Raw genomic sequence first — 103,126 nt, 5'->3', positions numbered from 1 at the left:
GGCAACATTAAAAGGATGCACTTTTGCTTGTTTAATTTCAAATGATGGTAGAGATACATTCACTGATCACGAAATACTCCATATGTATGTCTCCACAAGCAGCTTATGTATTTTTTCAATTAAGCACAAAATCATACCATAATATATTATTTTCAACAGTAGTATTGTGTATAAAAAAAAAGTATTATGTATAAAATAATTTAACCATCAAATTAGTTATTATATATTTATGTATGTTTATATATATTATTTTATATATTTTTAATATATATATTTTTATATTTTAATATATGTTTTATAAAAAAAATGTTAAAGACTATTAAAATTTATTATTTTTAATTATTAATTAATTATTGATATTTAAAAGTATGAGATAAAATATGTTGTTAGATTATTAAATTAAAAAAATAATACTAAAAAAATTAAGTTAATGATTAAATAATGATAAAAATTAATAAATTTCGATAATTCCTAGTATTTATCTTTTATAAAATAAATAATTTTTAATATACATATAATACGATTATATTTTTTTCCATAAGGTAATTTCCTTCCCTATTATCAAACGAAGAGGCTATTTGTTTTTACCATACTTATATATTCTCTTGGCATTTTTTAAAGTAGAATTTAAGTAGTTTTTCTCTAAGACTATTACCATCACTACAATAATATTTTCTTTTTTTGTCCTTAAGACAGAAGTAAATAATAATGAGTAGCCGTGTGTGGCTGTGTGCACATTGTTTTGAAGAGAAAAATATTTGGGGACTAACACTATTTTATTAATATTAACTAATATTTTAGATTAATATTTTATTTTTATACTATTAAGATTTATACTTTAAAATTTAATTTAAAAATATTTTTGGTTAAACATTGGTAAAAATGAAAAATTTTATTGGTAGTATAGCATTATTCGTTACAAAAAAAGAGAGATATTTTAACATGATTTTTTTTAACAGTTATAGTTAAGTGTAAAAATTAATATATATTTTTGACAAATATCACAAATGTCAAATTTTCTATGTTTTTTTATTTATAATTTGATTGTAGAAAATTATTTCTCAATTTTGACACTCATTTATTTTCAACATACTTCATTATTCCTTTTTTTCGTTGAGCTCCGTCAATTTTGGCATCACACTGCTCTTAGTTTGGAATCATACTACTCATTCTTCATCTTCAAAATCTCAATTTATTCTCAGTTTTAAGACCTCATCTCATTCTTTGTTAAAAACTTTTTGTTTGAGAATTTTTTATGGTCAATAAGTGTCAAAATAAATAGTATTTTTGACAGTTAATAAATATCACAAAAAATATATTTTCAAAATTTTTTAACAAATTATTTTTTATGGCCAATATTTATCAAAATAAGATTTAAACTTTTTTTACAATTACTTATATGTTAAAAATATTATTTTTGACAGAACTTTTATTAACATATTTTCATAGTTAAAATAGTGTCAAAATTTATTTTTTTGACGAATTTTAATTTTTTTTGACACATAATAATCCTTAAAAATAGTCTATATATTGTTGTAGTGATTTTTTTTTAAATATCTTTTACTTATTTTTTATTTTTTCCTTGAGCCCTCGTAAAATGATTTATGAGATCAGTATTGTATGTCATTGTTTTTTCTTTTTTATTAAAAAAAATCTAATTAAAGACAAAAAGAAAAAAGGGGGGGGGGGGTGGATGATGAACAGTTGAACACCCATAGCGTATGTTATATTATTACTTTTATTAGCATCTAGATTATAGCCAAACAGATTACATAGACGAAGGAATTAAGGACTTTAGTCTTTAAGGTTAATCACATGCATCACATACAATGAAACCCTAATAAATATACAACATGATGCGTTTTTATTTATTTATTTACTTGGGTTCATTTTTTTATATGAATGTTGTACAAAAAAGATAATATGAAAGGGCATTAGGAGGCATCTTGTGCAATTTATTTTTGGAGTTAGCTTTTACACTTATAACAAAGTGGTAGATACTGTGAACCCAGTGCGCTACAAACTTTTATGGAAAAGAAGCAGTACACACTCACACTAGCTATAAGGAATTCATTGATACTCTAAACCTTTATATAAACTTGATTGATATGGAACAACAACTTACCAAACTAATAGTGGATTCTCTCCCACAAAGGGCTTTATAATTTATATGTAACTTGCTAATTCTAGCCATGTTATAATTCTATTTTCTGTAATTTATGATTAAATAAATGTGGTGGACGTTACTACCATAAGCATGCAATGAATTTAACATTTTATCTTAACTATAATGATAGGGAGGTAAAAGAAAATAGTCAAAATTTACTTTATTTAAAATTCATTAGTCAGAATTTATCTAAATAATAATTTTATAGAGAGGAGCGCATCCAGAATTGAGAAAAGAAATAAAAAAAATTAAAAAAAAGGGTGAAAAATAATTTAAAAAAGTAGATTGTTGTATTAAAGAATTGAAGAGGTTATGTATTTCTGTAATTGTTAGTAAAAATATAAATGAAAATGAGATAGGAGAAGATAAATTGTTAATGATAAAAGTCTTTTTATATTTAAAATAACCGACAGATATACCAAAAAGCTTTTATTATTAAGAATAATATTAAAACATAAATTTAGACAACATAATTCTATGTATTGGTATTATATATTGTTATAGATAAATAGATAAATATGATTTATATGATTTAAGTTAGCTACACTTCAAACGCCCTCAATTATATATGTGTAGTCTTATTGATTATTGGATTCTTCCTTGTCTCTATAATATATTGTGTTCGAATTAAAGTAGCATATAGCAAGTAAACTATACTTTGATGCTTTACTTAATGTAATTAACCGTCCACTAGATGCTTCTAATCTAATCACAACAAATATAATATCATGTTAAATGTCATTATCATCAGAAAGAAGCTTAAAGCCGAAACTAAAGTGTTTTAAAAAATCGTTGAACATTACTTTAATTTTGTGTCACTTAAAAGGAACGATGAGTTTTTGAAAAAAATTGAAAAATGTACCATAAACTAAAGTTAGGTAATTTTTAAAGCAATCAATGAAAATTTAAGTTTGAGTAGTTTTGTTCGTTGATAAGATTATAATGTTACGTTAGTTTCATTTTTTTATAAATAATTTTTTGTGTCTTTTTATAAATAGTTTTAAATATTTGTTAATAGTAAATTTTTTTATATTTATAATTTTTGTTTTTGGTACTCATTTAGGGGCCCACAGGATACCAACGTACCATTTCCTATACTACACTTTTTGGTCTATAACAATTTCTCTTTTGTTTTTTGGTATAGAATATTTCTTATTTAAATGGGCCGTCCTATGACCTCCATCACTTTATCAGCATATCCAAAAAGCCCAAATCGAAACAAAGATAGAATTGAACAGGCCCAATAAAGCCCACAAATATCTGGCGGGAAAACGTTACTCATTCACCCGCCAAATCTAGCAACTCTCAACCCCTAACCAAGTCACAAATCAACTCCACCCACACTCCCTCACTCACTCACTCACTTTCTTTTGTGTTCGCATTTCACAAGTTTCCCACAAAAGCCATGGCCTCCGATTCTTCTCCCATCAACAACGGTACGCATCTCTTTCCTTCTTCTTCTTTCCATTTCGTAATCTTTTTTTGTTTTTAATTTCCATTTTTTAATTTAAACCTTTTTGGTTTTAGGTCCTTCATCCCCCGACGATTCCCCTTCAAGCCCAATCGGCAACACCTTCTCCTCCCCCGGTGATGCTGCTCGCCGCAATCGTCGCCGTGGCCGCTCTTCCACGCCGTCTGCCTTCGATACTCCGCCAGCGCATCGTTCTCGATTTGCCGCCGCTGCTGATGCCACTCCTACTCCGTCTCGTTCCCGGCAGAGATCCGGAGGCGCCGGCCGTCCTCCGGTTACTCCGACCTCCACCGATGACATACCGGCGTCTTCTGAAGGCGGTGATGGCTTCGACATGGATGACGCCAGGCCTACCTTCGTTTGGGGCACGAACATCAGCGTTGAGGACGTTAACGACGCGATTCAGAGATTCCTGAGGGACTTTCGAGAAGCTTCTTCGTCACAGAATGATGATGACATGTTGCAGCACTTGCATACCGATGGGAAGTACGAGAAGCTCATCAAACAGGTTTGTTACAACTACCAAATTTATTTGTTAGAAAACTTAGAATTGTTAATTCAGTACTTAACGGTTATTTATCCGGTTAGTAAGTTAGTTACTATTATTAACTGCTGTTCTTCGATTCCTCATTTCTGATATACAGGTGATTGAAGTGGAGGGAGATTCCCTTGATGTTGATGCGCATGATGTGTTCGAACATGACCCTGATTTGTACACCAAGATGGTTAGGTACCCTCTCGAGGTTCTTGCGATCTTTGACTTGGTTCTTATGAATATGGTTAGCAGGATTAAGCCTATGTTCGAGAAGCACATTCAGACTCGGATTTTCAATCTCAAATCCTCCACTACAATGAGGAATTTGAATCCTACTGGTGAGTTTTGAATGTCTTTGCTCATTGCTACTGAAAAATCCGTGTCAGATTAAGGAATTTTACTGATATATGTTCTTTGTCCCCCCCCCCCCCTTTCTAGATATTGAGAGGATGGTGTCAATAAAGGGTATGATTATACGGTGTAGCTCAATCATACCGGAAATTAGGGAAGCTATATTTAGGTGTCTTGTGTGTGGGAACTGCACCGACCCTGTTGCTGTAGAGAGAGGTAAGTTCCATGAGAAGTTTTATGCTTAATACCTGTTGGGGAGTCACCAGTGTCGATTTTGCAATTGTACTGTTTTGTTGACTGTTGGGATTTTTAGGACGTATAACCGAGCCAACTATATGCTTGAGAGAAGAGTGTCAATCCAGGAACTCCATGACACTGCTTCACAACCGATGCAGGTAATGCAACCTACTCCTTACTTTTGAAAGGAAGTGACCGTAAGTTGGTTATTTGGGATTGGACTATTGGGGTAAATCTTCTCGAATGTGTAGCAACCTTTCTCTCTTTCATTATATCTTTTTTATTTTATTGATATCTTATGTTTGAAAACTGCTCAGTTCCTTTTGGTATCTTCTTTAGTACAGTATCAGTGGTAGAACTGAAAATTTTGGCAAAGTAAAAGGTAGTCAAATAACTGGTCACAACCTCATGAGTTAAACTTCTGAATTGGTTGTTGTTCTCCAGTGAGCTAAAGTTTGTCCCATATTTCTGAGCCTTTAGCTTATGGAGCCTCTGAAGCTATTCTTATAAAGAGGATTGTCTAGCTCTTCTGCATGCCAATTGTGAACTTAAATTATAGATCCCTGTAATCATGAAACTGCAATTAACAGTTACTTGTTCTAAAATCAGGTTTACTGATAAGCAAATTGTGAGGCTCCAGGAGACACCTGATGAGATACCTGAAGGTGGAACTCCTCACACAGTCAGCTTGCTAATGCATGACAAGCTGGTAGATGCTGGAAAGCCTGGAGATAGAGTTGAGGTGAGACCATGGTATAATATACTTGACAAGTAAAGTGTTGATATGTTGTTTAATCATAAGATGTTTTCTTATTCATTAGGTGACTGGTATATATAGAGCTATGAGTGTCAGAATTGGATCAACTCAGCGAACTGTGAAATCATTGTTCAAGGTATGCATTACACTCTCATTTCTTAACTCTCCTTGGTGCTCTACCCTTATATTTTGGTCTGTTCTAATTCATACTTTTGCTATGCTCCCTTAATGTTGTAGACGTATATTGATTGTCTTCACATAAAGAAGACTGATAAGTCAAGGATGCTGGTAGACGATGCTATGGACATTGACAATAGCGAGGGCAGAAATCCAGAAGAGGTTCACTTTGATGAAGAAAGGGTACAGTTTTAACCTATTTAGTACAGAAACCATGGACTGATTACTTTGTCTAATTGCTAATATGCATGCTTGTTGGAGTCACAGGTGGGTCAACTGAAAGAGCTCTCAAAACAGCCAGATATATATGAAAGATTGACAAAATCATTGGCACCAAATATCTGGGAACTAGACGATGTGAAAAAAGGTCTTCTTTGTCAGGTTAGATATCTTTCTAGCAATAAATTATATTGATTGTTTGGTTTTTTGGGGGGATACTAGTCTATAACTCTATATTTCGTTACAGCTTTTTGGTGGCAATGCTTTGAAGTTGGCATCTGGTGCTAGCTTCCGTGGTGATATCAATATTCTTCTTGTTGGTGATCCTGGTACTAGCAAGTCTCAGCTTCTTCAATACATTCACAAACTATCTCCTCGTGGCATTTACACTAGTGGAAGGGGGAGTTCTGCAGTTGGATTGACTGCTTACGTGACCAAGGACCCTGAAACAGGGGAAACTGTAAGGGTCATGAATGCATCATCTTTTCTATTTTAAGTACATTAAAATTACTGGAACGTAATTTCTGTTTATTCTTCAGGTTCTTGAAAGTGGTGCCCTAGTTTTGAGTGACCGAGGTATTTGCTGTATAGATGAATTTGACAAAATGTCTGACAATGCAAGGAGCATGTTACATGAGGTTGATTACATTCTGTCTATACATTTGCTAACTATGTATTAGTGATGACTCTGTTCTTTCCACTGTACGGCAAGAGAGCAAATAGTATCACTGTTCCTGCTAGACCATCATCTCTGTACTTGTAATTATAAACGACGATTACATCTGTTTCTCTCCAGGTGATGGAACAGCAAACTGTTTCTATAGCGAAGGCTGGTATTATTGCTTCTCTCAATGCTAGGACTTCCGTGTTGGCTTGTGCAAATCCAAGTGGGTCACGATATAATCCTCGCTTGTCTGTCATTGACAACATACACCTGCCTCCCACTCTTTTGTCCAGGTTAGATTTTACACATGCCGTGTAAACTAGATTATGGGCCTGGCAGCATGTTTATGCAATTCTTGATACCTGCGGAACTTAACAGTATTAGCCGTGTAGTACTCTAGCGTTGCTTCTATTCTTTGTGATGATGTAAAATAAGACAAAAGGTGTAACAATCATGTTATTGAATTGTTTATAAGTTGCTGCCAATTCAGTGTGAGTGGTTGCTATATTGAGTTGGTATGTATTTTTTCAGGTTCGATTTAATTTACTTAATTCTTGACAAGGCTGATGAACAGACTGACCGGCGACTTGCCAAACATATTGTTTCCTTACACTTCGAGAATCCCGAGGTCTAGTAGATTCCTGCAATCATCTTGCTCAAGGCTAAGATCCAAACTTCTGAGATTTTATTTAATTGTAATGTTCTGTCTCTGTTCTTACAGAGCATGGAGCAAGATGTGATGGACATATCTACCTTGACTGATTATGTGAGCTATGCCCGAAAGCACATACACCCCCAGCTGTCTGATGAAGTTGCCGAAGAATTGACTAGAGGTTATGTGGATATAAGAAGAAGAGGAAACTTTCCTGGAAGTAGCAAAAAGGTGAAATCCCACACTTCTTTCATATGATTCCATTCTCAGTATATTTATTTAGGTGTATGCTGTGCCTAAAATTTTGGTGACCCATTGCCAAAAGTAAAATAGTTAATATTTATTTTAAAAGTATAAAAATGAATAAAATTTTTAAATATTTAAAATTTGCTATAAAAGACAAGTTAGGCAAAATTTAAGTACCAAATGATAGGCACCATAGAATTAGCCTATTTATTTATTTGCTGTAATTTGATATTTACTGTTCATACCCTGCAAATTTCCCAATCACCACGTATGCTGCAATTGCAGAGTCAAGGGAATGATGCTGATTTCTTTACATGTTTCTCTGTTGTGTATGGTGTTTTCTCAATCAATTAAACAGGTGATAACAGCAACGCCAAGACAGCTTGAGAGTCTGATACGCCTTAGTGAAGCATTGGCCCGGATTCGCTTCGCAGAATGGGTTAGTTAACCTTGCTGTTTCTTATTTTCTTTCTTTCTTCATGATGTGGTGGAATAATTATACCGAATAATTAAATAATCTAATGCATACAGGTTGAAAAGCGTGATGTAATGGAGGCATTTCGGCTTCTTGAAGTTGCAATGCAGCAGTCTGCAACGGATCACGCTACTGGTATTTTGTGCTTCGTTGACAAGCCTGATTCTTCTAAATTCCACCCAGAATAAAATAAGATCAAATGTGTTTACTAGCCATGCCTTTTATCCTTCCAGGAACTATCGACATGGATCTTATTACTACTGGAGTTTCGGCAAGTGAAAGGATGAGACGAGAAGCTATGGTACAAGCAACCCGCAACATAATCATGGAGAAGATGCAAATTGGGGGACCATCCATGCGATTATTGGAGGTATGCTTGCTTTTGCTTAGCCTATGGACATATGTATATAGAATAAATATAATTAGTCTCAATTCTGCAACGTCGCTCTTATGAGTTCAAATATCCTACAGCTATTGGAAGAGTTAAAACAGAGCACTGGCAGTGAAGTTCAACTTACTGATGTAAGTGTGCCCTTCCCCCCTGCCCTTCAGAAAATAAATGTGTTTATGCTTGTTCTATCTCTAGACTCTAGCGATAAGTGAACTAATAGGGTCTAATAATCCTTGATAATGCAGCTAAAGAATGCAGTTGCTACTCTCGCCAGTGAAGGATTCGTTACCATGCATGGTGAAAGCGTTAAAAGATCATGAAGGTAGAAGTATCGGTGGTCCCTTTCTTGATATTTAAGGGGGCCTACTGGTTGACGTGTTCACCTTGGTCGTCACAAGCACATTGTCCACAGTCCACACTATCTTGCATTAATTGTAACCACTTTTTTTGGTAGTATTTTTCATTTTATGTTTATCCATGCATGCACCTGTGGTAGATGTTATTTATATAGGCGGTTAATTAGTTATTTGGTACCCTGTAAATGTATTTAGTGGATTTCAATCATTTCATTCTGGTTTTTTTTTTGGGCCTAATATAACTTGAGTAAAATTAGTTTCTTGTAAGTGGAATGGTGAGTCCGATACAGACCTAAAATTAATGGCTCTGGTGCTAAGAATATCATTATTTCAGTGTTTTTGTAGAATTAGAGGACCTGCATACTTCATAATGTCTACTTGGAGTTTTGTTGTTTGGTTGTTCCAATGATAGCAAATGGATACTCGTACTTCATAATGTCTCACTGCGAATGCCTAGGCAGTTTCGTTGTCCGTGACAGCCGCAGAAATTTTTGGTCCCATCGTTAGTGTTTCGCAACAGCAATATTTCTCTTATTAAAGCCCAATTGACTATTAATTAGTGGCTCATGTGTCAACCAAACCAAAATGAATTTAGCTGCTTTTTACCTTAGCAGTTGTTTAATTTGGCTAGGTTTAACGAATTTGTTGTCTGGATGTGGATGTTACAACATGACCCTCTGATATTCGAAAATCGAAATACTTAAAATCTGTTTTGATTGCATGGACGAGACTTGAGAGTTTAATTAAAAATTCAGCGGTTTAGATGGTAGACATGTGCCATGAACAGGGCTCTGGATTGTGATGTATTTCATGTGATGAGCGAATTTTAAAAGTTAATTTCCATCTCCTTTCAAAATTATATTTTTAATTCTTTTTATAGGTAAAATTATTATGTTGGTCCCTAATTTTTCTTTAAAAATTCATCTTTTATTTTTTATTTTTAAGAACATTTATAATTTTTTTTGGTGACAAGAACATTTATAATTAAGTCATACCTAATTTATTGATATTGGTCGATAGATTTTTAACAAAAATTTTGATATAACTCAATTACAATTGTTTATTTTCGAATAAACCTTTATATTTAGTTCAAAATTTTTAAAATCTATGATTTATAAAAATAGTAAAACATACATACTCTATTTCATATAAAAAAAAAATACAATCATGCTATATAAATATTAGAAATCAACTACCTATATGGAAACATATAATGATACTAAATTCACATTCAATAATTTAATAAATAATACAATTAACTAAATTCATATTTATAATAAAAATCTTGCAACACCATAAAAATACATTATTAGTTTATTTTTAGTGTTACTGAAGATTTTGATTATTTTAATACAATCAAATTGATTAAGTGATAATTTAATGTTGTCAATGAGTAATAGCTCAAATGACATAGTCTCTCTATACTCAATTAAGAGGTTGCGGTTTGAGTCTCTTATCTTTGGTTAAAAAAAAAAAAAGTGATAATTTAATGTTAGTTCATTGATGTTATAGACACAACCTTTTAATATCAATTATTAGCATACACTTTTTTTTACGTACTTATTTATACAATTTTGTTGGTACCAGTTTAACACAAATATTATTTTTTTTTTTTTTAAAAAAAGGGGAGAAAATTACACAATCAATCAATCACAAGTTTTAACCAGGAAAGGAACGTGTAGGAAGAAGCTTAGCTGATTATAGAGAGAGAAGGGGTTAGAGGTAGAAAGAAGGTGAAAATCTCTCTCTGAGTCCTGAGAGGGTCACAACAATAATTGCGTGACTGAGATCGGTTTTTCTTGAAGCTTCGCAGTCGCAGGGTGAAGAATGGGAGAGGTGGCGAGTGGCGGTGGTTGTTGCCCTCCGATGGATCTGTTCCGCTCGGAGCCGATGCAGCTTGTTCAGCTCATCATTCCCATCGAATCCGCTCATCGCACTGTCTCCTACCTCGGCGACCTTGGCCTCCTTCAGTTCAAAGATGTCCGTACTCTCTCTCTCTCTCTCTTTCATAAACCCTTCTCACTTCAATTCTCTCTTTGATCGCCGTTTCGTTTACTAGCTTTTGATAATTAGGTTTTTCTTTACTTTCCTTCGTTTTCGATTGTTATTTGAAAGATGATTTGCGTGTGCTTGTTGATCTGAGGAAGCTGTAGTTCCTGTTTGAGAATGACTTCTGCTTCACTCTCATCGTGCTCAATTCGCTTATCTCTCACTTGATTCTTTTTAACTTATTCTGTCGTTTTCGTGAGACTCGGTAGATTACTGGATTTCAGTATCCTGCTAGGCTTCTTTAATTATAGCTAATTAAGTGGCGAACATAGTCTTTGTGAATAAAATTTTTTACTTCAGAATTCGTTAGCAACTGGAATGTAGGTATCGATCATAGTTTTTACATAAAGGTTGAACAGTTTTTGTGTGTGTCTGTGTGATCAAGTTGAAAGGATTGTGCAGAATAGTTAGGGTAAAATTTGCTATCGTAGATAGCAGTGAATTAAATAATCGTGTTTTTAAGTTTCTCTAAATTGAAGCATAATGAGTTCTTTTGAATCTTTTCTTTCAGCTCAATGCAGAGAAGAGCCCTTTTCAGCGGACTTATGCGACTCAGGTGTGTTTGTTTGCTGCTTTCTTAAGCCACTGCTTCTTGAAAACGCTTTGTTTGTAGTGAATGTTGATGAAAAAAGAAAAAAAATAATAAAGGAGAAATTGTTAATCCCAATAGTTGTTTAAAAAGATGTCGTTAATTATGGCCTATTGAACTGGCATTCTCTCCATTGCCATTTGGCTTCTCTACAAAACCCTTTGGACATGAATTAGCAATCACGTGACCCAAGCCAACCATTCATTAAATACTGCTGTGACTTTATGTTGAAAGTTTTATCGTATTGTTTTGATTATCAAGCAAAGGATCGAAGTATTGATTATATGTTTTGGGATTTGTCGGGATAACTATTTGTGCTTATCAAGATAAAAAGATGTGGAGAGATGGCTCGTAAGTTGCGTTTCTTCAAGGAGCAAATGTTGAAGGCTGGTGTTTCTCCAAAAAATTCCTTAGGACATGTTGATCTGAACATTGATGATCTTGATGTACGTGAATATGTTTTGTTTACAAAGTTGTTTTCCCCTTTCTATATTTTTTATTTTTTAATAAGTTAACACTTGCCATGTCTTGTAATAGGTCAAACTTACAGACATTGAAGTCGAGTTAACTGAGATGAATGCAAATGGTGAAAAGTTGCAACGCACTTACAATGAACTTGTGGAGTATAAGCTCGTGCTGCAGAAGGTGCCTTTTTGTTTCTTCTTAAGTGGACTATTTTGTGTCTTACATTCACATTGCATAATCTAAGGAACTATGTTAGTTATCTTCTTCCTCATACATATAGCCTGCTTGTGCATTTTAATGGCCTGTAACAACCATTATATACTCTTTCAAGATGCATAGTTAGTGAAAATAACTGAAGTAAATTATTTGGTTCCTTAATTTTTTGGGAAAATGAAAGTATAGCATTGGATCAGTATCTTAAATCAATGTTAAACTAGAATATATGAAAGTTTCAGATTTACCTATCGAACATGTTTGGATTGTCTAATTCTTGTTTTTTGAAAAGCTTATAATCAAAATTGCGGCAGAGAGAGCATTTAACGAGAAAGCTGATCCGTGTTAAAGTTGAGCAAAATAAAATATTTGCTGTGTAGTATTTTAACATTTTGTTCAATTGATTTACTGAAGATAACATATAAGCAGTTGCTGTGTAGTATTATGAATGTAGGATATGCTTGATGGAAGGAAAAACAATTGATAATGTTTCAAGGCTTTTGCTTCTGCAGGTTAAATAGAAAAATATTAATATCTGCAAAATAATTATAATTTGATGTGGTACAGTCTGCATTTGTATGTATTGATTGAAGCGATTTCAAATCTCATTTTGATCAATAAACATTGTTAATACTTTTCTGATTGCTGGGCTGTTTGATGTTACATATATTTGCTTATTTCCAGATATGAAAAATGCATTAGCTTCTCATTTTTCTTGTATTCTTTATATTTAGATGATCAATCTTGATCCCAGGTCAATCAGTAAATATTTATTTCCCTTTTCAGGCTGGTGAGTTTTTCCAGTCAGCTCAGAGCCGTGCCATAGAGCAACAGAGAGAATATGAATCACACCAGTTGAGTGGGGAATCCATGGAAACACCTTTGTTGCAGGACCAAGTAGATTTCTCACCTGCTCTTATATAACTTATTTTCTCATTTAATGTCAACAATAACCTTTTTCTAATGGATTGGTTATTGCTCCTCCTTTTTTTTTTTTGTGCAAAGGAATTGCTGGGTGATTCAGGGAAGCCAGTTAAGTTGGGGTTTTTAGCTGGCCTTGTTCCCAGGGAGAAGTCCCAGGCATTTGAGAGAATTTTATTTCGTGCTACTAGAGGCAATGTGTTTCTGAGGCAGTCTGTTGTTGAGGATCCTGTCATAGATCCTGTTTCTGGAGAAAAGGTCTTGCTTATGTTTTTCTCTTTACATAAAATCCATGAAACTATGTGTATGTTACCTTTTTATTCATAGCTGAGGGATCGTTCATAAATATGCTTTGTGCTCATTGGAATATAATCTTATAGTGACTTACCTACTTTGACCTGCAGACTGAGAAAAATGTTTTTGTTGTCTTCTATGCTGGTGAAAAAGCAAAAGCCAAGATTCTGAAAATATGTGATGCCTTTGGTGCTGATCGTTACCCTTTTGCTGAGGAACTTGGAAAACAAGCTCAAATGATTAAAGAGGTTTGCTTTTGTGAATTTAAATTGGTTGCTATGAAATGGTTGGATTGGCCTGTCTTTACCTAATTGGTGGAGTGGGAGATGTTATCTAGCAGTATTCCTTGACATCAGATTGCTGCTGGTTTTTGGTTGCTTAAATTACATGAAAATATATTCTTGTAGTAGTGAACAGTAGCCTTTGTTGTGTCCCCTGAATATCCAAGAAAATGATTGGTTCAAGATGTTTTCTGTAAGGATCAGTCACAGTATTTAAGTATGTATCTGTGTAATTACTGTAACATAGTTGAGAATTTTTCCCGCAAAGGTGTCTTCCAGAAACATGCTTATGTTGAGTGCTTTACTTGTAATTGCATTGGGTGGTGATATAAACCACAACTTTAACATAAGCATGTTATTTGGAATTTTCAATTTGTGTGTCAGCAGATCAGTTAACCAGGTGTCCATAGTCCATTGCTCTGACCCTATTCTTATTCATTCAAATTAAAAAAAGGAGGAGAAAAACCTAGTCAAGAATGAAATTAATCCATACAGTTGCCGGCAGATGGACGTTATTCTAGCTCAGCTGTTTTCTAGTTTTTTTCGATGATACAGAAGCCAGTCATCTGATTGTACAGCTTATTAGCTATGCTGTAATTTCTTTGCTCTATGCCTGAACAAGTTTTAACAAACCTACCTGCAGGTTTCAGGAAGACTTTCAGAATTGAAGACTACTATAGATGCTGGATCGCTGCACCGGGGAAGTTTGCTACAGACTATTGGTGCCCAATTTGAGCAATGGAACCTTTTGGTATGTTAAATATTGAACTTAACCATGTTCTGTGTTATGCAACATAATAAAAATGAATTTTTATAACTGTCTGGAAAAGCTTTCTTTATAAGTATTTGGTTGAGTGCCAGTGTTCATCTTCCAATTATTCAAAAAGTATTTTCTTCTATTGGTGTTACTGATTACTTTCTGTTGATTATATTTTTCTCAACTCATGAAGGTGAGGAAGGAAAAATCTGTTTACCATACCTTGAACATGCTGAGCCTTGATGTGACGAAAAAATGTCTTGTGGCTGAAGGGTGGAGTCCTATTTTTGCAACAAAGCAGGTAAATTGTTATTGTGATTCCATCATGGATCTCATTTGGTCTACGCAGAGTTAATACTTTCTTTAGGGTTAGTGGGTTACTAAAATTGATTTATGGAATATGCTGGTGTGGTTTTTCAGATTCAAGATGCATTAGAGCGGGCAGCAATTGATTCTAACTCTCAAGTTGGTACTATTTTCCAAGTTTTGCAAACTAGGGAGATGCCACCTACATACTTTCGCACAAACAAGGTTACGTCTTCATTTCAAGGAATCATTGATTCATATGGGTGAGCATCACTCTAATTTTTTGCTTCCCATTATTATCCATTAGTTCGGTTATCCCTGTGAGCGTGGAGGGATAGATAGTATATAAAAATAAGTGAAACATATTTATTGCATGATCATCATAGGTTTGTAGTATGCATATTCTGTAGAGTATCAATATACAAACAAAATGACATTTATAGTTGCAAGTCATGATACATGAATGAGTTTAAACTTCCTTTTTCTTCTTCTCAGTAGCAAGCCTCATTCTGTTACTTATATTCTTCTTCTTCTAATCAGTATTTGTCCTGCAGTTCTCCTGAAAACTATAGCATTGACGCACTAGGTTGTATTAAATACATCAGAAGAATACTGAAATAGTCAAGAGTAGCAAGCCTCAGTCTATTAACTCTAATAGACATAGTGACACCTGGATCAGATTAGATTTATTATTAGAATGTGAATGTTTAAAGTTGATATTATCTAAACAGTTCAAATGCAGAAGTTAAAATTCAATACATTTTATTTTTGAAGTTCTATAGTTTCAAAACAAACTGATCAAACTTGATATTGAATGTTAAAAACAATAATAGAGTTGGTGGATTTTGCAATATCTCAGTACTTTGCACATTGAATTTTGTGCTATTGCAGGGTTGCTAAGTATCAGGAAGCGAATCCCACTGTGTATACTATAGTTACATTTCCATTTCTTTTTGCCGTAATGTTTGGTGATTGGGGTCATGGAATATGTTTGCTACTTGCAGCCCTTTATTTCATAATCAGGGAGAAGAAACTTTCTAGCCAGGTAGTCTTTTAGTTTACCTGAAACTTTTTCCTTTGAAAAAATGGTACAAAAATTCATATTTTTCTGAAAGAATAGTTAAACATATTTTCTCCATCGTTATGTAAAATGTCTGATTACCTGTCTTATGCTATGCATGGTGAGCTTATTGTACAGGGCTAGTATTGCTAGGGCATTACTATACATGGTTAAACATATTTTCTCCATCGTGAATGCAGAAACATGTTTTGGCCTTGTTAGTAATCTATGTTCATATTGTACAGAGCTAGTATTGCTAGGGCATTAATGAACATTTGGCTATCTAGCTTGTCTAAATATCATTCCAGTTATTTTTTGAAAAATTGAGCTGACATTCTTGTTAGTGGAGGAGGCAGGCCTCACCCTCTCTAATCGAGGTGTATTCAAATGCTGGTTCTTTTGGTTGCAAAGTTTTTCTTTATTAGCAACTTTCAGCAATTTCATTTTTGCAGTTTAATAGATGATGGAAAGTCATTAAAATTTAATGTACACTAAGAACATTTCAGACAGACATTACCATTTTCCATGAACTTTGCTTGATGATGTGCATTGTTTTTGTTCCATTAGTATAAATAGATTTCAATTTATTTGTTCATGAGTATTCTCACATGAAATGTCTGGGTCAAAAAACAGAAGCTTGATGATATCACCGAAATGACTTTTGGAGGTCGATATGTTATTATGTTGATGGCACTCTTTTCAATCTACACTGGTTTGATCTATAATGAGTTCTTTTCTGTCCCATTTGAACTCTTTGGTCCCTCTGCTTATGCATGCCATGACCTTTCTTGCAGGTAATTAAAATCTCTGGTGCACAATGTTTAACATTGTGCATTTTTCTTTTAGGAATTTACTCACCGTCTTTTATGTTCTTATCTTTTCCCTATTCTTTATGCAGTGATGCTACCACATCAGGCCTGGTAAAAGTGCGCCACACTTACCCATTTGGTGTGGATCCTGTATGGCATGGTACCAGAAGTGAATTACCATTCCTAAACTCGTTGAAAATGAAAATGTCAATTCTTCTTGGGGTCGCTCAAATGAATCTTGGAATTATTATGAGCTATTGCAATGCCCTATTCTTTCGGAACAATGTAAATGTCTGGTATGTTAATATATATTTGAACGTGAACATTTGTTTTGGGTAGTCGACTAGTCGTATGGTATTCTTTAACATATAATTCCCATAAAGTATTCAACAATTCTTTGCATATGCAATCAGATTAATAAATATCTTTCTATCTCATGAACTTGCTCATTAATTTAAAGTGAATATAATTTTGTTATTTCACCATTTTACTCTCAGGTTCCAATTTATTCCCCAGATGATATTTCTCAATGCTTTATTTGGCTATCTCTCCCTGCTTATTATTGTGAAGTGGTGCACTGGTTCTCAGGCTGATTTATACCATATAATGATCTACATGTTCCTGAGTCCAGCAGATGATTTGGGTGAAAACCAACTCTTTGTTGGTCAGAAATATTTGCAGGTTGTTTAGCTTCCAAACCCTTGTTCTCTTGAAAACCCTGTTTTTGTCTATGAACAACACTTATATTCTTTGTTCCATTCCTGCCAGATGACGCTTTTGCTTCTGGCTCTTGTTGCTGTGCCCTGGATGCTGCTCCCAAAACCATTTATTTTGAAGAGTCAACACCAAGCTGTATGCTTATTTTTGAATAAGGCCTCTTCTCTTTTTACATATCGAACTTTTACCTTTGTTCTGACTCGAATAGTTTTGTTACTTCAGAGGCATGGGGATGAATCATATACAGCACTTCAAACCACAGAGGAGAGCTTGCAAGTGGAGTCAAATCATGATTCTCATGGTCATGAAGAGTTTGAGTTCAGTGAAGTCTTTGTGCATCAACTTATACACACCATAGAGTTTGTACTTGGAGCAGTCTCTAACACAGCTTCTTACCTTCGTCTATGGGCCCTTAGGTATGTCTCCATGATATAAGATTTCTCTTAACAATCATACACTACCCAATGTGCTCTAGCATAACATATAGCTGTTTTTATGACTAGTAACTTAGGCTTTTGTTCTATTAATAATGCTCACTTCTACAAGCTATATGGTTGGAACTTTGTATGATGCATTTACTATTTATGCATCTTTAGATATATTTATATATACGTATATGAAACTATAGTGATGCATTAACTAATGTTTTCCTCCTTTGTGTCCAGTCTTGCCCATTCAGAGTTATCAAGTGTATTCTATGAGAAAGTTCTAGTTCTGGCTTGGGGGTATGTACTTTATGAATTTTTATTTCTTATTGGTGTGTCTAATGAGATGATTACTTTGGGTTGGAGACTTGGAGTGATGATACTGATGCCAACAATGACTGGCAATTGCGCTCTGATGTTACAGGTACAATAATGTGATTATCCTGATAGTGGGCATCGTTGTCTTTGTATTTGCTACTGTCGGAGTATTACTCGTCATGGAAACCCTGAGTGCCTTTTTGCATGCTCTAAGGCTTCATTGGGTGGAGTTCCAAAACAAATTCTATGAGGGTGATGGATACAAGTTCCACCCCTTCTCGTTTGCATTGCTAGATGAAGAGGAGGAGTGATGCTTTAAAATCATATATATGAACGTGGGAGTAATATTGCTTTGGACCTGTATTGATTCTTTCATTTGCTGTGACAATAGTCAGTGACTGGTAAATGCGGCATTGTATATGGTGGAAATCCTGGTAGCTTTTTTTATTCAAACACCTTTTCGTATCTTATTTATGCCAGTGAGTGAGGGGAATAAATTGTCCCCATTAGGGGGAGCAACGTTGATGAGCTAGGCAGGCGTGGCTGTAATAATAATTTTATCATGACATATTGATGTCTATTTCATTTTTTTGTCCCCAAAACAAGTAGCCTTATGTTGACATCTTATTTGAAGCATGTGGAAAATGATTTATTAGAATCAAGAATCTATTTCTGTTGGGTTCCCAAGTGCACTTGTATTTAACATTTTGCTTGGCGTGATGAACGAGCTTCGTAAACTTTACAATCAGTAAAACATCCCCGGGGCAGTAATCTCAATGGTACAGTCAATATACAATCATCATTAACATTATAAATGTATAATTTGCATTTTACTTTTAACATAGATCTACCATTGAATATGAGAGGGGCTTTATAATGTGTTTAGAAAATTGAATCAAAGGGAGTGGCCAGGGTTAATGACTAAGATCTTCACTTTCAAATCACTCATCTATTCACAAAATATATATGGTTCGCAAGGTATTATGTTCGCTTGGTTAGACTTAGATCCGAGTTTATAAGTTCATTTGTTAAACTAAAATGAGCAAATGGAGCAACTACTAGATAGTGATTGCTCTTTAAAATGTTCCGAATTTGATTGAAGAAAACAATTTTGATCATTTTGTTTATAATTCACACACAAAGTAAAGCACAAAACCCCGTTGTTAATTTGCAATTTGTCATTACAAAGGAAAATAAGTATCCAATTAATTGTTCATGAAAGAGTTTCCCAGAAACTGTTTATCAGATTGCACATCTTAAAAAGTAAATACTAAATAGCACTTCTAGCCCCACTTTAAAATGCGGGCAATGATGCGTGTCCTAAGGATGAAACAAAGAAACAGCAAATTAAGACCAGGATTTATGTACAGACAAATGACAAGGTTAAACATCCTAATGAGCAGTGGTATGAACAGCTGCCACAGTTGAAACCAAGGAGTCCACCCCACAGATATTCCGTCCACGGCAAATCTTGTAGTATCCATTTTCTCCCCAATTTTCTCCCCATGAATTCTTGATGATCCAATATGGTTTCTCCTTCATCCGAATCAGAGAATAGCCTCCAGAGCCATATCCCACCAGTAACACCCCATGATCCAACCTCTTTGAACATATGTATGGGCATGAAACCCCTCCAATATATGTCTGCATAAATACAGCATTTATAGCCACTGCATATTTCAGCATAGAGTTGCAACATGTTAGCCACGGTCAAACAAAAGTTGTTCCAAGAAAATTGTAACTAGTAGAAAGTAGTAATCACCTGCAAGAGGGCCATTTTTAACAAGATTGGCAGCAATCTGGTCTTCATCAAGTGAAACTACACTGAAGTTTGCTACTGATGCTGCTATCTTTGTCTTGTTGAATTTGCAGGTTCCACGATCACTACCCTTATAAGGATAGTCTTCCTCTCTCATGATCCCACCGGATTTAAGGATGTATTCAAAAGCGCTGTTCATCAATCCACCATTGCACCCTTTGTCACAAGAACCTGGTTGATCTGGGTCGCACTGCACGGAGGAGTATATCCAAGTTTAGACAAGCTATGCAATAAAAAGCTGCTGTAGATAAAAAATATATATGAAACTCGGTATCGGTTACTAATCTAAGCATCCAATTCGTTTAAATATTATTCTGTAATATCTCATGACTTTGTAAGTGATCATCAATATATGCTAAATCTAAATGTTACCTAAACTACCATAACCATTCATTTAAGTGGATATTCATAAAAGTTAAACCTCTTTAGAAATTAACCAATTAGTATCCACGTAACGATAAGAATTGCGTCTTAAACCACAAACCTCATGATCGCAATCAACTAGCTGCTGTTCACTGAGACTAACAAGTTCCCCGGTAGCTAGATAATGAGCACCTTCCAGTGCCCCAGTTGCGCTGAAACTCCAACACGATCCACAAGAACCCTAAACCCCCACAACAACAACAACAACAATTAACATTTCAATACAAGCTAAGGTATCAAGTATAGACTTTTTCTCACAGCAATCCTATGTTACATAATATATTACCAATTTACCATCAATCTAACAACTAAATCAATATCTAAATATATAATGAAACCAATTTAATGTCCAAAACAAGATAATAACAGAAAAGAAGGAACCTGATTTTTGACAGGGGTAACAGCTCCATGATCTCTCCAATCAAAATCGGAGGGAAGATCTGCTGTTGGCAGAATAGGAGCTTTGTTTGCATCAGATGGCAACCTAACCCCTCTCAGCCCCAAAACGTTCTTCCTGAACTCAGATTCCGTCATGTCAGAGAACCGCGTGACGCCGTGAACCGCCGAGGGGTCCATCCTCTGGTGTCTTCTCGCGCGGTGCATGTTAGCCTTGAACACCGCGAACCTGTAATCGTGCTCCTCCAGCGTAGAATACACCTTCCCGAATCTCCGCTTGAAGGCGGCGAAGTGATGCTCCGCTCCCAACAAATGCGCGTCGCCGTCGCCGTCGCCGTCACCAACCACCTGGCGGATTAAGGCGTCGTCAGCACCACCGTCCTCCTCCGACGATATCGGAGAGAGAAACAAAAAGAGGAGAGCGAAGAGAGAGAAGAGAAAGAGTGTTGTTCGTTCCATACTGAAAATAAAGTGTGAGGAAGTGAAGAAGCAATGCATGCGAATTTGGAGTTTATATATATATATACGAAGCTTGTGACGGTAACGTGAAGGTTAAGAGTTAAGAATGTTAGATTACTGTGGGGATGCGTCGCACCTGATAAGAATCTCTGTCCCACTAAAAAGTAAAAACTGAAAGTGAAATGGTGATAGCGATAGATAACTTTGGAGTGAGGTAAGGTATTCAGTGTTCCGTATAGTATGCCCAATCTCCTCCTTTGAATGGTAGTTGCTTACTGGTTTGTTTCTTGTAACTTTCCCGGTTTTCATTGCTGCTTTGCATGACCTTTTTTTTTATATATCTTTTTATTATCGTTAAAAATTCGATTAACTATGCTTAACTTGATAAAACTCACATGAAAATTAGCTGCCACACTATCTTTTTATTTACAAACTTTAATTTAATATTTTATTTATTTATACAAATAAAAAAAACTATCAAATTAGCTATTATATATATTATATATATATATATTTTGTTTAATTTATTTTTAATATATATTTTATATTTCATGATAATTAACTGAGTATATAATATGTCAATAAATTATAGTTTAAATGACATAATCTTTTTATACTCATCTAAAAGATTTCGAATTTGAGTCTCTGTATCTTTGGTTATATTATATTTTAATAGTCTTTTGTTTTTTACAACTTACATGGCAGATGGCACACACTCTGGTGATGTAAATTTGAAACCTAGTATCCGAACTAATTAAAATGCATGGTTATCAAACCTGGTTCGATCTGGTTGGTTCGATCGAAAATCCGGTCATCCGGTTATTTAATTGGATCGAACTACTCGTCGAACCGGTTATACATGGAATCCGGTGAAACTCAGTTCGACCCGACGGGTTTTCGTTAAAACCGGTGACTCGGCCGGTTAATTCAACCCGGTCTGGATTGTGCTTTTAAAAAAAAAAAAAAAAAAGACACGGCGTCGTTTGGCTTTCAGATTCCCCCCTTCTCTCCCCTTTCAACGAAACCCTAATGCTATTCCCCCCTCCCCAATCCCCATAGCGCCAAATCTGAGAATTGAGAAATCAGTCTGATTCCAGGGGAAGTGTGGAACCCCCAGCCTCGTCTCTCTGCTCCTTCGTCGTCGGCACTCGGCAGTCGCTCACCCTCGCCCTCACTTCGTCTCTCCATCGTCTCTCCCCTCATCTCGTCACTTCGTCGCCTCTCCACTCACCTTGTCACTATCGGTCTCTCTCGGTCACGGCCTCACGCCCTCACCCCGTCGCTCTATCAGTCTCTCACCTCGTCGTCGTCGCGGTCCCGTGCTCCTGCCCTGTGTTCACTTCGTCGGTGGCAGAAAGCTCACAGAAGACAGAAATCAAGCAGCATCTCTGGCTCTGAATCTGCTCCCTCGGGTTAGTCGGGTGGTGGTGGTCGTCTTCTTGGTCGCGGTCTAGGAACCAGTTATCCAGGTGAGCTCCCTTCAAGTTTTTGACCCTGGTCTTTCACTGGAATTGTTGAATACTGAACCTGGTGTTGCTGTTGACTGTTGTAAATTTGTAATTGAATTTTAGAGTTGTTGAAGCTGAGCATATTTTAGTTAGTATTGTTATTGAATCTGGTGGTTATTACTATTGTATTTGATTTTTTAGAGTTGTTATTGAGTCTGGTGGTTATTACTTTAGTTAGAATTATTGTTGAACTTGAATCTGGTGGCTGCTGATGTTGCATTTAGTTTTTTAGTGTTGTTGTTTGTTGCTGGTTGCTGTGTTTTAGAGTTGCTGTGTTTTTTAGAGCTGCTGTTGTTTGTTGCTGGTGCTTGTTTTGAATTGCTGTTTGTACTTTGGTGGAATGGTGGTGGTTGCTGTGTTACTTAAAAACTGACTTAAGTAAATCTTTTATTGCTGAAAATATTTTTGGTTTCTTTTGCTAGAATTTAAAAAATGTCTTCATCTCAAACCCCATCAGAAACGCCAGCATCAATGATTGTGTTATCTTTTACTTGTTCTTGTTGATTTAAATTGAGAACATATTTTGTACTAGAGATTAGTTTATTATCTATTTTTAGATTATTAGTTATGTTTAAGACTTGATATTAGATTATTAATGTTTGTAAAGACTTGCATTTTAAGTTTTAAGACATTATTTTAATTTTATTTATATAATTTTATATTTTTTTAATTATGACCGGATTAACCGGATAAATCAGTGATTCACCGGTTGAACCAGTAACCCGGTGACCCGGTCATATGACCGGGTTGATTACCGGTTCGGTTCTGATAACTATGTTAAAATGCACTTGGTTTAGATCATGTTATTTTTTTGTTCATATAATCTGAACTAACTATTAATTATAAGATTAAACATTTATTATCTTAACTAATTTCACATAAATTTCTGTTTACATATTAACAAGAACATAAATAAATAAAAAAAATAAATTAGTAAAACACATTTTAAACCAACCAATCGGAAAAATACTCTCCGATCAGATTGAAGTTTCGGGCGCTGCTCCATGGCGAGAGATTGGAGGAAGTAGCTTTTTTTTGGTCAGGAGGAAGTAGCTTCTTGAAATCGTTGAGTAAGGTAAGAAGCTTCTCTTCTGGGCTTTGGTTGAGCTTTGTCCAATTGGTCAGATAAAACAGATAAACCCAAATTGGCCCAAATGATAAACCCAAACTGGCCCAATAGTGTAGCCATCAGCGTCGCCCTCGTCACTTTGTCAGCTCGTGGCTGCAGCTCTGTTTGTGGCAGCTCCCGTTCATCGAGTTTGTTCTAATTATTACTGCTATTGCTTAATTGATCAATTCAATTTTCCAACCATTCAAGGGTTTCAAGTAAGGAGCTTTTGATTTCTCTTCTCTTTTTTCTTTTGATAAGCTCATACAGAGCTTTTTCTTTTTCAATTTTCTGACGCAGTGACATTATAATGTTTGCTTGATTTTCTTCCTTGGACATCCCAATAAAAAAATTTTGCCATCAAAATTATGGTTCTAAAGCAGGACTATTTTTTGGTCTTTGTTTTGAGTTGTAGTTGATGGTTCCTGTCATGATTAAGTTTTAGGAGTGGTTCATTTCCTTAATATTTATTATATACTGAATTGGAAAAAAAATTCTAATGTTAAGGGTTGTTTGGTGATTTGATATATATAATGGAGAACCATCATATTCTGGTGTTAACTTTATCTAATTATTTATTTACTTTTTTATTTTTTGTTCTCTATTTGCAGATGGAGGGTAAATTTGCTGAAGAACTTTATGCTGAAAGCTTAGAACTTTCAAAATCAGAACTAAAATCAACTAGTGCTCATGATCAAGAAAATAAGTTACATGGTAAGGTTTAGTGTGGATGAGTTGACATGGAAACTCTATTACTAAATGCAAAAAATGGTTTGGTTTAGACTTGACTTCACTCCATGACTCATGCCATTCTATGATTTCGTATGAATTTCTTGTTTAGCCAGTGCGTTGTATTATCCTAACTTCCACATCTCAATCATGGTAATGAGTGAAGGATATTGTCAGATAGGCAATGGCTTTTTTCAATAGAAGTGTCGATATCATATAAATTATTGATGTTGGTTTATCTGTTTTCTATGGCATAGAAGTTATTTTGTTTGTGCATAAACTCATGGTGCTGGTGCTTTGTACTAATTATCTATTATGCTTTTAGAATGTGATGATGATGATTTTTGGGGTGATTCTGATGACAAGTTGGATAAATCATTAGATTTGGACAGAGAGTGGCAAAGGAGGCATGATGAATTCCACACGGTATTTTGACAACTTGAGTAAACTCTGCTTATTTTGTTCCTATTTTCTTAACTCTATGAAATGATCAGCTGCCCTTTTTCATTCTCTGGCTTATTTTTAATAGATCGGGTATCGGGAAGGTCTTATAGCAGGAAAGGAAGCTTCATCTCAGGAGGGGTTCAATATTGGTTTTAAACAATCAGTCCTTGCTGGTTATAGCTGGGGTGCTGTAAGAGGTGTTACGAGGTATGCGTTCTGTTCTTTCAGAATGAGATGATTTATATTGTGTAAAATTGAGTTCAATAATGTTTCTTCCCCATTAATTTATTTTTTAAAATATTTCTTTTGCTTATTTGGACACTGTAAAGTGCATTTGCGCATCTTCCAGATGAGTTAGAAGAGAAGCTGGTTGAAAAGCTAGAAAAACGTAATGAACTCCATGGGATGCATGAATCTGTGCATTCTGTGTCAACAGCAGATGCCCTTAGATTCTTTCATGAAGACATCAAAGCAAAAGAAGCTTTAGAACAGAGCAAAGATGTGAAGGTTAGCCCCTGGCAAACTTCACATGTTTCTCATTTGAGAAATTATCACCAACAACTTGAATCTCTGATTCATGATACACCTACCATGGACATTCATTTACCTGAGCCAAAATAGGTGTTCTACCTGGTGTTTAAAGCTGTTTAGCTTAGATGATATGAGGTTATTTTGATATCTTCCATGTGCATGATTGTAAAATTTATTATATGTTTCGCATAAAATAAATACAGGCAATTTAGTTCCCAAACCAGTGAATTCAATCATGATGCTTACATGAAGTCATATATGACTCCTCCTTGTTCTCTCTTCTTTTTTTTTATTTTATATTGATAGTAAGCCTATTCAGATCAATTAATTAATCAGGTACTATCGAAACCTAGGTGCTGCTATAATTTATTGCACTCATGATGGTTTCTTTATTGGCTACAAGGCCTCAAAAGACTTGATCCTTTTCTTGTATTCATTTGTTACACACGACCATTAGCTAATCCAATTTGTATTTGATGATGATAAAGATAAAATAAAAATAAAATATATAAAGCATATAAATTAGTTATACTTCTTAATGATACATACATTGTGAAATCAACAGTTCAGGATTCAGGAGCATAAGTGCCCATTATTTATGGGATAACATAAAAACAAAAATAAATAGTGCTTCGAACACAGCTTGGAAAAGCAAACACTCAACAACATTGAACAATTTTTGTGAACCAATTCCATGCAGCTTAGTAGAAACTACAAATTCCAGTATTTTTGTTTCACTCTCCATGTAAGAGCCATGCCTCATTCTCGCAACCTGGCAATTTGAATTGTCTCCAAGCTTCAGAACCGAGTTCTTCACCGTAATAATAATGCTGCAGATCACTCCTGATCATTTCTTTTCCTGGTTGTCTTACTCCTCTGCTTAAGAATGCAAGATCGAACTTCAAGTTGTTTAACTTCAAAAGCATACCCAATGTAATTATTAGCTTGTAGTTGGCGAATAAGGTTTTAAATTGTGAAATCATGTGTTGTTGAAAGATGATACCAAATAAAAAAAGGCCTATTTGGTTTACCTCAGCAACATACATCAGCTACAAGCTTGAATAGGTCTTGCATGAGCAAACGGTGAATTGTGGCTTTCACATTTAGGTAGTGACATTACTTTTTCATAAGCTTCAACAAGCAAAGCCACTTTCCTCTTCCTAGCTGGAGCAAGTTGTGTGACAGCTTGTCTGAGTGCAAAATCAAGCATCCATTCCTCAGCATCTTTTCTGTCATCCATAATTTGATGCTTCAGATTAACCTTTTCTGGCTCTGGTTCAGGAACCAAGGTGAGGAAATTTGGTTTTCGCGGTTTAATCTTTCTCAGCTGCTCATCATCTTTCTCTATTCTCTTGTGCTTTGTTTCCTTGCTCGTGTTAAGATCTTCACCACCTATACAGCTTGTGCACTGGAACTTACTAGTGTTACCTTGATCTTCCTCCAGTAGTTCATGGTCCTGAACAACAATATTGATTTCTTCTGGCACCTCAAATGGGTGAATTTGGTTGTCTTCGCTAATTCCTTCAACATTATTCTCTAGCTTTATGTTGCTATCTTCAAAGCTATCCTCAGCCTTTAAATTTTTGTTCATGGAGTTTTCATTCACTATTTCTTCTACATCTGTGAGGTGCTGAAATGCTTCATCATCTGTTGGAGGAAGTTGATCATAACTTATGCCATTGGACAGGTAATCATTTTCTTGAGTCTCAAGTTCCATGCTTTTACATGTGCCTTCCAAAACAGAATTAGAGCCATGAGATTTTGCTTCAAAATAGGTGTTCTTTTCGTCACTGGCTTCTCTGAGTGTTCCTTCTACCAGAATATCCGTATGATGGTTGCCAAGTATTTCATCTAACCACGTCACAGAATCATCACGTGAGCGCTCTGATAAGGACTCAAAGTTTGAGTCACTTTCCTCCTTTGTGAAGATAGAAGAATCAATGTTTTCTCCATGGCCGAATGAAAAAAACTGCTCCTCCTCCTTCCACTGTATATCGGTATCCTGGGAACTAGAACCATCCAATTCAACATTATCAGTATCCTGGGAATGACAACCATCAACTTCAATGTTATGCATGTGTTCACCATCATAGCTAACTTCTTTGGTATAGCTTCCCATATATATTTCTTCACCAAACCAGATAGTTGAGTGGTTTTCATCTGCGTCTACGGCATTTGTTTCTTGGGGAGAGCTCCCTTTGTTATCTGCTTCAATTGCAGCAGCAGTAAACCAGTCTTTGAAATCATCTTCAAGATTGATCTCACACTTGGGAAGATCATGATTTATAGTTTGAATAACACACTTGATGCCATCTTCTTCAGTCACAGACTTCATGTCATCTTGATCTTCAAGGTCTTCCGCAGAGTAAATGTTTTCTCTGTCACCAGCTCCTTCCTTTATTTTAACAGATATTTCAGTAAAGAAATCCATCGCGCTTTTTTGTGCCAAGGGAGTCGTTATTGGGTTACGTTTATCAGCTTCATTATGTGCATGTTTTCCATCCAGGACATTCTGCTCAATATCACTGCTGTCTGTCTGACACTGCATCTTCAATCTTTGAGGGCTCAGACTTTCCAGCTTCATACTCTTCTGGGTTTTCAGAATACGCCTCTTTGCTGGTACAAAGCTCTTCAATGAAGACAAAGGAGTGTGATAATGACCATTGAGAGAGCAATATTTGTAGGGGCAAACTTCTGTGACTGAAGTTCCCTCATATTCATTATTTGCCCCATGATTCAGCATGAGGTATGCAGGGAACCTAGAGTCTTTCAAAGTTGAAGAACAAGTAGCTCTCACTGGTGGATTCATATCTGCATGCAAAATCGCTGCGGTGGATTTGAAAGTAGTAGTCTTTGTCAATGATCTTGCCAAATTCAAATTAGATGATCGAGTCAAAGGCTTTTCTTGTTTTATACAAGAAATGGAGCTAGCTCTTGAACATTTTTGTGGCAAATTCTTTTCAGTTGGAGTGTTTTGAAGACTCACCGGGAAACTCTCCTTTCTTGCAACAGAACTGCTTGTGGGCTTCATGTAATTGGGAGAGCCATCTATTCTCACCAAAGGCTTATTATGCTTTTGCAGTGATGATGATGCTGCAGTTGGAGCACGAAGAGGCCGTTGGTTCCCTGGTTGATATAAGCTCCTCCTTGGAGTTGGAGCCTCAAAATCCAAAAGCTTAATTGACCTTGTGTTTTTGCTTTTCTTATTGATGTCACTCTTTCTGCTCTTACCATCTTGGTGTTGAGGAGAAGATAAGCTCTTCTCAGATATGACATGATCAGCTTGAATACCAAGCTTACTGAGAACCCTTCTTTGAACCATATTCAAACTCAAACTGGGATTTTGGATTAAAAACCAGTTTTCCTTTCCTTTACTTTGTGGATTTCAAGCACAAGAAGAAAATAAACCTTCTTGTGCTTTTGGTTTCTCTCTGAGGAATTTCACATTGGAAAGGAAAAAGAGGAAGAGAGATTCTGTTCTCTTTGTTTATTTGCTTTATTTGCAGTGAGCTTTGTTGTTTGTTTTACTTAGTTGTTGTTTGATGGATAATGAAATTTGAATAAGGCTGACATAAATGTTTCATGCTGACTCTCACAAGGGAACTGTTTATGGACCCTTCTTGCATGATCATAATTTTTCTGATTTGGAATTATTAGTATTTGTAACATGGGAAGTTTCCATTGGCTACTGGCTTGTTTCTTATATTTAAAGCATCACATTTTTGCTGATAATTGATATATGATACCCCAACTCATCTGTCCATAAAATGACTAAATCACCCCTCAAATTGAAGCCTCTTCTAGGTTATCTGGCAACCCCTTATTATTAATGGCAATTAAGTTGTTTTAAGGCAATCCCTTTTATTCACGAAGTAGCCTCAACTATTTTTTCTTCTCCTTATTCAATTGCTTAGTAATGATCTTACATAAATGAATTTTATGAGATCATTGGTGCTAATGGTAGCCAGATTTTATTATTACTACAATGGTAATAGGTTAACAATAGCTCCAACGGATATTTCATGGTTAGTATTTTTCTGATTCGTGTAGGGTGTAAGGTTGGTCCTTTATCTAGGAGAATATCAATTCACAAATTTTATTCGAACAAATAATATGTACAATTATTACAAATAGGTATATTTTGAAGTTGTGTATTTCAATTTATTTCCAAAATTGTTCTAAAATGCATCCATTTACAATATTTGTACAAGTAGTTATACATAAATTAGTTGTTCACACTTTCACAGAATATTTTGTGATATCAGTTGGGAAGTATGCATGTAGAAAAAGTTCACAAAAACAACTTAACAACGGAAACACTTCCATCTTAATCTTTATATACATATGGTCAGCTTTTTTTTTTTAGCCATCTTCTTGTGAGATCCCAGCGATTTAAACAAAGATTTGAAAGGACTGTATAATAAAAAGATGGATGTTCAATCTTCGGACTTAGGCTACTTAATTCAATGTTATTTGAGGACCTAACAGAATGGCTAAAAACCAAATACATTCTCTCATCGATTGGAAGCATTCACTGAGAAATAAATATATCTTTTGCAATGAAATTGTGTTGATAAAAAAGATATAGTCTTAATTCAAGTTGCATTAATCTCTCTTACAAGAGAAAACAACTTGCCTTTCGTGAACTCTTGTGAGATTTGACACTACTTGATTGAATTCAAATTGCTGGAAAAATTGTTATTAAAAAGTTTTAATATAGAGTAACGCCTTTTTAATTGTTTTTTTTTTCATGCAACTCAAGTTAAACGCTAACCGGCAGAGTGAATGGAATAGGTGGAGCTTTCTAAACTCATTAAGACAAGCCTGTGGCAGGCGAAGATGGGCTGCCTGTGGGCCCTACCATGGGCTCCTCTTCTGTCATCTCATCTCATCAACGTTAAAAGGAAAACGCATGATTCATTATTTGACCCAAAAAAAAAAAAAAAAAAAATCCAGGGTTGGTTGTTGGCTGTGGTGGAAAACGTTTTGCTGAACGAATTAATTGTTAGACGATCTATTTGTTGTGAAATAAAAGATATATATATAATAGAGATGTATAAATAGAAGACTCTAGTATTAAAATAATTAGCTCAATAATAATTTATATATATATAATAATATTATATGTTGTAATGTATATATATATACAAAGATAGAAAGAAGTATTAAAAATAAAGAGAGAGAGAATCACATTTGTTTATTGTTACAATCTTAATATAATAAAGATGACTAATATTGCTATTAATATTATATGTAAAGAGTAATAGAAAATAGAATTTAAAATACTTATAAAATAAAAGAAGAGAAAGAATTGTAGTAGAAATATAAGGAGAAGAGTATTTGATTGCAGCATAAAAGAGGATTGATTTATTATTATTTACTTGTGTATGAAAAGAAAGGGAGAATGGTATTTTTGTTCTGTTACATTCACGGAGGTTCACCTCCTATTTATAGGCTTATGGAAGGAAGATTGTCAACCTTCATTTATTTCATTCTCTTTTGAGAATGTAAACTTTATATAGGAAATTGGCATCCACGTCCCATTCCTATCACAACACTCCCCCTTGGATAACCATTTAGGATTATTGCCTCGTTAAAACCTTACTAAAGAAAAACCCAGTGGGAAAAAACCTTAGTGAAGGAAAAAGAGTACAATATCCTTTAGTGATAGGGACTGCCTCATTAAAAACCTTGTCAAGAAAAACCCAATGGGAAAAAAATCTGACCAAGGGAAAAAGAGTACAGTCTCCCCCTCTTGTCGACATCAGTTGATGTCTCGAAATCGGCGCATCCCAATCTCATGTACCAATCTTTCAAAGGAGGATTTTGGGAGTGACTTCGTGAATAAATCTGCCAGATTGTCACTTGAACGGATCTGTTGGACATCAATTGTCCCTTGATTTTGAAGGTCATGAGTGAAGAAGAATTTGGGAGAAATATGCTTTGTTCTATCACCTTTGATGTATCCACCCTTAAGTTAGAGCAATGCATGCTGTATTATCTTCAAACAGGACATTTGGAGCTATCTTATGATCAATCAGTTCACATGATGACAGAATATATTAAATCAGACTCCTCAGCCAAAAACACTCGCGACTAGCTTCATGAATCGCCAGTATTTCAGCATGATTAGAGGAGGTTGCTGCTATCTTCTGTTTCGTGGACCTCCATGATATAGCTGTACCACCATATGTGAATAGGTATCCTGTTTGAGACCTCCCTTTATGTGGATCAGACAGGTATCTGGCATCTGCATAGCCAACTAGTTGTGACTTGGATCCATAGGGATAAAACAATCCCATATCAACCGTCCCATGAAGATATCGAAAGATTTGTTTGATTCCACTCCAATGTCTTCTGGTTGGAGAGGAACTATATCTTGCTAGTAAATTCACAGCAAATGATATATCGGGTCGCGTATTATTAGCAAGATACATTAGCGCTCCAATGGCACTAAGATATGATACTTCAGGACCAAGGATATCTTCATTTTCTTCTTTAGGACGGAATTGATCATTTTTCACATCCAAAGATCTTACGATCATTGGGGGACTTAATGGATGTGACTTATCCATATAAAATCTTTTCAAGATCTTTTCTGTGTATGTTGTTTGATGAATAAAGATCCCACTTTTTAAATGCTCGATCTGCAGACCGAGACAAAATTTAGTCTTTCCAAGATCTTTCATCTCAAACTCTTCTTTTAGAGTTTTTATAATTATTGGAATCTCTTCAGGAGTCCCAATGATATTTAAATCATCAACGTACACAGCAATTATAACGAATCCAGATACAGATTTCTTTATAAAAACACATGGACAGATATCATCATTCTTGAATCCGTTTTTGGCCAGATACCCAGTAAGACGATTATACCACATTCGTCCAGATTGCTTTAGACCATATAAAGATCTTTGTAATTTGACTGAGTATAACCCTTGCGAATATTCATTGGATGGTTTGGATATCTTTAGTCCTTCAGGAACTTTCATATAGATATCCCGATCTAATGAGCCGTACAAATAGGCTGTTACCACATCTATTAAATGCATATGCAATTTATGATATGCAGATAAACTGACCAAATAGCACAATGTTATCGCATCCACTACAGGGGAATACGTTTCTTCATAATCTATACCGGGCCTTTGTGAAAAACCTTGTGTCACAAGTCGAGCTTTGTAGCGCACAACTTCATTTTTCTCATTTCGTTTTCTCACAAATACCCACTTATATCCAACAGGTTTTACATCTTCAGGTGTACGGACTACAGGTCCAAAGACTTCACGTTTTGCAAGTGAGTCTAATTCAGCCTTCATGGCTTCTTTCCATTTTGGCCAATCATTCCTTTGTCGACATTCTTCGACTGATCTTGGCTCAAGATCCTTACTTTCATGCATGATATCTAATGCCACATTATATGCAAATATTTCATTGACAATTGTCTTATTTTGGTCCCATTTCTCTCCTGTAAAGACATAATTTATCGAGATCTCGTCATTTTCACAATTTTCAGGTACCTAAACGTCTTCTGGCGTTATATCAGAATTTTGGACAACTGCCGGTGTCTTTACTATGTCTTTTTCAACAGGAATATTATTTACCTCTTTTCTCTTTCGAGGATTTTTGTCTTTGGAACCGACAGGTCTGCCACGCTTCTGGCGTGTATTTGCTTCCGTGGCTATTTGCCATACTGGGACATCAATTCGAATTGGGGCATTTTCCGCTCTGCCACGCTTCTGGCGTGAATTTGCTTCAGTGGCTACTTGTCCTACTGGGACGTCAATTCGAATTGAGGCATTTTCTGCTGGTATGTAAGATTTGGTTATCCTCTTTGTATCGGAAAATGTATCAGGCAATTCATTTGCTATTCTTTGCAAATGTATAATCTTTTGAACTTCTAGTTCATATTGCCCTGATCGAGGATCTAAATGCATCAACGATGATGCATTTCAATTAAGTTCCTTTTCAGGAAGCTTATTCTCTCCCTCTAATGTTGGAAATTTTGATTCATCAAAATGACAATCCGCAAACCGGGCTTTAAACACATCACCAGTTTGTATCTCAAGATACCTCACTATAGAGGGAGAATCATATCCAACATATATCCCCAATTTTCTTTGGGGTCCCATTTTGGTGCGATTAGGTGGTGCAATAGGAACATATATCGCACACCCAAATATTCTTAAATGGGAAACATTTGGCTGCTGGCCAAAAGTTAATTGCATAGGAGAGAATTGATGATAACTCGTTGGCCTCAAACGAATAAGTGCTGCGGCATGTAAAATAGCATGCCCTCAATCCGAGGTTGGGAGATTTGTTCTCATAAGTAAGGGTCTAGCAATTAATTGGAGGCGCTTAATAAGTGATTCTGCTAACCCATTTTGCGTGTGAACATAAGCTACTGGATGTTCAACACTTATTCCATTAGCCATACAATAAACATCAAAAGCTTGGGAAGTAAATTCACCAGCATTATCAAGACGAATTGCTTTGATTGGATTTTCTGGAAATTGTGCTTTTAATCGAATAATTTGAGCCAATAATCTCGCAAACGCCAGGTTGCGAGAAGATAATAAGCACACATGTGACCATCTCGAAGATGCGTCTATTAGGACCATAAAATATCTAAAAGATCCACATGGTGGATGAATAGGTCCACATATATCACCTTGAATCCTTTTCAGGAATTCAGGAGACTCAAATCCAATCTTTACTGGTGATGGCCTTAAAATTAACTTTCCTTGAGAACATGCAGCACAACAAAATTCACTAGTTTTAAGAATCTTATGGTTCTTTAGTGAATGTCCATGAGAGTTTTCAATAATTCTTCTCATCATGGTTGTTCCCGGATGACCCAATCGGTCGTGCCAAGTTATGAATTCATTTGGGCTAATAAACTTCTGGTTTACAGTGGCATGTGATTCAATTGCACTAATCTTGGTATAATACAACCCAGATGAAAGTGAGGGTAATTTTTCTAATATAACTTTCTTATTTGAATCATGAGTTGTGATATATAAATACTCATGATTTCCCTCATTCATCGTCTCAACATGATATCCATTTCGGCGAATATCTTTAAAACTCAACAAGTTCCTCAGAGACTTGGTAGATAATAGTGCATTATTTATTATAAATTTTGTTCCTCCAGGAAACAAAATTATAGCTCTTCCGGAGCCTTCTATCACATTGCCTGAGCCAATAATAGTGTTAACATATTCCTCTTTTGGCACAAGATGGGTAAAATATATATCACTTTTGAGAATAGTGTGCGAACTTGCACTATCCGCAAGGCATACATCTTCATTACATATCCTTGCCATTCTTCAAAAACAAATAATAATAAAATGAGTAGTATGCACAGTTAAATTGAATACTTGATCAGAATTATTTTTTCTAAGAAACACTGTACATAAAATAATGTCATATACTAAAATTTTATTTTAAAATTTGACATATTTAATAATTTCAAAATTCATATTAATATTTCATTATTTATGTACATCACATTTGAAACTTAAATACATAGAAAATAAAACTTAATAAATTTTTTACATTATTTATTTACATAGATACTTCACAATTTCACATATTAAACTATTCCATCATTGATCAAATGACCAATATTTCCTTCAGGGTCCTCAAAGAAATCAGATACATCATAATGAGTGGTGGAGTTCTCAGCATCATTTGAAACAAAATTTGTTTCCTTTCCTTTGTCGTTCTTTTTCAAAGATGTCTTGTAAAGATCGACTAGGTGCCTTGGGGTACGACAGGTACGTGACCAATGGCCCTTTCCACCACAGCGGAAACACTTCTCCTCGGTTGATTTATTCTGCCCGATATTCCTTTCTTTGTCCCACTTCTGGTGAGATCCTTTCTTTTGAACATAATTTTTTTTCTTTCCATAATTTTTCTTGTTATTAAAAGTTTGCCATTTACCTCTTCTGGGGTAATGATTTGCCACATTTACTTCAGGAAATGGGGCGGCGCCAGCTGGGCGCGCTTCATGATTTTTCAATAACAACTCATTGTTGCGTTCGGCAACAAGAAGGCAAGAAATTAACTCAGAATATTTCTTAAACCCTTTCTCTCGATATTGCTGCTGCAGGAGCACATTCGAGGCATGGAAGGTTGAGAAAGTTTTCTCCAACATATCATGATCAGTTATTTTTTTCCCACACAATTTCATTCGTGAGGTGATTTGAAACATTGCAGAATTATATTCATTTATAGATTTAAAATCTTGTAAATGCAAATGCGTCCATTCATATCGGGCCTGAGGAAGTATCACCGTTTTCTGATGATTATACCTTTCTTCAAGGTCTTTCCAAAGATCTGCAGGATCTTTTAATGTAAGATATTCATTTTTCAATCCTTCGTCAAGATGACGACGGAGAAAAATCATGGCTTTGGCTTTATCCTTCTGGGATGCATTATTTTCAGCCTTAATGGTATCTCCAAAATCATTGAATCAAGATGGATTTCAGCATCTAGTATCCATGATAAATAATTGTTTCCAGATATATCAAGAGCATTGAATTCAAGATGAGAGAGCTTCGACATAATGAAAATTTGTTACCTGAGTCTTCCTAAAAATTTGATCAGAGTCTCGTGCTGATAACGTGTTGTGAAATAAAAGATATATATATATATATATATATAATAGAGATGTATAAATAGAAGACTCTAGTATTAAAATAATTAGCTCAATAATAATTTATATATATATAATAATATTATATGTTGTAATGTATATATATATATACAAAGATAGAAAGAAGTATTAAAAATAAAGAGAGAGAATCGCATTTGTTTATTGTTACAATCTCAATATAATAAAGATGATTAATATTGCTATTAATATTATATGTAAAGAGTAATAGAAAATAGAATTTAAAATACTTATAAAATAAAAGAAGAGAAAGAATTGTAGTAGAAATATAAGGAGAAGAGTATTTGATTGCAGCATAAAAGAGGATTGATTTATTATTATTTACTTGTGTATGAAAAGAAAGGGAGAATGGTATTTTTGTTCTGTTACATTCACAGAGGTTCACCTCCTATTTATAGGCTTATGGAAGGAAGATTGTCAACCTTCATTTATTTCATTCTCTTTTGAGAATGTAAACTTTATATAGGAAATGGGCATCCACGTCCCATTCCTATCACAACACTATTTATATTATATAAAAATTGATAATAACTCGTTGTACATTAAATTTATGTTTTTTTTAATGATATTATATTATCAATTTTAATTACTTGATAAAATTTAAAAATTAATTGAATTAAAAAATCTTTAAAATAATTAAAACTATAACTCCTATAATTAATTAATTTATTACATATTATTATTCAATTAAAATATAAATATTAATTTAATTAAATATAATAAACATCTATTTTAAAAATATCATAATAATAACATTATCATAATAAATTTAAGTTATAAAATATTTAAATTTCACACTATTTGACCTATTTATATATCATACATAAGATTCTTACTTCATTTCACAATTTGTAGTTCTTTTATGAAAAATATTTACACTAACAAATGATGAAATGAAGAGAAATTTATCTACTTAAAAATAATATTATTAGATGACTAGGTACAAAATAAAAATATTTATTACATTTTTAAAACAAATTTACAGAAAAAATACCCTTATTATTTTAACTATTTATATTTTTTTATTATTTTGCAATGCATTACATATTATTATATTTTTAGATCCTTATAATTATACTTAATTCAATACGCTATTTAAATTAAAGATACAATTTTGATCATTTTCTAACACTATTTTGAGTTTGTATCACTCACGACATTGTCTGACAAAGTGGTTTTAAAAAAAAATATTAATAGATATTATTATTTTATGCTATTTAAATTATTCTTATTAAAAATAACTTATTCAATATATATATACACAATAAATATTTTAAACAATTTTATTCTCACTATTGTAGCTGTCATTGAAAAAATATATGTACTAGAAGAAGAAAAACAAGTAGATCTCAAAACAAAATTCATAAAAAATACGAAAAATGGAGTTTTTTGTCCTACAATATAAAAAAAATTACAAATTTAAATTATAACAAATTCTATCAAATTATACTTATCATAAAAAATCCATCAAATTATAAATTACTAACTGAAGAATTAATACAAATTTAAAATTAAATTAAAAGTTTCATTTTAAAGTGCTACAATAATTTTTGTGTTATTTGATAGAGAAGCAAAAAAAATTATTGGGCACAACTGCCTTAAATCTAATTACACACTAAGACAATAATGACACTGAAACGCTATTCTAATTGAAAAATTTATATAACCACGTACTTATATTTGAAGTAAAAGTAAATGATTTTAACTTAAAAAAAGGCTTTTAACAATATATTATTAATCTCTTACCAAGACATTTGTCTAACAAAAAATACTGAAACTCACTCCCTATTACAGCAAATAAAACAGATAATAATATTGTAAAAATTTTATTTGTTCAAAACATCATTTATATTTTTCATTGATTATAGGAACTAACTTCACCAACACGAATATTGTCAGATTTATATGATATACCAATCAAGAGATTAAAGAGAAAAAAAAAATAAATGAATCCAAGATACATCTTCAGATGAAGAATATACATACAAAGATGGAACAAACAAGATAATAAAAAATGCATACAAGTCAACAGTTCAGAAAAAAACATGTTTTCACAACAACTTATAATAGAAAGAAAAAAGAAACAACTCCAACAATAATTAAAAATAAAAAAAGAGGACAAACACCATATAAGAAGACTAAGTTTGTCAATTAAAACAAATGCAAAAATAAAAACAACAAATAAAATAAAAACAACAAATAAATATGTAGTTTTAGACAACTTTAATATAAAAAATTTTTGCATTACAAAATATTTTAAATAAAAAACACATCAAATTTAATATTAGATTGTATATATTTTAATTAACAAAAATATTATTTATACACCAAAATTAATCACCATGTATTTGTGTATAAATACATGTATTATTTAGTTTATTTTTAACGTATATTTTATATTTTAATATATATTTTATACCAATAATTAATTTTAGTAACTAATTTTAATATATTCATAACATAATCGTTTAGTTAATTGTCAAACAATATAATAGTTATTAAAATATACTATATACTATCATGAATTTATCACTCCACGATTTGAGTGTAAAAGGTCACTTTGGACATAATATGACCCCCAGAAAAAGGAGATATTTATATTCTCTTTTGTAAAGCAATAAGTAGTACAACAAAAATGGGAGAAACAAGGAAAATAATATATAGAAAGGTCTGAGTCATTGCATTTTCTTCAGCCACGCCATCTTGTGTGTATCTTTGTTTATCTTCTACAAAAGCATCAAAATAATTCTGGTAGCCTGTGTTCTTTAAATAAAATGGAGATCCTGTATTCACCTTCATCATTTCCATTGCCTGCAAGAATCCACAACCATATCATCATACATGAATGCAAGTATAAAAATGTAACATGCTAAAACTCCTCCATGGAAGGGACATATATTAGATTAGAGAGCCAAGAATACAAATCATGTTAAGAGTTATAGAACAAATTGCACCAGAAATTACCTGAAAACTGTACATGAATTGTCGCGCTCTCTTTTTTACTTTAGCATTTGGATGCGATTGGAGCTTCTCATACATAAGTCTAGCCTCATCAGACCTGTCAATACATCAAGATGTGTTTGGAAATCTAGAATCACTAAACAGACACTGCAATAGTGAAAAGCACCTTCACTTTCTAATTCAGTTGCAGTGCACACACATACACTTCTAAATATTTTCTTAAGACTGTGCTGGGAATGCCAAGAAAATCATGCAATTATTTTTGAAGAGATAGCAGGGTCTTATATTAAAAGAAGCTTGAGTTTTAGTACAGTGCACTACAGTGACAAGGATATTATTCCTAACAATCAATTCTCAGCATTCAAAGGATATATACTAAGGAGTAACTGAATTCTAGGTGGAAAATATTCCTAAGTTTAAATATTTCAGAGTTTCTGAACATACCTACTAAGAGAGTCTTGACAAATTGACCACTGCAAAGCAGCTAAACCATGGAGCTCACTCTGCACAAACATGATTAACCTCATCATGTTTATATTCATCCAAATATTTTTCCCCTAGTTTCCCTACTAGGGTATATGTCACTACAGTTGAAAGTCCATAAACTAGATATTAGGAAGGGTAAGTTATCTACAACCTTTCTAATCTTAAAACATTCATATGCAATTTTTTCCCCCACAAAATATACCAATGTGGTTTAAATTAAAATAGTTACCTGGAACGGTAAGTTATCCATGACCTTGTCATAGTAGGGCAATGCTTCCTTCAGTTTTCCCGAATTCATTAACAAGTCACCCTCCTTCAATGCCTAAAAATATCATATATAATATAGGAAATTGGGATAACTAAGCAATAAATAAGGATCAACCATAGACCATAACTTTATTGCTAAGAAAGGCAGTAATATTTGTGGTACCACTGTATATGCTTACCTCCTCGCACTCGGATTTTAGCTTTGGATCAATAACTAATCCAGTTTTCTTCTTGTAGGCAGCAAGTAGCTGCTTAGTGCGTGCATCTTTAGCAGCTCTTTCTTCTTCGGTCTCAAGGACCTCTCCCGGACGAATAGTTCTTCCACCACCAAACTGAAAAGGTTAGTGGAAATGAAAAGTGATGGACACTGAAATGGTAGAAAAGTGCTTCATCTGAGGTAAGATCAGTTTAAAAATACTGAATCCTATCATACTGTTTTTGAAATATCGTTAGGCCTAGGAAAGACACCCCATGTTGAAACTTTTGGCTTGTAAAGTTCCGAGCCGTCTTGATTAGCCTGATCAGGTTTTGAATCTGTTTCAGCATCAAACTTGCTTGTGTCTCCAACAATGAGCTCCACCTCAGAAAAGTCACCGTCGGAGAAGGAATCCGAAATAGGAACCAGTCCAGCTGGCAATCCCCTAGTGCTCTTCTTATCCGCAAAGTCAAGCCCCACAAAATCAATCCTTGAAACTGAAAGTTCCCCCTTCTTACCACCACCATTGTCTACCACAACATTGTTCCCTGAAACCTTCTCACTCCCTCCCTGCAACCCTAGAAACAAATTCAGATACCCATTTCAGCAAGTACTACATATTGAAATGAAAAGCACATACCTTTCAGGCTTTCAAGTCCAAATTTTGTCATCAAGTTAAATAGGTCATTGACAATTTTTCATAGAGACAGTTCCTAACCAAAATTAAATCAGACACCCAGGAATTTCTGTTGGGAAACATGTTTGACCTTTATTCATTTGATTGCAATTACTGAACAATACTTGAGTTCCATGATTACTACCTTGGGTAGTTCCAATTTGGGATTTATTCTGCTTGTAGTTTTTGGCCTTCTCCATTGCAATCTTGACAGAATCTGGCAATTCCTTCTTCTCAACAACAGAATCTTCCTTCTTCGATTTGTTGGATGATTCCTTATACGCTTTGGCCTTGCTAAACGCGAGCTTCACAGGATCAACGGGAGCCGTTTCAGGATCAGGTTCAGGTTCAGAAGGTTCAGCATTTTGAGGGCCGAGAGCACAAGAACACAGCTTAGGAGCCCTAAACGACGTCGTCGAAGGGACGCGCGTGTTTGCCTGGGAGGGAAAAATGCGCAATGAAGAGAACCATGAAGCCATCATTTATACGACACCGTTTTCATGTACACTTTCAGTTGTAAGGAAAAAGAACACAGTCATTTCATTTTCTGCACTTCTTCTCCTCACTCCTGGATAAGGCAATTACTAACTAACGGTTCTCACTCCTCACAATCACGGTTCTTTTTCCGTTTTTTTTTTTTTTTTTGGTAATGGTTTCTCCAAAATATTTTGGTCGTGCTTTTCCACAACTAAATTAAATGGGCCAAAAAAGCAACCTATTGGGCTGATAATGAATATTTTGAGTTCGGCTTGGACATTGGGTTCGTAGAATTACATAAATGTTTAGTAACCAAAGAAAATTAGCCAAAAATACCAACGCAAATTGGTACAGATAGATGAGGGTTTGTGTCCCTTAATCATCTCTCCTGGGTTCGATACTTACTGCAGTACCTGAGGGATTAGTGAGATTAGTCATTGGGCTTCTGGCCCAATGGATACCCTGGTACAAACAAAAAAAATTAGCCAAAAACAACTATAACTTGTCTTATTTAATATTCATTAATTATTGCGACAATTAATAAATGATAAATAAGACAAATTCTGGCTTTTTTTTTTGTCTTCTTAACATTACTCGTAGAATTATTGGTGAGATTGATTATGCAACAGTGGTGAGTCTCTTGAACGGGGAAGAATTTGGAGAGACACTCTAACCGCATAATCAAAAAAGTAAATGAACCGAGAAGAAAGTGGAATATATTTTTTATATAGATATATAGAGAAGGAAACAGGAGTATGAACTCAGAAACTAACTATGTTTTTTGATATTTACCTACTTCTAAACTTGTTACTTTATTAGTATTCTCATAAATGATGAAAGAAGGACTATCTTACTCAACTTAATTTATGTGTAGATTTTTTTTTGGACTTAGGTTCCGAATAATACCAAAAAATACATATACCATCCAGTCCAAAAAAATAGTTAATATATATTGTTACTGTGGGTAATCGGAGATTAATGGGCTGGATGGCGTTGGTTGGCCCAAACGTATGAAGGAGGTGGCTTTCGAGTGGATCTGCTACTCGGTGTTCCTCCGTCCGACTTGTACGTGTGAAAGAATGGGAGGTGGTACCTGCAAAGACACTCCGATGCCTAAGTTAGCAAGAGTGTGAGCAGGTTAGAGAGTATTGGAACTTAGAGATACCTGAATGGTGTCAGTGTATTTATAGTGGTGAACCAATAACCACCGCTGAAGTAGTGCCACCTTTTTAGATGGATAACCGTTCCCATATCTTAGGGAGGTTAAGATATGGCTCTATGAAGTGGTTAGAGAGTTTCTAGGGGCAGTTATTCATTCGAATGAGTGTTATCTGCCAGCTAACCCTCGTATCCCACTTCTTTGGAGCAGGTCGTGTTCAGTACCGACTTCTTGGGATGAAGGCTGGTACTGGGTGAGGGCCAACCCTTTGGGTTGGGCCTATTTGCTTGGATCCTGGACCTTTATTATTGGGCCAGGGTATGAACAGTGCCCCTACTCGAGCCCAATTTCTTTTTAGGATTTGGATTCGAGTATTCAACTCGGGGTCGTAGCTGATTTGCAAGAGGACCGACGTGATGGTTTAAGAACCGACGTGATTTTTCTTGACCTTTCGGTTCTGACAGTTACGTCTAATCAAGCGTCGTGTCCGTTAGGGGTGTGCGTAGGGATTTAATGGCCTTGGTAATGGTGCATCTTCATTAATGATTGCCCCAATTTTACCATTATGCCCCTAACGTTCTTATAAATACTTTCCCTCTCTTTCGTTGTTTCGTTTCTGCGATCTTTCAAATTTCCCTTGCATTCGTTTGTGCTACATTCTTGCGTTTCGAAGGCTTTTACTTCCTCCAGTCTTGATTTCAGACTTAAAGGTTAGCTTTTTCCCCTTCTGTAACATGCTTTCTATTTGCGTGCCTTTATTTTGTAGGTAGATTGGTTTGTAGGTTTTAGTTCCGTACCCCCTCCCTTTAGAGACCGTGTGTTGATTTTCCTTTTCTTTTTGTAGGTTTCTTGTCACCCCTTTTAAGAAAAGAAAATGGCTTCCGTAGATGTTCTTTCTCAGTGGGTTGATGTCACGGTCCTAGGGGAGGAGCCTTCAGTCGATACCGAGTTTATCACCCACCTTCGTACTCACCACAAAATTTGTACTTCTGAAGAGGATGAGCCGAAGTATGAGTTGGTAGTCCCGGGTCCAGAAGACCGGGTTTGCTTCGGGAGGGCCGACGAGGTGGCCCCTCATTTCTTTTTTATGTATGAGAGTATGGTCACCCGTTTGGGCGTTTTTCTTCCATTTTCAGAGTTTGAAATGTCTGTGTTACGTCATTGCCGGGTTGCTCCCACCCAGCTTCACCCCAACTCTTGGGGTTTTTTGAAAATTTACCAATTTATCAGCCAGGCCTTAGAGTTCCCGACTTCTCTGAGGATTTTCTTCTATCTCTTCCATATGACCAAGCCCTTCAGTGGGCTAAATAATAAGCAACAGTGGGTGTCCTTCCGAGCCATACAAGGTCGGAGGTTTTTTACCCTTTTTGACGAATCCTTTCATGATTTTAAAAGCTATTTTTTCAAAGTTCAAGCAGTAGAGGGTCACCACCCCTTTTTCTTAGATGAGAGTTCTTCTCCTCGCTTTCCTCTATACTGGTTAGAGGCCTCCCCCTGTGAGAAATATGGTCTGGACGACCTGGACGAAGTGGAGGCGGCCATCGTAGGGTTCCTCCGAGAAGTGTGGGGGAGGGCCCCATACTTGGATACTAAAAAATTTCTCCAGGGGTCGCCGACTTTTGTCCAGTCACAACTAGGTAGCTTTTTGCGTTTCTCATTTATTTCCGACTTGCAATTTCTTTTACCGACTTGTCTGACTTTTAGCTACCAATTTGTTTTTGCAGAGATGGCAAAGAAAAACGCTCAAGAGTCTTACCAGAGGGTTCAGGAAGCCAAGGCAAGGTCTCATGCCAGATCTGGTGGTGCTAGGGCGGTTGTCTCTCCTCCTCCTCCTCCTCGGAACGTCGGGACTCCCTCCTAACCTATTGTAATTTCTTCCTCTGCTTCCTCTCTGCCACCCCCTTCTGTCCGACCTACTCCTGAACTAGAGCCGAAGAAGCGCAAGACCTTAGAGTCTGACGCTTCTGGTGAGGCGGACGCTCTTGCGTTCGTCCGAAAGAACATTTATCCCCATGCTCGTATGAGTATGGATGATGTTTCTGTTCGGCACTACCTCACCACTGTGGTTGAGGAGAGTCTCAAGACGGCGGGGGTTTGTGGCAAACTCTTAGATATATTTGAGAAGACTCCTCTCAGCTCTTTAGGGACGACCTCGAGGGTCGAGGAGCTGGAAGGCAGGCTTCGCATATATCAGGAGCATGAGAGGGAGTTGGAGGGGGAAGTTGCCAAGCTGAAGGAGGAGAGGGACAGCCTCCGGGAGAAGGAGAAGAAGTTGCAAGCCCAATGCAACATGGAGGTGGATTTGAGGAAGGCAGCGCAAGCCAGCTACAACAGTTTATTTGCTGATCTTGTGTCTGTAAAGAATGACTTGCTGAATGCCCGGAAGACCTATACCGAGTTGGAGGACTCTATTGCGGATGGTGCTGATGAGGCTTGGAGGGTTTTTAAGGAGCAGGTCGGAGTCATTGCTCCTGACTTGGACCTTTCTCCTTTGGACCCTGATAAGATTGTTATTGATGGTGCCATCGTGGATCCTCCTGTCCCCGTGGTGGAGTCTGAGTCTGATTTGAAGACTCGGGGGCAGAGGATCATAGAGTCCCCTCCTCGCTCTAAGGACGCTCCGAGTTCTTCTGCCGCTCCTCCGACTTTCTCTCCAACTCCTGGTCCTGGTGGTGGTGATCCTTCTACTCCTCTTGCTAAGAAGTGATTTTGGCTATTGGGGCCCGGCCTGTGGGCCCCTCTTTTTAAACTCTTTTATATTTATTTGTTGATGTTTGCAACAATTTTTTGGCCTTTTAGGGCCGTAAACAAAACAAATTTTCGATACCCTTTTTAATAAGGGTTTAATTTAGCGTTTAGATAAATGCCCTTTTTTGGATAAGGGTTTTGAGTTACCTTATGGGCGCATGCTTTTCTATTCGTGGTTCTTTTGACTCTTTGATCTTTTCTGGAAAAAACCTTTCCTTTGGGGCTTGCCTGCTTTTCTGAATCTTTTTTTATTCTCAAGGCAGCCTTATAAATTTTTCTTAGTTTTTCCTATCTCTTTTTGTTATTCCTAGTACTCAATTGAGTTTTTCGTGACTTAGGCTACTTTTGCGATTCATTTTAATTTTACTCGGTTATGCTTTCTGACTTATGAGTCGGATTGCTCCCGAGTTTATCATGATCGACTTCTATAGCCTCTTTACGCCGACTTGTACCTCGTCATTTTATCCTGACGACCATCTAGGTCGGTTCATGGGATTTTCACGTTTTGTCGAGCTTAAATCGGCGCGTTTCGTAGAAAGAGAATAAAAAGGGAATTTAAAAGAGATATTTAAAATGAAAGAGATCTTTATTAATTGAGGAGGTACCTTATTGCTACTAAGGGCTTTTGATAATTTATTTTCCCTTAGCCCCTACTATGATGCCTCGTTAAAAACCCTTTTCAGAAAAAATCCTTTGATTTTGGGAAAAATCATGAAATTGGGAAAAGAGTACATCAGGGAGTCGGGTTCGCTTTTAGCTGTAGTACCTTTTCATATTACAAGCATGCCATGATCTTGGTAACTCGTTGCCGTCGAAGTCGGTTACCCTATAATAGCCTTTTCCTAAGACCTCGTTGATCTTGTATGGTCCTTTCCAATTAGCAGCGAGCTTTCCTTCCCCCGATTTGTTGACTCCAATATCGTTTCTGATTAGGACCAAGTCATCTGGGGTGAAACTCCTTCGAATGACTTTTTTGTTATATCTCGCGGTCATCCTTTGCTTCAACGCTGCTTCTCTTATCTGGGCTTCTTCTCAGATTTCGGGGAGCAAGTCGAGCTCCTCTTTGTGCCCCTGTATATTCCCGATCTCGTCGTGGAAAATCACTCTTGGGCTTTGCTCATTGACCTCTATTGGGATCATGGCTTCTACGCCATAAACTAGTCGGAAGGGTGTTTCTCCAGTGGCGGATTGGGGGGTTGTTCTGTAAGCATATAGTACTTGTTGGAGCTCTTCAGCCCAAGCTCCTTTCGCATCTTGTAATCTTTTCTTCAGCCCTGCCAGTATGACTTTGTTGGCTGCTTCGGCTTGCCCATTGGCTTGTGGGTGTTCCACCGAGGTGAACTGGTGTTTGATGTTCATACTGGCTACTAGGCTTCTAAAGGTGGAGTCGGTGAACTGGGTTCCGTTATCTGTGGTAATGGAATAAGGTATCCCATACCTCGTGATTATATTTTTGTAGAGGAACCTCCGACTTCTTTGTGCAGTGATGGTGGCCAGTGGTTCTGCTTCTATCCACTTTGTGAAATAATCTATTCCCACTATTAGGTATTTGACTTGTCCTGGCGCCTGGGGAAAAGGACCTAACAAATCCATTCCCCATTTTGCAAAGGGCCATGGGGAGGTGATACTGATGAGCTCCTCTGGGGGGGCCACGTGGAAATTTGCATGCATTTGACACGGTTGGCACTTTTTCACAAAGTCTGTGGCATCTTTCTGCAAGGTTGGCCAGTAGAATCCAGCTCGGATCACCTTTCTGGCTAATGACCTTGCTCCGAGATGGTTCCCGCAGATTCCACTATGTATCTCCTCTAATACCTCGGTGGCTCTTGAGGTCGGTACACACTTTAACAATGGTGTTGATATCCCCCTTCTATAGAGAATATTTTTCACCAAGGTATAGTGTTGTGCTTCCCTTCGGATTTTCTTGGCCTCCTTTTCCTCCTTGGGGAGGATGTCGAATTTCAGGTATTCGACCAAGGGGTTCATCCATCCGAGGTTTAATCCGACCACTTCAAAGACTTCTTGTTTGTCTTCCATTTTTACCACTGAAGGTTCCTGGAGAGTTTCTTGGATCAGGCTTCTGTTATTTCCTCCTGGCTTGGTACTTGCTAACTTTGATAGGGCGTCTGCTCTACTATTTAGGTCCCGAGTTATGTGCGTGACCTCGGTTTCTGCAAAATGCCCAAGGTGTTCCAGAATTTTTTCCAAGTATCTCTTCATATTTGGGTCTTTTGCCTGATATTCTCCCCTTATTTGGGAGGTCACCACTTGAGAGTCACTGTATATCATTACCTTCGTAGCACCGACTTCTTCTGCCAGCTTCAATCCTGCAATCAAGGCTTCATATTCTGCCTGATTATTTGAAGCTGGGAATTCAAACTTGAGGGAAACCTCTATCTGGGTTCCCCTTTCATCTACCAATATTATGCTTGCGCCGCTTCCTGTTTTATTGGAGGATCCATCTACATAGAGTTCCCATGTAGTTGGTTTATCCTCTTGATCCCTTGCATATTCTGCAATGAAGTCGGCGAGGCACTGGGCTTTAATCGCCGTCCGAGTTTCGTACTTCAAGTCGAACTCGGAGAGCTCTATTGCCCATTGAACCATTCTTCCTGCAACATCCGTCTTTTGGAGGATTTGCTTCATGGGTTGGTTCGTGCGGACTCTTATTGTGTGAGCTTGAAAGTAAGGCCGTAGCCTTCGAGAGGCTACCACTAAGGAGTAGGCAAACTTCTCTAATTTGTGATACCTTAGCTCAGGGCCTTGTAGAACTTTGCTGATGAAATAGATTGGGTGTTGACCGTCCTCGTCTTCTCTTATCAAGGCTGCTGAGACAGCCTTGTCTACCACGGATAAGTATAGGACGAGGTCTTTTCCGGCTACAGGTCGGGTCAAAATAGGAGGTTGGCTCAAAAACTTTTTGAACTCCTGGAACGCCTCCTCGCATTCGGGAGTCCATTCAAATTGGTGTCCCTTTCTCAATAGGGAGAACAGTGGAAGGGATCTTAGTGCTGATCCTGCCAAAAATCTGGAGAGAGCTGCTAGTCGGCCATTCAGCTGTTGGACCTCTCTCAAACAAGTCGGGCTTCTCATTTCTAGGATAGCTCTACATTTGTCGGGATTGGCTTCGATCCCTCTTTGTGTTAGCATGAATCCTAGAAATTTTCTTGCCTCCACCGCGAAGGCGCACTTTGCAGGATTTAGTCTCATCCCGTGCAACCTTATGGTGTCAAAGACTTGTGAAAGGTCAGACAAGAGGTCGACTTCATTCTTGGTCTTTACCAGCATATCGTCGATGTACACTTCCATTAAGCTCCCTAGGTGAGGGGCAAACACCTTATTCATCAGCCTCTGATATGTGGCCCCTGCATTTTTCAATCCAAATGGCATGACCACGTAGCAAAAGTTAGCTCTGGGCGTGATGAATGATGTTTTTTCCTGGTCTGGTATATACATCGGGATTTGGTTATACCCTGAGTAGGCGTCCATGAACGACAAGTATTGATACCCCGAGCTAGAGTCTACTAGGGTGTCAATGCTTGGTAGTGGATAAGGGTCCTTGGGACATGCCTTATTTAAGTCGGTATAGTCGACGCACATTCTCCATTTACCATTTTGTTTTTTGACTAGCACCACGTTGGCTAGCCATGTTGGATATTCGACTTCTCTGATGAAACCGGCTTCTAGAAGCGCTTGTACTTGCTCCTCTACTATTAGAGCTCGCTCTGGGCCGAGCTTGCGTCTTCGTTGTTGTACAGGTCGAGATCCCGAGTAGACCGAGAGCTTGTGGGACATGAGTTCTGGATCTATCCCAGGCATGTCGGAGGCCTTCCAGGCGAAGAGATCGGAATTATCTCTTAGGAGCTTAATCAATTCTTGTCTTAGGGTTTCCCCTAGGTTGGTTCCTATGTGAGTATTTTTTCCTTCCTCTTCTCCGACCTGAATCTCCTCGGTTTTTCCTCCGGGTCGTGGTCGCAGCTTTTCTTTAATCCTTGCTCCACCGAGCTCTATTGTGTGAACTTCTTTGCCTTTTCCCCTCAGGTTTAGGCTTTCATTGTAGCATTTCCTTGCCAGCTTCTGATCTCCCCTCACCGTTGCTATCCCCGCTGAGGTCGGGAATTTCATGCAGAGGTGGGGTGTCGATACCACCGCTCCGAGTCGATTAAGGGTAGCTCTGCCGATTAAAGCATTATAGGCCGACCCCACGTCGATGACTATGAAGTCTATACTCAGAGTCTTTGATTTCTCCCCCTTTCCAAAGGTGGTGTGGAGGGGCAAAAATCCTAGTGGCTTTATTGGCGTGTCGCCTAATCCGTACAAAGTGTCGGGGTAGGCTCTTAACTCTTTCTCATCTAAACCTAGTTTGTCGAAAGCGGGCTTAAAGAGGATGTCTGCTGAGCTTCCTTGGTCTACTAGTGTTCTGTGTAGATGGGCATTTGTCAGGATCATGGTAATTACTACTGGGTCGTCGTGCCCAGGGATTATTCCTCGCCCATCTTCCTTTGTGAATGAAATGGTTGGAAGGTCGGAGGACCCCTCTCCGACCTGGTAAACTCTCTTGAGATGTCTTTTACGAGAAGATTTTGTGAGTCCCCCTCCCGCAAACCCTCCTGAGATCATATGGATATGTCTCTCCGGAGTTTGTGGTGGTGGGTCTCTTCTATCCATATCATCTCGCTTTCTTTTTCCATGACTGTCCGACCTTTCTATGAGATATCTGTCAAGCCGACCTTCTCTGGCCAGTTTTTCTATCACATTTTTAAGGTCGTAACAGTCGTTTGTGGAGTGCCCATATATCTTATGGTACTCACAGTAATCACCGCGGCTCCCCCCTCTTTTATTTTTAATGGGCCTGGGAGGAGGCAGCCTTTCGGTGTTGCAAATTTCTCTGTATACATCCACTACAGGAACTTTCAGTGGAGTATAAGAGTGATATTTTCTTGGCCTATCGAGGCCGAGTTCTTCCTTCTTCTTAGCTTCCCTCTCCCTCTCTTTCGTTGAGGGAGGGTGACCGGGTCGCAAACTCGGGTCTCTTAGCCTAGTATTTTCTTCCATATTGATGTACTTTTCAGCTCTTTCCTGTACATCACTTAAAGAGGCGGGGTGTCTTTTTGATATGGACTGTGAGAAGGGACCTTCTCTAAGACCATTGACTAGCCCCATGATGACTGCTTCGGTGGGCAGGTCTTGAATCTCCAAATATGCTTTGTTGAACCTTTCCATATAGGCCCGTAAAGACTCCCCGACCTCCTGTTTTATTCCCAGGAGACTTGGTGCATGTTTTACTTTGTCTTTCTGGATGGAGAACCTCATCAAGAACTTTCTTGAGAGGTCTTCAAAACTGGTAATTGACCTCGGAGGGAGGCTGTCGAACCACTTCATCGCTGCTTTTGACAAGGTTGTCGGAAAAGCTTTGCATCGCGTAGCGTCAGAGGCGTCAGCCAGATACATCCGACTTTTAAAGTTGCTCAGATGATGCTTTGGATCAGTGGTTCCGTCATAGAGGTCCATATCAGGGCTTCTAAAGTTTCTCGGAACTTTTGCCCTCATTATGTCCTCGCTAAAAGGATCGTTTTCCCCTAAGGGCGAATCTTCTCTACCGTCGTGGGAGTTCTGACCTTTGAGGGAGGATTCTAACTTTAAGAGTTTTCTTTCTAACTCTTTTCGTCGCTCCATCTCCTCTTTTAGGTTCTTTTCGGTTTCCTTTTGTCGTTCCCGTTCCTGTTCTAGCTGCTCGAGGCGACTGTGGACTAATCCCATGAGCTCAATTGCGTGGGATGGTCCTTCTTTTTCTGATTCGCGCCCCTCCGAGGAATTTACCTTCGGGTTTTTGATTCCGGAGGTGCCTTCCCTGTGTTGATCGTTGGCTTCCTGGTGAAGGGTCTGGTCTGCCTCATTGTTTCCAGTGTTCAGATTCTCTTGTTCAGAATCTGTCTCCACATGACCCTCTTCAGGGGATCTATCCGCCATCACTGGTTGATCTCTCGGGTCCCTGGCAACGGCGCCAATGTTACTGTGGGTAACCGGAGATTAATGGGCTGGATGGCGTTGGTTGGCCCAAACGTATGAAGGAGGTGGCTTTCGAGTGGATCTGCTACTCGGTGTTCCTCCGTCCGACTTGTACGTGTGAAAGAATGGGGGGTGGTACCTGCAAAGACACTCCAATGCCTAAGTTAGCAAGAGTGTGAGCAGGTTAGAGAGTATTGGAACTTAGAGATACCTGAATGGTGTCAGTGTATTTATAGTGGTGAACCAATAACCACCGCTGAAGTAGTGCCACCTTTTTAGGTGGATAACCGTTCCCATATCTTAGGGAGGTTAAGATATGGCTCTATGAAGTGGTTAGAGAGTTTCTAGGGGCAGTTATTCATTCGAATGAGTGTTATCTGCCAGCTAACCCTCGTATCCGACTTCTTTGGAGCAGGTCGTGTTCAGTACCGACTTCTTGGGATGAAGGCTGGTACTGGGTGAGGGCCAACCCTTTGGGTTGGGCCTATTTGCTTGGATCCTGGACCTTTATTATTGGGGCAGGGTATGAACATATATCATGACTAAAAAAATGTTAATATATATCAAATTCATGACAAAAATAAGTTAATATATAAAATTTAGAATTTAAAAATAATGCCAAAAAATTATAAAATTTATAATTTAAATATATTTTAAAGATATATTTTAATAATATAATAATAATGTATTCATTTTTTATGATTCAATAATCAATACATTAAAAATATAAAAAAAATTATATGTTAACTTTTAGTAAAATATTATTTTATGGTGCTCTTAAAATATATTCTTAACACACATGTTAATAAAATCTTAAAATTTAAATTAATGTAATTTGATTAAGTAATCAGTTTATTCATCTTTTTTGTTTACTTTAATAAGTATTTGGCATTTGATTCTCTCATTATATGATAAAAGTAAATCAGTAACAGCACACACTACCTGTTACAAGTTAGTTAACTTCCTATTCTTAGCTTTCCCTCTCTCTTTGGTCTTGTGATGCAGAATAGCTTAGGCATCTCTTCTATATAATCCTAAACCTGTACACATGAGACTAACACTTGTATTACTCATATTCTTGAATAATAATGATTCACTACTCAATTCTTCATTCTTCTTCTTCTCTGTTTTTATATTGGTTCTGCATCACTTTTGTTACGATGGGTAACCGGAGATTAATGGGCTGGATGGCGTTGGTTGGCCCAAACGTATGAAGGAGGAAGCTTTCGAGTGGATCTTGTAACTCGGTGCCCTCCGTCCGACTTGTGTGTGTGGAAGAATGGGGGGTGGTTGACAAACCCCAATTTGACGATTTGTTTTGTATTGATTTTTGGGGATTTTATCACCTTTTACCCATATTTATTCAAGAAATAGCATGGTTTTGTATATTCTCCTTTAATTGTGCTTGAATGTGAAAACATGCTTTTTAGGACTCAAAATAGCTAAATTTAATTCACCTTGATTCTATTAGATGCCTTGATATGTTTGTTAAGTGATTTAAGGTTTAGGAGGCAAAGATTAGATCAAGGGAATGAAGAAAGAAAGCATGAAAAGTTGGAGAACTCATGAAGAAATGGAAGAACCGGAAAGCTGTCAAGCCGACCTCTTCGCACTTAATCGGCCATAACTTGAGCTACAGAGGTCCAAATGATGCGGTTCCAGTTGGGTTGGAAAGCTAACATCCGGGGCTTCGAAACGATATAAGATTTGCCATAGTTGCTACACGTATGGTGGCGCGCACGCACAAAGTACGCGCACGTGCCGTTGCTGCCACCTAGTTCACTTAAAGCAAAACGTGGCCAACGAATTCTAAAGCCTTGTGGGCCCAATCCAACTCATTTCTGATGCTATTTAACCCAAGGAGTGAAGAGGGAAACATGTGTTAGTTACCATTAGTTTAGTTTGAGCTTAGTTTAGTAGTGAGAGTTAGTTTCTAGAGAGAGAAGCTCTCTCTTCTCTCTAGAATTAGGATTAGAATTAGGTTTAGTTTTTAGATCTAGGTTTTAATCTTTGCTTTCTTCCACTTCTATCTCTCAATTCTTTGTTGCTACATTCAATCTTCTTCTATTCCTTTGTTGTAATTTCCTTTATGTTGTTCTTATACTTTGTTGTAGATCTAGTATTGTTCCTTCTACATTCTTCCAATTCAATAAGAGGTAATTCATAATAAATGTGTCTTCTTTGCTTTTCTATTGTTGATCTCTTGTTTTTGTAGTTGTAGATTCCTTTAATTCTTGCATTTAATAATGTTTACTCCTCTTGCACTTTATGTGTTTGTTGAAATGTCTCTTTTAGTTTTAGTGTAGATTTTGTTCCTCTTGGCCTAGGTAGAGTAATTAGTGACACTTGAGTTATCTAATTCCTTTGTTGATTGATAATTGGAGAGATTGCTAATTGGTTTAGAGTGCACTAAAGCTAGTCTTTCCTTGGGAGTTGGCTAGGACTTGTGGCTCAAGTCAATTCATCCACTTGACTTTCCTTTAATTAGTAAGGGTTAACTAAGTGGTAGCAATGAACAATTCTCATCACAATTGAGAAGGATAACTAGGATAGGACTTCTAGTTCTCACACCTTACCAAGAGCCTTTTATAGTTGTTAGTTTATTTTCATTGCCATTTACTTTTCATGCTTCTTATCCAAAACCCCAAAATACAATCCATAACCAATAACAAGACACTTCATTACAATTCCTAGGGAGAACGACCCGAGGTTTAAATACTTCGGTTTATAGAATTTAGGGGTTTGTTACTTGTGACAAACAAATTTTTGTATGAAAGGATTATTGTTGGTTTAGAAGCTATACTTTACAACGAGATTTCAATTGTGAATTCTAAGCCACACAAAAATTCAATCATCAGTGGTACCTGCAAAGACACTCCGATGCCTAAGTCAGCATGGGGTTAAGCAGGTTTAGAGAGTATTGGAACTTCGAGATACCTGAGGAGTGTCAGTGTATTTATAGTGGTGAACCAATAACCACCGTTGGAGTAGTGCCACTTTTCTAGGGTGTTAACCATCCCTTTATCTTAGGGAAGTTAAGATATGGCTCGTGGGAGTGGTTAGAGAGATTCTAGGGGCAGTTACTCATTGAAATGAGTGTTTATCTGCCAGCTAATCCTCGTTTCCGACTTCCTTAGAGCAAGTCGTGGCGCGAACCGACTTTGTAGCGGTTGATTTGACGCTGGGTGAGGCTCAACCCTTTGGGTTGGGCCTTAACACTCGGACCCTGGGCCCCAGCGTTGGGCCAGGGTATAAACAGTGCCCCTACTCGAGCCAATTTCTCTTTAAGATTTGGGTTCGAGTATACTACTCGGGATTGTAGCCGACTTGTTGGAGGACCGACGTGATGGTCTAAAACCGACGTGACTTTTCGTGACCTTTTGGTTCTGACAGTTACGTCTAATCAAGCGTCGCGTCCGTTAGGGATGTGCGTAGGGATTGATGGCCTTGGTAACGGTGCGTCTTTATTAATGACTGCCTCGGTTTTACCATTGTGCCCCTAACGTACTTATAAATACTTTCCCTCTCTTTCATTGTTTCGTTTCTGCGATTTTTCAAATTTTCCCCTTCAGTCGTTCGTGCTGTATTCTTGTATCTTCGAAGGCTTTTCGTTTCCTCCAACCCTCATTTTCAGATAAAGGTTAGTTCTTTCTGTAACATGCTTTTCTTCTTGCATGCCTTTATTTTGTAGATAGGTTGGTTTGTAGATTTTTAGTTCCGTATTCCCCCCTTTAGAGACCGTATTTTTTATTTCCTTTTCTTTTTTCCCTTGTAGGTTTTTGTTACCTTTTTAAGAAAAAGAAATGGCTTCCGTAGATGTCCTTTCTCAGTGGGTTGATGTTACGGTCCTAGGGGAGGAACCCTCGGTCGATACTGAGTTTATTACCAACCTTCGTACTCACCACAAAATTTGTACTTCTGAGGAGGACGAGCCGAAATATGAATTGGTAGTCCCGGGTCCTGAAGACCAGGTTTGCTTTGGGAGGGTCAATGAGGCGGCCCCTCATTTTTTCTTTATGTATGAGTGTATAATCACCTGTTTGGGTGTTTTTCTTCCTTTTTCAAACTTTGAGATTTCTGTTTTGCATCACTGCCGAGTTGCCCCTACCCAGCTTCACCCCAACTCTTGGGGTTTTTTGAAAATTTATCAATTCATTAGCCAGGCTTTGGAGTTCCCGACTTCTTTGAAGATTTTTTTCTATCTCTTCCATATGACCAAACCCTTCAGTGGGCTAAACAATAAGCAACAGTGGGTGTCTCTCCGAGCCATACAGGGTCGGAGAGTTTTTACCCTTTTTGACGAATCCTTCCATGACTTTAAAAATTACTTTTTCAAAGTTCAAGCTGTAGAGGGTCACCACCCCTTTTTTCTGGATGATAATTCTTCTCCCCGCTTCCCTTTATACTGGCTGGAGGCCTCCCCCTGCGAGAAATATGGTCTAGATGACCTGGATGAGGTAGAAGCGGCCATTGTGGGGTTCCTCCGAGAAGTATGGGGGAGGGCCTCATACTTAGACACTAAAAAGTTTCTCCAGGGGTCTCCGACCTTTGTCCAGGCACAGCTAGGTAGCTTTTATTTGTTTGTTAGATTACCGACTTGTCTGATTGACCTTTCTGACTTGTCTTAACCTATTATCTATTATTTTTTTAGAGATGGCGAAGGCAAACACGCAGGAGTCTTACCAGAGAGTCCAGGAGGCTAAAGCAAGGTCTCGCGCCAGGACGGGTGGCGCTAGGGCGGTTATCTCTCCTCCTCCTCCTCCTCGGAACACTGGGACTCCTTCACAGCCCATTGTGATTTCTTCTTCAGCTTTCTCTCAGCCGCCCCCCTCCGCCCGATCTTCTCCTGAGCCAGAGAAGAAGAAGCGCAAGACTTTAGAGTCTGGCTCTTCTGGTGAGGTTAAGGCGGATGCTCTTGCATTCGTCCGAAAGAACATCTATCCCCATGCTCACATAGGCATGGATGATGTTTCTGTTCGTCGCCACCTTACCACTCTGGTTGAGGAGAGCCTCAAGGCGGCAGGGGTTTGTGGCAAACTCTTAGATATTTTTGAGAAGGCTCCTTTCAGCTCTTTAGGGATGACCTCGAGGGTCGAGGAGCTGGAAGGAAGGCTTCTTTTATATCAAGAGCAGGAGAGGGAGTTGAAGGAGGAAGTCGCCAAGTTGAAGGAGGAGAGGGATAGCCTCCGGGAGAAGGAGAGGAAATTGCAAGCCCAATGCAACATGGAGGTGGGCTTGAGGAAGACAGCACAGGACAGCTACCAAAGTTTATTTAACGATCTTGTGTCTGTGAAAAATGAGCTGCTGAATTCTCAGAGGGCCTATACCGAGTTGGAGGACTCTATTGCTGATGGGGCTGAGGAGGCTTGGAGGATCTTTAGGGAGCAGGTCGGAGTCATTGCTCCTGGCCTGGACCTTTCCCCTTTAGATCATGACAAAGTTGTCATTGATGGTGCCGTTGTGGATCCCCCTGTCCTCGAGATTATTTCCGAGTCAGAATTGAAGACTCGGGGGCAGAGAATTATAGAGTCCCCTCCTCGCCTTAAGGACGCTCCGAGTTCTTCTGCAGTTCCTCCGACTTCCTCTTCGTCTCCTATGGATGCCTCTCTTCCCGGTCCTGGTGGCGCTCCTCCTGCCTCTGGTGGTGGTGATCTGTCTACTCCTCTTGCAAAGAAGTAGTTTGTTGGCTATTTGGGGGCCCGGCCTGTGGGTCCCTCTTTTTTAAACTCTTTATTTATTTTTGGTAGTGTTTGAACAATTTTTTGGCCTTTTAAGGCCGTAAACAAAACACTTTATAATACCCTTTTTAATAAGGGTTTAAGTAAAAATAAGTACCCCCTTTTTTGGATAAGGGTTTAAGTTACCTTATGCGTGCATGCTTTTCTGATTGCAATTTTTTCGAATTCCCCTTGATCTTTTCTGAAAAAGCCTTTTCTTTGGCTTGTCTGCCTTTCTGAACCTTTTTGTTTTAAGGATCTCTAGGACAGCCTTTTAATCTTTTCTTGGGTTTTTTTCTATCTCTCTTTTGTTATTCCTAGTACTCAATTTCGTTTCATTGAGCTTTTATGACTTAGGCTACTTTCGTGATTCATTTTTGTTTTACTCGGTTTCCCGTTCCGGCTTATGAGTCGGGATGTTTCCGAGTTTATCATGATCAACTTCTATAACCTCTTTACACCGACTTGTACCTCGTCGTTTTATCCTAACGACCATCTAGGTCGGTTCATGGGATTTTCACGTTTTGTCGAGCTTAAGTCGGCGCGTTTCATCGAAAGGAAGAGAAAACAACAAAAAAGGAATTTATAAGAGATATTTGTAAGATGAAAAAAGATCTTTATTAATTGGGGAGGTACTTCGTTGCTACTAAGGGTTTTTGACAATCTATTTCCCTTAGCCCCTACTGTGATGCCTCGTTAAAAACCCTTCTCCAGAAAAAATCCTTTGGTTTTGGGAAAAAATCATGAAGTTGGGAAAAAAGTACATCAGGGAGTAGAGTTCGCTTTTAGCTATAGTACCTTTTCATGTTACAAGCATGCCACGACCTTGGTAACTCGGTGCCGTTTAAGTCGGTCACCTTATAATAACCTTTTCCTAAGACCTCATTAATTTTGTAAGGTCCCTTCCAATTTGCAGCGAGCTTTCCTTCCCCTGATTTGTTGACTCCAATGTCGTTTCTGATCAAGACCAAGTCGTTCGGGGCGAATGCTCTTCGAATGACTTTTTTGTTGTATCTTGTAGTCATCCTTTGTTTCAACGCTGCTTCTCTTATCTGGGCTTCTTCTCGGACCTCGGGAAGCAAGTCGAGCTCCTCTTTATGCCCCTGTATATTTCCGATCTCGTCATGGAGAATCACTCTTGGGCTTTGTTCGTTGACTTCTATTGGGATCATGGCTTCTACGCCATAAACTAGTCGGAAGGGAGTTTCTCCAGTGGCGGATTGGGGGGTTGTCCTGTAAGCCCATAGCACTTGTGGGAGCTCTTCGGCCCAGGCTCCTTTTGCATCTTGTAATCTTTTCTTCAGCCCTGCCAGTATGACTTTGTTGGCTGCCTCGGCTTGCCCATTGGCTTGTGGGTGTTCCACCGAGGTGAACTGGTGTTTGATTTTCATACTGGCTACTAGGCTTCTAAAGGTAGAGTCGGTGAATTGGGTTCCATTATCTGTAGTGATGGAATGAGGTATCCCATACCTTGTGATGATATTTTTGTAAAGGAACCTCCGACTTCTTTGTGCGGTGATGGTGGCCAATGGTTCTGCTTCTATCCACTTTGTGAAATAATCTATTCCCACGATCAGGTATCTGACTTGTCCTGGCGCCTGGGGGAAAGGTCCTAACAAATCCATCCCCCATTTTGCAAAAGGCCATGGAGAAGTGATACTGATGAGCTCCTCGGGGGGAGCCACATGGAAATTTGCATGCATCTGGCATGGTTGGCACTTTTTCACAAATTCCGTGGCATCTTTCTGCAAGGTCGGCCAGTAAAATCCGGCTCGGATCACTTTTCTGGCTAGTGACCTTGCTCCGAGATGATTTCCGCAGATCCCGCTGTGGACTTCTTCCAACACTTTGGTGGTTCTTGAGGTCGGTACACATTTTAATAATGGTGTTGATATCCCCCTTCTGTAGAGGATATTTCTCACCAAAGTGTAATGTTGTGCTTTCCTTCGGATCTTCTTAGCCTCTTTCTCCTCCTTGGGGAGGATGTCGAATTTTATGTATTCGACCAAGGGGTTCATCCAACCGAGGTTTAATCCGACTACCTCAAGGACCTCTTGCTTGTCTTTTTCTTTTACTACGGAGGGTTTCTGGAGAGTTTTCTGGATCAGGCTTCTGTTATTCCCTCCTGGCTTGGTACTTGCCAACTTGGATAGGGCGTCTGCTCTGCTATTTAGATCCCGAGTTATGTGTTGGACCTCGGTTTCTGTAAAGTGCCCAAGATGTTCCAGAGTTTTTTCCAAGTACCGTTTCATATTTGGGTCCTTTGCCTGATACTCTCCACTTATCTGGGAGGTCACCACTTGCGAGTCGCTGTATATCATTACTTTTGTAGCACCGACTTCTTCCGCCAGCTTCAATCCAACAATCAAGGCTTCATACTCTGCCTGATTATTTGAAGCTGGGAATTCGAATTTGAGGAAAACTTCTATCTGGGTTCCTCTTTCATCCACCAATATTATGCCTGCACCGTTTCCTGTTTTGTTTGAGGATCCATCTACATAGAGTTCCCATGTAGTTGGTTTTTTCTCTTGGTCTCCTACGTATTCTGCGATGAAGTCGATGAGGCACTGGGCTTTAATCGCCGTCCGAGTTTCATACTTCAAGTCGAACTCGGAGAGCTCTATTGCCCATTGAACCATTCTTCCTGCAACATCCGTCTTTTGGAGGATTTGTTTCATGGGTTGGTTCGTGCGGACTCTTATGGTGTGAGCTTGAAAGTAAGGTCGTAGCCTTCATGAGGCTACCACTAAGGAGTAGGCGAACTTCTCTAGTTTGTGGTACCTTAGCTCAGGGCCTTGTAAAACTTTACTGATGAAATATACTGGGTGTTGTCCGACCTCGTCTTCTCTGATTAGGGCCGACGAGACGGCCTTGTCTGCTACAGATAAGTATAGGACGAGGTCTTCCCCAGCTGTAGGTTGGGTCAGAATAGGAGGTTGGCTCAAGAATCTTTTGAACTCCTGGAACGCCTCCTCGCATTCAGGAGTCCATTCGAATTGACATCCCTTTCTCAATAAGGAGAACAGTGGAAGGAATTTTAGTGCTGATCCTGCCAAGAATCTGAAGAGGGCTGCAAGTCGGCCATTCAGTTGTTGGACCTCTCTTAAACAAGTCGGGCTTTTCATCTCCAGGATAGCTCTACACTTATCGGGATTTGCTTCGATCCCTCTTTGTGTCAGCATAAACCCTAGAAATTTTCCTGCCTCTACCGCGAAGGCACACTTTGCGGGATTTAGTCTCATCCCGTGTAACCTTATGGTGTCGAAGACTCGTGAGAGATCTGACAAGAGATCGACTTCTTTTTCAGTTTTCACCAACATGTCGTCGATGTATACTTCCATTAGGCTTCCCAGGTGAGAGGCGAACACCTTATTCATCAACCTCTGGTATGTGGCCCCTGCATTTTTCAATCCAAATGGCATGACCACGTAGCAGAAATTAGCTCTGGGTGTGATGAATGATGTCTTCTCCTGGTCTGGCACATACATCGGAATTTGGTTATATCCCAAGTAGGCGTCCATGAATGACAAGTATTGATACCCCGAGCTGGAATCTACCAGGGTGTCAATACTTGGCAGTGGATAAGGGTCCTTGGGACAGGCCTTATTTAAGTCGGTATAGTCGACACACATTCTCCATTTACCATTTTGTTTTTTGACTATCACTACATTGGCTAGCCATGTTGGGTACTTGACTTCTCTAATGAAGCCGGCTTCTAGGAGCGCTTGTACTTGCTCTTCTACTATTAGGGCTCGCTCTGGGCCGAGCTTGCGTCTTCTTTGTTGTACAGGTCGGGACCCCGGGTAAACCGAGAGCTTATGGGACATGAGCTCGGGGTCTATCCCAGGCATGTCGGAGGCCTTCCAGGCGAAGAGATCGGAGTTGTCTCTTAGGAGCTTAGTCAACCCTTATTTTAGGGTTTCCCCTAGGTTGGCCCCTATGTGAGTATTTTTTCCCTCCTCTTCGCCGACCTGTATCTCCTCGGTTTTTCCTCCCGGTTGTAGACGCAGCTCCTCTCTAGCCCTTGCGCCTCCGAGCTCTACTGTGTGAACTTCTCGGCTTTTTCCTCTCATGTTTAGGCTTTCATTGTAGCATTTCCTTGCCAATTTCTGATCTCCTCTTACCGTTGCTATCCCCGCTGAAGTCGGGAATTTCATACAAAGGTGAGGAGTGGATACCACCGCTCCGAGTCAATTAAGGGTAGCTCTGCCAATTAAAGCATTATATGCTGACCCTACATCGATGACTATGAAGTCTATGCTCAGAGTTTTTGATTTTTCCCCTTTTCCAAAAGTGGTGTGGAGGAAAAAAAATCCTAGTGGCTTTATTGGCGTGTCGCCTAGTCCGTATAAGGTGTCGGGGTAAACTCTTAATTCTTTCTCATCCAACCCTAGTTTGTCGAAAGCGGGCTTAAAAAGGATGTCCGCTGAGCTTCCTTGGTCTACTAGGGTTCTGTGGAGGTGAGCATTTGCTAGGATCATAGTTATTACCACTGGATCATCGTGTCCAGGGATTATTCCTTGCCCATCTTCTTTTGTGAATGAAATGGTGGGGAGGTCGGATGACTCTCCCCCGACCTGGTAGACTCTCTTGAGATGCCTTTTGCGAGAGGATTTGGTGATTCCCCCCCTCCCGCGAACCCTCCTGAGATCATGTGGATATGTCTCTCCGGAGTTTGTGGTGGTGGGTCTCTTCTATCCGTATCCTCTCGCTTTCTCTTCCCATGACTATCCGACCTTTCTATGAGATATCTGTCGAGCCGGCCTTCCCTAGCTAGCTTTTCTATCACATTTTTAAGGTCGTAGCAGTCGTTTGTGGAGTGACCATATATCTTATGGTACTCACAGTAGTCGTTGCGGTTCCCCCCTTTTTTATTTTTAATGGGTCTGGGGGGTGGCAGCCTTTCCGTATTACAAATCTCTCTGTACACGTCCACTATGGAGACTTTTAGAGGAGTATAAGAGTGATATTTTCTTGGTCTATCGAGACCGAGTTCTTCCTTCTTTTTGGTTTCCCTCTCCCTCTCTTTTGTTGAGGGAGGGTGCCCAGGTCGCCAGCTCAAGTCTCTCAACTTAGCATTTTCCTCCATGTTGATGTACTTTTCAGCTCTTTCCTGTACATCACTTAGAGAGATGGGGTGTCTTTTGGATATGGACTGAAGGGACCTTCTCTAAACCCATTGACTAACCCCATTATGACTGCCTCTGTGGGCAGGTCTTGAATCTCTAAACATGCTTTGTTGAACCTTTCCATGTAGGCTCGTAAGGATTCTCCGACCTCCTGCTTTATTCCCAGGAGGCTTGGTGCATGTTTTACTTTGTCTTTTTGGATAGAGAACCTCATCAAGAACTTCCTTGAGAGGTCCTCAAAATTGGTAACCGACCTCGGGGGGAGGCTGTCGAACCACTTCATCGCCGCTTTTGACAAGGTTGTCGGGAAAGCTTTGCATCGCGTAGCATCAGAAGCATCAGCCAGATACATCCGACTTTTAAAATTGCTCAGATGATGCTTCGGATCAGTAGTTCCGTTGTAGAGGTCCATATCGGGGCTTCTAAAGTTTCTCGGAACTTTTGCCCTCATTATGTCTTCACTAAAAGGATCTTCCCCCCTAGGGGCGACTCTTCTCTACCGTCGCGGGAGTTCTGACCTTTGAGGGAGGATTCTAACTTTAAGAGTTTTCTTTCTAACTCTTTTCGTCGCTCCATCTCCTCTTTTAGGTTCTTTTCAGTTTCCTTTTGTCGCTCCCGTTCCTGTTCTAGCTGCTCGAGGCGACTATGGACTAATCACATGAGCTCAGTTGCATGGGATGGTCCATCTTTCTCTGATTCGCGCCCTTCCGAAGAATTTACCTTCGGGTTTTTTATTCCGGAGGTGCCTTCCCTGTGTTGGTCATTGGCTTCCTGGTGAAGGGTCAGGTCTGCCTCATTGTTTCCGGTGTTCAGATTCTCTTGTTCAGAATCTGTCTCTATATGACCCTCTTCAGGGGATCTGTCCGCCATCTCTGGTTGATCTCTCGGGTCCCCGGCAACGGCTCCAATGTTACGATGGGTAACCGGAGATTAATGGGCTGGATGGCGTTGGTTGTCCCAAACGTATGAAGGAGGAAGCTTTCGAGTGGATCTTGTAACTCGGTGCCCTCCGTCCGACTTGTGTGTGTGGAAGAATGGGGGGTGGTACCTGCAAAGACACTCCGATGCCTAAGTCAGCATGGGGTTAAGCAGGTTTAGAGAGTATTGGAACTTCGAGATACCTGAGGAGTGTCAGTGTATTTATAGTGGTGAACCAATAACCAACGTTGGAGTAGTGCCACTTTTCTAGGGTGTTAACCATCCCTTTATCTTAGGGAAGTTAAGATATGGCTCGTGGGAGTGGTTAGAGAGATTCTAGGGGCAGTTACTCATTCAAATGAGTGTTTATCTGCCAGCTAATCCTCGTTCCTGACTTCCTTAGAGCAAGTCGTGGCGCGAACCGACTTTGTAGCGGTTGATTTGACGCTGGGTGAGGCTCAACCCTTTGGGTTGGGCCTTAACACTCGGACCCTGGGTCCCAGCGTTGGGCCAGGGTATGAACAACTTTGTTCTTCAGTTTCTTAATATTCAAGACTCTTTTAATATACAATAATTCATTAGTCAACGGTAAATTAGTTCTTGAGATTAATCTATCTTATAAAATTTTAAGATAATATTTTTATACTTGTGGGGATTAAAAATATCACCAATTTCATTACTAAGATTACTAATTTTAAAAAATTATAAACAAACTTTAATACATTCATTAGATTAAATATATCAATACTTTAATACAACAACAACAAAGTCTTGTCCAATTAGATGAGATCGGCTACATAGATCAAACAACGTTATTAAACTCTATCATATATTATATCTACAAAAAAAGCGTTTATATGTCCAAAAAAATATATCAAAATTGTTCCCTTTTTATATTACAAGCTTTTTCAAAAGGGAATAGAAAGACCAAACAATAACTTGGTAAAAAAACCTGAAACAGAACAATAGAAAACAACTGCACAAAGCCACAAAGCATAACAAAAGCCATATATTTGAATGTTTGCTATGGTGTGTCTTAAATATTTTTATTTTGACGTCAGATTTTCTTGTTTCCTCTATGCCTTCACCTATACCTAGATGATAATACCTACCATTTCTAACTAAGATTGTAAGTTCCCATTATAATTGGTCCTTTTCATGTTTTCATTCCCTTTCAAGTGGCGGACAGTTCTAATTCTCTAAGCATAACTTTATTGTTCCCTCGATGAATATGGGACTACATTACTTTCGTTTTATAGGCTAATCACAACCATTTGAAGAATGTCAGAATGTTTCATTTTCGCTTATTCCGAGTTAAATTCACAGTAAATTTTATAGTCTAAAGTTTTGCAAAGTCGGTGATTGATGAGTAACCTCGAATCTTCTATCGTGAAAAGTTATTGCTGGTTGATATGAGTATTGCTGCACAAGATTGATACATTACTTATTTACTTTACGCTTCACACTTACATATTCGAATTCAGCATCTTTTGTCTTTTTAGACACAATACTGTAACCAAAAATGCATATTTAGTAAGTATTTTACATAATTTGATACATGCATGTTAAGAGCTTCCCGTACGTTGTACGTAGTTCGTGACATGAAAATCAGAAACAAAATTAATGACAAATGATAATTATGTAACAACATATATTATCTTTTCTACAAAACTTCTGATAATAACACAATCAGGAAAAACCCCTCCACTTGACAAATAACATCAACCCAAAATTCAAACCTATTTTACATTTGGTATTAGTACACGTCTACGCATATAGATGAAGGTTATTATATTTTGCACAGTTTCATCTGTGTTAATTTATTTACAAAGGGGAAATTAAGAAGGTTAATGAGCTAGAGATTAATTAGGTTATGATGGGTAGTAGATTGAGGTGGATTAGTGAGCATATGAACAACTTCCCTCATGGTAGGCCTAGCATGGCCAATTTCTCTAACACACATCATAGCTATGTTGAACATGTGGATGACGCTGCCCAATGGATACCCATTGAGCCTGGGGTCCACCACTGCCAGCACGGAAGCCGCATCAGACGGCTGAGACAGCTCCGACATGGTCTTGTTGACCCATCCAACGATGTCAACACCATCTCCGAACTCACCCACTGGCTTCCTTCCTACGATCAGCTCCAACAGCACTACTCCAAAGCTGTATACGTCGCTCTTCTCGTCCACTTTCAGCGTGTAAGCGTACTCTGTTCATCCATTCAAAACATACACACACTTCCATAAGAATACAAGAAACAAGTCACTGTCTAAGACATACCCATTCCATTAATAGCAAATAATGCCTCTCTATATTAGTGGTGCTGTTTGGAATCCTTATAATCAAATCAAATTTAGTCATATTAACCCAAGGATCAAAATATAACCTAACCACCCGCATCCTAAAAATCTATGCATGTTAACGTCTGATCTTTGAAATGATTTGATACTCTACAATTATTTGCACCAAAAATTCTTTGTTTTGCCAACACTTAGCAACACCTTGTCCACTCTAAACAATAAATACTAAATTTTAAAAATTAAAATATTATTTATATATTAAAATCAATCATTATATATTTATTTATAAATATATATATAATTTAACTATATTTAACATATATTTTGTATTTTGTATTTCAATTTATATTGTATTTTAATAACTGATTTTAATGTGTACACTTAATATAATTATTTAAAATTTTAAATTTTAAATTCTAAATTCTAATAGTATAAAAATAAAATGTTAGCTAAAGTATGAATTACAATTAATAAAAAAATATAACCATATTAAATATACACTAAAATCAACCACTAATATTAGTTATTAATATAAAATATATATTAAAAAAATTAAATTATATATATTTATATAAAAATACATAATAATTAATTTTAATGATTAATTTTAATAATGTGCAAAAAATAAAAAAATAATTGTCTAAGTTCAATGATCATAGTTAATTTATCTAAATGAGACAACTACTTTTAATAGTTCAAATTATATAAGTGATTGCAATTAGTTGAATACTCATGTATACATATGAAATTAATAGTTAAAATTGTGAGCTAATTTAAATAGATTTGACTAAGTATAATCTAATGATTCTCAATCATCTACCTTCACATTATTATTATTTTTGCAATATGTACAATATAATGGCACACGAACAATATTGTGGCGGCAATTGAAAATCATAATGATGAGAAAAATATCACAAAGTAGTGTAATTGGCAAAAAGAAAAGAAAAGAAGGAAAATAAGGAACCTGGAGCAATGTAGCCGTAGGAGCCAGCAATGGAGGACATGGACTGAGACGCTCCAGGGTCCTGCAAGAACTTGGCGAGCCCAAAATCAGCCACGTGTGCCTCAAAGTTCTCATCAAGCAAGATATTATTGGACTTAACATCCCTGTGAATGATCAAGGGGGAGCAATCATGGTGCAAGTAGCAGAGCCCCTTGGCAGCCTCCACCGCAATGCGGTACCTCATTTCCCACGTGAGGTGCCCTCCCTTCGCACCATGCAGCCACTCCCCCAAGCTTCCATTTGGCATGTACTCATACAGCAACAGGTTCGTGTCCTTATTTGACACATACCCCAAGAGCCTCATTATGTTCCTGTGCCTTATCTTCCCTAACGTCTCTATCTCCGCCTTGAAACCGTAATCGTTTCTTCCACTTCCTTGCCCCACAAGTCTCTTGATTGCTACCTCCGTTCCCTTCGGCGTTGTCCCGCGGTACACGATTCCTGCTCCTCCTTTTCCAATGATGTTCTCTTCCTTCAAGCATTCCACCACCTCCTCTGCCTTCATTTTCAGCGTTGACTGGAACGCCGTCAGCTTCCACGACATTTCTTTCTGGTGCTTCCTCTTCCTCATAATGTATACCGTCACCATAGCCAGGAGCACCGCCGTGGAGATCGCGATCACGATTATAACTACCTTAGTTGATTTTGAACTCAGAGGATTGTGGCTTTTTCCAGAGGCAGTGTTGACGGAGGAAGGACAATACGGCTGGTGCGGGGAGCAGAGGTTAGGGTTCCCTGCAAACGACTTGTCGTTGAAGGCCACGAACTGGCCACCCGTGGGGACTCTTCCAATGAAGTTGTTGTTGGAGAGATCCAGCGTGTTGAGGCTCGTCATGAAGCGAATCTCGTCGGGGACAGTTCCGGTGATGTGGTTTCCCGAGAGGTTCAAGATGCTTAGAACTCTGAGGCTTTTTATCCCCTTGGGAATTTCTCCGGTGAGCATGTTCCGGCTAAAATCAACCGCCGTCAGAGAACCACAGCGAATCACCGACTCCGGAATCTCACCGGTGAGGTTGTTGCCGCTCAAGTTGACCTTGATCAACGCCGGCAAGTCAAAAACCTCCCCTGGAATCTCTCCAACGAACTGGTTCGCGTCGAGCGCAAGCGTCTGCAGTTTCTGGAGATTCTTGAGCTCCAGCGGGATCCTGCCGGCGAAGTTGTTAGTGGAGAGGGTTAGGATGCTGAGGGAATCCCCGGAAATATCAGAAGGAAGATTTCCGTTAAAACGGTTATTCGCCATCTCGATGATCTGGACAGCTGGCAATTTAAAGATCCCAGGAGGAACCTGGCCTTGGAGGAAGTTATCACTAATTCTTATCTTCTCCAACGAAACGCAACCTCCTATTCCTTCAGGAATGGTGCCGTAGAAGAAGTTACCGGTGGCTAAGAACGTTCTCAACCTGCCGGATTTGCACAGGTCCCTAGGGAGCTCTCCAGTGAAGTGGTTATTAGTGACGTCGAAGTATAAGAATCTGGCGTTGTGGCCAAGGTTGGGTGGAAGCACGTTGGAGAAGTTGTTACCCCAAACCTGAAACGTCTCCAGGTTCGGGAGGTCCCCAACGAAGGAAGGGATGTTGCCTCGGAGTTTGTTATGGAAGAAATTGATTAGCGTGAGATTGGTGAGCTTGGAGAATGTCAACGGAAACTCGCCCGTTAACTCGTTGTAGGAGAGATCCAACGACTTGAGGCTTATCATAGTGGAGAGTTGTGAAGGAATGGTTCCGGTAAGGTTGTTCATTTGAAGGAAGAGACTGTGCAAGTGAGTTAACGCGCCGAGCGTGGGAGGAATCTCACCGCTCAAGTTACAGCTGGACAAATCAAGCAGTTGCAACGACTCGAACGAACCGAATTCTGTAGGTACTACATCTGAGTAGGAATTCTCATACCCGAGGGATAGTCTTTTCAGCTTCTTCAATTTCACCAAACTTCTTGGAATCTTGCCGGTTAAGCTGTTTGTGGCGAGGTTCAGAATCTCCAAGCTTTCGAACTCAGAGTAACTCTCAGGAATCTCGCCGGAGAAATAGTTTCCAGAGAGGTTGAGGCACCGGAGCTTCTCCAGTCTCACGAACTCCTCTGGTAAGGCTCCGTTGAAACTGTTGTCGTAGATGTCCAGCGTTTCGAGTTCTGTCATGGCCACGGTGATATCGCCGGGGAAGCGACCAGAGAAAAGGTTGTGCGAGATGTTGAGGAGCTTGAGGGAGGTGAGATTGGCGAGCTCCATGGGAAGCTCCTTGGTGAGATTGTCCGATGAGAGGGTAAGGCTCTCGAGCTTGTCCAAGAGGCCTATCTCCGGCGGAATGCTGCCGAAAAGGGGAACAAAGGAGACGTTAAGAGCCACCACGCGGAGGTTCTGGCGGTCGCAGGTGACGCCGGAGAATGAACAGTGAGCGGAGATAGAGGTTGAGAATTTCCAATCTTGAAGCGCGTCGGGTTTGGCTTTTGATCCTTTCATGGCTTCCTTGAGCTTCAACAACGTGTCGAGGTCGCTGAAGGAAGATCCTAACACTGTTACTGTTACATTATTCAGCCAAATGAAGACGAAACTCAATAGAATAATGCTACAACACAATGAGGTTCTCATTTTGGTTTCACAGTTCCTTTTGTTTCTTCTATCTCTGATACAATACTCTAACCAACCTATGGCCAGGTATGCATTTGTTCTTCCTTAATTTCGCACCACACACAGGGAATGCACTCTACTTATTTATATAGATATATATACCATATGTATGTATATATTGTATACTATGTACTACTTCACTAAATATCGTAGTGGATTCCAAGAATAAAAGGAATTAGTAGGCATCAATCATGTGTTGAGTATTTTTTCCAATCAACATCCACTATAGTTTGTGATACACGTTTCAAGTGTATTCGGCTTCAAGAGCATTGCATACCAATAAATTAGAAAAGTTTGTAATGCATATCTATCGATTCCATTGGTGGAGGCCCTACTTATTGTCACTGTAATCAACAGAGAAATTCTTTCTTAGCTTTATTATTATTATACGCACATTATTTTTGAAAAACTGAATAGAATTTACTGATGAAATATGACTTTTATTTTATTGAAGAACGGAACATATGATTGGTTAACATAACATATGATGGCGAATCCTTGTCGCTTGTTTAGTGTTAGTCCATTCGTGGACTTAAATTAGCTTTTGTGAAGACAAAGATGCAATCCATTAAAGAAGGCTTAAGCTTTAAGTGAGCCTAACTTTGGAATGAAACTTTTTATTTTTATTTTTTTTCCCTTAAGAAATTAAAAGGTTGTTTTACGTGGAAGCCTTGTTAGCTGTATCTATGCCTGGGCATTCTCGTGGCATATAATTTCAGGATCCTTAAGTTGTTGCCATGGCAGAGCATTTATTCTCTGTTTTTAAAATGCTTTCAACGATCATCCACTAGCAGATATTGCAGAATCGTATCCTGTATTAAATTAAAGGGGATTATGCTTCAATAAGAATTTAGAGTAAACTCTTCTTTGTCACAGATGATTCTTTCTCAAATATATGCTTTTCAGCTTTTTGAATATATATAAGTTTACGTTGGTTGAAAACTGAAAGGAGAATGAAGAATTATCGTCTCACTAAAAAGATAGTATTTAAAAACAATGTTATGACTCATTTTAAGATATATTATTATTAAGTTTTTCGTAATTTTTGGTTCAAAGTGAATGTTATTTTTTCCCTCAACTGATATATAGCTAAAAAGATTTTCTGGGTTTTTCTTCTGCGTTCAAATAATACTTATACTCTAAAAGACATTACGTATGTGCACTACACAAATGTTAACGGTGAATTTCATAGAACTATGAGAGTAGTAAAATAATATATAAACTTGATGGCTTAGATTGAGTGTATTTGAGAATCTGTTTACTCAAATATTGCTAGCTAAAGGAAGTGTAAAGGCAATATTTTTCTTTCATTTCTTTACTCTTGCCTTTTATTCTCCCATTGTTTTTTTTTTCAAGACATAAATAAAACTGTTATAAGGTCAAGATTCTCAAAGAGTATGTAGAAATGCTTCTAGAATGGATGCATGCAATTCGTTCAACAAATATTTCATAGTTTTTGGGAAGTTTGAGCCACTAACTATAGAGGTATAAAGGGATTGTGTGGTACAAAGATGATACTCAAAAGAGAAATGTCCTTCAACATTATTGTCATTTGTCAACTCCTCTAATGATAGTGTCAACGAGTAAATGCCCATAAAAATCTTGTATTATTGGCCCTTTTGTCTTCTTCGCCATCTACATGGCAGACAACTCTAATTCTCTCTGCCCTGATTTTGCATCTTATTTTCGATAATGAGCTTTGATCCTAGCTACATATTTTGCAAGATATGGTTATCAAGATATGGTTATCAAGATATTAGAGATGGGACTATACAAAAACTGGCAAAACGACAAGCTCATAAAGTTCAATAACAAGTTGACCTCCAATAACACATGATCCTTTCAAACTTGAGAAAAATAAAATTAACAACATTCTTTGGTAATATATTTTTATTTTCTTCACACATGTTACTTCATAGACTATTTTTCTATTTTCCTTTTTTATGATTAAATTTCAAAAATTTCTATTGATCCTAGTTATGTATCTTTGGCTTTCAAATATACAAATCACTACTCATTTCATTCGGAAATTATTCTTACACCAAAAAAGAGGGGGGATTGTTCAATGTACCAAGTTTGTGGTACATAATAATTACGAAAAGATCGTGGCATGGACTAGCTACATATGTTTTTCTCTAGTAATTATTATTGTAAGCTTGACTAGTAGTGTAGTCGTGTTCAATGTTGACATGGTGGAAACACCCCCCTAAAGTGTGAATCATGTTCATTTTGGCATTTGACCGCTATAGACCACTCATAGCATAACACGAATACTCCATATCAAAATTTATAACCCAATTACATTACCTGCTTCCTAGCGGGGCGATACAGATTTTTGTCACATCTTCGGTAAAAGTGCATTATGATAACTTGATAACCGGTCAAACGACTGTGCTTCACTCAGCCTCACAGAACAATTTGGGGAAAAAGAAAGTTAATTTGTGTCTTGCTGATCATAATTATTGGTTTATTTATGTTCTGTTAGGAACAATGCAGCATAGGACACAAAACAGTCAGATTCAGTTAATAATTAGTGAGTTAGCACAAATCAGTCAGTTAATTTATTAGCTAAGTTATTATATTTGTTAGAGTCACATATTAATCATGATCTTCATTTACATGTGTATAAGCATAATTTAACTCAGTATAATAAGTGAAGGGGTTAAATATTTTTTTCGTCTTTAACATCTTTGATCAAAATTAAAATCGTTTTTAATTTTTTTTTTATTAATATCATCTCCAACATTATAAAACGTTATAAAATTATTATTTTTTTAATTTTTAGACCAAAATATCCTTCATTATTATCTTTTCCTTTCACTCTCCTCACTTCACTATCACCTCACCCCATCACCTCCACTACATCCACTAGACCTACATTGCCACCACTAGACCTACATTGTCACAGCTCTATTTCTCGATCACCACAATACTTGTAACACTCTCATCACAACAATACTCATTCATTGTAGTAAAATTGGAAGCAAGACAAAGGGAAGAAAAATTGAAAAGAGAGAAAGGAAGGCACGACGAGGAGGGAAAAAAATAAACTAATCATCTTCTTCACACACCAGCGTTTAATCCATGCTGTACTGTAGATCCTGTCTACTGCTATTCTGAAGCACCACCTTACCCATCCGCTTGTTCCTCAGCCACATTCATTGCTCGTGTAATGACATTCATTACAATGATTCCAAGAGAGATAAAGTACATTCACTGAAATTAAGACAGATTTCAGATGAAAAGTTCAATTCACAAATGTCAAAAATATATATTTGTAGATCTGCAACTAAAAGAGAAAGCTAAGCTAATATGCATATTGTATAATTACTTTAATCAGTTATTCACATATTTAGCCCAAAAGGACTTTTCTACTGGCTTTACAAATTCACTCCTCTTCCCCACTAAACACGTCTTTAGTAAATATTGGAGTTTTGCAGAAGTAAAAAAGTATTAATTGAATGAAGAAAGTAGGTATCCCAATAAAAACTTGCTAAGAGAATGATGCAACAGCTACTTCATGTATGGTGTTAACATGTTGCTGCTGGGTCACCGCAGCCGCTGGGTTGGCGCTGTTGCCGTTGGTTCATCGGAGAGAGAGAGAAAGAGAGAGAAGCGATGCGAACAGAGAGAGGGATTGCGGCTGCCGGGCGTCACTGCCACTGGGTCACCGCTGTGCCCTTTCTCGTTGACGCCTTCTTCTTCCTCTTCCTCTCTTCTTTTCCCTCTTCATTCCACCTCTCCCTCTATTTTTTTCTTCGTTTCTAGCGCGCTCTCTCTCTCTCTCTATATATGTTTGTGTATTTTGGTTGTTGATGGTGGAGAGTGAATGAGGTTAAGGGTATTTTGGTCCAAAAATTAGAGAAAGGATTTTGTAACATTTTGTAACGTTGAGGATGATATTAATAAGAAAAAAAAGGTTGAAGACGATTTTGATTTTGACTTAAGACGTTAAAGACGAAAAAAGTACTTAACCCATAAGTGAAATACATCACATTTTTCCTAATCTTCTATGACTTAACTATCTCTTCTCCGGTTTCTTTCCTCTCTCTTAATCACACTTCACCATATTTTTTGTACCTTTCATGATATTAGAGCTAAGATTCTGATCCATGGATGCTGTAAATTTGAATTCAGTCGCTACAAACTCAAACTCCTCAATTGTGCATGCAAACTCCAGAGTAGCAATTAACACCATCTCGTTCAAATTAGACGAGAAAAACTTTGTACCATAGAAGCACCAAGTCCTAGCGTTTGTAAAGTCAAACAGTCTCAAAGATCACCTCAATGCAAAGAAACTTCTAGTGCGGTATGAATCTAATGAACGCAGACTTGCTGAAATTGAAACAAAAGAGTTTCTACAGTGGGAGCAAGATGATCAATTCTTCGTGTTGTGGTTTTTCGCTTCAATAAATCCAGATTTCACTAGTTTAATAGTGGATCGTGAATTTACGTGTCAGATCTAGTATAATTAGATGATTGTTTTGCTAAAAGAATGTAGTCAAAGGTCAAGCAATTGAAGATGCAGGTGAAAACTGTAAAGTTGCAAAGCTCAATTTCTGAATTTTTGACAACAATAAAAAAGATATCCAACGCTCTCTCAGCGTTAGAAGTACCACTTTCCAACGAAGAATGCAATAACACAAGGCCTCACAGAAATATAGTGCATTCATTACCATGATCTCATCAAGAGCTGAAACTATCACTGAAAGTAAAGTGGAAGCACAACATGTGAGTCAAGAAGAATTAGTTGAGCGGTTCAAGAAAGTAGAATTAGGAGCTATCCAGGTGAATTTGTCACAAAAGTTTGAGTCTAATACAGATCCAACAATGGTTTGTCATAGACAACAACAAAGCTATCAGCAACAACAAGGCTATCAGACAAGAGGTCAGAATTTCAGAGGCAGATTTAGAGAAAGAGGCTTCAGAGGTGGTAGATCAAACTTCTATGGAGCTTGCATCCAGTGTCAACTATGCGGAAGGCTTGGTCACACAGTCTAGGAATGCTACCACAGATTCAACTAGAATTTCTCCAATCCAAATTCACAAGGCACAACCTCACACTCACCAGTACCTCCCTCCACTTCCTTCCATCAACCACAATCACAACAGAAACAACAAGCTAGAGTTATCTTTGCTGCTGCTCCACCTTCAACTCCTCTGACGGATTGAGCTAAGTACTTGGATACCGATGCGTCTCACCACCTCACATTTGACAACAACAACCTCGTCACAGGCTGAGAGTATGAAGGCACAAATCAGGTATTCACAGGTAATGGGCAAGGAATGAACATAAGAGATATTGGTAAATCTGCTTTATTTTCTGAGTCTCACCCCTCTTCCTATTTCAAATTGCTAAACCTGTTCTTTGTACCTTCAATAACCAAGTACCTTATTAGTGTAGCCAAGTTTGCCCATAACAATCATGTATTCTTTGAATTTCATCCCTTTGACTGCTTTATGAAATCTCAGGTGACCAAGAAAACACTACTCCAAGGCTCTTTTAGGGGCAGACTCTATCAATTTGATAACATTGGTATCATTGCAAAGGCTGCATCAATAAACTGTGTGCAACAACCTAGTCCTGATAAAGTGCCTACTCAAAATTCACAAAGTTTAAGAGCTTCGAATTGCATTGTAAGCACTTCTAATGTCGCTGGTTTAAAGAATAGTGTAGTTGTAGAACACAGTGAGTCTGATGTTGCAAACCAAGCAGATACTAGTAGCTCAAGTGAAATAAATAAGGTTGTAGAAGTTCTTGTTTCTGATGTTGAGCATAAAAATTATAGTAGCTCTAGTGGCAATAATAGAGATATTGAAGTTAGTGTAGTTGATACGAGCAACAGAAGGTTGGGACATCCAGCAGCCAAGGTTGTAAAGAGAGTTATGGAATTGTGTAATGTTGATACTAGCAAATTTAATAAACAATCAAGTTGGTGATTAAATCATTATGTAATACTTGTTGTCAAAGGAAGCATCATAAACTTCCATTTTCTAATCCAAGCACAATTTATAAGAACTCTCTGGAGCTTGTGTATTCGGATGTGTGGGGACCAGTTCCTATCATTAGTAGCTCAGGCTTTAGGTACTATATTTCATTCATTGATGCAGCAACCAAGTTCACAAGTGTTTACTTACTCCAAAACAAGGCACAGGTTTTATCAAGCATTTACTCAATACAAGCAAATGATGGAATATCGAACTGAAAATAAGCTCAAAACCCTCCAAACCGATAATGCTAAAGAATTTCTCGCCCAAAACTTCATGCAGTTTCTTCTTCAAAACGAAATGGCTCACAAAATAAGCTATCCTTACACATACTAGCAGAATGGTACAACAGAACGCAAACACAAACATGTTACAGAAACTGGGCTTGCACTTCTAGCTCAAGTAGCCATGCCACTTAAATTTAGGGATGAGGCCTTCTTGACCGCAGCTTATTTCATCAACCTATTACCTTCCCAATTCACCTCTCAAAAGTCCCCATTTGAGTTACTTCACCATAAAGAACCTTATTAAAAGTTCCTTAGAACATTTTGGGTGTGCTTATTTTCCCCAACTAAGACACTACCAACCTCACAAGTTCATCTTCAAGTCTGAAAAGTGCCTTTTCCTTTGATATTCGGATCATAACAAGGGATATAAGTGTTTGGATAAAAGTGGAAAGTTGTACATCTTTAAGAATGTGTTGTTTGAAGAAATTGAGTTCCCTTACCAATCCATGTTCTTCAAAATCAGTGATCCGAAACCTCCACACAGCTCCGTCCCTTGTCTTCCAAAACCTTACAACTATCATCAAAGCTCCAATCATGACAATTCCACCTCCACTACCACGCTGCTCTAGAGATCTAGCACCACTCACCTCACCTCTTCCAATCACAATAGTCCAAGACCTTGCACTTATCACCCAAACATTAGCCTGTACTCCATTAACCATAGAGTCATCCACACCCTTAGAGACCTTCCTGAATAAATCACAAACCCAAGAAAATTCTGCAGATCCTGCCAATATTGATTATGTCAATAATTGTTCATTACTTGCTAATATCGATTTATCTCTCATTACTTCTGTGTTTCCTTCACATATTGCAAGATTAGCTGAGAACTCTGAGGCTGCTGTACAAGATGCAACAAGAAATATGCACCCTATGACATCCCAGAACAAGGTAGTTATCTTCAAACCAAGAGTGTTTGCCTCACTTCTACAAGAACGGGTTCCTTATCTCACACAACAGGAGCCCACGACAGTGGCTCAAGCACTCACCTCACCACACTGGAAGGATGCTATGGATAAGGAATTTGCAGCACTCCTCAAGAAGAAGACATGGAAGCTAGTCCCAGCTACAGTCGCGCATGAGGCAATAGGGTGCAAATGGGTCTTTTGGGTGAAGCGACAACCAGATGGGAAGGTTCAAAAAATACAAAGCGAAACTTGTTGTGAAGGGATTTCATCCGTGAGAAGGGCTAGACTATGATCAAGTCTTTAGTCCAGTTGCCAATCCCGCCACTGTTCAGACAATGCTCTCTGTGGCTATGACCTTCGGCTGGAAAGTGCTCCAATTTGACTTCATTAACGCCTTTCTTAATAGCGATTTGTTTGAAACAGTAGATATGGTTCAACCTGATGGCTACACGCTTGGCACTGGGCTTGGTTGCAAGCTGGAAAAGGCTTTATACAGCCTCAAACAGGGCCATCGTGCTTGGTTCCTCAAACTCAGTGGAACTTTAAATAAGTTTGGCTTCTCTAGCACTATCTCTTATCCGTGCTTGTTTGTGCGTCACTACTTCAGTTCTACAATTTATCTTCTGGGCTATGTTGATGAATATTGGTCACTGGCACTAATGCTACTGAAATCGACGAGCTAATTCATCAGCTTGATGCTGTGTTCACTTTGAAAAATCTTGGCAGAATGAGTTTTTTCTTAGGTATTGAAGCTATAAAACATACAAATCAATCCCTGACACTAAGAGAGACCAAGTACAACAAAGATCGCCTGAAGAGCGAAAAGCTCTCTCGTGCCAAGCCAGCTTCGACCCCAATGATGAGTAACTTAAAGCTCACAGCAGTTGACTAGCTGAGGATACTCTGTTTGACAATTTTTCACTATACCAATCAATCGTAGGCAAACTCTAGTATGTCACAATAACGTGGCCAGACATCACCTATGCAGTGAATAAAGTCTCCCAATATATGCATTCACCTTCTGAGCAGCATTTGAAAGCCGTCAAAAGGATAATGCGCTACCTAGCTGGTACTTCAGAAATGGGTCTTCAAATGCACAAAAATTCTGAATTCAGAATTATTGCCTTCAGTGATTCAGATTGGGCTGTCGATTTGGATGATCAGAAGTTGACCACGGGATACTTTGTCTTACTCAGAACCAATCTTATATTTTCGTCGAGCCACAAGCAAGCAAAAATTTCTCGATCAAGTTCAAAAGCCGAGTTTCGGGCCTTAGATGATGCTATGACTGGCATCATCTGGTTGCAAAAGTTGTTATATGAAATGCACCTCCCATCAGGTCCTGCTCCAACCTTGTACTATAATAACCAAAGCACAGTGTTAATGACAAAAAATCCTATCCTCCATCACAGGTCCAAACACTTCGAAATTGACTTTCATTTTGTGAGGCATAGAGTGGTACAACAATTGGCTCATGTTGTGCACATTCCTTTCCAGGATCAAATTGCGGATGTTCTAACCAAACCAATTTGAGAAGGAGTGTTAGAAACAATGCAACAAAGGACACAAAGTAGTTAGATCCAGTTAGCAATTAATAAGTTGGCACAAATCGATTAGTTAATCTGTTAACTGAACTGTTATACCTGTTAGAATTACACACTACTCATGATCCACATTCACATATGTATAAGTATAATTCATATTAGTGTAATAAGTAAAATACATCTCGTTTTTCCTAATCTTTTATGACTTGACACTCTCTTCTCTGATTTCTTCCCTCTCTCTTAATCACACTTCACTAAATTTCCAGTACCTTTCATGTTACTTCTATAATCCACTAAAATAGAACAAATTAAATAAGATATATATATATATATATATATAGCCAGGGGACTCCTACCTAAAGCGAGTCGATTCTCTGACACTGGCCACTAGGTCATCGTCAAAAAGACTTTCTAGTTTATCCTCTACTTCGACCAGCCTCACTGGCTATATATATATGCCATAGTAGCAAAAACTATCAAGTTTACCTAAAGTATTCTCCAAAATAGTCATTTAAATTAATATGCTGACATAAGTACATTAATTAAAATGCGAACAAAATTATTAAATTCTGACTCTCAATTACAAAAAAGAAAATGAATATTTAAAAATTATATTCAAGTATTGCAAAAAGTTCTACGATTACAAAATCTTAATCTATGCCTTCCAATATAGAACATAATAATGCATAGGAAACGTTTCACGTGAGGTAAAGTGAAAATGGTATTTCAATGCTCCAGGTGTGACTAGGTGTCAACATTAATTTGTCATGAGATTAGAATGATCATTATATTCCCATTTATAATATCGTAAAGACTGTAATGGACAGCTTCAATATGAGAGAGAAGTGGATAGTAACTTATTGAAAGGTGGAGAAAAAAAAGAGTTCGGCTTTAATGGTGAGATATATGTATTATTACAAAAAATAAATTATAATTAAAATAATATTTATGGTATGATTTAAATTGATTTATAAAATAAAAAATGATATAATTTATTATTATTTAAATCAAATTAAATAAATTTACAAGTAAAATAAATATAATATAAATTTAATTAAAAAATTAATTATAAATTGACACGGTTGTAATGTACGAGATCTAGTTTAAGTCATTAATAACTACTTCTCTTATTCCATTTTAAAGTATTTTCTATTTTTCAATGTTGTAAAATTACATGGTCCTAAATAGTTAATCACTCTTGCAATCTTATAAATCTTTTATTTTTTTACATTCTCAGTATGATAAATGACCATACAACAAACGAAATTTAAAATATATATAATTTAAAAATATATATAATTTAAAATATATAATTTAAATTTAAAAATTAAAATTTAGGAGAATACATAAAAAATTTAAAAATTTAAAAACGTTAGATAAAAAATTAATACTCCTTTCAAAAGAATTCATCAAAATTTAAAAAATTAATATTTAAAAGAATATATAAAAAATTTAAAAATTTTGAAGTATAAGGTTTGTATATATAAAAATTTAAAAATTTTGACCAAAATTTTTTATGTAATCTTATGAATACTAATTTTTAAAATTAAATTGAAAATGTTAGAAAAAATAAAAGGTTTGTAGATTTGTGGGAGAGATTAATTGTTTATTTAATTTTGTTAAAAAAGTTAACTATTTAAATATAAAAATACGTTAGCCATTTGTGAGTAGAAAAGTAGTTATTATTGACTTCTCTCGAAAAACTACTTGGAGTTATATTTTCGAGAAACTATTGTACCAATTTATTTTTAAATTTTATTTTATTTAATTTAAATTATATTATATCTAAATTTTACTTATAAATTGATCTAATTTGATCTAAATAGTAATAAATTATATCTTTTTTTATACAGATTTTTTTTATCAAATTAGATTAAATTTAATTTTACTTGTAAATTTATCTAATTTTATCTAAATATTAATAAATTGTATCGTTTTTTATTTTATAAATTGATCTAAATCATACCATATATATTATTTTAATCGTAATTTTTTTTGTAATTATACATATATCTCGTTATGTACTTTTAAATTTTTATATATCTCGTTTACACTATAAACAAAATATAAATAATTTTAATTCGTTTACAGTGTCAACAAAATATATAAAAAAATGAAAAATAATAAATATACTATAATTATTTATATTCATAAATAAAATATTTAAATTATTTATTTATAAAAAAAATCCAACAAATTTCAATAGACTTAATTTAAAGGCCAGAAAGTAAGGGAACTAAAACATCTTTTTGACTCTTCTATTGCCTTAATGTCTTCTAAGCCAGCTAGAGGGAATGCACCCTTTCTTTAGGCAACATTGGCATTAACAACATCTCCACAATTTTCAAACTCAACATCTTTTAATCTGATCACAGACTCATTGTGCACCCAATTACCTCTAAATTCGCAGTAGTACTCTATTCTTTAATCTAAGCCTTTGAACTATTTTATATTAAATCTCAATGATATCAGCTAATGGTATATTGGTATGCCAATAAAGGACACTGACTCACCTAAAACACTTCCTAATATATATACCTAATGCATCAATCTTTCCATGATAATAATACTTAACTAATCATCACTTTTGTATCATAATCCAAGGAAAAAAAAAAGATCATATGCATTATTTTTGTATTTTTTTTTACACATTTTTCTACTTTTAGTATTAAAAGTAATTAATAAAAAAATTCAAAAAATAAAAAGTTTATCTTTTATATCATTAAAAAATATATATACAAAAAGTTGTGCAAACATCAATTTTAAAAAACTAAACCAAACTTTTTTGGTTTACACTACACTAACACACTCACTCGCCACTGCGGGTTCTTATTCCACCACCTAGATTTTTCTGTTTTTGGTCAGGGGTCCACTATCTGGGTTAAAAACCCGGAGCAGGTTTGATGCGAGACCATCAGACCAAATATATACAATTGGGCAGCAACTAATAGTCAACATTTCCACGTCTGTGACCCAAAATCAAAGACTATAAGTCTATGACTAACAAGATGTATCGAATGTGCAGAGTGGTTTATCGTTGTTGTTACGTTGACCACTTCTACTTGCGTTTTACAGAAGAATACGCAAATGATTACATTCACTTGCAGCTAATGCCATAGAGTAGAGCTGTAGAGACAACTTAATTCTGCTGAATATCTACACTTACCATCTTTCTTTATCAAGAAGCTTGAACCTCCAACCAACCAACCACTACTAAGTCTCCCGAAAACAGCCTGACCAACAAGACATTTACACAAGAATAGTAGAAATCATAACATTCATCATAGGCATAACATGGCTTTTTCACTAGTGATTTTGAACACACTTTCAATGTTTAATTTGCATTTTAATGATGTAACATGGTTTTAAGAAAAAAGGCATTAAATAAGGACCCTTCTCCATTCACAAACGAGGTTGCATCAAAATATACGCACTAGTCCGGAGAATAATTGTCCCATTAATCATTAACAATCAAGCTACAACCCACATGAAAATGCAAAATTTATACCAAATAAACTACTTTAACTGCCACAGGTATACAAAAATGCTTCAGCCACCAGATCAATTAGCCGGTAACTACACAACTACGTCAATTTAGTCCTCACTTTTCTTCTTTTTCCCTTTCTTTTTGCTTGGCATTTCAGCTGGTTCTTCTTGCTCTTCATGCTTTTTCCTCTTTTTCTTCTTTTCACCCGCATCCTTGTCTCCATTCTGCAACTCAGCATCCTCAGTAGAATCCTTCTTCTTTTTCTTCTTTTCCTTCTTCACTGGTTCCTCGTCAGCATCCCCATCAGCTTGCAAAGTTTCTTTATCCTCTTCATTTTTCTCCTTCTCCTTTTTCTTCTTTTCTTTCTTTTCTTTCTTTTCTTTCTTTTTATCAGTAGTCGGCTGTTGGGTATCTTCATCCATAGCAGAAGCCAATTGCCCAATAACTGAATCTGCTGAAGGATTGTATGTCTACAAAGAAGATAACAATCAACACAGATAACAAATAAGATTGAAAATGCTATAACTATCAAAAGAAGTAAATAACTAACCTTTGCCGGGGTTATTAATCCACCAGCTCCTTTCTTTCTATCCTTGTCATATGCCTCAATCTTGGGCTTCCCCTTAGCAGAACCACCAAAACGACCTAATTCTTTGCCTTCAAGGTTTCTCAACCGTGCTTCAAGCTGTTCAAAAACTTGTGTAAGGGAATTCTGTAAGAGAGGCAAACTAACAAACCAAGTATAAAAACTACCTTCGCTCTGTTCTCCAATCCCATAGTGTTATCTTGACCATCTCCAAGAGCATCACACCTAATGGCCAATGCTGACTTTGCAGCAAGTGACCGAGAGATCTTGCCCTTGAACTTTGGAGCGGCCTGACCAATCAAGGATGCATGATAAATAAGACCATACTTGGGAGTTGCATGCTTAGTCTTTAATGCCCTAAAGAGAGCCTTCTCAGCACCAAGAATCTGGACAGTACTACCAGGCTGCTTTGCAAGATTTAGTAAGCTACCTCCATGAGCAATGAGACGAGCACCAACGAGCTCACCAACCAGAGCCGTCAAATTGGGAGCAATGGTGTTCATCCTACTTTTCAGATAATCAAAGAGTTGAGCTCTGTACTCTGAAAGAGACAAAACCTGATCACAGAGTTCTCTGATATTTGCCAGATCAAGCTCACCAATTTCAGTTCCCATAGATATCACAGACGCTTCCTTCAATTCTGCCTCAACTTCCTCTGGCAAAATCTGAAACAATTTTCAGGACAAAGAAAATTAATGAATTTAATACTACAAACTTATATCCTTACCTCAATCAGGAATATAAATTCAGAAAATGTTTCTTATCAAGATATCCCATTATTCATGCTAGTTAACATCAGCAAATATAGTTACTTAAAAGATATGAATAACTTTTTACATTGTACTGAATTAGAGAAAACAAGTAATACAATTTTTTGTTCACCAAAAGAAACTACTGAAAAACTATCAAATGAAAATTCTACCTCAGAGAAATCAAGACTTGCAGCATTAACACGATCACCCATCAACTTGACTGCCCTTGCATATTGGATGTTATCCTGAATAATTTTTGTAAGCTCTGGAAAATGCCAACCATACCATTCTCGAACCCTCATGGCATATGTATTCAACTCTTTATCAAGATCATCAAGTAAGCCAATGGCCTGGACAATCATGGTATCCACCTTAAAACACAGACATCATAACGTCAGTAAGCAGCATTTATCACAAGAAGAAAGTGTGAAAATATCAAGAAAGCATAGTAAAACACACTTCAATCAGTAAAATTTCCATTACAAAACTAAGTAAATAAGAATTTAATAGTTCAAAAGATAAAAGTTCTCAGTAATTGAGAGACAATAGATAGCAGCAAATTGAAATCCCCTACCCAATAAAATTGAGGCAGAGCCAAAAAAGATCATGAAAAGATGGATAATCACTTCTAACATCATTTCTAGGGTTTTATCAATTAGAAATGAAACTTGCCAATAATTCTTGATGAATTGAAGTTGAACAGTGGCATATGGACATTAGCAGAAGAAAATCCGTTGGCGATATATCCATGTAGTAAATAAAGAATTATCAGAGTGCAATAAATAGAACAATGATGATGATGATAAAGATAAACTCTATGTAAACAAACCTTCTCAGCACTAAACTTAAGTTTATATCTTGATAAGCTATGAGATAAACCCAAGCTCATAGGTGCCATATCTTGTACAGCTAGACCAGATATGAGTTCAGTTAACTGATTTCTAACTCCTCTCATCAACTCCATAACAGCATTGTTGTGAACACAATCAATTTGCTGCAAGGTTGAAAACATATAGCAAATTTAGCCACGAGAATGGTAAATTGTAAAAATGAAACTATATGCAGGGGTTTAGGTAACACACCAATTTCTCCTTAATTGCATTCCCAAGCTTCGAATCAGCAACAGCTAATGTATCTTTGCCACAATGAGCACGCAGGAACTTGCGCAGACCCTTGCTGGCTTTACCATCAATCAACAGAGTAGCAGCCTCCAAAGCTTCCGAAGTATTCTCAAACTTGGAAAAAGCTTTCAACTTGACCACCTAATTGTTCACCAACCAAGTTTCAATGATTTCTTCAAGGAATAGCATACACATTCATACTCATTACGGTTTATCCATGTTATCATATAGATTCCACAACCAAAAGACATAAATACAAACAGTAACAGTATAAACCTGTCTAGCAGACTCTGCAGTGGAAAAGTCTTTCCATAAGTCCTGTATAAAACAAAATTACATAAGAGAAACAAATTTATCAGATCAAGCACAATAAACAATACATAACATGTAAATAGATATGCACTTCACAAAACTGCAGTACATTATACAGTTACAAAAATCAGAAAAACGGGGTCGTTGGTGGTGATAGTGATATGGAAAAATAGCAATACCTCAACTTTAGAGAGCTTCCCTTCATCAAGAACCTTGAATAGGGCAAAGCCCGCAGGAGTTTCGAATAGCACGAGCATTTCTCTTCGCCTGAAAAAACAAAGGCACAGAAAAAGTCCATTAGAAACCAGAAGACGAGAGAAAGGAATAACAAGAACCGTGAAGGAGTGTGATGAAAGGAGTAATAGTTGAGAAGAGAGAAGAAAATAACCTAAGTCAAGAGCTTGGTTTCAAATTAGGGTTTTGGAACATAAACCCTAGTAGTGCTGAAAGAGAAGGAAGAAAACAAACGCGGAGATGAAAGCAGCAGCAATATATACAACACTCCATGATGAAGTCATTGCTCCCCCTAAACCCTTTTTTTGGTTTCACTATCTTTTTTTCCTACCTTTTTTGGGCCTGAGATTTAAAACTACTTATATTGGGAATTTTAGTTGGTCCAGGCCCAACATTGTCATTTTAATCTTATTTAGTTTTTTCCCGTGGGAAAATGAGAAGACACTGGAAGTTTAATTCAAAAAAAGAAAGATGGACAAGAAAATTATGGTATGTTTTGACAAAAAAATGTTATTTATACGTTAAAATTAGTCACTAAAATCAGTTACTAATATATTTGTATATTTATATTTTAATATATATTTATATTAGTGACTAATTTTTATAATTAATTTTGGTGTACACATAGTATAGTCAATGTTTTGAATAAGCATTAATTTTAGTTTAAGAAATTGTATCTACGTTATTTTGATCATTTTGATTTTTTTTTGTCTTTTTCGCATTTGTTCTAACACTAGAAGGTTGAAAAGAGATACTAAGATAAAGGGTGATACTACCGTGGGGAGAGAAATTAGGTGAAGAGTGAACATTATTTATTTTAAAATATAATTATAAAAAAAAAATAAAATAGAGAAAAATATTAAAAAAATAAAGCATCATGTATAATGCACACTTTCTTTCAAAATTTAATTACACTCTTCACCCTTCATCTAATTTTTTGTCCTTCACCAAAGAAATTTTCTAAAACAAATTGGTAAGTTGTGGTATGTGGTTGCCCCTAATTCTAAATTGCGATTTTTATGCATTATTATGCCCAACCTTTTAGAGCATGCATATAGATTTGGGGCCTTGGGGGCTATTTTAACGATTTTTTTCCGTGTTTCTTTTTGAAATAGCTTTGAGTAACCAAATTGGAATGGACTATACATTTATATTATAACAATTTATTTGAATAGATTAATGCTATCTGTACATTATTTGTTCACCAAGTAGCTAGTGATCTTGCCAATGAGTAATAGTTTAAATGGCATAATCTCCTCATACTTATTTAAGAGGTTGCGGATTCGAGTCTTTATATCTTTGGTTAAAAAAAAAAAGTAGCTAGTGATCTTACAAAGCATTTCATATTATTTTATTTTATTTTATTCTTAAAAAACCATTGATTCAATTGGTTTAGTAATTTTTGGTTTAACTATTTTTCATTGGAGAAAAAAAAATACTATATGTCATGTTTTTAATTTTGTTTATAATACATCATTATACAAATTTTTATTCTACTCCACTATAGCACCCACCAAAGCCAATAGTTATTTTCCGTAACCCAGAGAAAATATCCAACTTTCAAGTTGAGGAGGTAAAAAAACAATAGTTAAACTCTAAAGTGGTCTCTGAGATTCACGGTTTGCACCAATTTAATCTCTGACTTACCAATTGCACCATTTATGTCTCCGACTTTGTAAAAATTGCACCAAGGTCGTCCCTAGCCATATCTCCGAGCAAATTAATGAACGCCGGCAATGACCTGGCACTGAGAAGCCACGCCCGCCCAACCTTCTTTCTTTCTTCTCTTCTTCTCTGAAACCCAGTCCAGCTCGCAGACCTCCACACCAACCTTCCGTCCGTCCGTCCGTCCCTACCGCCGGCGACCACTGTCGCTAATCCTCCATCCTCCCTTCTTCCTTTTCTTTCTTCCCTATTTCTCCATTTCTTTCTTCCTGTACGCAACACCCCTGTTCGTGGCGCTACCTCTGTCTGCACCTTCCAGTTCCGGTGAAAACCACCAGCGGCGGCGAAACTCTGTGCCGCTACGACACTACCTCCTCTCCTTACGCTATCTTCTTTTTTCACTCCTCAACGCAGGTTCCATTCCATTCTCTGTGTCTGTTTTTTTTCTAGTTTTTTTTTTTTATTTCAGTGCCTTTTGATTCTGCTTTTACTGATCTTGTTAGACTTAGGATAGTTGATTATTTGTGTTTCTGGACTGAATGTGTATTGGCTGGTTGAAATTTTTGGGTTGATTGATGCTTACATTAAACTGAAATTGCTGTTTATGAATCCTGCATACAATCTGTTCGATAAATTGCATGAAAATTAAATCTTATGTCTGATCATCATAGGCTTCAAATTTTGTTTTCATTAGGCATTGTAACTCATATTGTGTTGTTTTCTATGAGTTTTTATGATGATTGAGATTGAATTTTGGTTATGCACTTGGTGAATGTTCTTGCTTAACACCAATTTGAACTGAAATTTTAGAATTCATTCTTTGTTTGGTGTTATATGTTAAGTGCATACAGAGTTAGCAAGTGAATTGATGATATTGCGTATCCATGTAGTTGTTGAACATAAATGATCATATACACAATCACACGAAGGTGATGATGCCATGCTAGAAATTGGGATTAAAACTAGGTATAGGGATCACATTGGGTCAAACAGTTTCAATTGCCACCTGAGCTTGCCGTTATCTACGCCAGCGTGGCTTCTCAGTGTCAGGTCACTGCCAGCGTTCATTAATTTGTCCGGAAATGTGGCTAAGAACGACTTTGGTGCAATTTTTACAAAGTCGGGGACATAAATGATGCAATTGGTAAGTCAGGGACTAAATTGGTGCAAACATGAATCTCAGATACCACTTTGGGGTTTAACTCAAAAGAACAATAAAGAGAAGTTAATGTATTTGAAAATTATTGTGACTCAGAAAGAAGAATGCAAAATTATATGAATATACAAAAACATGTGAAATATGGAATATTATACTTTATTATTATTTAAGTAAAAAAATAAAAATAAAATAAAACAAAAAATTACATATATTTGCATTCATCAACTAGTCTAACTTATATTAGCTTGTTTCATAAAAACAAAAAACAAACGGATCGGAAGAAATACATTTTACTTTAGAGAAATTTGGGGAGAAAAAAAAAACAATATATAAATAAGTTAACCAAGAGAGGAGGCAATGTGGTTGATCTTCCACTTGCTGATGAAAAGAAATTAGAAATCTCTTGTATGTTCAACCTAACAAGCGTTTCCGAATCTGCAATAATAATAATAACAAGATTAAGAAAATGAAGCCATGATTAACAATAAATAACACTACTTTATGAGATTAGATAAGATATTAATGAATGAATGCATGCCTCGGGCAATTTGTGGCGAAAAATAACATCCAAGCGTGCATCAAGGGTGTTCTCCAGCACTATCTTCCCATCCTCCGAAGCCATTACTACTCCTCCATTGCTTCAATTATTATTCATTTCAAACAATTAATTAATTAATTAATTAATTAATTAATTAATTACCACAAAAGCAATAGGAACAATATATATATAGAGAGAGAGAGAGGGAAAGAAATAATTACCAAAAAGGTTCAAGAGAATCGGCGCCGTTGCCGTTTTTAGGTGGTGGTGGGAGATAAACACGCTCATCAATGGTGATCTTAGGTGGTTGCTGGAGTCGCATTTTATCCATGTAATCTTTCTTGCATTCCTCAATCAATGACTCAATTAACTTCTTATCACTCTCTCTGCATCTTATTATCACCGATGGTTCCCTCATCCTCACTAAACCCTACAACACATTCCATTTCAATGTATAGTATACGTATATACGTATATCCGTATACATATACGGTTATATGTATATATAAAAATACCTGTAGAATCAAGTCCCTGAGGAGTTTCCTGTAAACTTTCTTATCATTAGCGAGACGTGAGAGAGCCTTTCTAGAAGCTTCCTTCATTGCATTCACAGTGTCATCTTGTGCTTGAAGCACTTTTATACGCGATGCATTCAACTGCATCGAGTATTCACTGCACCCACACGTATACATGCATTCTCATTCAATTCAAGTTAATTACACACATTTCGTCATTCATCATATAATTAATTAAGTACACACCACTCACATCTTTCTACGAACATCGATTTGTTTGCTTTTCCGCTCGTATTCCTGTTTGATCTTTTTCTTCTCAGCCTCAAGTAATTGTAGTTTCTCAATATTGAATTCCTAAAACATATCAAATATTATAATAGAAATGATTTAAATTATCAGAAGTTTTTTCTTCATCAACTTCGTATAAAAGTAATTGTAGGTAAGTCTCTGTCTAGAACAAATTGTACCTCCTCGGCTGTAACCGAAATTTCGTTAGCTTTTTCCTCGGCTTCTTGGCGGATGAACTTAATCATCTGCTGGATCTGCTTTGATACATCCGCATCCTTCATCTTTCTTTTCTTTCCTCACAAACCTGAAACTTTTTTTATGTTAATACAAAATATATGTATTGATTAAATTGATAAACTCTCAAATTTGAAAAGAAAGAAAAAGAGTGTTAGCATTGCCTGCTACAATCAATTATCTATTCCAACTATTTCCAAATATGTAGATAAATGTAACTATGTTTTAGCTTGAGATAATGATTATATAAATGAAAAAAGGAATTGAATAAATGAGAGGAAAAGGAACAAAAAAAAAGCTAATGATTAGGGTTAGTTAGTTGATATATCCAGTGGCTTAGTCAAATGCGATATATGTATGCTATTTTGGGGTTATTGAACAAGCAAAACAAGGACTATAGAGATTGTTAAAGAGACAAGTAAATATTATTTTTTACTCAAGATCCATCTTTTTCGTAAAGAGATAGCAGCGGGTGAATGGGCGATATCATACAGTCTCTGGAAAAATGGGGACCTAATTTATTTATTTATTTGGTAATAATTTATTTATTTATTTATTTATTTGGACTTGATAACTATACATTTGTCAAACCTTCGCTTTTTTTTTTTTTTTTTTTTGGGTCATGGTGAAACCTTCAGTTGACTAGTACAAACTTTACATGGAAAAAAAATTAGTTTTTGGTATACACGTAATTATTTTTTGCTATATATATGCATTGGACACCACGTTCCCAAATGAGGTGCTCAGAAGGCTATAAGCCGATAACCATAAAAATATGTGCTAGGCTATACATCTGTTTGGAGACAAAACCGGAAAACAATAAATGTAGGCTCAGTATAGCCCAGCCCGTTGGAGGGCTTGAGGCCTAATACTACTTTGACCCAAAATAGAAGAATTACCTTGGGGTTCTTATCGCCCAAACCTGGGCTCTTATTCGTCCAAAAACGGTACGGTAAAATTGGGGTTCTTAAAATAAAGAGTATGCAGCTGTTCGGGGAAGGAGAATGCATCCCGTTCCGGGTCGGATCATAGGGTTGGAGATCTGATATATGTGGTCTGGGCTTGTCTGTTAGCCTGGACCCTGACCAAAAAAAAAAAAAGAGTTTGCAGCTGAGGCTTGGCACATATGGACGATTTGTATGCCTCTCATCAAATTGCACCCAAGATCGATTTCCAACAATAAAAAATAAGAGTAATACCCCAAGAAATTTACGATCGGATAGATTTATCCCCAATAAAATTTAACTAAGATTTTGACCCTGTCGTTTTTAGTTATATACCAGATACGTCCCCATGACAATTTGACTCGGTTAGGACTAGCGGTGACGTCCTACGTGGAGGTTAACAGGTTGACGTGTCATGTTAACTATGACGTGTCACCTCCAGAATAATTTGGTCCCCATCCAAACTAGACAAAACGACGTCGTATTGGATCATGGGGAGAACGACGTTGTTTTGTGGAGGATAGATTCGTTCCCACCATGGAAGGCAGAGTTGCGAAACGGTACCGTTTTAAATGGGGACCTATCTGCCTGATGATTGTGTTTCTATAGAGATCTATTTGCCTGATATGCTAATGTTGGGGACCTATCTGACCTATCATTGGTGACATTACCCTCAAATATATTCATTGCCCTTTTTGGTTTCATTGAAAATACAGACAAATGTATCTAGACCTGGTAGCTTGCAAAATTCTAATCCTCCCTCTCATGACACTCAAATTGAAGATTCTCCTTCATATGTCACAAAAAAATATCTCAAGCAATTCCAATGTATGCTAATTTTGAATTACTTAATGCGTATGTTGAAATCTGTATAAAACATCCTCATAATACTTTTGTTAATTCCACACTCAGCAACCTTTAGACGTCCAAATAAAGCAAACAGTAATCAGACCCAAGACTCAGGGGAGTGTTAGTGCTGAGACCATGGCAGTTACAACCAGTGACACAACATCTAGATTGTTAAAATTTATTCTAACACCGGGATTGAAGCAGTCTACGAAGAAATGATACTTTTAAGGATTCCAACACCATATTTTATTATGTTGGAAGAAATAGACCTTTTGTTGTTTGGGTTGGTTTGTTTGGTTTAGTTTATATTAAAAGAAATAAATCTTTTTTTTGTGTGATTTGGTTCATGTTACTACTGAACTTAGCTACTTGTGTGGTTACCATATTTTGATTATCAGTTATATAACCATTTTGATAAATGGATGAAACAAACAAAAAATAATGTGTTTATTTTATACTATTTCACCACAATTGATTTCATGCATATCTATCTAAATATAATGTGACATTTCAATCCAATAATTTGATAATCAACACAGATTAAAACTTGCCTAAACAGCCACCACATACATATAAAACACAACTACAACTACCATTGTGTCAAATATTATACTCCTAAACAAATAGGTCCCCAAACATTAGCTTATCAGGCAAATAGATCCCTATAGAAGCACAATCATCAGGCAGATAGGTCCCCATTTAAAACGGCGCCGTTTCACAACTCTGCCTTCTATGGTGGGGACGAATCTGTCATCCACGAAACGACGTCGTTCGCCTCATGATCCAATACAACGTTGTTTTGTCCAGGTTTGATAGGGATCAAATTGTCCTAAAAGTGACACGTCACAGTTAACCTAACACGTCAGCTTGTTAACCTCTACGTAGAACGTCACCGTTAGTCTTGACCGGGTCAAACTGCCATGAAGGCATATCTGGTGTATAATTAAAAACGTCAGAGTCAAAATTTTAGTTAAATTTTGTTGGAGACAAATATGTCCAATTGTGAATTCTTTGGGAACCTATTTGGAGTATTACTCAAAAAATAAATAAATAAAGAATATATACGGTCCTTAAAGAATTTCGCATCGAATGTTTTTGTCTCTCAACAAATTTTATTACGTCGAGGTCTCCAAACTTTACAAAAATAAGACATATAAAATTTTTTAGGGACAAAAATGTCTAATTCAAAATTTTTTAAAAATCTATTCGAATATATACTCTAAAATAAATCAATGATAGCAATTGGAGCTTCCGTTGAGTATATAGTGTGCATAAATCTGTAATGATTAAGATTGGAGATTGTTTAATAATGGATCTAAACAAAAAAAAAAAAAAAATCAATGGTGCAGTTGGACTAAGGGTTCCCACAGATAAAAGATCTACAAGCCTCTCATCAAGCTGCATCCGGGTTCCAATCCAAAGAGTGAAAAATTAGACCCAAAAAAAGTTTAAAAAGATACTATGCATTTCTTTTGCTTTCGACGTAAATGTAACTGTTCGTATACTTTTTTTTTTTTTTTTAATTTTGAATTTTTAGGATAAATTATTTATGTAATCCTTGAACGTGTGAGCAAACAATCACTTGATTTTCCGTAACCTGGATGTCTAAATTTGGCAATTTAATTTTTCATCCAATATTTTGTATAAATTAATTGGTCAACGCTGTATATCACTATATCCAACATTTCTTTTCTGTGTTGGACAACAGTAAATATTCAAGGTGTTAGTCCAATTCATGTTCCATCACCTCATATATTATCCATTTGTGACTTTAATTTTGTAAACCAAGAACAACGGTTCATAAAAGAGATCATGATGGAGAACATGACACACACACATGTGGCCATACATTGCTGGTCATTTTTGTAAGTTGGATATATACCTGAATTTTATATATATTCTATACATTTTATTTTCTTTCCAATTAAGGTAAAAATATACATACTAGTTAAGATTTAATTAGGTTCGGAAATGACATTATCTATGTGGAGGGATCCAATTCCTTACTTTAAAGGACTACATTTTCCATGGTGATTATTAGAGATGCCACTTGACTACATGGCAATTGGCTCATCTTTCTTTTTTCTAATCAAGTGAATGAACTAACTTATACTTCGAGAGGATATATATATATATATCACCTTTTACCTTAAACTACTAGGAATTGAGCTCCATTATCATTATTATTATTCACACTAGTAATCAGCTACTAATCTAAAAATTTTAATATGTAAATACCAAATTTTAGATGAATTTTTTAATTATTTTTTGTTATATTTTTTATTACATAAAAGTAATTTATATATGATATGTATTTTTTACAAAAAAATATACAAAAATATACAATATAATTACTAAAACATAATAATGTAAGTCATTATTAATATTCTATATAATAATATAGTGTTAAATATGTCAATGTTTTAATATTATTAAAAACAAATATTTTTTAAAAAAATAAATAAATATATATATATAGATTAATTTAAAAATTACAAAAATCTAAATTTATGATATTAAATTAATTAAATAAATTTTATTAGTAAATAAAATAATTAAAATATAAACTCATCACATAATAAAAAATAATAAATATAAAACTATTAAATCATATAATATTTTTATTTACTTAAATACATATCTCATACATAGATATAATTTTTAAAAATTTTGGGGACGAGTTCCATTTGTATCAGTTTTTACTAGTAAATAATAATAATAATAAGGAATAAGTATTGTTTTGATCCTAACATTAAGGGTTAGAATTGAAACCGTTCCCAATATAAATTTTTATTTAGAATCATCCTTAACGTTTTTTTTCGTATTAAATTCGACCTTTTAACTTTTTATGGACAAAAATACCCTCTACCACCACCAGCACTTTTACCTCCACCAGCACCAGCACCAGCACCTCCACCACCAAGAATAACAACATCAATAAAATCAACACAAATTCAACAAATCAACAAATTAACACAAATTCAACAACCAAATCAACACAACAACAATAAAATCAGAAAACAACAAATCAAAATCAAAATTAAAAGTAAAAGCAGAAGCAGTCACAGAAGCAGAAGAAGCAGAAACAGAAACTCAACCAGAAGCTCAAGCAGAAACAGAAAGCAGAGGCCAAAACAAAGAACAGAAGAAGAAGCAAGAAGAAGAAGCAGATGCAGAAGCCGAAGCAGAACCATCGGCGCTTCCCCAACGGCAGCTCGTGGGCGAATCGGTGGCGACAGCTAAGCGGCACGGTCTCCCGATGACGACGACGGCGGCGAGCCCTAGCAGCGTCGGCGCATCTCCTTTCCCTCTTCTCTTCTCCCCCGTCGCAGCCTCTCTCATTTCTTCTTTCTTTTGGCGACGGCGACGGTAGTTACAAGCTTCACCGACGTCGTCCCCCCTGGCCTTCCCCCTTCCCCCTTCCTTTCCCCTTTTCCCTTTCCCTCCCCTTCTCCCTTCGTGTACCCTTTTCCTTTCTCCCCCCAATCCGTTCTTTTTTTTTTTAATTTTATAATTTTTTTTATTAAAGTAGGGATATTTTAGAAATAAAATTAAAAATTTTATTAAAAAGGACGATTTTAATACGAAAAAAAACGTTAAGGATGATTCTAAATAAAAAATTACATTGGAGACGGTTTTGATTCTGACCCTCAACGTTAAAGACCAAAACAATACTTTTTCATAATAATAATTGTTAGAATATAATTAGGATCAATTAGCATTATTTAGCATATCTGAATATTTATTATAGAATATTACGCTTTTATTATTTCGATTCTCTTAACACCTATAAATACCCTTCTATATTGTATTATTCCAAAAAACTTGAATAAACAACTTGAATACACTCAATAATACACAAATTCTTTTTCGAGTTTAATCTCTTATTTCTAATAATAACAAGAATAAGGACAAAGGACTACTCTTATCCCTTCTATTTACTTTAATTATTTATACCAAGCAAGCTCAGGGAAAATTTCCACATTAAATTCCGGTACATCTGCATTATATAGCATATAACAATGTCTAACTTTATAGAAGACCAATGATATGAAAACGAGAAATATCACTTGTAAAGTTAAAAGTAGCTAGGGGTCTTCATTTATCTATACACCGTAAGCCCGTCATAGTTATTAATTAATGATGGAGAAACTAAAATGAATAATTGAAATGTGAGTAGTGCCACAATCTCATCTATCACATAGATTCCGTTAAATAATAACTATTGTAACGTAGAATTATATTTACGATAAGAAAAATTATTTTTAGTCACAATTTATTTATTTTTAGCAACAATAATTTTTTTTTAAATATTTATCAACAATTAGATATTAGTTATTTTATATTTTATTATAAAAAATTTTAATGACAATTATAATAATTACTGATAAAAACTTTTTTAATATATCACAATGTAACTTATAATAACGTTTTGTTATATCATATAATAATGATAAATAATTTATCATAAAAAGTAAATTAATTAAAAAAAATAGTGATCATAAAGCTATTATCTCTAAAAGTTTGCCACTTATATATATATATATATATATATATATATATATATATATATATACGACATTTGTTTAATTATTGGCCTACCTAAAACTTAGAACAATAAATACATCGACATAAACGTAACTATCTCACACCTCGAATTAATCTCTACATACAAGTAATTTTGCTCTAAAAGTCTTACAAGTCCTTTAATTGATGTTACGTTCAAATACGCTTGTTATGCACGTATGTTTTACGCGCCTCTAACAGATTTTTAACTCAATCAACGAGCGAATATATAACTTCCTTCTTTGAAAGGATTTCGTTTCCTTTTTCGAATTTCTTGCATTCTCTCTTCGATCTCTTTTGTGAGTTTCTCTCTGCCTTCTCCTTCGTCGTTTACGTGCGTTTCTCTCTGCTTTCTCCTTCTTCATTTACGTGTTTTTCTCTTTCTTCGTTATTCTCAATTTCTATTATTTTTTGACATCAAGCTCTGAAATCGTTTTTGAAGATAATGAATGATTCAACTTCAGATTGTCGGCTGAACTAGAGCGAAGTAGATTTTGAAACTGAATCCAATGAAGTTCCTGAGGTGTGATTTAGTTTTAGTTAGTAATTGAATCTGAATTTGAATCCAGTTAGTAGTTTTTTATTGTGTAGCTGAATAATGCGTGAACCTTGCCTGTGATATTTGCAATTTATTCTTCTTTGTTTGAATTGAATCTAATGTACTACTTTTCGTTAGAATTAAAATAATTTTGTCTATTTTATATCAGATATTCAGGTGTAGATTATGAATATTTGGGTGTATTTCAGGAAAGTTTGGGTGTATTACAGTTTATGACTTTTCATCTGACGAAAGGTGAATTGTCTTATTATTTTAGTTGAATTGTTTTACGTTCTGTTTAGTTATAATTCATGAATGTGGTTTTTCTTATTTTTGATGATAGTTTTATAGTTGTATTTGCATTTTATAGTTTATACTTGTTTTAATATGGTGTATTTTGAGTGTATTTTGCAGACCTTCTATGGTGTTGATGACTAGTTTGTCCCCAAGGTTGGAATGACTTTTAACACCCTTAAAGATGTTGCAAAATTCTACAAGGATTATTAAAAGGTTGCAGGTTTTTCTACAAGAGTTCGGAGCACAAATAAGAAGGGAAACGAAATTAAGAATCAATGTATAAAACGAAGATATTTGGGTGTAACACGAAGATATTTGGGTGTAAAATGAAGATATTTAGGTATATTTTCATTCTGATAAATTCTGCATAATTCAGAACTCTTCCTCTTCCTTCTACTCATATTCTGCTACTGCTTCTTTTTTTTTTTCATCATCATCACCATCTTCTTCTTCTTTTTTTCTTATTCATCTTTTTCTTTTTGTTTTACCTTCTCAAGTTTCTTCTTGTTTTACTATCTTAACAAGAAAAAAAACAAAAAAATTAAACAAAGAAGAAGAAGAAATATATAATGTTGCAAAATTACTTGGAAAATGATGAACTTACATTCATTTAACTAAAAGAAAGAAAGAAATAAGGAAAAGAAGAAGAAGAAAAAATTGCAGCATTAGAAGAAACATTTTTCTGTACAAAATACTATTTGTACAGTAAAATTAGCCGTTAAAATCAGCCACCAATGTATTTGTGTATAAATATATATGTGCTTTAATTTATTTTCAATGTATATTTGTATTCCAGTATGTATTTTATACTGGTGGCTGACTTTGGTGGTTGATTTTAGTGTACACGTAGCATAACTCATTTCTGTATTTGCAGCAAATTTGGGTGTAAAACGAAGATATTTGGGTGTATTATTTTTATTCTGATAAGTTCTGCATAATTCAGAACTCTTCCTCTTCCTCCTTCTCATCTTCTGCTGCTTCTTCTTCATCGTCTTCTTATTTCATATTTTCGTAATTCTTTTAGGGAGGAAAAAATCAAACAAAGGAAAAAACAATACATAATGTTGCAAAATCAAAAGAAGAAGGAGGAGAAACACGACGATGAAGATGAAACACGTAAAGAAAAAGAAGGAGAAACACAAAGAAGAAGGAGAAGAATAAAGAAGAAGAGGAGGAGGAAGAGAAACGCGAAGAAAAAATGACAGTTGTAATTCTCATCGAGGAAGAAGAAGAAGAAGAAGAGTCGTTCATAATGAGCGCGCTTTGGAAAAAGAAAACGGTTGAGTAATGCACGTGTATTTACGCTCGAGTGTGGAGAGTGTGGTGCGCATGGCTTTTGTTGAAATTGGCCCAACTTATAAAATTTGTAAGCCAAAAAAACTTGTATGTGTAGCATGTCTTTTTTTGCCTCGTTATATCTTAATAAACTTCCCCAGCCAACACGATAGATAGATAAATGATTAACTTAGACGCTACAATCATTTATTTAGGTGTTTAAAAACACACAAAGATAGCCTATTGTAGGCATTTATGAGAGAGAGATAGAGGAAGAGTGGGATTATTATTGTTATTGGCATTGTTTATTTCCTAAGTGATAATTTTCCCCTAATAAGTATAAACTACCTCCTACCTTTTAGGAAAGATGTCACACATTGTGTGTTATATGTATCATGGTGGTGGGGTGTGCACTACATACATATACTGTGACTTGGTGGTGAAGCAATTTATTCTTCTAACTTCTAACTTCTAAGTCCTCAGTTATATCTTTTGGAACCAGGGTAATTAATATCATATGTTATTGTGTTAACTAGCTCGAAAAGCCAAGCCACTTTCCTTGGTGAAATTTCATATTTGAGTTAGTTTTCATTAGAATTAAGTAGGTCTAACACGTTTAATTATCCCAAACAATAAGTTAAAAAAAATGATAGTTATCTCATATTTAATTTAATTTAATTTGATGTCAAGTGATCGAATATTATACTTCGGGTTTGTTTGGGTGAGCTTCTAAGAAAAGATCTTTTGTCGAGTTATCTTTTTTTAAAAGATCTTATGGAAAAGTAAAAGTAATTTTATGTTTGGATATCTCATGCAAAAAGATCTTTTTATCTATCAATTATGTTTGGATATAACAATATAAAAATACTTTTTTGTTTATTTATTACCTGAAAAACATCTTTTTTTTTTAAGGAAAAAAGATCTTTTAAAAAAATATGTAAATTACAGCTTCTAAAAAAAATGTTTTTCTGATTTTTCTAGTGCTTTTACTTTTACTACTCGAAATTTGCCAAACACGCTAAAAAATAAAAAAAGATCTTTTTTCATTGAAAAAAGATCTTTTTTTTTATCAAAATAATGGCACCCAAACAAGCACTTCACCTCGTATCTCTTTTCTTTTATTGTTTTTAAAAAGATGTTTAGGTTAGACTGCTCTTTTACCAAAGCAATATAATGTGATTACTATTGGGTGAAACAATTTAAACCTATCATCACTTATATAGTTATACTTCATCTAACCACGTATACTATCATTATTTCTATTATAAAGATCTTTAATTAGTAAATTATTTTAACTTTTTAATATTTCAGGATAAACAAATGATTGTAAATTAATTAAAAGATTATTACTGCTATAACAAGAGTGATTCGGTAGGATGAGCAAAGAGCCCTTGTATTGATATAAAATTACTTAACCTAAAAATTTAACTAAAATAAAAAATAAATATATAATTATAATATTTTTCATACAATAGTTTTACATAATTTTTTTATAGTAATATTTTGAGAGATAATAATTTAAAATGATTTTATTTAATTTAACATTTATAATTTCGTATATATAACATCTAAAATTATATACTTATTACATCTAATATTATGCATTTATTTCAAATATAATTAATAAATAAAAATAAAGTAACTTTAGATTAATTTAAGCTTATTTTTATTGTTTCTCAAATATTTTTATTTTTTTATTTATCTCATACTAAAATTTTTTTGTTTTGAATACTTACAAAAATTGTACTTTAGATTTTTTTTATTATAGTAATTTTATTATTATGTTATAAAATTACTTATTTCAAAAATTTAACTAACAAAAATACATAAAAGTTATATATCTAATATGCATGACAATTTGAAAATAAAATATGAAATAAATATTATCACTCTCATTTTAATAATGACATTTTTTTAACATATTTATATAAAAATGTAATAATAATAAATAAATAATATAAATAAAAAAAGACAATCAAAGTTTCAACTCTCATAAAACACTTAAAAACCATAAAGAAGCTAACTTTGGTCCCCCCAAATCAATAATGATCCCCTCCGGTTTTCAATGATGTCAAGGTTTAATTTGATTTTAATGAAACTAAGATTTCATCTCTCTCTCTAACTTGTTTTCATGTCTGTATGATTGCATTTGTTTATAAATATGAGTTACTGAGTTAGAAACACAAAAATATAAAATTATTTTTAATAAATAAAATATAAATAAAAATATTAAATTAGTATATTTTGTATTTATCTATTATAATAAAAAAATAAAAATACTAATAAAAAATATAAATTATTATTTATTTATTTTTTATTATTTTTATTAATTTTTATAATTATATATATTTTTTAATTTTTGAATAAAAAAATAAATTAAATTTTTATAAATTATTTTAATTTATTATAAAATAAAATATAAAAACACAAATTTTTATATTTCTATTTTTTATATTTTATTCTTAATATTATGTTCTCGCCACTAAATACAGCCTATGAAAATGACACATTTAGTTGTGTTAATAAGAAAGTGCTTTGAAATAGAAAAGATAATTATAAGAGACAAAGATGATAGATAAATTAAGTAATAATGTTGTCTTTGTCTTTGTTTCAGTGTTTCCATTAATTCCGCAAATATAAATTTAATTCCAAAACATAATATTTTATTTACTTTATTTTTATTCATTAGTATGTCTTTTCTTCAAGTAAAGTTTTATTCTTTACATTTTGAATTACCTCTCTTTATCGCTTTATTCTGAAATTATTATCGAACGAAATAATAAAAAAAATGTCACCACTTAACAATTATTATCATATTTTTGGATTGATAGAAAAATACTGAAAAACTTATGATGATAGATATTTTTACTATTATTGTACCAATCTTTTTTTTTAATAGATTATATATTGTTGAGACATCGTAAAGAGTTCTCAACCACAAAAAAAAAAAAAAAAAAAAAACTTTAGAAAAAAATTAAGTGAAAAAACACAAAATTAAAAAACATCATATCTAATTTAAAAAACCTTCAAATATCAAATTAATAAATTTCTTATTTTAAAAATTCTTTATTTTTTTTTTTATATAAGAGTAATTCATTATATTCTTCACATTTGTTACTTTTAATAAAGAGTAAAGTATTGTTTTTGTTCCAACATTTGGGGTAAATTATATTTGTGTCCCTAACATTTAAATCGTTCTATTTGTATCCTTAACATTTATAAAAGTGATTCAATGTTATCCTACTATCAATTATACTAACAAATCAGATTATATTTTTCAATTATTCTCATTTGGATGTATTCATTTTCAATTAGGTCTCACTTGGATGTATTCGATTTTAATATTATACCCGCTATATATTTGTTTAGATTCAATTATGTCCCTAGAAAAGTAAATTATGTAAATGTTGTAGGAATTAGTTTCAACATTTGATGAGCTATTTTTCGGAGTAGATCATCGATTCTATCACAGACATTTGTATTCTAACTTCAAGAAGAGATTTTTAAAACTCAAACTAAAGTACTCATGATGTGTAATTGACGGCAGAATAATATTGAATCACTTTTACAAATGTTAAAGATACAAATAGGACGATTTAAACGTTAGAAACACAAATAGAATTTACACCAAACGTTGAGACAAAAACTGATACTTTACTCTTTAACAAATATGTATCTTTAAATAATAATGAGATGGAGCCTTGAATTTGGGACGCAAGTCTTATTTAAGAAATAGACAAATCCTAATATCATAGTATTAGTAATTCCACCACCATGACATACTTGAATTAGATACCCACATTAAAAAACGAATCTCCTACTAAACAATTAAACTCATAAGAGTTAGGACAACTTTTCATCAATGCATGTGAACCATTCAAAAACATGGTTGGCCACATGCTCATACCCCCTTTGCCATAATTAAATGTCCTAAACCAAAGTTTTCATAGCATGCAATATTCAAGTTTAAAAAGAAGAAGCCATCGTGGAAGATTTCATCATCCTTGTCCCCCATTGTCACATGTACCTATTATATGTATAAACACATTATTATTTTTTTTAATTATATATTATATATAATAATATAAGTTCCATACTTACTTTCTCTCATAGACGCGGGTGATCATAATTCAGAGTACCGAAACATATACACCGACTTTAATTTCATCCCTTTTTTGTGTATTAAATTTAATGTCGTTATATATGTGTTCTTTTGTTTTTCTCAAGGAGGAGAAAAATTATGAAAGCCAAAACATGGGGTCTCCGTCTCAACTTGTTTTTATATATATTTTTGTCATCAATCAAGCAAATAAATTAACGAGATCCATGGTCCTTTTTCTGTTCGAGTTATAAATGATATTTCATATTTGTATAACATACAAAAGTATATTGTTTATTAATCTAATTTAGTATCATTCTAAAAATACAAGATAATTTTGACAATTATATTTTGAATGGTGAAAATTCAGGTGGAGTCGATTTCACGTGAAGTTGATAACTGAGAGTGGTTAGATTATTTGACTGATTTGACTAAATTTTCATCTAACTGCTTTTAACTATCAACTTCACGTAAAATCGACTGCACCTGAATTTCTACCATTTTAAATATATCAAAGTTGTAAATAAAATAACTTACATTATTAAATGGACAAATAAAATAAAAAATAAAAAATATTTTGAATAAAAATTGGCTGAACTTAAATATAATAAGTTATCAGAATTTATTATATCTAGATATATCAATTATAATTTTAACTGAAAGTAATTATAATCATAATTGATTAAAGAACATAATAAAAAAACTACATTTAGTTCTAACTAAACAAAACAACTTAAATTTAAAATAATAAAAAAATTATTATATATTTCAAAAAAGCAATTTATATATTAATAAATAAAAAATTATATATAATTATTTTTATATAAAATTAATAATTAAAAATTATTAAATAAAAATTTAATTAAATTTATTAAATTATTTAACAAATTTTAACTATCAACCTTAAATAAAAACAACTGCATCTAATTTTTTTTTTTTATTAACACTAAAATTTCATGGTAACTAATGATAGGAAATGCAATAAATTGGTGTTGAAAGATCATTTTCACCTTTTCGTACTTAACCTATATAGTACGTAGTGCATGTGTGGGAATCTTATTGGTTTTAATTTTTCACTTAAAAACAAATAATTCAGTGCCAATAGTTTTCCACCAGATTTGCATCCAAAGTCTTTGTATGCTTCTAGATGGGAATAAATAAATACATTAAAAAATGAAGTGAGAAAATATAAGCTTGTATTATTATGCACCTTAGTGCTTTAATTTCCTTTCTCTTCTTTTTTTTCTTAAAAAAAAAAAAAAGATGGTTCCAATGCAAATGCCATCAGAATATGCTGTGATAGAAAGTGTTAACACACAGAAGCTTTATAAATTGATATAATAAAATATTATTTACCTTTGTAAGAATTTTTAAACCATTTGGTTAAAAAATTCCTTCCATAGCCATAGGGTATCACAAAAAGATATTGTCATTGCTTTAGAATTTCATTTGATGCCCACCAAACTAAATTTCTATATCTCCATTCATTTCATTTTTCCTTTTCATTGTTGAGAATTATTCTTTCCATTTGAATACACACAATTCAGATGATAGAAGAATATAAGGGCTTAACTGAAGAGAGAAAAAAGGTCTGAGGATACTAACCAAAATAAAATGATATGCATGGATAAGAACTAAAGATAACTTAGAAAATTTATTTAATTTTTGGTGCCAAAACAAAAAATAATAAAACAATTGGCGTTTCATATAGGAATTTATTCTTTTATTTTTATTATAAACTAAAATTGTCGATAATTCCAAAGAACCAAGCAACAGATCACAATATTCTCTTGAAAAGTTTCGAATAATAATAATGGTCGCAAATTTGTTTTCAACCCTCCATTGGAAATCTTGTCATATACTTTATATTTAGAAGAAATATATGCCAATTCAGAAATATGATCACTATATGGGTCCCTTCTTTAATTCTTCACATACATATTTTTAAGCTTCTAGCTATACAACTTTATTGTTGATGTTCATATATAGAAGTGAAAAAGAACAACCGAAACATTATTTGAGAGGCTTCTTCTTTAATCTCCAAATCACTATTTCTTTTTCATCAATTGCACCCCCACTCTAAAAGCTATCTACTTTTTTACTTCATTTACCTAGCAAGTTGAATAATTTTAATTTCTTTCTGCTCGATAATTATACATGAATAAATAATCAAATTGACTTTTATGTCTCCTAGCTTCTCCCTACACAAATCACAATATGTACTACTATGTTATATATATATATATATATATATATATATATATATATA

At 35.9% G+C, this 103,126-nt stretch overlaps 8 protein-coding genes and 1 pseudogene across 8 annotated transcripts; 3 read left to right on the top strand and 6 right to left on the bottom strand.

Moving 5' to 3' along the window:
* Positions 1–3,464: 3,464 nt before the first annotated feature.
* Positions 3,465–9,073, top strand: LOC112736921 (DNA replication licensing factor MCM4). Its single transcript, XM_025786597.3, has 19 exons — positions 3,465–3,603; positions 3,695–4,146; positions 4,283–4,511; positions 4,612–4,740; positions 4,838–4,919; positions 5,371–5,503; positions 5,583–5,654; positions 5,756–5,878; positions 5,963–6,076; positions 6,162–6,374; positions 6,454–6,552; positions 6,711–6,871; positions 7,110–7,206; positions 7,300–7,461; positions 7,835–7,915; positions 8,008–8,086; positions 8,185–8,321; positions 8,423–8,473; positions 8,588–9,073. Exons 1-19 carry the CDS (start codon positions 3,573–3,575, stop codon positions 8,660–8,662), a joined length of 2,520 nt encoding a protein of 839 aa, XP_025642382.1. The 5' UTR covers positions 3,465–3,572; the 3' UTR covers positions 8,663–9,073.
* A 1,162-nt stretch (positions 9,074–10,235) lies between these two features.
* On the top strand, positions 10,236–18,589 carry LOC112736919 (V-type proton ATPase subunit a3). Its single transcript, XM_025786595.3, has 18 exons — positions 10,236–10,678; positions 11,259–11,303; positions 11,663–11,782; positions 11,874–11,981; positions 12,801–12,911; positions 13,020–13,193; positions 13,340–13,477; positions 14,154–14,261; positions 14,461–14,568; positions 14,688–14,836; positions 15,465–15,618; positions 16,267–16,427; positions 16,532–16,738; positions 16,940–17,123; positions 17,211–17,294; positions 17,382–17,575; positions 17,825–17,884; positions 18,009–18,589. The coding sequence occupies exons 1-18, from the start codon at positions 10,526–10,528 to the stop codon at positions 18,211–18,213; spliced, it is 2,463 nt and encodes an 820-aa protein (XP_025642380.1). The 5' UTR covers positions 10,236–10,525; the 3' UTR covers positions 18,214–18,589.
* A 456-nt stretch (positions 18,590–19,045) lies between these two features.
* LOC112736920 (cysteine protease RD19A) lies at positions 19,046–21,069 on the bottom strand. The gene is made up of 4 exons (XM_025786596.3): positions 20,526–21,069; positions 20,206–20,325; positions 19,665–19,911; positions 19,046–19,572 (listed from the first exon to the last, which is right to left on the bottom strand). The coding sequence occupies exons 1-4, from the start codon at positions 21,036–21,038 to the stop codon at positions 19,295–19,297; spliced, it is 1,158 nt and encodes a 385-aa protein (XP_025642381.1). The 5' UTR covers positions 21,039–21,069; the 3' UTR covers positions 19,046–19,294.
* An 864-nt stretch (positions 21,070–21,933) lies between these two features.
* LOC112736918 (uncharacterized) lies at positions 21,934–25,574 on the top strand. Its single transcript, XM_025786594.3, has 5 exons — positions 21,934–22,468; positions 24,227–24,329; positions 24,670–24,770; positions 24,874–24,995; positions 25,118–25,574. The coding sequence occupies exons 2-5, from the start codon at positions 24,227–24,229 to the stop codon at positions 25,407–25,409; spliced, it is 618 nt and encodes a 205-aa protein (XP_025642379.1). The 5' UTR covers positions 21,934–22,468; the 3' UTR covers positions 25,410–25,574.
* A 239-nt stretch (positions 25,575–25,813) lies between these two features.
* LOC112736917 (uncharacterized) lies at positions 25,814–28,641 on the bottom strand. Its single transcript, XM_025786593.3, has 2 exons — positions 26,351–28,641; positions 25,814–26,233 (listed from the first exon to the last, which is right to left on the bottom strand). Exon 1 carries the CDS (start codon positions 28,639–28,641, stop codon positions 26,365–26,367), a length of 2,277 nt encoding a protein of 758 aa, XP_025642378.1. The 3' UTR covers positions 25,814–26,233; positions 26,351–26,364.
* Positions 28,642–38,492: 9,851 nt separating this feature from the next.
* LOC112736916 (uncharacterized) lies at positions 38,493–41,281 on the bottom strand (annotated as a pseudogene).
* A 23,079-nt stretch (positions 41,282–64,360) lies between these two features.
* On the bottom strand, positions 64,361–69,326 carry LOC112736915 (leucine-rich repeat receptor-like kinase protein HAR1). The gene is made up of 2 exons (XM_025786592.3): positions 66,013–69,326; positions 64,361–64,954 (listed from the first exon to the last, which is right to left on the bottom strand). The coding sequence occupies exons 1-2, from the start codon at positions 68,630–68,632 to the stop codon at positions 64,596–64,598; spliced, it is 2,979 nt and encodes a 992-aa protein (XP_025642377.1). The 5' UTR covers positions 68,633–69,326; the 3' UTR covers positions 64,361–64,595.
* An 11,452-nt stretch (positions 69,327–80,778) lies between these two features.
* Positions 80,779–84,184, bottom strand: LOC112736914 (probable nucleolar protein 5-2). Its single transcript, XM_025786590.3, has 9 exons — positions 84,045–84,184; positions 83,836–83,923; positions 83,621–83,662; positions 83,306–83,485; positions 83,053–83,217; positions 82,394–82,594; positions 81,639–82,136; positions 81,436–81,570; positions 80,779–81,355 (listed from the first exon to the last, which is right to left on the bottom strand). Exons 2-9 carry the CDS (start codon positions 83,911–83,913, stop codon positions 80,993–80,995), a joined length of 1,662 nt encoding a protein of 553 aa, XP_025642375.1. The 5' UTR covers positions 83,914–83,923; positions 84,045–84,184; the 3' UTR covers positions 80,779–80,992.
* A 2,941-nt stretch (positions 84,185–87,125) lies between these two features.
* Positions 87,126–88,460, bottom strand: LOC112735731 (V-type proton ATPase subunit E2). Its single transcript, XM_072210516.1, has 6 exons — positions 88,235–88,460; positions 88,021–88,121; positions 87,768–87,924; positions 87,474–87,682; positions 87,253–87,352; positions 87,126–87,149 (listed from the first exon to the last, which is right to left on the bottom strand). The coding sequence occupies exons 1-6, from the start codon at positions 88,334–88,336 to the stop codon at positions 87,126–87,128; spliced, it is 693 nt and encodes a 230-aa protein (XP_072066617.1). The 5' UTR covers positions 88,337–88,460.
* Between the last annotated feature and the right edge of the window lie 14,666 nt (positions 88,461–103,126).

The sequence above is a fragment of the Arachis hypogaea genome, chromosome 13 (genome assembly GCF_003086295.3).
Source record: "Arachis hypogaea cultivar Tifrunner chromosome 13, arahy.Tifrunner.gnm2.J5K5, whole genome shotgun sequence".
Taxonomy (NCBI): Eukaryota; Viridiplantae; Streptophyta; class Magnoliopsida; order Fabales; family Fabaceae; genus Arachis; species Arachis hypogaea.
Note: the sequence above shows the minus strand (reverse complement) of the source record. Positions and strands in the feature narration are given on the sequence as shown.

Coding starts and splice junctions, on each gene's coding strand:
- LOC112736921 (XM_025786597.3), top strand. CDS start 3,573: ATGGCCTCCGATTCTTCTCCCATCAACAACG. Junction 6,077..6,161: donor AAAAAGGTCTTCTTTGTCAG/GTTAGATATCTT, acceptor ATTTCGTTACAG/CTTTTTGGTGGCAATGCTTT. Junction 8,322..8,422: donor CATCCATGCGATTATTGGAG/GTATGCTTGCTT, acceptor AATATCCTACAG/CTATTGGAAGAGTTAAAACA.
- LOC112736919 (XM_025786595.3), top strand. CDS start 10,526: ATGGGAGAGGTGGCGAGTGGCGGTGGTTGTTGCCCTCCGATGGATCTG. Junction 14,569..14,687: donor CTATTTTTGCAACAAAGCAG/GTAAATTGTTAT, acceptor GTGGTTTTTCAG/ATTCAAGATGCATTAGAGCG. Junction 17,885..18,008: donor GTTCTAGTTCTGGCTTGGGG/GTATGTACTTTA, acceptor CTGATGTTACAG/GTACAATAATGTGATTATCC.
- LOC112736920 (XM_025786596.3), bottom strand. CDS start 21,038: ATGCATTGCTTCTTCACTTCCTCACACTTTATTTTCAGTATGGAACGA. Junction 20,326..20,525: donor TTACCCCTGTCAAAAATCAG/GTTCCTTCTTTT, acceptor GTGGGGGTTTAG/GGTTCTTGTGGATCGTGTTG. Junction 19,573..19,664: donor TAAAAATGGCCCTCTTGCAG/GTGATTACTACT, acceptor TGAAATATGCAG/TGGCTATAAATGCTGTATTT.
- LOC112736918 (XM_025786594.3), top strand. CDS start 24,227: ATGGAGGGTAAATTTGCTGAAGAACTTTATGCTGAAAGCTTAGAACTT. Junction 24,330..24,669: donor TCAAGAAAATAAGTTACATG/GTAAGGTTTAGT, acceptor TTATGCTTTTAG/AATGTGATGATGATGATTTT. Junction 24,771..24,873: donor GGCATGATGAATTCCACACG/GTATTTTGACAA, acceptor TATTTTTAATAG/ATCGGGTATCGGGAAGGTCT.
- LOC112736917 (XM_025786593.3), bottom strand. CDS start 28,641: ATGGTTCAAAGAAGGGTTCTCAGTAAGCTTGGTATTCAAGCTGATCAT.
- LOC112736915 (XM_025786592.3), bottom strand. CDS start 68,632: ATGAGAACCTCATTGTGTTGTAGCATTATTCTATTGAGTTTCGTCTTC. Junction 64,955..66,012: donor CTACGGCTACATTGCTCCAG/GTTCCTTATTTT, acceptor ATGGATGAACAG/AGTACGCTTACACGCTGAAA.
- LOC112736914 (XM_025786590.3), bottom strand. CDS start 83,913: ATGCTCGTGCTATTCGAAACTCCTGCGGGCTTTGCCCTATTCAAGGTT. Junction 81,571..81,638: donor GATTGGAGAACAGAGCGAAG/GTAGTTTTTATA, acceptor GTTTTTGAACAG/CTTGAAGCACGGTTGAGAAA. Junction 81,356..81,435: donor GATTAATAACCCCGGCAAAG/GTTAGTTATTTA, acceptor TCTTCTTTGTAG/ACATACAATCCTTCAGCAGA.
- LOC112735731 (XM_072210516.1), bottom strand. CDS start 88,336: ATGAAGGATGCGGATGTATCAAAGCAGATCCAGCAGATGATTAAGTTC. Junction 87,925..88,020: donor ATCGATGTTCGTAGAAAGAT/GTGAGTGGTGTG, acceptor GTGTGGGTGCAG/TGAATACTCGATGCAGTTGA. Junction 87,150..87,252: donor TTCGCCACAAATTGCCCGAG/GCATGCATTCAT, acceptor TTATTATTGCAG/ATTCGGAAACGCTTGTTAGG.